The sequence below is a fragment of the Chiloscyllium plagiosum genome, unplaced genomic scaffold, assembly GCF_037043375.1.
Source record: "Chiloscyllium plagiosum isolate Xiang-an unplaced genomic scaffold, Cpla_swu_hap1 HiC_scaffold_40, whole genome shotgun sequence".
NCBI lineage: Eukaryota > Metazoa > Chordata > Chondrichthyes > Orectolobiformes > Hemiscylliidae > Chiloscyllium > Chiloscyllium plagiosum.
The window spans coordinates 51356083-51500261 of record NW_028270178.1 but is presented as its reverse complement, the minus strand read 5'-3'; the positions used below and the strand labels follow the sequence as shown (position 1 = coordinate 51500261).

At 47.9% G+C, this 144179-nt stretch overlaps 1 protein-coding gene across 1 annotated transcript; it reads right to left on the bottom strand.

Annotated features, from left to right (window-relative positions):
- Positions 1–34618: 34618 nt before the first annotated feature.
- On the bottom strand, positions 34619–101500 carry LOC148138517 (putative G protein-coupled receptor 139). The gene is made up of 2 exons (XM_087981686.1): positions 101368–101500; positions 34619–35526 (listed from the first exon to the last, which is right to left on the bottom strand). Exons 1-2 carry the CDS (start codon positions 101498–101500, stop codon positions 34619–34621), a joined length of 1041 nt encoding a protein of 346 aa, XP_087837812.1.
- Between the last annotated feature and the right edge of the window lie 42679 nt (positions 101501–144179).

The window sequence follows — 144179 nt, the reverse complement described above, 5'->3', positions numbered from 1 at the left end:
CCCCCTCACTCACCCCCACACTCTCCCCATCTCTCTTCCCCCACTTTCTCCCCCCGCTCTCTCCTTCCTCTGTCCCGCCCTCTCTCTTCTCTCTCCCCCCTCTCTCCACACTCACTCTCTCCCCCTCTCTCTCGCCTCTCTCTTCTTCTCTCTCCCCCTCTCCCTTGCCCCTTCTCCCTTGCCTTCTCTCCTTCCCACTTTTGCCCTCCCTCTCTCGCCCCTATCTCTCTGCCCCTCTCTCTCCTCACTCTGTCACCTCACTCTCTCTCCCTCTCTCACTCCCTCCCTCTCTCACCCCCTCTCTCACCTTTCTCTCACCCCCTCTCTCCTCCTCCCTGTCTCTCTTCCCCCTCTCTATCTCTCTCTACCGCCTCTCTCTCTTCCCCCTCTCTCCCCTCCTCTCTCCCCTTCTCTCTACCGTCTCTCTCAGCCCCTCTCTCGGCACCTCTCTCTCGCACCCCCTCTCTCTACGCCTCACTCTCTCTCTCTCCCCTGTCTCTTCACTAACTCTCTCCCCCACTCTGTCACCTAACTCTCTCCTCTCTTTCTCACTCCCTGCCTAACCCTCTCCCTCCACCATTATATCCCCACTCTCTCCCCCACTCTCTCTCCCCCTCTCTCTCCCCCCCTCTCTCCCCATCCATCTCCCCCTCTCTCTCTCCCTCGATTCTCTCTCTTTTCATGCTCTGTCCCCCTCCCTCTGTCCCCGTCCCTCTGGCCCCCACTCTCTCCTCTCTCTCCACCCCGACTCTCCACTCTCTCTCCCCCACTCTCCTCGTCTCTCTCCCCTGTCTCTCCCCCTCTCTCTTCCTCCATTCTCTGCCCCCTCCTTCTGACCCGCTCCTCCTGTCCCCCTCCCTCTGTCCCCCTCCCTCTGTCCCCGTCTCTCCTTCACTCTTTCCCCCGACTCTCCCCTCTCTCTCCCCCACTCTCCCCCTCTAACCAATCTCTCCCCTCCCCTTCTCTCCAACCTCCCTCTCCTCCTCTCTCCCCCACTCTCACCCCCACTCTCTCCCGGCACTTTCTCTCCCCACTTTCTCTCCCCACCCCTCTCCCCCACTCTCTCTCCCCACTCTCTCTCCCCACTCTCTCCCCACACTCTCTCTCCCTTCCCTCTCTTCCCCTCCCTCTTTCCCCCTCCCTCTGTCTGCCTCTCTCTCCTCTCTCTCAGCCCACTCTCCCCTCTCTCTCCACACTCTCCCCCCTCTACCTCTCCCCCTCCCTCTCTCCTCTCTCTACCCCAATCTCTCACCTCTTCTCTCTATCCCGTCTCTCTCTACTCTGCTCACCCTCTCTCTCTACCCCTCAAACTCTCTCTCTCCCCGTCTCACTCTTCACTAACTCTGTTGCCTAAATCTCTCCCCTCTCTCTCCCCCTCTCTCACTCCCTCCCTCTCTCATCCTCTCTTTCTCCCCTCTCTCTCCCCCCACTCTCAACCCCTTTCTGTCCCCCTCTGTCCCCCTTCCTCGCACCTTCCTCTCCCTCCCACTCTCTCTCCCCGTCTCTCCCCCTCCCCGTCGCTCTCCCCGTCTCTCTCCCCTCCCTCTCCCCCAATCTCTTTCCCCGCTCTCTTTCCCAACTCTCTCCACCACGCTCTTCCCCCACTCTCTCCCCCATCTCTCTCCCTTCTCTGTCCCCCCTACTGACATCCCCTTTCTGTCCCCCAGTCTCCCCCTTCCTCGCACCTTCCTCTCCCTCCCCTTCTCTCGCCTTGTCTCTCCCCCTCTCTCCCCGTCGCTCTCCCCTTCTCTCTCCCCCTCTCTCTCTCCCTCCCTCTCCTGCCTCTCCCTCTCCCCTCTCTCCCCCAACTTTCTTCCCCCACTCTCTGCCCCATCTCTCTCCCCTCTCTCTCCCTCCGCTCTCACCATCTTTCTGTCCCCCTCTCTCACCCTCCCTCGCACCTTCCTCTCCCTCCCACTCTCTCTCCCCCTCTCTCTCCCCGTCTCACCCCCCTTCCCCTCGCTCTCGCCGTCGCTCTCTCCGTCTCTCTCCCCCTGTCTCCCACTCTTTCTCGCCCTCACCGTCTCTATTCCCCCTATCTCTCTCTCTGCCGCCTCTCTCTCTTCCCCCTCTCTCCACACCCCTCTCACCCTTCAAACCCCTCTCTCCCCCTCTCCCCTCCTCTCTCCCCTTCTCTCTACCGTCTCTCTCTCACCCCCTCTCTTTACACCTCTCTCTCTCACCCACTCTCTCTACACCTCAGTCTCTCTCTCCCCTCTCTCTCTTCACTAAATCTCCCCCCAACTCTGTCACCTAAATCTCTCCCCTCTTTCTCACTCCCTCCCTAACCCTCTCTCTCCCCCACTCTCTCCCCCACTGTCTCCCCCACTCTCTTCCCGCACTCTCTCTCCCCACTCTCTCCCCACTCTCTCCCCCACTCTGTCCCCACACTCTCTCTCTCCCTCCCCCTCTCTCTCCCCCTCTCTCTCTCCTGCCACTCTCTGTGCGCCTCCCTCTTTCTCCCTCCCTCTGTCCGCCTCTCTCTCCTCTCTCTCCCCCACTCTCCCCCTCTCTCCTCCCACACTCCCCCTTCCCTCTCCATTCCCTCTCACCTCCTCTCTCTATCCCGTCTCTCTCTAACCCGCTCACCCTCTCTCTCTACCCCTCAAACTCTCTCCCCACTCACTCTTCACTAACTCTGTCGCCTAAATCTCTCCCCTCTCTCTCCCTCTCTCACTCCTTCCGTCTCTCACCCTCGCACTCTACCCCTCTCTCCCCCCACTCTCACCCCCTTTCTGTCCCCCTCTCTCCCCCTTCCTCGCACCTTCCTCTTCCTCCCACTCTATCCTCGTCTCTTCCCCCTCCCCGTCGACTTCCCCGTCGCTCTGCCCGTCTCTCTCCCCCTCTCTCTCCACCTCCCTCTCCCCACTCTATTTCCCCAATCTCTTTCCCCACTCTCTCCACCACGCTCTTCCCCCACTCTCACGCCCATCTCTCTCCCCTCTCTCTCCCCCTCTCTCACCCCCTTTCTGTCCCCCTCTCTCTCTCCCCTTCCTCGCACCTTCCTCTCCCTCCCCCTCTCTCGCCCCATCTCTCCCCCTCTCTCCCCGTCGCTCTCCCCGTCTCTCTCCCCCCCTCTCTCTCCCTCCCTTTCCCCCTCTCATTCTCCCCTCTCCCCCACTCTCTTCCCCCACTCTCTGCCCCATCTCTCTCCCCTTTCTCTTCCCCCGCTCTTACCCTCTTTCTGTCCCCCCTCTCATCCTTCCTCGCACCTTCTCTCTCACACGCTCTCTCTCACACCCTCTCTCTCACACCCTCTCTCACATCCTCTCTCTCCCCACTCTCATTCCCCCCTCTCTCTCTACCTCTCTCACCCTCTCTGTCTCACACACTCTCTCTCAACCCCTCTCTCTCTCACCCCTCTCTCTCTCCCCCTCTCTCTCCCTGTCTCTCCCCCTCTCCCCGTCGCTCTCCCCCACTCTCTCCCCCTCTCTCGCCCTCCCCGTCTCTCTTCCCCCTCCCTATCTCTCTCTTTGCAACCTCTCTCTCTTCCCCCTCTTTCCACACCCCTCTCACCCCTCTAACCCCTCTCTCAAACCTCTCCCCTCCTCTCTCCCCTTCTCGCTACCGTCTCTCTCTCACCCACTCTCTCTCTACATGTCACACTCTCTCCCCTCTCTCTTCACTAACTCTCCCCCGACTCTGTCACCTAAATCTCTCCCCTCTCTCTCACTCCCTCCCCCACTCTCTCCCCCACTCTCTCCCCCACTCTCGCTCGCCACTCTCGCTCCCCACTCGCTCCCCCACTCTGTCCCCACACTCTCTCTCCCCTTCCCTCTCTCCCACTTCTCTCTCCCTCCATTCTCTGTCCCACTCCCTCTGTCCGTCTCTCTCACCTCTCTGTCCCCCACTCTCCCCCTCTCTCCGCCGTCCCTTCTCTCCCCCTCCCTCTCCCTCTCTCTCTATCCACTCTCTCACCACCTCTCTCTACCTCTCTCTCTCTACCCCACTCACCCCCTCTCTCGAACCTCAATCTCTCTCTCTCCTCTTCTCTCTTCACTAACTCTCTCTAGTCGCCTAAATCTCTCCCTCTCTCTCCCTCTCTCACTCCCTGCTCCCATGCTCTCACTCCCTCCTCTCTCTCCCCACTGTCTTTCCCCATTCTCTCCCCCACTCTCTTCACCCACTCTCACACCATCTCTCTCCCCTCTCTATCTCTCACTCTCTCTCGTCCCCCTCTCTCTCCCCCCTCCACCCTCTCTCCCCCTCCCTCTCTCACCATCTCACTCTCCCCCTCACTCTCTTTCCCACTCTTTCTTCCCTGTCTCCCCCAATCTCACTCCCCCTCTTCCTCTCCCCCTTTCTCTGTCCCCTTCTCTCCCCACACACCCGTCTTTCCCCTTTTCTCAACACCCACTCACCCCCTCTCTTTCACCCCCTCTCTTTCACCCCCTCTCTTTCACCCCCTCTCACTCACCCCCTCTCTCACCCCCTCTCTCTCACCCCCTCTCTCTCACACCCCTCTCTCCCACACCCTCTCTACCCCAACTCTCACACCCTCTCTCTCACCCCCTCTCCCACACCCTCTCTCACACCCCTCTCTCCCACCCCCTCTCTCACCCCCTCTCTCTCACTCACTCTCTCTCCTCACTCTCACACCCCCTCTCTCCTCGGCTCTCTCACCCTCTCTCTCTCACCCCCCTCTCTCTCAACCCCCTCTCTCACCCCCTCTCTCTCACACCCTTTTTCTCCTCCTCCCTCCTGCCTCACGACAACCTCTCTCTCCCTAAACTCTCTCCCCTCTCTCTCCCCCTCTCTCGCTCTCGCCCCCTCTCTCCCCCTCTCTCTCTCCCCCTCTCTCTTCCCCTGTCTCTCACACCCTTTTTCTCCCCCTCCCTCCCGCCTCACGAGAACCTCACTCTCCCTAAAGTCTCTCCCCTCTCTCTCCCCCCCTCTCTCCCCCTCTCTCTCCCCCTCTCTCTCTCCCCCTCTCTCTCCCCATCTCTCTCGCCCCACTCTCTCTCGCCCCTCTGTCTTGCCCCTCTCTCTCCCCTTCTCTCTCCCCCTCTCTCTCCCCCTCTCTTTCCCCCACTCTCTCGCCCCTCTCTCTTGCCCCTCTCTCTCACCCCTCTATCTCACCCTCTCTCTCTCCCTCCCCCTCTCTCTTCCCCTCTCTCTCAAACCCTTTTTCTCCCCCTCCCTCCCGCCTCACGAGAACCTCTCTCTCCCTAAACTCTCTCCTCTCTCTCTCTACCCCCTCTCTCCCCCTCTCTCTCCCCCCCTCTCTCTCTCCCCCCTCTCTCCCCCTCTCTCTCGCCCCACTCTCTCTCGCCCCTCTCTCTTGCCCTCTCTCTCCCCCTCTCTCTCCCCCTCTCTTTCCCCCACTCTCCCTCGCCCCTCTCTCTTGCCCCTCTCTCTCACCCCTCTCTCTCACCCTCTCTCTCCCCCCTCTCTCAGCCCCTCTCACCACTCATCTCACTCCACTCTCTCTCCCTCTCTCTCCCACTCTCTCACCTCTCTCTCTCTCCCCCTCACTCTCACACCTCTCTCTCCCACCCGTCTCTCTCCCCACTCTCTACCCCACTCTCTCCCCCTCAAACGTTCCTCCCACTCTATCCCCACTCTCTCTCCCCCACACTCTATCCCCATCGCTCTCCCACTCTCTCTCTCCCCCCTCTCCCCCCTCTCTCCAACCTCTCTCTCCCACCCCTCTCTTCCCCTCACTCTCTCCCCCTCACTCTCCCCCTCTCTCTCCTCCTCTCTCGCCACTCTCTCTCACCTCTCTCTATCACCCTTTCTCTCTCTTCCCACTCTCTCCCCTCTCTCTCCCCCTCTCTCTCCCCTCTCTCCCCACCTCTCTTGCCACTCTCTCTCGCCTCTCTCTCACCCCTCTCTCTCCCCCACTCTCTCTCCCCCACACTCTCTCCCACTCTCCCTCCCCTCTACCCCCTCCCTCCCCCTCTCCCTCCCCCTCTCTCCACCTCTCTCTCCCCCTCTGTCTCCCCCTCTCTCCCCCTCTCTCTTCCCTCTTTCCCCAACACTCTCTCTCTCCCCCTCTCTCCCGCCTCTCTCTCGCCCCCCTCTCGCTCCGTCTCTCTCTCATCTCTCGCCCCCTGTCTCGCCCTCCTATCTCTCCCCTCCTCTCTCGCACCCTCTCTCGTCCCCTCTCTCGCCCCCCACTCTCACCCCCTCTCGCCCCCCTCTCGCCCTCCTGTCTCTCCCCTCCTCTCTCGCACCCTCTCTCGCCCACTCTCGCGCCCCCCACTCTCTCCCCTCTCTCTCACCCCCTCTCTCTCCCCTCTCTCTCCCCTCTCTCTACCCTCTCTCTCCTCTCTCTCCCCTCTCTCTCCCCACTCTCTCCCCTCTCTCTCCCCTCTCTCTCCCCTCTCTCACCCCTTCTCTCACCCCCTCTCTCACCCCCTCTCGCACCCTTCTTTCTCCCCCTCTTTCCCCAAATCTCTCATTCTCTACCCCCTCTCTCCCGCCTCTCTCTCGCTCCCTCTCTCTCCAATCTCTCGCACCCTGTCTCGTCCTCATGTCTCTCCCCTCCTCTCTCACACCCTCTCTCGCCCCCTCTCTCGCACCCCACTCACACCCCTCTCTCGCTCCCCACTCTCACCCCGCTCTCGCCCCCTCTCTCATCTCCTCTCTCGCCCCTCTCTCGCACCACTCTCGCCCCCCACTCGTCTCCACTCTCTCCCCCTCTCTCACCTCCTCTCCTCTCGCTCCCCTCTCTCTCCCCTCTCTCTCCCCCCTCTCTCCCCCTCTCTCCCCTCTCTCACCACCTCTCTCACCTTCTCTCTCACCCCCTCTCTCACACCATCTCTCTCCCCCCTCTCTCCCCCACCTCCCCCTCTCCAAGCTCTCTCTCTCCCCCTCTCTCTCTCCTCTCTTTATCTTCCACTCTTTCTACCCCCTCTGTCTCTCTCTCTCCCTCGCTCTTTCCCACTGTTTCTCTACTCTCTCTCTCCTCTCTCTTTCCACCCCTCTCTCCCCTCTCTCCATCTCCCCTCTTTCTCGCCCCACTCTCTCTCTCTTCTCTCTCCCTCCCCTCTCTCCCTCCCCTCTCTCTCTCTCCCCACAGTCTTACCCTGTTCTCTTACCCCGCTAGCTTACACCAGTTTCTCTCTCCTCTCTCCCAACGCACTCTCCCCACCCACTCTCCCCACCCACCCTCCACCCCAACTCTACCCACCCACTCTCCCTTCCCCACTATTTCCCCCACTCTCTCCCCACCACTCTCTCCCCATTCTCTTTCAACCCTTCTCTCTCTCCCCCTCTCTCCCCTCTCTCTTCCCCATCTCTCTCCCCCTCTCTCCCACCCCTCTCTCCCCCCACTGTCTACCCCCACTCTCTCCGCCTCTCTCTTTCCCCCTCTCTCTCCCCCTCTCTCTCCCCCACTCTCGCCCCCTCTCTCCCTCTCTTCACCCCTCTCTCTCCCCACGCTCTCTCCCCCCTCTAACTCCCCCTCTCTCCCCCTCTCCCCACCTCGCTCGCCTCTCTCTCGCCTCCCTCTCACACCCCTCTCTCTCACCCCGTCTCTCTCCTCTCACTCTCTCCCCTCTCTCACCCTCTCTCTCCCCAGCTCCCTTGCCCTTCTCTCTAATCTCTCTCTCTCTCCCCACTCTCTCTCTTCCCCACTCTCTCCCCCTCTCTCGTCCTCTCTCTCTCCCCCCTCCCCTCTCTCCCGCCTCTCTCTCTCCCCCTGTCTCTCCCCTCTCTCTCCCCCTCTTTTCCCAACACTCCCCTGATCTCCTCTCTCCCCTCCCTCTCTCTCCCCTCCCTCCACCCTCTCTCTCGCCCCCCTCTCGCACCCTCTCTGTCGCCCATCTCTTGCCCCCTGTCTCGCCCTCCTGTCTCGCCCCTTCTCTCTCGCCCCCTCTTTCGCCCCCACCCTCGTCCCCTTTCACGACCCCCACTCTTGCCCCCACTAACGCCACTCTCTCGCCCTCTCTCTCGCCCCAACTCTCGCCTCCCATCGTCTCCACTCTCGTCCTTCTCTCTCACCCCACTCTCTAACTCCTTCTCTGTCGCCTCTCTCTACCCCTCTCTATCCCCCTCTCTCCAGACCTCTCTCTCCCCTTCTCCCCCTCCCCCTGTCTCCCCCTCTCTCCCCCACTTTCTCCCCACTCTCTCTCTCTCTCCCCGTGCTCTCTCCCCTCTCTCTCAACCCCTCTCCCCACCTCTCGCCCCTCTCTCCCCCCCCTCTCTCCCCCCTCTCTCACCCACCTCCCTCGATCCCTCCCTCTGCCCCCTCCCTCTTCCCCTTCTCTCTGCTCCCCTCTCCCTGCCCCCTCTCCCTGCCGCGCTCTCTCTCTCCCCCCTCTCTCTCCCCCTCACTCTGTCCAGCTCACTCTCTCCCCCTCACTCTCCCCCTCTCCTCCTCTCTCTCCCTCTCCCCTCCGTCTCCCCCGCCATCCCACTAGCTCTCTACCCCCTCTCTCTTCCCCTTCTCTCTCCGCCCTCTCTCTCCATGCCTCTCTCTATCCCATCTCTCCTCCTCAACCTCTCTTTCCCCCTCACTTCCTCTCTCTCTATCCCTCATTCTCTCTCTGCCCCTCACACTCTTCACTAACTCTCTCCCCAACTCTGTCACCGAACTCTCTCCACTCTCTCACCCCTTGCCTCCCTCACTCACTCTCTCACTCTCCCCATCACTCCCACCCCGTCTCCCCCTCCCGTCTCCCCCGCTCTCTCCCCACTCTCTCCCCTCCTCTCTCTCCCCTCCCCTCTCCCCTCTGTCTCCCCTCTCTCCCCCCTCTCTACCCTCCAATCTCTTCCCTCCTCTCTCTCCCCCTCTGTCTCTCCCTCTGTCTCCCCCCACTCCCCCTCCGCCCTCTCTCTTCCTCCTTTCTCTCCCCCTCTCTCTCCTCCCCCTCTCTCTCTCCCCTCTCTCTCCCCACTCTCTCCCCTCTCTCTCCCATCCTCGCTCTCCCCTCCTCTCTCTCCCCGCCTCTCTCCCACCCTCCCTCCACCGTCTGTCTCCCCCCTCTCCCCCCCTCTCTCTCCCCCATCTCTCTCCTACCTCTCTTGACCCCCTCTCTCTGTCCCCATCTCCCTCTCGGTGCCCCACTCTCACTGTCCCCTAACTCTGTCCCCCTCGCACTGTCCCTGCGCTCTCTGCCCCTCCGGTCTCTCTGTCACCCCTCTTTCTGTGCCCCCTCTCTCTGTCCTCCCTCTCTGTCCTCCCTCTCTGTCCGTTCCCCTCTCTCTGTCCCCCTCTCTCTGTCTCCCCCTCTCTGTCCCCCCCTCTGTCCGTTCCCCTCACTCTGTCTCCCTCTCGTTGTGCCCTCACTCCACCCTCTCTGTCCACCCTCTCTCTGTCCCTCCTCTCTCTCTGTCCCCTTCTCTCTGTCCCCCTCTCTCTGACCCCTCCTCTCCTTCTGTCCCCATCTCTCTGTCCAACCCTCTCTCTGTCCCCCTCTCTCTGACCCCCTCTCTCTCCATTCCCCACTCTCTCTTCCCCTCTCTCTGTCCCCCTCTCTCTGTCTCCCCCTCCCCGTTCCCCTCTATCTGTCCCCTTCTCTCTGTCCCCCTCTCTCTCCGTTCCCCTCTCTCTGTCCCCCTCTCTCTGTCCCTCCTCTCTCTCTGTTCCCTTCTCTCTGTCCCCCTCTCTCTGACCCCTCCTCTCCTTCTGTCCCCATCTCTCTGTCCAACCCTCTCTCTGTCCCCCTCTCTCTGACCCCCTCTCTCTCCATTCCCCACTCTCTTTCCCCCTCTCTCTGTCCCCCTCTCGCTGTCTCCCCCTCCCCGTTCCCCTCTATCTGTCCCCTTCTCTTTGTCCCCCTCTCTCTCCATTCCCCACTCTCTTTCCCCCTCTCTCTGTCCCCCTCTCTCTGTCTCCCCCTCCCCGTTCCCTTCTATCTGTCCCCTTCTCTTTGTCCCCCTCTCTCTCCGTTCCCCTCTCTCTGTCCCCCCTCTCTGTCCCCCCATCTCTGTCAACACCCTATCTGCCCCCCGTCCCCCTCTCTCTGTCCCCCTCCCTCTGTCCCCTCTCTCTGTCCCCCTCTCTCTGTACCCCCTCTCTCTGTGCCCGCTCTCTCAGTCCCCCCTCTCCCTGTCCCCCTATCTCTGTCCAACCCTCTCTCTGTCTCCCTCTCTCTGACCCCCTCTCTCTCACACCCTCTCTCTCCATTCCCCACTCTCTTTCCCCCTCTCTCTGTCCCCCTCTCTCTATCTCCCCCCTCCCCGTTCCCCTCTCACTGTCCCCTTCTCTCTGACCCCCTCTCTCTCCGTTCCCCTCTCTCTGTCCCCCTATCTGACCCCCCATCTCTGTCCCCACCCTATCTGCCCCCCATCCCCCTCTCTCTGTCCCCCTCCCTCTGTCCCCTCTCTCTGTCCCCCACTCTCTATCCCCCCTCTCTCTGCCCCCTCTCTCTGTACCCCTCTCTCTGTACCCCCTCTCTCTGTCCCCCTCTCTCTGTCCCCCTCTCTCAGTCCCCACTCTCCCTGTCCCCCTCTCTCTGTCCAACCCTCTCTCTGTCCCCCTCTCTCTGACCCCCTCTCTCTCCATTCCCCACTCTCTTTCCCCCTCTCTCTGTCCCCCTCTCTCTAACCCTCTCTCTCTGTCCCCCCTGTCTCTGTCCCCCCTCTCTCTGACCCCTCTCTCTGTCCCCATTTCTCACCGTCACCCCTCCTTCTGTCCCTACCCTGTCTGTCACCTTCTCACTCTGTCCCTCCCTCTCCCTCTGTCCCATCTCTCTGTCCACCCCTCTCTCTGCACTCCCTCTCTTTCAACCCTCTCTCTTCCCCCTCTCTCTACCACCCTCACTCTCCCCTATCACTACACCCTCTCTCTCTGTCCTCCTCTCTCCTTGTCACCCCCTCTCTTCCCCCTTCCACCCCTCTCTCTGACCCCCTCTCCCTCTGTTCCCTCCTCTCTCAGTCCCCCCTCTCTCTGTCACCCTCACTCTGTCCCCCACCTCTCTCTCTGTGCCCCCTCTCTCTGTCCCCCTCTCTCTGTCCCCCCTCTCTCTGTGCCCCCTCTTCCTCTGTCCCCCCTCTCTCTGTCCCTACTTCTCTCTGGCCCCCCGCTCTCAGTCTGCAACCCCTGTCCCTTCACTCTGTCACCCCATCTCTCTTTCTCCCCCTCTCTGTTGTCCTCTCACTGTCCCTCTCTCACTGTCCCCCTTCACTGTTCCAACTCTCTCTGTCCCCCTCTCTCTGTCCCCTCTCTCTGTCCCCCCCTCTCTCTGTCCCCCTCTCTCTGTCCTCCTCTCTCTCTGTTCCCCTCTCTCTGTCCCTCCTCTCTCTGTCCCCCCTCTCTCTGACCACCGTCTCTCTGCCCCACTCTCTCAGTCTCCCCTCTCTGTCACCCCCTCACCACCCCCTCTCTCTCCATTCCCCACTCTCTTTCCCCCTCTCTCTGTCCCCCTCTCTCTATCTCCCCCTCCCCGTTCCCCTCTCTCTGTCCCCTTCTCTCTGTCCCCCTCTCTCTGTCCCCCTCTCTCTGTCCAACCCTCTCTCTGTCCCCCTCTCTCTGACCCCCTCTCTCTCCATTCCCCACTCTCTTTCCCCCTCTCTCTGTCCCCCTCTCTCTATCTCTCCCCTCCCCGTTCCCCTCTCTCTGTCCCCTTCTCTCTGTCCCCCTCTCTCTCCGTTCCCCTCTCTCTGTCCCCCTCTCTGACCCCCATCTCTGTCCCCACCCTATCTGCCCCCCATCCCCCTCTCTCTGTCCCCCTCTCTCTGTCCCCCCTCTCTCTCTGCCCCCTCTCTCTGTCCCCCTCTCTCTATCTCTCCCCTCCCCGTTCCCCTCTCTCTGTCCCCTTCTCTCTGTCCCCCTCTCTCTCCGTTCCCCTCTCTCTGTCCCCCTCTCTGACCCCCATCTCTGTCCCCACCCTATCTGCCCCCCATCCCCCTCTCTCTGTCCCCCTCTCTCTGTACCCCCTCTCTCTGCCCCCCCTCTCTCTGTCCCCCTCTCTCAGTCTCCCCTCTCCCTGTCCCCCTTTCTCTGTCCAACCCTCTCTCTGTCCCCCTCTCTCTGACCCCCCCCTCTCTCCATTCCCCACTCTCTTTCCCCCTCTCTCTGTCCCCCTCTCTCTAACCCTCTCTCTCTGTCCCCCCTCTCTCTGTCCCCCCTCTCTCTGACCCCTCTCTCTGTCCCCATTTCTCACCGTCACCCCTCCTTCTGTCCCTACCCTGTCTGTCACCTTCTCACTCTGTCCCTCCCTCTCCTTCTGTCCCATCTCTCTGTCCACCCCTCTCTCTGCACCCCCTCTCTTTCACCCCTCTCTCTTCCCCCTCTCTCTACCACCCTCACTCTCCCCTATCACTACACCCTCTCTCTCCACCCACTCTCTTGTCCCCCTCTCTCTCTGTCCTCCTCTCTCCTTGTCACCCCCTCTCTTCCCCCTTCCACCCCTCTCTCTGACCCCCTCTCCCTCTGTTCCCTCCTCTCTCAGTCCCCCCTCTCTCTGTCACCCTCACTCCGTCCCCCTCTCTCTCTGTCCCCCTCTCTCTGTCCCCCCTCTCTCTCTCTGTGCCCCCTCTCTCTGTCCCCCTCTCTCTGTCCCCCCTCTCTCTGTGCCCCCTCTTCCTCTGTCCCCCTCTTTCTCTGTCCCTACTTCTCTCTGCCCCCCCCCCCGCTCTCAGTCTGCAACCCCTGTCCCCGCACTCTGTCACCCCATCTCTCTTTCTCCCCCTCTCTGTTGTCCTCTCACTGTCCCCCTCTCACTGTCCCCCTTCACTGTTCCAACTCTCTCTGTCCCCCTCTCTCTGTCCCCTCTCTCTGTCCCCCCCTCTCTCTGTCCCCCCTCTCTCTGTCCCCCTCTCTCTCTGTTCCCCTCTCTCTGTCCCTCCTCTCTCTGTCCCCCCTCTCTCTGTCCACCCTCCCTCTGCCCCACTCTCTCAGTCCCCCCTCTCTGTCACCCCCTCACCACCCCCCTTGTCTCTCCGTTCCCCTCTCTCTGTTCCCCCTCTCTCTGTCCACCCTCTCTCTGCCCCCTCTCTCTGTCCCCCCTCTCTCTGTCCCCCTCTCTCTCTGTTCCCCTCTCTCTGTCTCCCCTTTCTCTGTGCCCCCCTCTCTGTCCACCCTCTCTCTGCCCACTCTCTCAGTCCACCCTCTCTGTCACCCCCTCACCATCCCACTTGTCTCTTCGTTCCCCTCTCTCTTTTCCCCATCTCTCTGTCCACCCTCTCTCTGTCCCCCTCTCTCTGTCCCCCCTCTCTCTGTCCCCCCTCTCTCTGTCCCCCTCTCTCTCTGTTCCCCTCTCTATGTCCCCCTCTCTCTGCCCCCCCGTCCACCCTCTCTCTGCCCCACTTTCTCTGACCCCCTCTCTGTCACCCCCTCACCATCCCCCTTGTCTCTCCGTTCCCCTCTCTCTGTTCCCCCCTTTCTATCCCCCTCTCTCTGTCCCCTGTCCCCCTCCCTCTGTCACCCCCTCTGTCCCCCTCCCTCTGTCCCCCCTCTCTGTCCCCCCATCTCTGTCAACACCCTATCTGCCCCCCGTCCCCCTCTCTCTGTCCCCCTCCCTCTGTCCCCTTGTTCTGTCCCCCTCTCTCTGTACCCCCTCTCTCTGTACCCGCTCTCTCTGTCCCCCTCTCTCTGTCCCCCTCTCTCAGTCCCCCCTGTCTGTCTCCCCTTTCTCTCTGTCCCCCTCTCTCTAACCCTCTCTCTCTGTCCACCCTCTCTCTGTCTCCCCCCCGCTCTCTGTCCCCCTGTCTCTCTGTCCCCCTCTCTCTCTGTCCCCCTCTCTCTGTTTCCCCTCTCTCTGTCCCCCTCTCTCTGTCCCCCCACTCTCTCCGTTCCCCCTCTCTGTCCCCCTCTCTCTGTCCCCCCCAGCCGTTCCCCTCTCTGTGTCCCCTCTCTCTCTGCCCCCCTCTCTCTGTCCCCCCGTCCCCACCTCTCTCTCCGTTCCCCTCTCTCTGTCCTCTCTATGTTTGTCCCCCCCCCTCTGTCTCCCCCTCTCTCTGTCCCCCTCTCTCTCTGTTACCCTCTCACTGTCCCTCCTCTCACTCTCCCCCCTCTCTCTGTCCCCCCTCTGTCCCTCCTTTCTCTGACCCCTCTCTCTGTCCCACTTACTCCCCGTCACCCCTCTCTCTGTCCACCCTCTCCCTGTCCCCTTCTCTCTGTCTCCCCTCTCTCTGTGCCCCCTCTTCCTCTGTCTCCCTCTCTCTCTGTCCCTACTTCTCTCTGCCTCCCCCGCTCTCAGTCTGCCCCCTCTGTACCACACTCTCTGCACCACCTGCCTTCCTCACTCTGTCACACCATCTCTCTTTCTCTCCCTCTCTGTACCCCTCTCACTGTCCCCCACTCACTGTCCCCCCTCACTGTTCCCCCTCTCTCTGCCCCCCTATCTCTGTCCACTCTCTCTGTCCCCCTCTCTCTGTCCCCCCTCTCTCTCCATTCCCCTCTCTCTGTCCCCCCTCTCTCTTCGTTCCCCCTCTCTGTCCCCCTCTCTCTGTCCCACTCTCTCTGTCCCCTGTCTTTCCATTCCCCTCTCTCTGTCCCTTCTCTCTAGCCGTCCCCCTCTCTGTGTCCCCCTCTCTGTGCCCCCCTCTCCATTCTCCTCTCTCTGTCCCCCATCTCTCACCGTTCCCTTCTCTGTCTGTCCCCTCTCTCTCTGCCCCCCTCTCTCTGTCCCCCGTCCACATCTCTCTCTCCTTTCCCCTCTCTCTGTCCTATCTCTCTCTGTCCCCCCTGACTCTCTGTACTCTCTCTCTCTCCTCTTCTCTCTGCACATCTCTCTCTGCCATCTCTGCCGCCCTCTCTCTGTGACCCCCACTTTCTTTGACCCCCCGTCTCTCCCGCTCTCTGTCACCCTCCCTCGGTGCCCCTCTCTCTCTTCCCCTCCTTCTCTCTGATCCCCGCTCTCAGTCCGCCCACTCTGTCCCCTTCTCTCTTTCCCTCGCTCTCTGTACCTCCCTCCGTCCCCCTGCCTCTCTCTACTGCGCCCCCCGTCTCTCAGTCCCCCCTCTCTCACTGTCCCCACTCTCTTTGTCCCCCCTCTCTCTGTCCCTCCTTCTCCCTGTACCCCCTCTGTTCCCCCTCTCACTGTACCACTTCTCTCTGTCCTCTCTCTCTCTCTGTCGCCCTCTTTCTATTCCCCCTCTTCCTCTGTCCCCCTTTCTCTGTCCGCACTCTCTGTCCCCCCTCTTCCTCTGTCCCCCCTCTCTCTGTCCCCCTCTCTGTCCCCATCTCTCTATGTCCTCCTCTCTTTATGTCAACCCCTCTCTTCCCCCCTGCCACACCTCTCTCTGACCCCCTCTCCCATTCCCCCCTCTCTCTGTCCCCCTCTCTCTGTCCCTATCTCTCTGTCCCCCTCTCTCTCTCTGTCGCCCCTCCCTCTGTCCCCCTCTCTCTCTATCCCCCCTCTCTCTGTGTCCCCTCTTGCTCTGTCCCCCTCTCTCTGTCCCTGCTACTCTCTGCCCCCCGCTCTCAGTCTGCCCGCTCTGTACCACTCTGCCTGCACCCCCTGTCCCCCTCACTCTGTCACCCCATCTCTCTTTCTCCCCCTCTCTCTGCACCCCCTCTCTCTGTCCCGCCTCTCTTTACCCCCCTCTCCGCCCCCGTCTCTCCGTTCCCCTCTCTCTGTCCCCCCTCTCTCTGCCTACCCTCTCTCTGTCCCCCCTCTGTGTCCCACCTTCTCCATCTCCCCTGTCTCTCCGTTCCCCTCTCTCTGCCCCCTCTTTCTATTCCCGCTCTATCTATCCACCCTCTCTCTGCCCCCACTGTCCCCCACCCTCTGTCACCCCCTCTGTCCCCCTCTCTCTGTCCCTCTCTCACTGTCCCTCTCTCACTGTCCCCCCTCTCTCTCCCCCCTCTCTGTCCCCCTCTCTCAATCCCCCCGTTCCCCCCTCTCTGTCTCCCTCTCCGTCAGTCTCTCTTCGTCCTTCTCTCTCTGTCCCCCATCTCTCACCGTTCCCTTCTCTGTCTGTCCCCTCTCTCTCTGTCCACCCTCTCTCTGTCCCCCTCTCTCTGTCCCCCCTCTCTCTGTCCCCCCTCTCTCTGTCCCCCTCTCTCTCTGTTCCCCTCTCTATGTCCCCCTCTCTCTGCCCCCCCGTCCACCCTCTCTCTGCCCCACTTTCTCTGACCCCCTCTCTGTCACCCCCTCACCATCCCCCTTGTCTCTCCGTTCCCCTCTCTCTGTTCCCCCCTTTCTATCCCCCTCTCTCTGTCCCCTGTCCCCCTCCCTCTGTCACCCCCTCTGTCCCCCTCCCTCTGTCCCCCCTCTCTGTCCCCCCATCTCTGTCAACACCCTATCTGCCCCCCGTCCCCCTCTCTCTGTCCCCCTCCCTCTGTCCCCTTGTTCTGTCCCCCTCTCTCTGTACCCCCTCTCTCTGTACCCGCTCTCTCTGTCCCCCTCTCTCTGTCCCCCTCTCTCAGTCCCCCCTGTCTGTCTCCCCTTTCTCTCTGTCCCCCTCTCTCTAACCCTCTCTCTCTGTCCACCCTCTCTCTGTCTCCCCCCCGCTCTCTGTCCCCCTGTCTCTCTGTCCCCCTCTCTCTCTGTCCCCCTCTCTCTGTTTCCCCTCTCTCTGTCCCCCTCTCTCTGTCCCCCCACTCTCTCCGTTCCCCCTCTCTGTCCCCCTCTCTCTGTCCCCCCCAGCCGTTCCCCTCTCTGTGTCCCCTCTCTCTCTGCCCCCCTCTCTCTGTCCCCCCGTCCCCACCTCTCTCTCCGTTCCCCTCTCTCTGTCCTCTCTATGTTTGTCCCCCCCCTCTGTCTCCCCCTCTCTCTGTCCCCCTCTCTCTCTGTTACCCTCTCACTGTCCCTCCTCTCACTCTCCCCCCTCTCTCTGTCCCCCCTCTGTCCCTCCTTTCTCTGACCCCTCTCTCTGTCCCACTTACTCCCCGTCACCCCTCTCTCTGTCCACCCTCTCCCTGTCCCCTTCTCTCTGTCTCCCCTCTCTCTGTGCCCCCTCTTCCTCTGTCTCCCTCTCTCTCTGTCCCTACTTCTCTCTGCCTCCCCCGCTCTCAGTCTGCCCCCTCTGTACCACACTCTCTGCACCACCTGCCTTCCTCACTCTGTCACACCATCTCTCTTTCTCTCCCTCTCTGTACCCCTCTCACTGTCCCCCACTCACTGTCCCCCCTCACTGTTCCCCCTCTCTCTGCCCCCCTATCTCTGTCCACTCTCTCTGTCCCCCTCTCTCTGTCCCCCCTCTCTCTCCATTCCCCTCTCTCTGTCCCCCCTCTCTCTTCGTTCCCCCTCTCTGTCCCCCTCTCTCTGTCCCACTCTCTCTGTCCCCTGTCTTTCCATTCCCCTCTCTCTGTCCCTTCTCTCTAGCCGTCCCCCTCTCTGTGTCCCCCTCTCTGTGCCCCCCTCTCCATTCTCCTCTCTCTGTCCCCCATCTCTCACCGTTCCCTTCTCTGTCTGTCCCCTCTCTCTCTGCCCCCCTCTCTCTGTCCCCCGTCCACATCTCTCTCTCCTTTCCCCTCTCTCTGTCCTATCTCTCTCTGTCCCCCCTGACTCTCTGTACTCTCTCTCTCTCCTCTTCTCTCTGCACATCTCTCTCTGCCATCTCTGCCGCCCTCTCTCTGTGACCCCCACTTTCTTTGACCCCCCGTCTCTCCCGCTCTCTGTCACCCTCCCTCGGTGCCCCTCTCTCTCTTCCCCTCCTTCTCTCTGATCCCCGCTCTCAGTCCGCCCACTCTGTCCCCTTCTCTCTTTCCCTCGCTCTCTGTACCTCCCTCCGTCCCCCTGCCTCTCTCTACTGCGCCCCCCGTCTCTCAGTCCCCCCTCTCTCACTGTCCCCACTCTCTTTGTCCCCCCTCTCTCTGTCCCTCCTTCTCCCTGTACCCCCTCTGTTCCCCCTCTCACTGTACCACTTCTCTCTGTCCTCTCTCTCTCTCTGTCGCCCTCTTTCTATTCCCCCTCTTCCTCTGTCCCCCTTTCTCTGTCCGCACTCTCTGTCCCCCCTCTTCCTCTGTCCCCCCTCTCTCTGTCCCCCTCTCTGTCCCCATCTCTCTATGTCCTCCTCTCTTTATGTCAACCCCTCTCTTCCCCCCTGCCACACCTCTCTCTGACCCCCTCTCCCATTCCCCCCTCTCTCTGTCCCCCTCTCTCTGTCCCCATCTCTCTGTCCCCCTCTCTCTCTCTGTCGCCCCTCCCTCTGTCCCCCTCTCTCTCTATCCCCCCTCTCTCTGTGTCCCCTCTTGCTCTGTCCCCCTCTCTCTGTCCCTGCTACTCTCTGCCCCCCGCTCTCAGTCTGCCCGCTCTGTACCACTCTGCCTGCACCCCCTGTCCCCCTCACTCTGTCACCCCATCTCTCTTTCTCCCCCTCTCTCTGCACCCCCTCTCTCTGTCCCGCCTCTCTTTACCCCCCTCTCCGCCCCCGTCTCTCCGTTCCCCTCTCTCTGTCCCCCCTCTCTCTGCCTACCCTCTCTCTGTCCCCCCTCTGTGTCCCACCTTCTCCATCTCCCCTGTCTCTCCGTTCCCCTCTCTCTGCCCCCTCTTTCTATTCCCGCTCTATCTATCCACCCTCTCTCTGCCCCCACTGTCCCCCACCCTCTGTCACCCCCTCTGTCCCCCTCTCTCTGTCCCTCTCTCACTGTCCCTCTCTCACTGTCCCCCCTCTCTCTCCCCCCTCTCTGTCCCCCTCTCTCAATCCCCCCGTTCCCCCCTCTCTGTCTCCCTCTCCGTCAGTCTCTCTTCGTCCTTCTCTCTCTGTCCCCCTCTCTCTCTGTCCCCCTCTCTCTGTCCACTTCTCTCTGTCCAACCCTCTCTCTGTCCCCCTCTCTCTGCACCCCCTCTCCCTGTCCCGCCTCTCTTCCCCCCTCTCCGTCCCCCCGTCTCTCCGTTCCCCTCTCTCTGTCCCTCCTCTCTCTGTCCCTCCTCTCTCTGCCCCCTCTCTCTGTCCCCCCTCTCTGTCCCCCCCTCTCCGTCTCCCGTGTCTCTCCGTTCCCCTCTCTCAGTCCCCCCTCTTTCTATCCCCCCTCTTTCTATCCCCCCTCTCTCTGTTTTCCCGTCCCCCACCCTCTGTCACCCACTCTGTCCCCCTCTCTGTGTCCCTCTATCTCTGTCCCTCTCTCACTGTCCCCCCTCTCTCTCCCCCCTCTCTGTCCCCCTCTCTCAATCCCCCCCGTTCCCCCCTCTCTGTCTCCCTCTCCGTCAGTCTCTCTTCGTCCCTCTCTCTCTGTCCCGTTCTCTCTGTCCCCCTCTCTCTCTGCCCCCTTCTCTCTGTCCCCTTCTCTCTGTCCAACCCTCTCTCTGTCCAACACTCTCTCTGTCCCCCTCTCTCTCCGTTCTCCTCTCTCTGTGTCCCCCTCTCTGTGTCCCCCTCTGTCTGTCTCCCCCCTTCCCGTTCAACTCTCTGTCCTCCCTCTCTCTTTCCCCCCATCTCTCCGTTCCCCTCTCTCTGTCCCCCGTCTCTGTCCCCCCTCTCTGCCCCCATCTCTGTGTCCCCATATTTGTCCCCACCCTCTCTGTCCCCCCTTCTGTCCCCACTCTCTCTGTCCCCCTCTCTCTGTCCTCCTCTCCGTCACTCTCTCTCCGTCCCGCGCTCTCTGTCCCCCTCTCTCTGTCCAACCCTCTCTCTGACCCATCTCTCTGTCCCCCATCTCTCTCCGTTCACCTCTCTCTGTCGCCCCTCTCTCTCTCCCCTCTCTCTGACTCGGCCCTCCCCGTTCCCCTCTCTCTATCCCCCTCTCTCTGTCCCCCCATCTCTCCGTTCTGCTCTCTCTGTCCCCCGTCTCTGTCGCCCCTCTCTGTCCCCCCTCTCTATCTCCCCATCTCTGTCCCCACTCTCTCTGTCCCCCCTCTGTCCCCACTCTCTCTGTCCCCCTTTCTCGCCGTCACCCCTCTTTATGTCCCCATCTCTCTGTCCCTCTCTCTGTCACCCTCTTCTCTGTCCACCCTTCTCAGTGTACCCTCCTCTCCCTCTGTCCTCATCTCTCTGTCCACCCTCTCTCTCTCTGTCCACCCTCTCTCTCTCTGTACCCCCTGCTCTGTCACCCTCCTCTCTTTCCCCACTCTCTCTGTCACCTTCTCACTCTGTCCCTCCCTCTCCCTCTGTCCCCATCTCTCTGTCCACCCCTCTCTCTGCACTCCTCTCTCTTCCCGCTCTCTCTTCCCCCTCTCTCTCCCCTATCACTCCACCCTCTCTCTTCCCCCACTCTCTTGTCCCCCTCTCTGTCTGTCCCCCTCTCTCTATGACCCCCTCTCTCTCTCTGACCGTCTCTCTCTGTCCCTCCCTTTCTCTGTCCCCACTCTCCCAGTCCGCCCCCTCTGTCCCCCTCTCTCTTTCCCCCCCTTCTTTCCACCCTCTCTCTGTCCCCCTCTTTCTGTTTACCCCGCTCTCTGTACCCTCCTCTCTCTCTGTCCCCATCTCTCTGTCCACTCCCCTCTCTCCGTGCCCCTCTCTCTCTTTCTCCCCTCTCTCTGGCACCCCATCTCTCTGTCCCCACTATCTCTCTGTCCCCACTATCTCTCTGTCCCCCTCTCTCTGTCCCCTGTCTCTCTGTCCCCCTCTCTCTCTGTCACCCCTCTCTCTTCCCCCTCTGCCCCCTCTCTCTGACCCCTTCTGCCTCTGTTCCCTCCTCTCTCTGTCCCCCTCTCTCTGTTCCCCTCTCTCTGTCCCCCCGCGCTCTGTCCCCTCTCTCTCTGTCCCCCCATCTCTCTCTGTCCCCCGTCTCTCTGTCCTCTCTCTCTGTCCTCCTCTCTCTGTACATCTCTCTCTGTCCCCCTCTCTCTGTCCTCATCTCTCTGCCCCCTCTCTCTGTCCCCCTCTCTCTGTCCCCCTCTCTCTGTCCACCTCTCTCTGTCCCCCTCTCTCTGTTCCCCCCTCTTTGTATCCCCCTCTCTCTGTCCCCACTCTCTCTCCGTTCCCCTTTCTCTGTCCCCCTCTCTCTGTCCCCCTCTCTCTGTCCCCACTCTCTCTCCGTTCCCCACTCTCTGTCCCCCTCTCTCTGTCCCCCTCTCTCTGTCCCCCTCTCTCTGTTCCCCCCTCTCTGTATCCCCCTCTCTCTGTCCCCCTTTCTCTGTCCCCCTCTCTCTGTCCACTTCTCTCTGTCCCCCTCTCTCTGTTCCCCCCTCTCTGTATCCCCCTCTCTCTGTCTCCCCTCTCTCTGTCCCCATCTCTCTGTCCCCCTCTCTCTCCATTCCCCTCTCTCTGTACCCCCTCTCTCTCCGTTCCTCTCTCTGTGTCTCCCTCTCTGTGCCCACCTCTCCATTCCCCTCTCTCTGTCCCCCCCGTTCCCCCTCTCTCTGTCCCCCCTCTCTCTCCGTTCCCCTCTCTCTGTCCCCCCTCTCTCTGCTCCCCCTCTCCCTGCCCCCCCTCTCTCTTCCTCCCCTCCGTAAACACTCTCTCTCCATTCCCCTCTCTCTGTCCCCTACTTTCTATCTCCCTTCTCTCTGTCCCCCCCGTACACCCACCCCGTCTCCCCCTCTGTCCCCCTCTCTCTGTCCCCCTCTCTCAATCCCCCGTCGCCGCCTCTCTGTCCCACTCTCCGTCACTCTCTCTCCGTCCCTCTCTCTCTGTCCCCTCCTTTCTTTGTTCCCTCTCTCTCCGTTCCCCTCTCTCTGCCTTCCTCTCTCTATCTTCCATCTCTGTCCCCCTTCTCTCTGTCCCCCCTCTCTGTCCCCCTCTGTCCCCCCTCTCTCTCCGTTCACTTCTCTCTGTGTCCCCTCTTTCTATCCCCCTCTCTGTCACCCCCTCCCCCTCCCTCTGTCCCCCCCTCTGTCCCTCCCTCTCTGTCCCCCCTCTCTGTCCTCTTCTCTCAATCCCCCCGTCCCTCTCTCTCTGTCCGCCCTCTCTCTGTTCCCCCTCTCTCTGTCCCCTTCTCTCTGTTCCCCCTCTCACTGTCCCCCTCTCTCCCTGTAACCCCTCTGTCTGTCCCCCTCTCTCTGTCCCCCCACTCACTGCCCCACTCTCTCTGTCAACCCTCTCTCTCTTCCCCCTCTCTTTACCCCCCTCACTCCCATCTCTCCCTTACCTCTCTCCCCCATTCTCTTGTCACCCTCTCTTTCTGTCCCCTCCCTCTCTGACCGTCCCTCTCTCTGTTCCCCCCCCTCTGTCTCCCCCTCTCTGTCCGTCCCCTCTGTCCTCCTTTCTCTTACCTCCTCTTTCTTTCCCCCGCGCTCTCTGCCCCCTCTTTCTGTCCACCCACTCTCTGCGCCCCCATCTCTCTTTCCCCTTCTCTCAATGTCCCCCCTCTCTCTGTCCCCACTCTCCCTCTGTCCCCTCCCTCTGACCCCACTCTCTCTCTGTCCCCCGTCTCTGTACCCCCTGCTCTCTCACCCTCCTCTCTGTCCCCACTCTCTCTGTCACCATCTCACTCTGTCCCTCCCTCTCTCTCTGTTACCATCTTTCAGTCCACCCCTCTCTCTTTGTACCCCTCTCTCTGTCACCCTCTCTCTGTTCCCCCACTCTCTTCCCCCTCTCTCTACCCCCCTCTCCCCTATCACTCCACTCCCACTGTCGCCCCACTCTCTTGTCCCCCTCTCTCTCGCTATGTCCCCCCTCTTTCTCTGTCCCCCAGTCTCTCTCTGTCCACGTCTCTCTCTCTATCTCCCTCACTCTCTCTGTCCCCCTCTCTCTCTGTCCCCCCTCACTCTCTCTGTCCCCCACTCTCTCTGTCCTCTCTCTCTGTACCCCTCTCTCTGTGCACAACTCTCTGCCCTCTCTGCCGCCCCTCTCTCTGTGACCCCCACTCTTTCTGCGCCCCCCCCCCCCAACCCCCGTCTCTCCCGCTCTCTGTCCCCTCTCTCGGTCCACCTCTCTCTCTGCCACTCATTCTCTCTGTCTCCCTCTATCTGTCCCCTCTTCCTCTGTCCCCCACTCTCTCTCTGTCCCCCTCTCTCTGTCCCCCTCTCTCTGTCCCCCCTCTCTCTATCCCCTCTTTCTCTGTCCCCTTTCTCTCTGTCCCTCCCTCTCTCTGCCCCTCCGCTCTCTGTCTGACCCCTCCGTACCACTCACTCTGCTCCCCTCTGTCCCCCTCACTCTGTTACCCCATCCCTCTTTCTCCCCCTCTCTGACAGCCCCCTCTGTGTCCACCTCTTCCTCTGTCCCCCTTTCTATCTGTCCCCTCTCTCTGTCCCCTTCCTCCTCTGTCCCCCTCTCTCTCTGTCCCTCTCTCTCTGTCTCCCTCTCTCTGTCCCCCTCTCTCTCTTCCCCCCTTTCTCTTCCCCTCTCTCTCTTCCCCCCTCTCTGTTCCCCCCCTCTCTGTTCCCCCCTCTCTGTTCCCCTCTCTCAGTCCCCCCTCTCTCTGTCCGCCCTCTGCCCCATCTCTCTGTCCCCCCTCTCTAACCCCATTCTGCCCCCTCTCTCTGTCACCCTCTCTGTACCCCACTCTCTGTCCCACTTCTCCCTGTCTCCTTTCTATCTGTCCCCCTTCTCTCTGCACCCCTCTCTGTCCCCTTCTATGTACGCCCTCTCGGTACTCCCCTCTCTGTCTCCCTTCTCCCTGTACACCCTCCCTCTGTCCCCTCTCTCTCTGCCCCCTCTCTCTGTCCCACTCTCTCTGTACTACTCTCTCTGCCCCTCCTCTCTCTCTCTGTCCCCCCGCTCTCAGTCCGCCCCCTTTGTCCCCTTCTCTCTTTCGCCCTCTCACTTTCCCACCTCTCTCTTTCCCCCTTTCTCTTTCCCCCCTCTATCTGACACCCTCTCTCTGTCCCCCTATTCCGCCCTCTCTACTGCACCCCGTCTCTTTGTCCCCCCTTCTCCCAGTCCCCACCCTTTCTGTCCCCCTTCTCCCTGTCCCCACTCTCTCTGTCCCTCTTCTCCCTGTCCCCACTCTCTCAGTTCCCCCTCTCTCTGTCCCATCTCCGTCCCTACCCTCTCAGTCCACTCGCTCTCTCTGTCCCCCTCCACTCTTCCCCCTCTCTCTATTCCTCTCTCTCTACCCCCCGTCTGTTCCCCCCTCTCTGTATCCCCCTCTCTGTACCCCCCTCTCTCAGTCCCCCCTCTCTCTGTCTGCCCTCTGCCCCATCTCTCTGTCCCCCCTCTCTATCCCCATTCTGCCCCCTCTCTCTGTCACCCTCTCTGTAACCCACTCTCTGTCCCACTTCTCCCCATCTCCTTTCTATCTGCCCCCCTTCTCTCTGCACCCCTCTCTCTGTCCCCCTCTATGTACGCTTCTCTCTGTACTCCCCCCTCTGTCTCCCTTCTCCCTGTACTCCCTCCCTCTGTCCCCTCTCTCTCTCTCTATCCAACCTCTTTCCCGCTCTCCCTGTCCCCTCCTCTTTCTGTCCCCCCAGCTGTCCCCCTCTGTGTTCCCCTCCTTTCTGTCCCCATTCTCTCTGTCCCCTTCCTCTCTGTCCCCCTCTCTCTGAACCACCTCTCTCTCTGCCCCCTCTCGCTGTCCCCCTCTCTCTGTACCAGTCTCTCTGCCCCCTCCACCCCTCGTCTCTCTCTGTCCCCCCGCTCTCAGTCCGCCCCCTATGTCCCCTTCTCTCTTTCGCCCTCTCACTTTCCCCCCTCTCTCTTTCCCCCTCTCTCTTTCCCCCCTCTATCTGAGCCCCTCTCTCTGTCCCCATTCCCCCCTCTCTGCTGCACCCCCGTCTCTCTGTCCCCGCTTCTCCCAGTCCCCACACTCTCTGTCCCCCTTCTCCCTGTCCCCACCCTCTCTGTCCCCCATCTCCCTGTCCCCATTCTCTCAGTTCCCCCTCTCTCTGTCCCCATCTCCGCCCCTACCCTCTCAGTCCACCCTCTCTCTCTGTCCCCCTCCACTCTGCCCCCTCTCTCTGTTCCCGCTCTCTCTACCCCCCTCTGCCCCCTCTCTCTGTTCCCCCTCTCTCTGTACCATTTCTCTCTGTCCTCCCTCTCTCTCTGTCCCCCTCTCTCTCTGTCCTCCCTCTCTCTCTGTCCCCCTCTCTCTGCCCCCCCTTCCTCTGCCCCCTCTCTCTCTGTCCCCTCTCTCTGTCCCCCTCTCTCTGTCCCCCTCTCTCTCTGTCCCCTCTCTCTCTGTCCCCCTCTCTCTGTCCCCCTCTCTCTGCCCCCCTCTCTCTGTCCCCCTCTCTCTGTCTACCTCTTCCTCTGTCCCCCTCTCTCTGTCCCTCCTTCTCTCTGCCCATCCGCTCTCAGTCTGCCCCCTCCGTGCCATTCATTCTGCTCCCCTCTGTCCCTGTAAACTCTGTCACCCCATCTCTTTTTCTCTCCCTCTCTGACACCCCCTCTCTGTCCACCTCTCACTGTCCACCCTCTCTCTGTCCCCTTTCTCCATCTGTCGCCTCTCTTTCCCCCTCTCTCTGTCCCCCTCTCTCTGTCCCTCCCGTTCTCTGTCCCCCTCTCTCTGTCCCCCTCTCTCTCTCTATGTCCCCCTCTCTCTCTGTCCCCCTTTCCATCTGTCCCCCTCTCCATCTCACCCGTCTCTCTTTAACCCTCTCTCTGACCCCCCTCTCTGTCCCCCACTCTCTGTCCCGCATTATTGGTCCCAGCCCTTTCTCTGTACCCGCTCACTGTGTTCCCTCTCTCTCTGTCCCCTCTCTCTCTGCACCCCCCTTGTCCCTGTCCCCACTCTCTCTGTCCCACTTATCCCTGTCCCCACCCTCTCTGTCCCCTTTCTCCTGTCCCCACTCTCTCTGTACCCTTCTCTCTGTCCCCCATCTCCGTCTGTCCTCTCTCTGTCCACTGTCTCTCTCTGTCCCCCTCCACTCTGCCCCCTCTCTCTGTCCCCCCCTCTGCCCCTCTCTCTCTCTGTCCCCTCTCTATCCCCCTCTCTCTGTCCCCCTCTCTCTGTCCCCCCTCTGCCCCCTCTCTCTGTCCCCCTCTCTCTGTCCCCCCTCTCTCTGCCCCTCTCTCTCTATCCCCCCTCTGCCCCCTCTCTCTGTCCCCCTCTCTCTGTCCCCCTCTCTCTGTCTACCTCTTCCTCTGTCCCCCTCTCTCTCTGTCCCTCCTTCTCTCTGCCCCTCCGCTCTCAGTCTGCCCCCTCCGTGCCATTCATTCTGCTCCCCTCTGTCCCTGAAAACTCTGTCACCCCATCTCTTTTTCTCTCCCTCTCTAACACCCCCTCTCTGTCCACCTCTCACTGTCCACTCTCTCTCTGTCCCCTCTCACTCTGTTCCCTTTCTCCATCTGTCGCCTCTCTTTCCCCCTCTCTCTGTCACCCTCTCTCTGTCTCTCCCGTTCTCTGTCCCCCTCTCTCTGTCCCCCTCTCTCTCTGTCCCCCTCTCTCTCTGTCCCCCTTTCCATCTGTCCCCCTCTCCATCTCACCCCGTCTCTCTTTAACCCTCTCTCTGACCCCCCTCTCTGTCCCCCCCTCTCTGTCCCGCCTTATTGGGCCCAGCCCTTTCTCTGTACCCGCTCTCTGTGTCCCCCTCTCTGTGTCCCCCTCTGTCTGTCTCCCCCCTTCCAGTTCAACTCTCTGTCCTCCCTCTCTCTTTCCCCCCATCTCTCTCCGTTCACCTCTCTCTGTCGCCCCTCTCTCTCTCCCCTCTCTCTGACTCGGCCCTCCCCGTTCCCCTCTCTCTATCCCCCTCTCTCTGTCCCCCCATCTCTCCGTTCCGCTCTCTCTGTCCCCCGTCTCTGTCGCCCCTCTCTGTCCCCCCTCTCTATCTCCCCATCTCTGTCCCCACTCTCTCTGTCCCCCCTCTGTCCCCACTCTCTCTGTCCCCCTTTCACGCCGTCACCCCTCTTTATGTCCCCATCTCTCTGTCCCTCTCTCTGTCACCCTCTTCTCTGTCCACCCTTCTCAGTGTACCCTCCTCTCCCTCTGTCCTCATCTCTCTGTCCACCCTCTCTCTCTCTGTCCCCCTCTCTGTACCCCCTGCTCTGTCACCCTCCTCTCTTTCCCCACTCTCTCTGTCACCTTCTCACTGTGTCCCTCCCTCTCCCTCTGTCCCCATCTCTCTGTCCACCCCTCTCTCTGCACTCCTCTCTCTTCCCGCTCTCTCTTCCCCCTCTCTCTCCCCTATCACTCCACCCTCTCTCTTCCCCCACTCTCTTGTCCCCCTCTCTGTCTGTCCCCCTCTCTCTATGACCTCCTCTCTCTCTCTGACCGTCTCTCTCTGTCCCTCCCTTTCTCTGCCCCCACTCTCCCAGTCCGCCCCCTCTGTCCCCCTCTCTCTTTCCCCCACTTCTTTCCACCCTCTCTCTGTCCCCCTCTTTCTGTCCACCCCGCTCTCTGTACCCTCCTCTCTCTCTGTTCCCATCTCTCTGTCCACTCCCCTCTCTCCGCGCCCCTCTCTCTCTTTCTCCCCTCTCTCTGGCACCCCCTCTCTCTGTCCCCACTATCTCTCTGTCCCCACTATCTCTCTGTCCCCCTCTCTCTGTCCCCTGTCTCTCTGTCCCCCTCTCTCTCTGTCACTCCTCTCTCTTCCCCCTCTGCCCCCTCTCTCTGTCCCCTTCTGCCTCTGTTCCCTCCTCTCTCTGTCCCCCTCTCTCTGTCCCCCTCTCTCTGTCCCCCCGCGCTCTGTCCCCTCTCTCTCTGTCCCCCCATCTCTCTCTGTCCCCCGTCTCTCTGTCCTCTCTCTCTGTCCTCCTCTCTCTGTACATCTCTCTCTGTCCCCCTCTCTCTGTCCCCACTCTCTCTCCGTTCCCCACTCTCTGTCCCCCTCTCTCTGTCCCCCTCTCTCTGTCCCCCTCTCTCTGTTCCCCCCACTCTGTATCCCCTCTCTCTGTCCCCCTTTCTCTGTCCCCCTCTCTCTGTCCACCTCTCTCTGTTCCCCTCTCTCTGTTCCCCCCTCTCTGTATCCCCCTCTCTCTGTCTCCCCTCTCTCTGTCCCCATCTCTCTGTCCCCCTCTCTCTCCATTCCCCTCTCTCTGTACCCCCTCTCTCTCCGTTCCTCTCTCTGTGTCTCCCTCTCTGTGCCCACCTCTCCATTCCCCTCTCTCTGCCCCCCCATCCCCACCTCTCTCTCCGTTCCCCTCACTCTGTCCTCTCTCTGTCTGTCCCCCCCGTTCCCCCTCTCTCTGTCCCCCCTCTCTCTCCGTTCCCCTCTCTCTGTCCCCCCTCTCTCTGCTCCCCCTCTCCCTGTCCCCCCTCTCTGTTCCTCCCCTCCGTAACCACTCTCTCTGCATTCCCCTCTCTCTGTCCCCTACTTTCTATCTCCCTTCTCTCTGTCCCCCCCGTACATCCCCCCGTCTTCCCCTCTGTCCCCCTCTCTCTGCCCCCCCTCTCAATCCCCCCGTCGCCGCCTCTCTGTCCCACTCTCCGTCACTCTCTCTCCGTCCCTCTCTCTCTGTCCCCTCCTTTCTTTGTTCCCTCTCTCTCCGTTCCCCTCTCTCTGCCTTCCTCTCTCTCACTTCCATCTCTGTCCCCCTTCTCTCTGTCCCCCCTCTCTGTCCCCCTCTGTCCCCCCTCTCTCTCCGTTCACTTCTCTCTGTGTCCCCTCTTTCTATCCCCCTCTCTGTCACCCTCTCCCCCTCCCTCTCTGTCCCCCCTCTCTGTCCTCTTCTCTCAATCCCCCGTCCCTCTCTCTCTGTCCGCCCTCTCTCTGTTCCCCCTCTCTCTGTTCCCCCTTCTCTCTGTTCCCCCTCTCACTGTCCCCCTCTCTCCCTGTAACCCCTCTGTCTGTCCCCCTCTCTCTGTCCCCCCACTCACTGCCCCACTCTCTCTGTCAACCCTCTCTCTCTTCCCCCTCTCTTTACCCCCCTCACTCCCATCTCTCCCTTACCTCTCTCCCCCATTCTCTTGTCACCCTCTCTTTCTGTCCCCTCCCTCTCTGACCGTCCCTCTCTCTGTTCCCCCCCTCTGTCTCCCCCTCTCTGTCCATCCCCTCTGTCCTCCTTTCTCTTACCTCCTCTTTCTTTCCCCCGCGCTCTCTGCCCCCTCTTTCTGTCCACCCACTCTCTGCGCCCCCATCTCTCTTTCCCCTTCTCTCAATGTCCCCCCTCTCTCTGTCCCCACTCTCCCTCTTTCCCCTCCCTCTGACCCCACTCTCTCTCTGTCCCCCGTCTCTGTACCCCCTGCTCTCTCACCCTCCTCTCTGTCCCCACTCTCTCTGTCACCATCTCACTCTGTCCCTCCCTCTCTCTCTGTTACCATCTTTCAGTCCACCCCTCTCTCTTTGTACCCCTCTCTCTGTCACCCTCTCTCTGTTCCCCCACTCTCTTCCCCCTCTCTCTACCCCCCTCCCCTATCACTCCACTCCCACTGTCGCCCCACTCTCTTGTCCCCCTCTCTCTCGCTATGTCCCCCCTCTTTCTCTGTCCCCCCCTCTCTCTCTGTCCCCCTCTCTCTCTCTGTCCCCCTCACTCTCTCTGTCCCCCTCTCTCTCTGCCCCCCCTCACTCTCTCTGTCCCCCACTCCTTCTGTCCTCTCTCTCTGTACCCCTCTCTCTGTGCACAACTCTCTGCCCTCTCTGCCGCCCCACTCTGTGACCCCCACTCTTTCTGCGCCCCCCCCCCCAACCCCCGTCTCTCCCGCTCTCTGTCCCCTCTCTCGGTCCACCTCTCTCTCTGCCCCTCATTCTCTCTGTCTCCCTCTTTCTGTCCCCTCTTCCTCTGTCCCCCACTCTCTCTCTGTCCCCCTCTCTCTGTCCCCCTCTCTCTGTCCCCCCTCTCTCTATCCACTCTTTCTCTGTCCCCTTTCTCTCTGTCCCTCCCTCTCTCTGCCCCTCCGCTCTCTGTCTGACCCCTCCGTACCACTCACTCTGCTCCCCTCTGTCCCCCTCACTCTGTCACCCCATCCCTCTTTCTCCCCCTCTCTGACAGCCCCCTCTGTGTCCACCTCTTCCTCTGTCCCCCTCTCTATCTGTCCCCTCTCTCTGTCCCCCTCCTCCTCTGTCCCCCTCTCTCTCTGTCCCTCTCTCTCTGTCCCCCTCTCTCTGTCCCCCTCTCTCTCTCTTCCCCCCTTTCTCTTCCCCTCTCTCTCTCTTCCCCCCTCTCTGTTCCCCCCCTCTCTGTTCCCCCCTCTCTGTTCCCCTCTCTCAGTCCCCCCTCTCTCTGTCCGCCCGCTGCCCCATCTCTCTGACCCCCCTCTCTAACCCCATTCTGCCCCCTCTCTCTGTCACCCTCTCTGTACCCCACTCTCTGTCCCACTTCTCCCTGTCTCCTTTCTATCTGTCCCCCTTCTCTCTGCACCCCTCTCTGTCCCCTTCTATGTACACCCTCTCTGTACTCCCCTCTCTGTCTCCCTTCTCCCTGTACACCCTCCCTCTGTCCCCTCTCTCTCTGCCCCCTCTCTCTGTCCCACTCTCTCTGTACTACTCTCTCTGCCCCTCCTCTCTCTCTCTGTCCCCCCGCTCTCAGTCCGCCCCCTTTGTCCCCTTCTCTCTTTCGCCCTCTCACTTTCCCACCTCTCTCTTTCCCCCTTTCTCTTTCCCCCCTCTATCTGACCCCCTCTCTCTGTCCCCCTATTCCGCCCTCTCTACTGCACCCCCGTCTCTTTGTCCCCCCTTCTCCCAGTCCCCACCCTTTCTGTCCCCCTTCTCCCTGTCCCCACCCTCTATGTCCCCCTTCTCCCTGTCCCCACTCTCTCAGTTCCCCCTCTCTCTGTCCCATCTCCGTCCCTACCCTCTCAGTCCACTCGCTCTCTCTGTCCCCCTCCACTCTTCCCCCTCTCTCTGTCCCTCTCTCTCTACCCCCCTCTGTTCCCCCCTCTCTGTATCCCCCTCTCTGTACCCCCCTCTCTCAGTCCCCCCCTCTCTCTGTCTGCCCTCTGCCCCATCTCTCTGTCCCCCCTCTCTATCCCCATTTTGCCCCCTCTCTCTGTCACCCTCTCTGTAACCCACTCTCTGTCCCACTTCTCCCCGTCTCCTTTCTATCTGCCCCCCTTCTCTCTGCACCCCTCTCTCTGTCCCCCTCTATGTACGCTTCTCTCTGTACTCCCCCCTCTGTCTCCCTTCTCCCTGTACTCCCTCCCTCTGTCCCCTCTCTCTCTATCCAACCTCTTTCCCGCTCTCCCCGTCCCCTCCTCTTTCTGTCCCCCCAGCTGTCCCCCTCTGTGTTCCCTCCTTTCTGTCCCCATTCTCTCTGTCCCCCTCCTCTCTGTCCCCCTCTCTCTGTACCACTCTCTCTGCCCCCTCCACCCCTCCTCTCTCTCTGTCCCCCCGCTCTCAGTCCGCCTCCTATGTCTCCTTCTCTCTTTCGCCCTCTCACTTTCCCCCCTCTCTCTTTCCCCCTCTCTCTTTCCCCCCTCTATCTGAGCCCCTCTCTCTGTCCCCATTCCCCCCTCTCTACTGCACCCCCGTCTCTCTGTCCCCCCTTCTCCCAGTCCCCACACTCTCTGTCCCCCTTCTCCCTGTCCCCACCCTCTCTGTTCCCCATCTCCCTGTCCCCACTCTCTCAGTTCCCCCTCTCTCTGTCCCCATCTCCGCCCCTACCCTCTCAGTCCACCCTCTCTCTCTGTCCCCCTCCACTCTGCCCCCTCTCTCTGTTCCCGCTCTCTCTACCCCCCTCTGCCCCCTCTCTCTGTTCCCCCTCTCTCTGTACCATTTCTCTCTGTCCTCCCTCTCTCTCTGTCCCCCTCTCTCTCTGTCCTCCCTCTCTCTCTGTCCCCCTCTCTCTGCCCCCCCTTCCTCTGCCCCCTCTCTCTCTGTCCCCTCTCTCTGTCCCCCTCTCTCTGTCCCCCTCTCTCTCTGTCCCCTCTCTCTCTGTCCCCCTCTCTCTGTCCCCCTCTCTCTGCCCCCCTCTCTCTGTCCCCCTCTCTCTGTCTACCTCTTCCTCTGTCCCCCTCTCTCTGTCCCTCCTTCTCTCTGCCCATCCGCTCTCAGTCTGCCCCCTCCGTGCCATTCATTCTGCTCCCCTCTGTCCCTGTAAACTCTGTCACCCCATCTCTTTTTCTCTCCCTCTCTGACACCCCCTCTCTGTCCACCTCTCACTGTCCACCCTCTCTCTGTCCCCTTTCTCCATCTGTCGCCTCTCTTTTCCCCTCTCTCTGTCCCCCTCTCTCTGTCCCTCCCGTTCTCTGTCCCCCTCTCTCTGTCCCCCTCTCTCTCTATGTCCCCCTCTCTCTCTGTCCCCCTTTCCATCTGACCCCCTCTCCATCTCACCCGTCTCTCTTTAACCCTCTCTCTGACCCCCCTCTCTGTCCCCCCCTCTCTGTCCCGCCTTATTGGTCCCAGCCCTTTCTCTGTACCCGCTCTCTGTGTCCCCTCTCTCTCTGTCCCCTCTCTCTCTGCACCCCCCCTTGTCCCTGTCCCCACTCTCTCTGTCCCACTTATCCCTGTCCCCACCCTCTCTGTCCCCTTTCTCCTGTCCCCACTCTCTCTGTACCCTTCTCTCTGTCCCCCATCTCCGTCTGTCCTCTCTCTGTCCACTGTCTCTCTCTGTCCCCCTCCACTCTGCCCCCTCTCTCTGTCCCCCCCTCTGCCCCTCTCTCTCTGTCCCCTCTCTATCCCCCTCTCTCTGTCCCCCTCTCTCTATCCCCCCTCTGCCCCCTCTCTCTGTCCCCCTCTCTCTGTCCCCCCTCTCTCTGTCCCCTCTCTCTCTATCCCCCCTCTGCCCCCTCTCTCTGTCCCCCCTCTCTGTCCCCCCTCTCTGTCTACCTCTTCCTCTGTCCCCCCCTCTCTCTGTCCCTCCTTCTCTCTGCCCCTCCGCTCTCAGTCTGCCCCCTCCGTGCCATTCATTCTGCTCCCCTCTGTCCCTGCAAACTCTGTCACCCCATCTCTTTTTCTCTCCCTCTCTGACACCCCCTCTCTGTCCACCTCTCACTGTCCACCCTCTCTCTGTCCCCTCTCTCTCTGTTCCCTTTCTCCATCTGTCGCCTCTCTTTCCCCCACTCTCTGTCACCCTCTCTCTGTCCCTCCCGTTCTCTGTCCCCCTCTCTCTGTCCCCCTCTCTCTCTGTCCCCCTCTCTCTCTGTCCCCCTTTCCATCTGTCCCCCTCTCCATCTCACCCCGTCTCTCTTTAACCCTCTCTCTGACCCCCCTCTCTGTCCCCCCCCTCTCTGTCCCGCCTTATTGGGCCCAGCCCTTTCTCTGTACCCGCTCTCTGTGTCCCCCTCTCTCTCTGTCCCCTCTCTCTGCACCCCCCTTGTCCCTGTCCCCACTCTCTCTGTCCCACTTATCCCTGTCCCCACCCTCTCTGTCCCCTTTCTCCTGTCCCCACTCTCTCTGTACCTTTCTCTCTGTCCCCATCTCCGTCTGTCCTCTCTCTGTCCACTGTCTCTCTCTGTCCCCCTCCACTCTGCCCCCTCTCTCTTTCCCCCCTCTCTGCCCCTCTCTCTCTCTGTCCCCTCTCTATCCCCCTCTCTCTGTCCCCCTCTCTCTATCCCCCCTCTGCCCCCGCTCTCTGTCCCCCCTCTCTCTGTCCCCCCTCTCTGTCCCCCCTCTCTCTGTCCCCCCCCTCTCTGTCCCCTCTCTCTCTGTCCCCCTTCTCCATCTGTCGCTTCTCTCTGTCCCCCTCTCTCTGTCCCCCTCTCTCTGTCCCTCCAGGTCTCTGTCCCCCTCTCTCTGTCCCCCTCTCCCTCTGTCCCCCTCTCTCTCTGACCCCCTCTCTCTGTCCCCCTCTCCATCTGTCCCCGTCTCTCTTTACCCCTCTCTCTGACCCCCTCTCTTCCCCCCCCCTCTCTGTCTCGCCTTCTCGGTCACAGCCCTCTCTCTGTATCCCCTCTCTCTGTCCCCTCACTCTCTCTGTCCCCTCACTCGTTCTGTCCCCCCCTCTCTCTCTCTCTCTCTCTACCGCTCTCTCTCTATCCTCTCTCTCTGACCCCCCTGTCCCTATGCCCCCTCTCTGTCCCGCATTATTGGTCCCAGCCTTCTCTCTGCACGCCCTCTCTGTGTCCCCCTCTCTCTCACTGTCCCCTCTCTCTCTGTCCCCTCTCTCTCTATCCCCCTCTCTCACTGTCCCCACTCTCTCTGTCCCCCTCTGTCTATCCCCCCTCTCTGTCCCCCCCTCTCTGTCCCGCTTTCTTGGTCCCAGCCCTCTCTATGTACCCCCTCTCTCTGTCTTCTCACTCTCTCTGTCCCCACTCTCTTTATCCCTCTCTCTGTGTTCCCCTCTCCGCCGCCCCTCTCTCTGTCCCCCACTCTCTATCCCCCACTCTCTGACCTCTCTCTGATTATGTCCTCCCCTATTTCTCTCTCTCTCCCTCACATTATGTCTCCCTTGCCCCTCTCTCTCTCTCTCTTTCTCCGTGCTCCTTCACTTTCTCTCCAGCTTCTCTCACTCTCGATCCACCTACCTCGGTATCTCTTTCTCCTCACCTCCCTCTGTTTCTCTCTGACTAAATCTTTCTCCCTCCTTCCCCTTCCTCCCTCTCTGACGCAGTCTGTCTCCCTGACGCGTCCCTCTCTCTCTGATCCAGAAACTGGGAAGGCGGGTAGTGGGTGGTGCTGTCGCTGCATGTGGTTGGAGGGGTGGTTGTGAGATGATGGAGAGATGTGGCAGGTGAGAGGAGGGGAGAAAATGGAGCAGAGTCGGAATTGCGGGAGGTAGACAGACGGCAGGAGAGAGAGTGCAGGGGAGTGGGAGAAGAAAGAGTGGAGGCAGGTGGAGAGAGTAGGGGAGAGGAAATGGGGAGGTCAGGTTGGATTGGGAGGGACAGAGGGAGTTAAACCCAGCTCCTGAGCTCAGGGCACGGTGCCCTCCACTTCCTTGAGGACCAGGACTTGGAGCTGAGTCTGTCTCTCTCCAGCTCAGCTTCTCCAACACAAAGACACACAACAACATTGGTCACTATGCTGCTCGGTACGCTTTAATCAACATTTTTATTGGTTACAAATGGAAGTGATGGATACAGTCAGTGGGATGGTGCCTTTTCTCACCGGCCCCTGAGTTGTGAGAAACATTGAAATGTTTCCCTGTAACCCCACTGTGGGATAAGGATGAACAAACCAGCGCTACCCTCAGTCTGTTACCATAGCGACAGGCTGCTCCATCGCTGAAACACTGAACTGAAATGAGAAAATCCCGGATTGATTGATTAATGAGGGAATTTGAGTGATGGATGGATTTGGGTGAAGGGATATTTCAGAACATTCTTCAGCTGCTGCCTGAACTTAGTCTGGGTCACGGCATAAATCGCGGTGTTTGTGCAGCAACTGAGGAGCTGCAGCATGAAGCCCAATTCCTGCACAAAGTAATGGAGATTCACAGGGGTATCCACAATCCACGACATCCGGTACCAAAGAGAATACACCATTAACGATGACCATAACAGGATGAAATTGGCCGAGATCACAAACAGTAAAATGATGGATTTTTTTCGGTTTTTCATTTCAGTGTCAGACTGAGCGTCACCATTGGTGTGAGCGCGGAGTCTCCTGCGGGCTCTGCTGGTCACTACAATGTGTCTGACGGTGAGAACATTGAGCAGCAGAATCAGGAGAAATGGGACACACGGGGTTAGAATGTGGTGGAGGGACTCGATTGTGACCCAGACACTGGAGAATACAACAATGGCTGTTACAGCACAAAACCAGGGATTGTTCCCCAGCGAATACCGAGCCGTGAACATAAAATACCAGAAAATGTTCTTTAAACAGCTCAGCACAGTCACTGCTCCCAGAACCACAGCCGCCGTCTTCTCACTGCAATATTTACTTTTCAGCTTCTGGCAACAAATAGCCACAAACCGATCAAAGGTGAAAGTGACGGTAAACCAGACAGAGCAGTCAGTGGCTGCATAAAGCAGGACGGCGTGGATATTACACACGGGGACGGAGTACAGGAAATAAAACTGTTTCCAATAAACAATGGGAATGTGTCTCAGGATCAGGTCGAGGATAATGACCAGGAGATCCGCCGCTGCCATGGCCCCCAGGTAACGTCTGACACATGGAGACAATCCACAATCTTTATAAAGCAGGACGTAGATGGTCACTACGTTAACTGTGAGGAAGGAAAACAAACCCATTATCCATCAGCCTGGAGGCAAAGGGACCCGTTTGATCGGGGACCCAGTGAGATTTTCAAATGTGTCCCTATATTCTGGGATTTAATAAAATAATTGGAGCTGGAATAACAAATGGGAAGGTCGGAATTACTGACAAAAATATGACATAAACCACAAGAAACCCTCCCTCCCCAAACACACAGAGACACATCCATAAGGACAGATGGTTTCTCGAACATTCCCACACACTCGATCACTCGAGAGCAGACACAGGTCACTCCTTCCCAGTTCCTAATACGGAAGGTGGAAACGTCACGTTACTGAAGGATCCTCTCCCAGTTTCTTGAAGACAAATGGAGTTTGGAAATTCTCGTATTTTGGTCTAAATTGTCGATCCTGTGTTGTGAAGAAATGTAAACGCAGGGAAAATGTATTAACCCCTTTTACTGCCTGAGGGGCCTTCGGAACAGTGTCTCCTTCTCCCTGGAACGGGATCTCGTCCCTCGGGATCTTATCGTTTGTTCAATTCACTGACGTCCGGCCGTTCACAAACAATGTCAGGGACAGAACGTTCCGGGGAATGTCAGTTATAGAATGTCGGGGACAGAACGTTCCGGGAATGTCAGTTATAGAATGTCGGGGACAGAACGTTCCGGGGAATGTCAGTTATAGAATGTTGGGGACAGAACGTTCCGGGGAATGGCAGTTATAGAATGTCGGGGACAGAACGTTCCGGGGAATGACAGTTATAGAATGTCGGGGACAGAACGTTCCAGGGAATGTCAGTTATAGAATGTCGGGGACAGAACGTTCCGGGGAATGTCAGTTATAGAATGTCGGGGACAGAACGTTCCGGGGAATGTCAGTTATAGAATGTCAGGGACAGAACGTTCCGGGGAACTCCTTGACCTGTCCATCACCTTTCCCCCCTACCCACCCCACCAACATGATGTACTGTGCCTGGGCACACTGTAACATTAATGGGGTGAGAGACGGAGGGTCCAATCACAGGAAGGGAACGAAAGGCAGTGCCAGATCAGCTGAAATGGTAAGATATACCGCATTCTCAATCCACCTCACAGAACCAGCCCAGACACCATCAACCCAGAGGCAATATCTGTTCACCGTGGAACACTGTGCAGACCAGGCCAGTGTCCTGCTCAGTACAACCCAGCAATCTGTCCAGAGTGGAGCACTGCACAGATCAGATCAGGGCATTGACCTATAATCCCAGACCACTTATCTGTCCAGCGCGGTGAGAAGTGCAGACCACAGCAGTGCATTGATCGAAACCCCGTAGTAGATATCTGTCCAGCGCGGTGAGCTGTGCAGACCACAGCAGGGCATTATCTATAAACCTCAACCAGATAGTGTGACCAGCACAGTGACCTGTGCAGTGGTCACCCGTGAATTAATCTGTAAACCAGGAGCAGTTACCCTCCCAACATGTAGGACTGTGTACCCCACCCCAGTGCACTTTCTGTAAACTAGGAGCAGTTACCCTCCCAGAATGTAGGACTGTGTATCCCACCCCAGTGCATTGGTCTGTAAAACTGTTAGATCACAGCCCAGCGTGGGGAAACTTGCAGCCCGGGCTGGAAGGGACAGGATGTGCAGCTCACGTCCATTTACAACTCCATATCTCCATTGTGCCCTGACAAGGGGGTGCTGTGAGTGTGAACATCACTGCCAAAGAGATACAGAGATGGAGGGAGAATCAGTTTAACAATAACAAATGTAAGGGGTATGGGAAATAGACAGAGAGGGGGACACTGAGAGACAGTGTTATGGAAGGATGTGTTCCCAGGTTTTAGAATGCAGAAATGAAAACATTTTAACAGCATCCTGTAACATAAGTGTTTCCAGGAATTGTAGATGAAATGATACTGGTTGGAGGTCAGATGATGCAGAGTTTTGGATGAGTATTTGTTCTGCAGCTTTGTATTTGGGTGTCGGGTCAGCAGAGTCTTTGACTCATTGGGCTAAATGTAACAATAATTTGTCTCAGTGCCATTTCCATTGACTGTGACGGAGGGAGCATCTACACTAGGCCGAGCTAGTTTCCTGGTGTTATCTTATCGAACTCACCTCATTAACCACCCACCCCATGGTGTCCCTCTCATTCAATACCAGCCCGATTCTCCCACCCAATATGGCTGGAGGTACTCACAATCGCCCGGGTGTCCCGGGATATTCCATGATCCATGACGCTGGCGCCACCTTTAAAAGGTCACTGAGCACACGGTTGAGCTTTCTCTGTTAGGAGCTGCCCTGCACAGTTTACCCCGAGCATGGCAGATAAGGGGCAATTACACCACGGTTTGTCGACAGGAGCACGGAGGTCCTGGTGAATGGGCTAGTACAGAGGGGGGGGCAATCTCTTCCCAGAGTGGGCCACACCACCAGAGCCACCGAGCATGGTCTGAGCTCACCACCCAGCTCAGTGCAGTATCTGCGGTCTGAAGAAATGCCCAGCAGTACAGGACAAGTATCAATAACCTTCCCTGCTCTGTCAGGATAAGGGTCACCGTATTCTCTCTGCTCCCTCACACTCACTGTGTATCTGTTACAACACCGACCCCCGAACAAGGCTCATGGTCCACCATTCTCACTGCCGCATGCAGCACCTTCTCTCTCTCTGTGTTTCTGTCTCTCTCTGTCTCTGTCTGTCTCTTTCTCTCTCTTTCTCTCTTCCTCCACTTTACACCCCCCCCCCCCACCCCCACCACCACATTAATAACACTGCATGGATACAACACTGTGGACTGACTCCCTCCGGACACCTCACCATGACCATGTCCCCCACCTACACCAGCACTAACAGCAGGGCCACCCACTCCCACCCTCCCTCTCTCCCTCTCTTTCTCGCATCCCAGGAGAAACAGCCTGGAATAGGACAGGAAGGGCCTATCCGGGTGGTGGAATGCCCGATATCCGTTCCCTCATCCCCCTCTCCCTGCCATGTGGCGAGGACCATGGTATGAGCTGTAGAGGAGAGGGACACCTCGTGTGGAGATTCTGAAACATCCAGGTCCCACCGACCGAGTAAGGAGCAATGTTCAGTGAAGGGCAATTCTCACTTTAAACCCACTGGCAGCTCCGTTTCTCCCCGGCACAACTGAGATGCCGTCGCCCTGATGACATCTCCCTTTTGTGTTGAGCTGGTACAAATGGAATCCCCACGGTCTCGGTGGGAAGGAGGGTGGGCTCACAACACATCGTCACCACCACCTCCCAGGAGGTGTAGGAGGGAGTCACCCTCCTACACCTCCCCCTGTAAACAGCTCAGATACTGAAACTAATCTGTGATAGTTACTGCTCTCCCCACTTGTCCTGACATCTTCAACAATCTGTGCTCATATACACCCGGGACTCTCTGTTCCCGTACCCCCTTTATAATGGCACAGCCTGTTTTAAACTGTCTTTCATTGTCTTTCCTACCAAAGTGTATCACCTCAAACTGCTCTGCATTATTCCCCATCTGCCATACCACTGAACACTACACCAACGTGTCACTGTCCTGTTACAGTTCTACACTCTCCTCCATAGACTTCAGAGTCCTTCCAGGTTCGGTGCCATCTACAAACATTGAGATTGTCATAGCGTCACAGTCCCCATGAAACAACTGAAATCCAGCCCCACATACACGAGTGTGAGCAAGTGAAATACTGATATATTCCTATGGACAAAGTCGAATAATGACATGTTGTCAATGGAGCAACAAAAGTCCTGACACACACCAGACGGAGCAAATGAAATATTGATAAAACCACAGAGCAAAAGAAATCCGGATAGGTTCTGCTTATCGATATTCACCAGGGTATAATGTGATGAAGTTGAAAGCGTGTACTGTACCTTTAAGCGAGGGTGAATGCTGTTCTGAACTGAGCTGACAAGCACCTGTGATATGACAGGATGACAGACCCAGAAACAATATATTGTCATAGAGCTGGAGTCGGGAAATAAGCAGTTAAGGGAAAGGGAGTCCCAGAGTTGTGAATAGTTAATGTAAAATGTTCACTTTCAGAGTTAAAAAATAAATTGATGTTTTTATTTTAACAGTGGGATTTGGTAGATCTGTCACTCAAATTTTAACAGTTTACGAGGCGAATTGAGCATTTCTTTATGTTTCATTTAAGTTACCAATGAGCTTCACGCCGTGTCCTAACCATCCCCGTGTGTGTGTAAGTGTGTCTCTGTGAGGGGCAGGTCTGGCAGTCTCTGTGTTGCTTAAAGTGATGCAATGCCACCCTCTGCTGGCGTCCACATGCCACTGCACAGGCATTGGCAGAGGGTGAAAACCGACAGGGATTCATTCAGAGAGGGGGAGGGGGACGGCAGCTGCTCACAGCACCATGCAAACTGATGTCTTATCCATGGACTGATCTAAATGTCCTTTAAACATTGTAACTGTCCCTGCTTTCACCACTTCCTCTGGAAGTTCATTCCACACACAAGCCAGCTTCTGTCTAAAATAATTACCTCTCATGACTTATGTAAATCTTTTTCCTCGCACCTTAAAATATCCCTCAGTTTTGAATCCCCAACTCTAGGGAAAAGACATCAGCCCTTCAGCTTATCTGTACCCCTCATGATTTTATAAACCTCTGTAAAGCTACCCCTTAATCTCATACTCTGCAGTGCAAAAAGTCCCAGCCTACCAGCCTCTAATTATAGCTCACTCCCTCCATTCCCAGAAACATCCAGGTTAATCTGTTCTCAACCCTCTCCATCTTAATTATATCAAGGTCAATAATATCAAAGTGAATAGTCAAGGTGTTTTTGAAGGGTACAGGGAGACCAAAGCTAGAGGACGTAGGTTTAAGGTGAGAGGGGAAACATTTAAAAGTGACCTAAGGGGCAGCTTTTTCACCCAGAGGGTGATGTGCCTATGGAATGAGCGGGCAGGGTGACCAGACTGGACACAGTATTCCGGAAGAGGTCTCACCAATGTCCTGTACAACCTCAACATGACGTCCCAATTCCAATACTCAAAGGTTTGACCAATGAAGACAAGTGTGTTAAACACCTTCTTAACCACACTATCTGTACAGATGCAAATTTTAAAGAATTATACCTGACGGCCTAGGTCTCTGTCCTACAACACTGCCAAAGGCCCTGCTTTTAATTGGATAGATCCTGCTCTTGTTTGATTTAGCAAATCCAATACTTCGCATTAATCCAATCTAAACTCCACCTCACCCACCCCCTTCAGTTTTAAAATGCCCATCCCCCTCTCCAGGAGGCCTGCACACTCCGGCCTTGATTTTCACAAAGACCCCGAGCTTGGGTTGCCTTGTGTGGATGGAGGGGGAGGGTGGTGGGGGGGGGGGGGGGGGGGGGGGGTGGGTGAGACAGATTGAAGACACAGTCAGTGAGGAGGAGAGGCTGGACAGTAATAACCGGCCAGGGATCATTTCATTGGTTTCGGAAGGAGGCAGTCGCACGTTAGAGTTGGTTAAGAGTGATCGGTGTTTTGGGACCAGAAATTGAGCTCTTCCTTCGTCTCTGCTGTTCAGTAATAAATATCTATTTGAGACCCTTCATTGGGCAGAGTGTGTCTGCAGGATTTCTTTCCCGAATATTGCAGACTACAGATAATAGCGATTAAAGATGGTCATAGTTAATTTCGATGGCACAGCACATACACACAACATCCTACAGTTGAGACAAATATCTTGCATTTGATTAATAATACAAATTGTTTTATGTAATTCAGTAATGGTAACCTGATTGTAATACATCCACACCGATCTGGGTATGGTAGTGTGCTGGGTAGTGTCCCTGCCTCTGAGCCAGATCTGTGGATTTGATTCCAATTCCTGAACTTATGTGGTAGTGCTCCAAGCTCTGGACTAGAAGGACTGGATTCAAGTCCTGCCTGTTGCAGAGGTATGTCCCAGCATGTTAGAACAGGCTGATGAACAAACACACAGGAGAATAATGTTACAGCTTTATGGGTATTGCCGAGTGATGCTAGTGTCCCTACCTCCGGGCACAAAGGTCCAGGTGCAAATCCCACAGAAGTGTCTCAGGATACATCTGAACAAACTAATTAAAATGGATTTAGAATTGTGACTTGATGGAGAAAGAAGAGGAGTCAGTATTGAATTTCAGAATTTAGGCCCAGGATGACTGAAAGTACAGCCATTCGTGTTGATTGAAGTCACATTTCGCAGCAGTAAAGGTTTATAAAATCAGAACGGTCATGGATAGGGTGAGTAGTCAGGGGTTTTCCCCAGGTTCGGGGCGTCCAATACTACAGGACATTGGTGGAAAGTGAGAGGGGAAAGGTTTTGACGAGGCCTAAAGGGCACCTTTTCACACAGAGGGTGGTGTGTGTATGGAATGAGCTGCCAGAGGATGTGGTGGAGGCTGGTACAAATACAGCATCTGGGTACTGAGAGACCTGGCGAGCTTTTCCAGCAATTTCTGTATTTGTTTAAAAAATGCGTTCATTTTAACACAGGTATTCTGAATAAATTAAACATTTTATTTTTTTAATGACGCAGGGATGTGTAAACATATTTCAAAATGACCGAGACCATTTTCTGCTAAGGGTATGGCTCTGTGTATGACAGCAGCAATGGTGCACCTACATGGAACAGGGAATGTGATGGGGACATAGTTTGGACAATGTACAAGGAAACCTCACATGGTACAGTTTGGGAGAGGATGACATTCCTGTGTGATTCAGCTCAGAGTGGGAGAAAATGTAATCTGCCTGAGAAGGAATGGCCGCTTGCACTCTCACTCCTTCATTTTTCCTCATCACAGCAATGTGTGCGAGCTAAAAAAAACTCTGAAGTCATCGTTACCATTCTTATTTTAATGGAATCCCTGCAGTGTGGAAACAGGCCTTTCGGGCCAACAAGTCCATATCCACCTTCCCAATCCATTTCCCTATATTTACCTCTGACGAATGTACGTAACCTAGATATCCCTGAACATTACAGATAATTTAGCATGACCAATCTACCGAACCTACACAGTTTGTGGTAGGAAACTGGATCACCCATTAGAAGTTCACACAGAAAAGGGGCGAATGTGCAAACTCCACATAAACAGTCAACCAAGGCTGGAATCAAACCCAATTCCCTAGTGCTGTGAGGCAGCAATGCTAACCACCGTGCTACCCTTTGGGTGATCCCTGACCAGAATTCACTGGAATCTCCTCACTGCCTAAAGCAAAGGGAATACAGCCAAATCCAACACTCCCAGGATGTTGGTGAGGCCACTTTAAGAATACTGCGCAGAACTCGGTTGTCTGCAGAAAAGATTTAGACAGATGACCCAGGACTGGAGGTCTGAGCTTCGGGGAGAGGTTGATTAGGTTGAGGTGTTTCCCCCTAGAGTGTAAGAGGCTGAAGGGTGACATTATAGAGGTGTATAAAATCATCAGGGGCATGGATATTCTGAATAGCCACGTTCTGATCCCAGTATAGGGGAGTCCAGAACAAGAGAGCATAGGTTGAAGGCGAGAGGGCGAATGATTTAGAAAGGACCTGAAGATAAATGTTTCACACAGAGAGTGTTGTGTGTACAGAAATTGCTGTCAGAGGAACTGGTCAAGTTGGGTACAACCACAGGAGGAATATTGGCCAAATGCTGGCAAATGGGACTAAATCAGATTTGATATCTGACCGGAGTGAACAGATGGACTAACGGGTCTGTTTCCGTTCTGCAGGACTCTCTGATTCTCTGAGAAGAATGACGAAAAATTCTTAAAGGACCTTTCAAGTGGGAAATCTCTTCACTGGAAGTTTGTATTGTGCCTCGATGTTCACATGGACTGAAAACTGTGTTAGTTAAATATTTGACAGGGACGTGAGTCACGGATAATGGGGTACAGTCAGGAAAGTGGGGCTGAGACCCCAACCTGATCAACCACAATCTTACTGCCTGGTGGAGATGGCTCAAAGTATCTAATGACCCACTCCTGCTCTTCAGTCCCATGTTTCTGTGTTCCATTCAGCCCCTCAAACCTACTAGACAGGTGCAGTTGGAGGCTACTTACATCTATAACCTGATGCACAGAAACAGAGGAGACCATTCAGCCCTTCAAGACAGTCCCACACGCTTTGAGGTGATTTGGGAAATGTAATTGGAAAACCCAGGCTGGGTATGAAAGAGGCCCCTCATCTCACTTTACAAAATTTCCCCTCTCTGCAACTTGTGCTTCATTTGTTGGTCATGTTGTAGACCCAAATTCACTGAGAATACAGACAACTTACCTCACCCACAGATGACTCACAAAATCCTCTGGTCTCCCTGGCTGCAATATTCAGTATTTGCACATTCATGAAAATAACCCCCACTAACTTTCCAATAACAGAATGTGAGTACATTAGAAACAGGGGAGGTCGTTCACTCCCCAAGCCTGCCTTGTCCTTCCCTAAGATCGTGGCTGATCTGCTCTTGGTCTCAAATCCTCTTTCATTCCCAATTCTTCATAGCCCTCAATTCTCTGACAGGTCAATATCCATCGACCTTGTCTTGAAACACTTTCAGTCATCTAGCTCCCCGAACAGTGTTGAGAACAGAAATCCTGACATTCAATACCACCTGTTTGAAGAAAACCCTTGCTGCTCCTATACCATGAACGCTTGATAAGAACAAAAGAGGCTGACACAAGGGTTCAGACAAAAATGACTGGCCCGGATATCAAGGCAGTGGTTAACTTCTGCTGGCATCAAGGAACTTAACAAAACTGGACTTAATGGGAATCAGAGTAAACTCTCCAGTGTTTGGGGTCAAACATGGCACAAAGGAAGATTTTCATCATCTCAGTCCTGGGTCACCTCTGTGCGAGATCCTCAGGGTAGCTTCCTCTTCACAAACATCTTCAGCTTCTTCATCAATGTCTCCCCGCCCCCATCCTCCCCACCATAAGATCAGAAGTGGGGATGGTCACTGAAGATTCCACAATGTTCAGAACATTTTGTCCCTCGTCAGCTCCTGAACCGGTCTCTGTCCATGTGCAGCAAGACCCAGACACCAATCAGGTTTTTTTTCTGTTAAAGTGTCTGTAACATTCATGTAACAGCACTGCCTGACACTGCACATTGCCACAGTAAAACAAGAGTTCATTCAGCAGCTCACGCTGGTTTCACAGGAATATGAGGAAATCATTCAGCCCATTGTCACTATTGGAGAAGAACAGTGACAGCCCATTCAGTGCCTCCAGCCTATTACTCAGGAAGAGAAGGAGTCTAGTGTGATGGACCACGCCAGAGCCCCTCAAAAATATTTGAGGGCGGTAACCTAGACTCTAATATTTTCATATTTTAAATGAAATGTAAACTGTCTGTTCCAGATGCAATGTGACTGGTCAAACTACTCGTTGTGAAGCAAAACACCATTTATTTAAACACGGAAGATAAAATTAAACCAAGGAAAGGGAAATTTAGAATAACTTAATTCTATTGGCCAAGTTAACAGAATAATAGATCGTGGAGCTATTACTAATGAACTGTTCCAATACAGGAAAATCGCATAACCACAGCCCTTGGCAAAAAGGAATATTCAGACACAGAATGTCACAAATATTTCTCCAATCCAGGAATTAAAAACAGCATCAAGAGAAAATTAAGAGAGCGTAGCAGCCAGGAGACATTCACTGAAGCTTCCAACTCTGTGGAGACCCCAATAGTTTCTGTTATTACTGAGAAAGCAAAACCCAGAGATCCTAATCTATGAGAGCTGGCCAAACCCATTCAGTCTTCATTAAAATAAACCCAAGGCCTCCCTCGCTGTTTACTCAAGTGATCTTAACTAGCCAGCTTGGTAACGAGCATTCAATCTCTCTCTTAAAAGAAACCAGGACAAAATAACCTCTTAAAGCTGCAACATCATCACACTTGCCACCACATCGAGCTGTCAAACAGAAACCAGGGGTAACCCAATCAGGCTCTTGGCCCTGTCCAATCGACGATGAAGAAGCCATTCAATCCCTTGAGTCACTTACACAGGAACAGCAGGAGGCCATTCCCACCTCAATGCACTTACACGGGGACAGAATGAGATAATTGATGCTGATCCTGATGAATGGCTTATGCCCAAAACGTCGACTCTCCTGCTGTGCTTTTCCAGCAAACCACTGTCTCACTCTGTTCTCCAGCACCCACAGTCCTCACTGTCTCCTTATGATGCTCTAATATGATGACCAAGTGGAGCAGAGGCTGCACAGACAGATTGCTCCACGTTGTTCCTTGTGGCGCCGTCGCTCATGATACACACTTAACGTGGTTTTCTAGTGGTGAGGAGGGAAGCCATATGTCTTGTGTGAAGTCTCAAGAAGGCATCTTTCATCTCGGAGAAGACAGCCTGGTGTTTCTATGTAGGGCGGATGCTGGTGGGATTGGCTACCTGTTTCAGATGGAAGGTTAGACTGTTGAATGGACTCTCTAAGTTCAAATAATGATGGCATTATTCATGTTGATCTTGTCTAGTGCACGTCCTGTTCAGTGTAACCTGAACGCCTTCTTCTGTCCAAGCCTATTTCCACCCTATGATCTGCCAGTTCATCCTTACTATGACCTGCCTCCACTGTTCATAAATAAAGTGTTTCCCTGTACTGAGGTACACGTGACAATAAATCAAATCAATCAATCCTGGGTAAAGTATGGAATTTCTCACCCCATCAATGTCTCTTTTGGAAATAAGTGATCACTGCCACTCCTCGCGTTTCAGCATCACCATTTCTTCATCTCTCACAGTTCTACAGATTAAACACTCAGCATCTTCACTCTATCCTCATGTTTCCATCACCCGTATCTGTGGCAAGGAGATAATTCCTTACAAAGGAGATCAACTCTGTAGAGAGTGTCCCTAATGCTCTCTCAGCAAGGCTCTACAACAGCAGGAAGATGGCTTTACTTATGTACTCGAATCATCGTGCAATGAAGGACATCACACCATTGTCTGCACCCATTACATACACAGGGTTCGATTCGGAGCAGTCAACATAGACCTGTGAGTGGGAGATCATGCTTCCCAAATTTGTTAGAGTTCTTTGATGAAGTGACCAAGAAAGTTGACGAAGGCAGAGCAGCAGCCATAGTCTCTATGGATTTCAGTAAGACCTTTGATAAGTTTCCACATGGCAGGCTGCTCAGGAAGGTTACATCACATGGAATGCTGGGCCAATTGGATACACAGTTGGCTTGATGGTAGGAAGCAGAGGGTTTAGTGGAAGGGTGCTTGTCAGACTGGAGGCTAGGTCCATTGCTGTTTGTTATCTATGATTTGGTTGAGAATGTACAAGATATGATTAGTAAGTTTGCAGATGACACTAAAGTGAGTGGGAGCATGTTCAGTGAGGAAGTTTATCAGAAGTTGCAGCAGGACTGTAATCAGGTGGGGAAGTGGGCCGAGAAATGGCAAATGAAATTGAATTTTGAAGTGTGAGGTCTTGCATTATGGAAAATCAAATCAAGGTAGGAGTTTCACGGTGAATGAGAGGGCCTTAATGGGTGTAGTGGGCAGAGAGACCTTGGTGTTCAGGTGCACTGTTCTCTCAGAGTGGAGTCACATATAGAGAGGGCAGTGAAGAAGGCTGTTGGCACACTGGCCTTCATCAGGCAGGATATTGAGTATAGAAGTTGGGAATTTATGTTGCAGTTACACAGAACTTTAGTAAGGCCGCACTTGGAGTATTGTGTTCAGTTTTGTCACCTTTGTTATCAGGAGGATGTTATTAAACTAGAAATAGTGCAGAAGACATTCACAAAGACGTTGCCAGGACCCGATGGTCTGAGTTATAGGGAGATGTTGGACGAGCTAGGACATTTTAATAGCGTGTAGGGTGTCCTAATAGAGCTATATAAGATCACGAGGGATATGAATAGGGTCAATGCTCTCAGTCTTCTTCCAAGGTGGAGAGAATTGAGGACTGGATGGGATCAGTTTAAGGTTAAAGTGGAAGGAATAAAAGGGAACCTGGGGGGGGGTCACTTCTTTACCCAGAGATGGTACGTGGTTGAGCTGCCAGCAGATGGGGCTGAGGGGGTACATTAACAACATTTCAAAAGCATTTGGATAAATATGTGAATAGGAAAGGACTGGAAGGATATGGGCCAACTGCAAGGAAATGGGGTGAGCGTGGGTGGACATTTACAAAGTAGAGTAGAACCCCTCTGTTAATTAAAGCCAAACACCCAGAAAAGCTCGTAATCTTTTAAAATATGAGCAACACAGATCTCCTACATTCCACTATTTAAACAAAAAATAACAAGTTAGTTTCTTATCTTTAATAGTGAATACTAAACAACAACTATTCACAAATACACGCCCCTCTTTTCTTAGCTGCTTACTATCTGACTCCAACTCTGTAAAAATATGCTGTTCCAACAACCCACATATTAAACATTACAATCTCAAGACCACACAGAATCTATCTTCCCTGCTGTGTTCACTCTTCCAGCTGCTGATCTCCCTGGGTCATGTTTTTTTATATTGCAAGTAGCTTTTAAATGGACATGTATATTTGATAGAAAGTGTTTGAGATGACCAGTTAGCACTCCTGCTCTATAGCAGTTACACTGCTGTTGGATGGCAGTGGCTCTCCCTCTAGAGTTCAAAATGCTGGGTTTATATACTCCCCATGATACAATAATTCTCATAATTTGATTGCTTTCCAGGTGTCCAAACAATAATATTCAAATTCCGTTGGCTTCTGGTTTCCTGAGCGTTATTTAAACTCTTTGGTTTTATTTGAATTGTTGTCAAAACAGAAACCAAAATTCAGGTATCCATTTCCCAGCTAATGGTGACATGTGGAACAGAGTGACCTTTAGCTGGCATCTGTGGCTGTACTTTCTATTCAGCAAAACCCATTCTGTCTGAAAGTGAACGGACATGCTTTCGGCTTCATAAGACCTCCCCGCTTCAGAAAAAAAAACACATGAACCAGCAGAATGAAAAAATGGTTTCATTTCTTTTCCTCTAATTCTTAATCCCATTATTATGAATTCCAAAAGTATTAATCTCAGCCATACCATACATATTAATTCTGCACACATATATAACACTGCAATAAGTCAAATCTTATCGAAACGTTTTCCTTTAAATCTAGGATAACACATCTGCTATCGCATTTTAGGACCCACTGCATGTACGTTTTGTAAGGTTAAAGTCGGTAACATAAGACACCAATGAAATAGTCTCATATTCTGTTCTTTAAATATTAAAAAAATGCGAGAGGATTGTCGTTGTCCACAACCATCTCTGACAATTTGTTTGTCATATAAACATCAAAATATTGAGGTAAAAGCAATGACTGCAGATACTGGAAACCAGATTCTGGATTAGTGGTGCTGGAAGAGTACAGCAATTCAGGCAGCATCCAAGGACAGGCAAAATCCTCGGACTGCCTGAATTGCTGTGCTCTTCCAACACCACTAATCCAAACATCAAAATATTGTTAGTCCCGTGCGAAACTTAATCATTCTTTTTCAATAAGGGAGATTTTGTATTTTTTTTTCTGGTGGATATTATTTTTTTCGACAAGTAGCTAATTGGCCATTCAATTCCAACATCATCTTGCTGTATCAACATTTCTCCGACACCTATACCCCAAGCAACAAATACAATTTTCAAATTTTTCAAAATATTTGGTGCAGCTAAAACTGGTGGGATGATTAATCCGGCTTTAAAATCCTCTAATGCCTCCTGGCATTGTTCTGTCCACCACAATTCTGTGTTCGTCTTTAATAAATCCATCAGGGGTGCCAATACGCTGCTGAAGTTTGCAACAAACTTCCGATAGAATCCACTCAGTTCCAAAAATCGAAGCACCTCTTTCTTCGAGGATGGTCGTGGAAATTCCTCAAAGCCATTCGTCTTTGTGTTCCGTGGAGTCAACCTTCCATGGCCAATGTAATGTCCCAAGAACATCACCTCTGCCTTCGCGAATTCTGTTTCCTTTAAGTTTATTACCAAGTTTGCTTCTTGCAATCATTCAACATGCTTTGACAACTCTAACATGTGAGCTTTCCATCACTGGATAAAGATCACTACATCATACAGATAAACTGCACAATTTATTCAGCTGGCCACAACTCTATTCCTCAGGCTTAAATGTATCTGGAGCATTATTCATTCACATGACATTCTCTGGCATTTTTTTGTCATATCCAGTACCTTTACCAGATAGTTTAACTGACTCAACATTTTTTTAATTGGAAAGGGGCCACTAAACCTGGCTTTGAAGGGATTTCCTACCACTGCTGGCAATACTAATATGTCATCCCACGGGAAATCGTCAAAGTTTCAGCGTTTTTATCTGTCACCTGCTTCATTCCATGCTGTGCCCTCTTCAGGTGTTGTTTAGCTAACTCACCTACTCCATCTAATTTCTCCCTTACCTCAGATACATCATCCAAGTGTGAGATCTCCGACTTCGGTCCTGTCAATTTAAATTTAATTAATTTCAAAGGACCTCTCACTTCATATATGAATATTAACTCAAAGGATGGAAAGTGAGCAGATTTATTTGGGGCATCTCCAATGGCAAACAATATAATGAGACGCCCTTATTCCAATCATTTGGGTAATTCTGACAGTACGCTGTTAATATTGTCTTCAGCTTCTGATGCCGACTTTCCAAGGCCCCCTGGGATTCGGGATGCGATGCACTTGATTTAAACTGCTGCGTGCAGAAGCTATCCATGACGTCCGTAAACAGCTGAGCGGGAAAAATGAGACCCTTGGTCTGTCTGAATCACACTGCGTAGCTCACAGTGAGTAAAGGTACCAACAACTCCTCTACCTCCCTTTTTGCCTTAACACCCCATAATGGAATTATCCATGGAAATCTGGTAGACACATCCATTATGATCAGCAAATAGTGGTTTCCACTTTTACTTTAGAAAGGGGAGCTCCACAATTAATCATAAGCCACGTGAAAGGTTCTACGAATACAGGAATTGGCAAGAAAGGTGCTGGTTCTATTACTACCTGTTACTTACCTACCTCTTTCAGTCTCTCTCTTTATCTTCTAACTCCAATTGCCCCACTTGCAACTTAAGTTTTTTTCCAACTCGACTGCAGTTTTCTGCTTTTCTGATACACCAAAGTGCTTGACCAACTCCATTATGGTGACAGCTTTCCTTTTGTCCCTGGTGAAACCCAATTCTAATCTACATGTTAATTCTAAAAGTATGCCCTTCCTTTGTCTTTCTAAACTTTGTCGGCAAACTTGTGAATCATCTTCAAATCTCAGAACCTCTTTAGTAATGTTAAAAGCCATTTCTTTTCATTTAACTAACCACAAGGAAGCAAAATTAAATGAATTTTGGCACCTGTTTTATTTGAAGATCTAGGTCACTAACTGCCAAGTGATGGAATCTGCTGGGACCTTTTGTATCCCAAATCTGTTCAAATCCCATACGACAAGCCCTCAAACCGTTATGATGTCGATGTCTAACCCCTCTGTTAATTTAAACCACACACCCAGAAAAGCTCACCTCGCCTCGTAACCTGTTAAAAGATGAATGACAGAGAAGTCCCAAATTCCACTATTAAGAGAAAAATAACCATTTATAAGTATGTAAGTGAGCTCGCTGAGCTTGAAGGCTTGTTTTCAGATGTTTCGTCACCATGACTAGGTAACATCATCAGGAAGATGCTCTGGTGAAGCACTGTTGGTATGTCCTGTCTTTCTATTTATAGGTCTTGGTTTCTTAAGGCGCATGATGTTATTTCCAGTTTTTTTCAAGGGAAGGTAGATAGGATCGAAATTGATATGTTTATTGATGTACGTCTGGCTAGAATGTCATGCCTCTCAGAAGTTTCGTGCGTGGCTTTGTCCTAGGAAGTGTGTGTTGTCACAGTCAATGTGGTGTCCTTCTTTATGACTGTGGGTCATGTCTTTTGAATGCCAGTTGGTGTTCATATGTCCTACTAGCACGACAACAGGACAGTTTGAAATGGAGGAAAAATGATTTTATATACACTGTTTAATCAGTGTGTGTTCAGATAAATAAAATTTTTCATATGTGTACAACACATTCTGAATGAACAACGGAGACACAGTTAACGAAAAATGATGCACATGATGTACAAAATTTATAAAGCATTAAAACATTATTTGATCCTCATCTGAAGTGATACCTTCCCTTTCTCTCAACTTTCCCCCTTTTCTGATATTCCCAACTCTAGTCTCATTCTTATCAGGATGTGTGTTATAAATTCTTGCTTCTCATGTCACAACTTATTTTAGTTAATCCCCTTTCTTCCGGGAATTCAATATATTGGCCTGCTGGGTTCTTTCCAAAGTTAGTGTCTGTCATATTATTGGAAAGAAAAGTTCTGGCATCAGACCCAGCATTTGAACATATTGTATGTGCACTGTACAAAGGACCACAGCACACAGGAATTGCCAAACATTGAGGGACAAGGCAGCCATGAGTGATAAGGCCTCAGACCAAAAGAGAAAACATACAATGGGGTGAAGATGATTGGGAATCCAGAGAATTCAATGGCTCTGAAACTACATAAGGCTGACATCATTGACACTACTGGGTCCAAGGAAGTTACTGTGGAGTGAAGAGTGAGGCTTTTGCTCAGAAGTCTTTGACAAGGAGGTTGAGTGAAATGATTGCGCCACAGTTGAAGAGGATGAAGACATGACTGCCCAGCTGGTTCAGTGCGCTAAGTGCTTGATGTGGGAGGTCAACGACTCTGGTCTGTATGGCTCGTTTAAGTGTGGAAAGTGTGTGCACGTTCAGCTACTGACCGAGCATGTTTCAGCGCTGATGAAAGAACTCGAGGACCTTAGGCTGATCCGAGAGAACGATATCTTTCTGGGCAAGACCTTCAGTGAGGATATTACACCGACCATACCAGAAGAGAGCAGAAGAGAGCAGACGATGTGGATGGCAGAGAGGGGACAGGTGCAAGAGACTCCGGGGAAAGTACCTGTCAGGAACAAGTTGAATCGTTTGGAGACAGTAGAGACAGATGACACTGCCAGTCTGCCAGGCGGCCAGGTCTGTCAATCAAAAGTTGGCGTGGAGACAGAGCGGTAGAGTCGGACATCGCACAGAGCCGCGGTAATAGGGGACTCCATAGTGAGAGGAACCGACGGGGTTTTGTGGCAGCAGGCGGGACTTAAGGGTAGTGTGTTGCCTTCCTGGTGCCAGGGTTAAAGACATCACAGACAGAGTGCAGGAAATCCTCAAGGACTAAGGTGAAGAGCCAAACGTGGTGGTACATGTTGGCACAAATGATGTTGGGAAGAAGAGGAGGAACATACTACAGCGGGACTTCGGAGAACTAGGAAGAAGGCTGAAAAGCAGGATGTCCAGGGTGGTTATCTCCGAGTTGTTTCCAGTTCCTCAGTCTGATGAGGCCAGAAACAGGGAGATAATGGACTTGAACGTGTGGCTGGGGAACTGGTGCAGGAAGCAAGGATTTAAATTCTTGGATCACTGGGGTATGTTTTGTGGTAAGCATAAATTATACAAGAGAGACAGTTTGCACCTTAATAGGTTGGAGACCAGCATTTTGGCAGGCAGGTTTGCTACTGCAACACAGCTGCGTTTAAACTAAGTGGGGGTGGGGGGGGGGGTGGTGGTGGAGGGTGGAGGGGACAAACTGGATGTTGAAGAAGGAAATTGAAGGGAAAGTTAGAACAAGGGAAGTCAAGAAAGACAACTGTATCAATGAAGCAGAAAACGCGAAAAGGGATCATACTGTCAGGTTGCGTGAAATAGGAGTTGATGAGAAGAGTGAGGGCAGTAACAAATTAAAAAAATACTTTAAATATGAATGCGTGAAGTATGATAAATAAGATGGATGAGCTTGAGGCTCTTTTGAAAATTGGCAGATACCATATTCTAGTGATAACTGAGACGTGGCTTCAAGTGGACAGTGCTTGCAAAATGAATATTCAAGGCTACACGTGCTATCGTAAGGACAGACTGACGGGCAGAGGGGGTGGGATGGCCCTGTTGGTAAGAGGTGATATTCAGTCCCTTGAGTGGGGGGAACCTAGAGTCAGGGGATGTAGAGTCAGTGTGGATAGAGCTGAGAAATTCTAAGCGTAAAAAGACCCTCTTGGGAGTTATCTACAGGTCCCCAAACAGTAGTCTGGATGTCGGATATAAGTGAAATGAGGAGCTGAAATTGGCCTGTCGCAAAGATATTACTACAGTTGTTATTGGGGATTTCAACATGCAGGTAGACCGGGAGAATCAGGATTGTATTGGACCCCAAGAAAGATGGAATCTTAGAACAGCTGGAGCCGACCAGGGGGAAGGCAATGCTGGATCTGGTATTGTGCAACGAACCAGAATTGATCAGGAACTTCGAAGTGAAGGAGCCATTGTGAAGTAATGACCAGAATCCAATAAGTTTCAATCTGCAATTTGAGAGGGAGAGAGTACAATCGGAAGTGATAATATTTCTGTTGAATAAAGGGAATAATGGAGCTATGAGGGAGGAGCTGACCAAAGTTCAATGGTGCAATACCTTAGCAGGGATGACAGTGGAAGAACAATGGCAGATACTTCAGTGTATAATGCAGAAGATGCAGGATCAGTTCACTCCAAAAAGGAAGAAAGATCCTAGGAGGAGTCATGGGTGGCCGTGGCTGACGAGGGAAGTTAAGAAACATATAAAGTTAAAACAGAAAAAGTATAACTCAGCAAAGATAAGTGGGAAAACTGAGGACTCGGAAGCTTTTAAAGAACAAAAGAGGATTACTAAGAAGGAAATATGCGGAGAAAAAAAACTGAGGTACGAAGTTAACTGGCCAAAAATATAAAGGGGGATAGTAAAAGCTTTTTTAGGTCTGTGAAAGGCAAAAAACAAAATGGTTAAGACTAAAATTTGGCCATTGAAGACAGAAACAGGGGAATATATTACGGGGAACAAAGAAATGGCAGAAGAATTGAATTGGCACTTCTGATCTGTGTTCACTGGGCAAGACACAAACAATCCCTGAGGTAACAGTGGCTGAAGGAGCTGAACTGAAGGGAATTTATATTTGCCAGGAATTGGTGTTGGAGAGACTGTTAGATCTGAAGTTTGATAAGTCCCCAGGGCCTGATGGTCTAGAACCCGGGTACTGAAGGAGGTGGCTCGAGAAATCGTGGATGCGTTGGTAATTGTTTTCCAGAGTTCGATAGATTAGGGATCAGTTCCTGCGGATTGAAGGGTGACTAATGTTGGACCACTTTTTAAGAAAGGTGGGAGAGAGAAAGAAGGGAATTATAAACCAGTCAGTCTGACATCAGTGGTGGGAAAGATGCTGGAGTCGATTATAAAGGATGAAATTACGACACATCTGGATATTAGTAACAGGATAGGTCAGAGTCAGCGTGGATTTATGAAGGGGACATCATGCTTGACTAATCTTCTGGATTTTTTTGAGGATGTAACTCTGAAGATGGACATGGGAGATCCAGTAGATGTAGTGTACCTGGACTTTCAGAAAGCTTTTGATGAAGTCCCACATAGGAGGTTAGTGAGCAAAATTAGGGCGCATGGTATTGGGGGCAAAGTACTAACTTGGACTGAAAGTTGGTTGGCTGACAGGAAACAAAGAGTAGTGATAAACAGCTCTATTTTGGAATGGCAGGCAGTGACCAGTGGGTATCGCAGGGATCAGTGCTGGGACCGCAGCTTTTTACAATACATATTAATAATATAGAAGATGGTATTAGTAATAACATTAGCAAATTTGCTGATGATACTAAGCTGGGTGGCAGAGTGAAATGTGAGGAGGATGTTAGGAGATTACAGGGTGACCTGAACAGGTTAGTTGAGTGGGCAGATGCATGGCAGATGCAGTTTAATTTGGATAAATGTATGGTTATCCACTTTGGTGGCAAGAACAGGAAGGCAGATTACCTACCAAAATGGAATCAACTTAGGTAAAGGGGCAGTACAAAGAGACCTGGATGTTCTTGTACACCAATCAATGAAGGTAAGCATACAAGTACAGCAGGTAGTGAAGAAGGCTAATACATTGCTGGCCTTCATAACAAGAGGTATTGAGTATAAAAGCAAAGAGGTTCTTCTGCAGCTGTACAGGGCCCTGGTGAGACCACACCTGGAGTATTGTGTGCAGTTCTGGTCTCCAAATTTGAGGAAATACATTCTGGCTATTGAGGGAGTGCAGCGTAGGTTCACAAGGTCAATTCCTGGAATGCAGGACTACCTTACGCTGAAAGACTGGAGCGACTGGGCTTGTATACCCTTGCGTTTAGAAGACTGAGAGGGGATCTGATTGAGACATGTAAGATTATTAAAGGATTGGACACTCTGGAGGCAGGATACAGCTTAAAAATATGGGGTAGACCATTTAGGACAGAGATGAGGAGAAACTTCTTCACCCAGAGAGTGGTGGCTGTGTGAAATGCTCTGCCCCAGAGGGCAGTGGCGGCCCAGTCTCCAGATTCATTTAAGAAAGAGTTGGATAGAGTTCTTAGGGATAGTGGTATCAAGGGTTATGGAAATAAGGCAGGAACAGGATACTGGTTAAGGATGATCAGCCATGATCATATTGAATGATGGTGCAGGATCGAAGGGCAGAATGGCCTACTCCTGCACCTATGGTCTATTGTCTACAGAGATGTTAATCATGGTCAGGGAGAGAAACAGAGGAAACACATTCACTTTAAACACAGAAGATGGCATTTCTCAAGGAAAAAGATTCAGGTGAATTAAACATTTGAAATAAACATTTGAATTAAGATCAGTTAAATGTTTTTGTGGAAAGTGTCAGATTGGAAGCAAGACCCGGGGAGACAGACCCTCAGCAGAATGGGAGTTTGAAAATGGAAGTATTTCCACATCAGAAACCAGGTTAGGTCACTGAGTGCAGGGCTGATGGGAGAATGGGTCTCACTGAGAATTGGGGAACAGGCAGCAGAATTGCATTGCAGATATTGCAGCTCGAAACTGCGTATTTATGTAGTGCTGTCGACCACAGCAGCAGGAGAAGCAGACCTGCATTCAACCACAACCTGTTACTTTTTGCCAGGATGACACCTCAGTCTGTCATTACCATCAACACCATCTATGGCTCAGTGACGAGTGTGGGTGAACATGGCAGAGTCAGAATCACATGAACCTTAACCTGATGCTAACTCATTAAAGCTACCGGACTTGACCAACAGATCTGAACGAAGCCCTGCAGTTCTGCCACAGTCAGTCATAAATGGTGATGGACGATTAAACAAATGACTGGAGGAGAGGGCTCCACAAACATCCCCATCCTAAATAATAGAACAGACCTTCACATCAGTGTAAAAGAGAAGGATGTTTTATCTGCACCATCCTCTGCCATAAGTGTTGAGTCGATGATACACCTCACTCTCATCATGATGCCCACAAAATCACAGATGGCAGTCTTCAGCCAATTTGATTCGCTGCATGTGACATGAAGAAACAGCTGAACACAGTAGATACGACACAGACAATGGGTCCTGACTCCATTCCTGCAATAGGACTGAAGACTTGTGCTGCACAACAAGCCGTGTCCCTGGGGAAGCTGTTTCATTCCAGCTCCAAACCTGACATCTTCCTGGCAATGTGGAAAATTATTCAGCTGTGTCCTGTCCACTAAGACGGTAAATATTACAAACTGACCAATTACTACCCCCTCAGTCCCATCATAACAGCCAAATTGGTGGGAGTTCTTTTTGACAGAGTGTCAAGCAGCACAGAAGTAACCCGTTCAGTATGGTTTCCGATCGATCCCCATGTGGATATGGTGCTGTGGAAATGTCACTGGATTATTAATCCAGACCAGGCTAATGACCTGGCAGCGGGTGGAAGTTAAAAGCAATTAATAAAATATCGAGATCTAAAATCTGGTGTCAGTAACAGTGACCTTGAAGCCAATATGGATTGTAAACATAATTTCCTTCTCCAATGTACTTTTAGGAAGTGAATCTCCCGTGATTTTCTGGGCTGGCCTAAAACTGACTCCAAAGACCCTGACATGTGATAAACATTTCAAAGGTCTCTGAAACGGTCAATCAAGGCACTAATTTGTATCAAACTACTCCGAGGTCTGAAAGGATGAAACCGGACAGAACACCCAGCCTCGGCATCAGTGTCGGAAAAGGGAATGGGAACACAGTCCTGTCGACCCTGCAGAAACCTCCTTCCTCACATCTGAGAGCTTGTGACAACATTTACCGAGCTTTCCCACAGACTGCACAGAAACATTGGGAAAGGAGTAGATCATACAACACTTTGAGCCTCCCCATTCTAGTTCATGAAAAAAATCTCTGCAATGAACTTGCCCCACGCGATATACATATCCGTTAATGTGAGTAACCTTGGGAAGCTATAAAATAGGCGGTGCAGTAGTACGTTTGGTCCATCGAGTTTGCTACCCAACTCAATATAATGATAGTTGGCCTTTCATTTCCACACCGTACTCCTGCTCTCCCACTTATCCCTTTACTGTCTCTAAACCATTATTTATAATTAGTGTCTTGGTTTCCAGGTGCGAGCGAATTCCCCATGTTCACCAGTTAGTGAGTACAGGCATTTATTCTCGTCTCAATGCAGAGTGACCTGCCTGTACCAGCCAGGGGAATTATCATCCCTGCTTCCAATCTGTCTCATCCTGTCAGAGTTTTGTACATTTCACTGATTTCTCCACTCATTTTCGTAAACCCCATGGAATACTGGCTCAGTCACCACAAACTCTGCTCCCACAACAAGCTCGCCATCCCAGATATCAGTCTGGTCATCCTTCACTGCTTTTTGCCAATGTCAGGTTTGTCCTTTATTAGGTATGGAGATGAGAACTGTCCACAATACTGCACAATGTTTGAGATGATGCCTCACCAAGTCCCTGTACAGCTACAGTAAGACACCATTTCTCCTGGACTCACATCCCCCTGAAATGAAGGTCAGCACACCATTTATCTTCTTTCCTGCTTTATTTCCTGCAATATTGCTTTCAGTGACTGGTGCACAAGGAGATCCAGATCCTTTTCAATGTTATAGCTCCCCACTTGCTGGTTGTATATACACTGGGCAGCGTGCCAATGCCATGCCCAGTATTGACTTCTGGTTGCAGGACTCACTGCGCTGCAGGGGCCTCAGAGGTTTATGCAGAAGGAAAAAACAAAAAGCAGCATACGTCCCTTTGTAAATCAACATGTTTCAACCAATCCTTTTCAAATGGTCGGCTGCCAATTTATCGTTTCCACCAAAGGGCACACCATCACCTCTGTCCACATTGTTCTCCCTCTGTCACGTATTTACCCTTTCACTCTACTTGTCTTCGTCTTCTCGGTGCTTTTTTACATCCTCCTCACCCACTCACAATCCCACATCCGTTAGTGCTGTCAGCAGGCTGGGATATATTGTATCTGATTCCAGAAACCCAATGTTTAATGGGTATTGTGAACAGCTGGGCCCCAAGCACCGATCCCTGCGACGCCTCAGCAACCGTCCTCTGTTAATTTATATTTATTTATTTCGTGAATCTGGGTGTCACTGGCTGGGCCAGCATTTATTACCTGACCCTAGATGCCCTTGAGAAGGTGGTGATGAGCTGCCTTGTTGAACGCTGCAGTCCACCTGCTGCTGTTGACCTCCAATGCCATGTGGGAGGGAATTCCGGGAATCTGACCCAGCGGCTATGAAGGAGCGGTGATGTAGTTCCAAGTCAGGGTGGTGAATGGCTTGGAGGGAACCTAAAGATGATAGTACTTCCATACATCTGCAGCCCTTGTCCTTCTAGATGGACGTGATCGTGTGTTGGGAAGATGGTCTCTGAGGATCTTTGATGAATCATTTCACTGCAGCAGAAAGATAGTAAAACACTGCTGCTGCTGAGCGTCGATGGTGGAGCATTGTGGATATAGGGACAATCAAACTGGTTGCTTTGTCCTGGATGGTATAAAGCTTCTTGAGTGTTGTTGGGGCTGCATTCATCAAGGCAAATTGGGAGTCTTCTATCACACTTATGACTTATGCATTGTGGATGAAGGACAGACTTTTGGAAATCAGGATGTGAGTTACTCGCCACAGTATTCCTAGCTCCTGACTTGCTCTTGTAGTTACTGTGTTAATGTGGCGAGACCAGTGTGTTTCTGAGCAATGATTACCCACCAGGACTTTGATTCTGGGGGATTCAGTGATAGTAACACCATTGAATACCAAGGGGCAGGTTAGATTGTATTTAATTGGTGATGATCATGGTCTAGCATTTGTGTGGCCTGAATATTACTTGCCAATTGTCAGCCTGGATACTGTCCAGATCTTGTCGCAAATTGAACATGAACTGCTTCAGTATCTGACGAGCCACAAATGTTGCAGAACATTGTACAATCATTGGCGAACATCCCCACTTCTGACCTTAAAATGGAAGGAAGGTCATTGATGAAGCAGCCCTGAAGAAGTTTTCGGCCACTGCTCGAGGGACTCCTGCAGACTTGGAGCTGAGTTGACTGACCTTTATCAACCATGACCACCTTCCTACGTGTCAGATACGATTCTAACCAGCGGGGAGTTTGCCTCTGATACCCATTGATTCCAGTTTTGTTAAGGCCCCTTGATACTACACTTGGTAGAAGGCACCTTGTCTTAAAGGGCTGTCACTATCACCCCACCTCTGTAATTAAGCTCTTTTGTCCATGTTTGAACCACGGTAATGAGGTCAGGAGCTGAGTGGCCCTGGTGGAGCCCAAACTGATCGTCATTGAGCAGGTTATTGCTGAGCAGGTGCTGCTTAAAAGCACTGAGACCTTCCACCACTTTACTGATGATCGAGAATAGACTGATGAAGTGGTAATTGGCCGGATTGGATTTGTTTTGCTGTTTATATACAGGAGATACTTTGGTAATTTTCTACATAATCGGGGAAAGCCATTGTTGTAACTGTATTGAAACAGTTTGGCTAGGGGAGTGGCAAGTTATGGAGCACAAGTATTCAGTACTATTGCCAGAATGTTGTCAGATTATGGACCCTATGGAGTATCCAGTATCTCTAATCATTTCTGGATATCGCGTGGACTGAATCAAATTGGCTGATGACTGGTAACTGAATCGCTGTGGACAACTGGAGGATCATCGACTCAGCACTTCTGACTGAAGATTGTTGCGAATGCATCAGCCTTATCTTATACACTGTGATAGTACCACCCAAATGATGGAGGTTATTCTCAATGTGCAGGTGTGACTTTGTCTCCACAATGACTATGCGGTGGTCACTCTTACCGATACTGTCATGGACAGATACTTGTGCAACTGGCAGATTAGTAAGGCTGTGGTCAAGTATGTATTTTCCTCTTGTTGGTTCCTTCACCACCTGCCGCCAGTTATATCCTTTAGGACCCAGCCAGCTCGATCAGTAATGCTGTAGCTGAGAAACTGTTGGTGGTGAACATTGAAATCCCCCACCCAGAGTATATCCTGCGTACGTGCTACCCTCAGTGCTTCCTCCAAGTATTGGTCAGCATGGAGGAGTACTGAGTCATCAGTTGAGAGAGGCTGGTACATGGTAATCAGCAGGAAGTTTCCTTTCCCATGTGCAAACTAATGCCATGAGACTTTATGGGATACGGAGTCACTGTTGAGGACTCCAAGAGCAATTCCCTTCCAACTGTATCCCACTGTGCCGCCACGTCTGCTGTGTCCGTCCTGCTGATGAGACAGGAGATATCTGGGGAACGTAATGGGGAGTCTGGGACATAGTCATACTCACCGAATCATACCTTTCAGTAAATGTCAGGCTATTACTTGTCCAGTCTGTTTATTTCGATTCACTGTTTCCTGCCAGCTGTCCCATTCTAGAAACATGTCCATATATTAGCCCCAATCCACTCAGATTTGATTTTGCAAATTGGGCTTGGAGCTTTACCAATATTTTTCTAAAAATCAAAATGTTTTACATCCATTGCTTCTCTTTCATTTGTCTCCCAGTTTGTTTCTCAAACATAATTCCCATTTCATAAATCTATGTTGGTGTTGTCTATGACCATTACTTTCAACAACAATAATTTCTGCTAAACCATTTACTTACTATGTTTATTGTTCCATGTACTCTACCATATTCCCACACCAGACTCGGTTTTCCTTGTATTGTTAGAAAGTTCTGTGAATACAGAACTGAAGTAGTGGCTTCATAGTTCTGCCATTTCCCTGTTCCCCATTCTCCATTCTCTGGTTTCAAACTGTAAGGAAACTGCACTTGTTTTCTCATATTTCTCACATTGACATAATTTAACAAGCTAATACAGTTCATTCTGATAACCCTTATGAATATAACTCTGCAGAAATCCATCAATTCCTGCCTTAAACTGCTCAATAATTGACCTTCCACACCATATACTCACAGGGGCATAGACTCTGTGCCAACAGAAATACAGCACGATCTATACTATTCCCACTTTCCCACACCAGGCCCATAGCCGCAATGTTATGACACTTCCAATTGCCCGTCCAAGTACTTTTTAACGATTGTGAGGTGATCATTCCCCTCTCAGGAAGTAATCCCCGAACCCCAGACCGCGAGGTGAAAAAATGTTTAAATCATCTCTGAATCTCAAACTCTTCATGGGGAGAATGTGCAAACTCCACACAGTCAGTCGCCTGAGGCGGGAATTGAACCCGGGTCTCTGGCGCTGTGAGGCAGCAGTGCTAACCACTGTGCCACCGTGCTGCCCCCACTGTAAAAGTGTGCTCCTTTGTACTTGGCCCTCTGACTAAAAGGAACAGTTGCTGCCTATCCACCCTGTCCGTGTCGCTTATAAACTTATCCGTCTGAATCACTGACTCCTCAGCTTTCGCTGCTCCAGAGTTAACAACCCGAGCTTATCCAGCCTCTCTCCATAGCTGATATGATCCATTCCAGGGAACATCCTGGTGAATCACCTCTGCACCCTCTCCAGTACAATCACATCCTTCCTAGAATGTGGTTCCCGGAGCTACATACAGTACTCCATTTTTGCTGAACCAAAGCCCTGTATTGCTCTTATAATCTACACCCTGATTAGGAAACGCTACACCCAAGGTCCAATTCTTAACTAGTCCATTAACCTGTCCAGGAGAAAGTGAGAAATGCAGATGCTGGAGATCAGAGCTTCAAAAATGTGTTGCTGGAAAAGCGCAGCAGGTCAGGCAGCATCAAAGGAGCAGCAGAATCAACGTTTCCGGCATAAGCCTTCTTCAGGAATCTGTCCGAAACATCGATTTTCCTGTTTCTTTGATGCTGCCTGACCTGCTGCGCTTTTCCAGCAACACATTTTTAAGCATTAACCTGTCCAGTCACATTCAGGGATGTGTGGAGAAGCACAATCTGAGCTTCCCAGTGTGCTGCCATTCATTGAGTCCTCCCCTGCCTGGTTCCATTTCCCAAAGTGCATCACCTCATATTTATCAGGGTTACATTCCATCTGCCATTGATGTGCCCATCTGACCATTTCATCTGCATCTTCCTGTAAACTTAAGGCCTTCCCCCTCACTGCTAACCACTCAGCCAATCTTTATGTCAAACATACACTTACTTATCACACCTTCCCCACTCTCCACCTAGCCCACTCCACATTCAGATCTATATTTTGTTATGAATAACACAAAGAATAAGGGCACAACACTAATCTCTGTGGTACACCAGGGGACACTGGTTTCCAGTCACACAAACAGCCTTCTCCCACCACCCTTTGTCTCCTGCTACTAAGACAATTTTCGTTGTAACTTGCCAAGTTATCCATCATATTGTGAGATTTTACTTTATTTTTCAGTTTCCCAGGTGGAAATTTGTCAAAGGCCTTCCTACAAAACTAAATAATCTACCTCCTCAAACTAATTCAATCAAATCAAATGGATGTGACTTCCTTCTGATAAAGTCATGATGATTATCCCTGATCAAACCTTGCGACTCTGATTGGAGTTCGATTTTCTCCTTACCTATTTTATCCAGTAGTTTCCTTAACAGTGATCTAATACTCGCTCGTCTATAGTTCCCTGGTCTATCTCTCCCACCCTTACTGTGAAGTGGAATTGTATTAGCAGTTCTCTAGTTCTCTGGTACCTCCCCTATGGTCAGATTCTAATTAAAATATTCAGTCAGTGTCTTTCCTCCTTTGACCCCAACAACCGCCTGTAATACAACTCATTCACACATGGAGATTGGTCCAAATTTGTACAGAACAAAACCTCAAATCCCTGATCGTATTTTACATCAATCTGTTCAAGAGCTTCCTAGTCCATCTTCTTGAATTCTGTACCTGCATCCTCCTTCTCCCAAGTAAAATAGATGAGAAGGTCTCATGGAACAATCCATCAATGTTCTCCAGCTTGGAACACAGATTGCCCCTTTGGTTTCTAATGGACACTAGCTGTTTGCTGATTATTCTGTCCTATTTGTCCGTGTAGAATATCATGGGATTCTCCCAGATCTCGCCTACTTGTACTTCTCCATGTCCCTCTGTTATTCAGTCCTTTCGATGTTTCTCAGAGTCACTACAATCAACTCTCATGTTTTGAAACTCGAGATTACAGGCTGAGGTTCCCAGTCAGACAATCTTGCCATTTTACGGATTAATCTGGATAATACCTTTTAAAGTTCCTCTGTAGTCAATATATTCTTTCTTAGATTGGGACTCCGAATGATACACAATATTCTATGTTTAGTCTCACCAACGCTCGATGCAACTGGTGCACGACATCCTCTATCTTCCAATTACATTCACATGACTGTAAACTGAATTTTTTACTTTCCCAGTGGCATATATTATTCCCAATATCTCTCGGTCTAATGTTTCTTATGAACTTACAGTGTGAGTTCTTTAGAAAAAGCTCATGAATATCCAACTAAACGTTATCCAATGGTTCATCATTGCCTATGTCCACAAGAATCATCTTCAAACCATTCCAAAAATATGTTTGCCACTTCTGGGTTTCCTTTCATCGGTACATTCACACACTGCCCAGTTATGTTATTACCTTCTATATATCTAGTAGCATGTTCTTTGTTATCGAGTCCAACAGATACTTGACTGCGGGTGACAAGATAACTAGTCTGTAGTTCACCACTCTCCAAATTCAACATTTCTTAAACTGTTGGATAATATTTATAACCTTTGCCTGATCCAGATTGGCTAAATGCCTTTCGGGAATGTGTCGGAAAATAAAGTGAAAATCCTCGATGCAATCAATATGTCTATTGCTGCTTCCTCTGAAATTCTTGTATCAAGTACATCTAGTCTGTCAGATTTATAAATATTCGATACAGCTTTCTTTGCAAAGATAAGAATGATCTTAGACTTTAATTACACAAGTCCCAGGGTCACTTGGTATTTCTGGAAGATTTTCTGGACATTCTTCCATTAAGATAGATGCAAAGAAACTGTTTCTTTTCTCTGCGATTTCTCTGTTCTCTGCATTAAATTATCCTGAACGCACACCAACTGTTCCACATTTGACCTTGTTTTTATTTTTTTCAAGCAGTATAGACGCTTTTTAGCAGTCTTTATGTTTTTCTTTCGTTTGCACGCTTTTTCTCATTTTGATTTTTTTCTCAGATTCTTGGTCATCCTTTGCTGGGTCCTACATTTCTCTGAATCCATTGGCTCACTGCAACACTTGGCATTTTTCTACGCTGCCTCCTTTTATCTAATAGGTAGATGAAGGTGGGGTTGAAAGTGATAGTCGGAGAGGAGGATGGACCAGATTGATAGGGAGGAAGTTGGACACATAGGAACATTCAAAAGAGCGATGCTAACTTGGAAGCTTGGAGTAGGATAAGGTGGGATTAGAGGAAATGGAGAAATCCACTCTGACCCCCTGTTTGGAAGGTCCCAAGACAGAAGATGAGGCTTTCTTCCTCCAGGCTTCTGGTGGCTTGGGTTTGGCGATAGAGCAGGCCCAGTGCCCTTATGTCCTTGGCAGAGTGGGAAGTGGATTTAAAGTGCTCATCCAAAAGGCGATGGAGTTGTTCAGTCTGGCTGTCCCAGAGATGTTCGCTGAAATGATCCACAAGTTGACCTCCTGCCTCGCCTATGTAGAGAAGACCACATTGGGTTTAATGGTTACAGCAGATGAGGCGTTATGTCTCCCTTAATCACCTATCACTTTCAACCTCACCTTCATCTACCTATCGCAATCCCAGCTACCTCCCCCGTCGCACCCCCTTTGGACAATGATCTTCCAACAATGCTCTGTATTCCCCCAGAGAGCTAAGACATCTCTGAGCTGGGTGGGAACCTTAAAGCAGGCTGGTAAAGTATTGCTGCTGCTGTACAAGGTCTTAGTGAGATCACATCTGGAGTAGTGTGTACAGATTTAATCTCTTCAATGAAGAAAAGATGTTTTAAATTGGACGCAGCTCAGAGATGGTTCCCTCAACTGATTCCTGCAATGAAGGTGCTAACTTATAATGAAAGGATGATCAGGTTGACACAGTAGCCACTGGAGTTTACAAAAATTGAAGATGATCTTATTTGAACATAGATGATCGAAGGATTCAACATGTGAAGTGAATTACACAGATAGTGGAGGAATCCATTCCGTTCTCCAGCCTGTTACACAAGAACAACAGGAGGATATTCAGGTCTTCAAACCTGTTACACCAAAACAGGAAGAGGCTATTCAGCCCCTGGAGCCTGATATACACTGACAGAAGGAGCCCAATCAGCCACTCGAGCCTATGCTGCACCAGTATCCTGTTAAACAGCAACAGGATCAGTCCATTCAGCCTCCTCATGTCTGTAACATAGGAACTGGAAGAGGTCACACATTGACTGGAGATTGTTACACTGGGATAACAGGAGGCCATTCAGACCCACCGAGCCTATTGCAAGGGAATTGGATAAGGATAAAATCTATCTGAGACTTCTTTCATGAGAAAGGAAGAGGTAATTTAGACACGTGATTGTTGTATGGGAAGAAGAGAAGACCAATCAATCCCTCGGTCCCATCTTCAGGATACATGAGGAGACCGTTCAATATATTCACCTGTGATGGCGAAGTATGAGAAGACCCATCAGCCCTTTAAAATGTTACACAGCAACAGGAAGATTCCATAATCTCCCAATCCTCTAAAGCATCAACAGGATGAGGTTATTCTGGCCTTGGAGACGACAACATGGGAACACCAGAAAGACGGCAGCCCATCGATATTGTACACCAGCAGGATGATGACTCCATTCAGTCACACATGAGTCTTACACAGCAATTGGAGCAGATCTCTTAAAGCCTTGTGCCCATTAAACAGGAATTCAAAGAAAAAGTAAAGGTTTTCGAAAGGGAAGAACTTGTAATAATGGCATACATTAGGGACTAAAGTGTAACAATAAACTGTTGTAATTTAAGGCAAATTATTAGAATCCATTGTTCAGGACATTTGCAAACTTAAACCACAATTCGTCAGGGTCAACATGGTTTTATGAAGGCTAAATCGTGTTTCAATTATTTGGTTGAGTTATTTGAAGATGTCACAAACAAGGTGGACCGTGGGAATCCTGGAGATAGAACATATCTCGTCTTCCTGAAGGCATCGGATAAATCGCTTCTCCAAAGAGTAAGTGGTAAGATGAGACAACATGGGTTTAGGAGTAATGTATTAGCTTGGATGGAGGATTGGTTAACCAACAAAATGGAGTCAGATGGAATAAGTGTGTCATTTTATTTTGGCAAATGCAATTTGTGGGGTGCCATTGATTTCAGTTCTCATGCCTCAACCATTTGCGATCGATGTTATTACTGTACTCGGTTAATGGGATAGAAGATACAATGCCACATTTTCAGATGACACTAACATTGGTGGGAAATTACTTCGGAATGATGATGCAAGAGATTTTAAAACTATATGGATAGGTTGGGTGAACGGGCCAACATTTGGCAAGGAAAATTAAAGTGAATAAATATGGGGCTATTCAAGTTGGCCAGTGTGATAGAAAGACAAATTATTATCTAAATGGAGAGAAAGTTCAAAGTGCTTAGGTGCAGAGGGATCTGGGTGTCTGCTTGCATATCATAGAAAACCTGCCTGCGGGTATTGTCGTAATGAGAACTGCAAGCATAATTTCAGTGGTTATTTATAAAAGGATAGAGTAGAAAGGTAGGGAGTGTTGGTGTAGCTATGCAAGGCATTAGTGAGGCTGCAACTGGAGTACAGTTTGGGTGTCCTGCAGAATGAGCTATTTCCATTGGAGGGAATTCAGAGGAGCTTCATTAGATTGATTCCATGTTTGAAGTGTTTGTCTTATGAAGAGAAATTGAACAGATATACAGGTACTGAGTTTGGTGATGTCGCTGTGGTAAGCAAGAGATTAAATTACCAAGAGAGGGTGGAAAGTCTGCAAGCAGATTCAGAGGGGTAAAGATAATAGATAATAGTTTGGCAGGTGGAATTTAACATGATATAACCTGTCATTTCATTTACAGGTATAATGGAAAGCAATATGTTACTAAAATGGAGAGAGATTACAGGACTTAATGATACTGTGTCCTGGGGGGTCCACTCAGATCCGTTCAGACATGGGAGGTTTTGCTCCATCCCTGATCGTCAGCTCCCAGACACTCCAAGTGACCCCATTGCTCTCGGAACACATGGAATACTTTGATGTGGTTGATTGATGGTGGTGATGGTGTTTTGAAACGTGCATCAAGGTGACGGCCTTTATCCAAGATATATTCATTTCTTTCTACGTGGAGACCCGATGACGATGGGAATGGCTGACTGCTTCTGAATGAAGAGGCCATGACTGCTGCCAGGACAGTGGGTATTCACCAATATGATGCACTGTGATGGTCACACTGCAACATTAATAGAGAGAGAACTCCTTCAGTTCCTCTACCTCTCCCCATTGACATGGATACCCTGCAGATGCCATGTACACCATCGGCAAACCCACTATACTGAATACACCCGGCAGCTCCCTGCTGAGGGAGAAACAATCTATATACCTCATCCACCATATATATGCTCCTTCACCGAATGGTGACATTGATGTTGAGATACTGGGAGATGATGGATATGTCACCTCGTCCTGCCTGGAAAGTTCTGGATTATAGAAGCTGAATGAAACAGTGACCCTCACAGTCACTGGCAGCATCCTCCTCCCCTGGTGTGAAGCTGCAGGTCGAAGGAGGTGACACCATTCTATGACCAGCTCCATGTTCAGTCAGGGCCCCTCATGCTGTGCTCCTTGGTTAAGTGGAGCTTGGGAAGCTCTTCCTGGAAAACCCGGGGTGGATATAACAGATCCCTTTCCCCGCACACACACTGACGCCGTGGTTTCAGTGCTTCCCCTCTCTGCAGCGTCTGCTCCATTTGTTGTTCGTGTTGCAGACCCAGATGCTGTAACTCCAGTCCCCATGCTCCATCCAGAGTTGGGTCACCAAATCCTCAGGTCTCCCTGAATGTCGGAAGCAGCTCACAGCACAACCTCCAGCAAACTATCCCCAGCTGCTGGACTAACTTTTCAATTACAGGAGCCAGTCAGAAACCACTTGGTACAAGTGTTGTGGACCAGTCCATATCCCCGCAAAATATTGAAAGAAGGCCGTTTAGATCCAAACCTTTCCTTATTTTGAATATAGATGTGAAGTGTGCCTTACAGATATGTTGCAACTGGTCAAACCACTCGACATTAAGCAAAATATAATCTATTCAAATGCTTTAGTTAAAATACAATCAAAGAAAAGAAAATTTCGGGATAGCTTATATGTTGGAACACTTACACAAACAATAGATACCATACCTACTTGGTTTACACCGCTTGGCACAAAGATATATTCAAATACAGATCCTTACAGCAGTTTTCCAATCCAGGGGGAAACAGCATCAACAGAGATCTCAGAGAGAAAAGCAGCTGGGGATCATGTATTGAAACTTCCAACCCTTCTAGAATCCCCAACAGCGTCTGAATGCTGCAGCTAAAAACAAAATGAGGAAACCTGGTCTGGGAGAGCTGGCCACTGCCCTTCCATTCTTACCACCGCTTTAATGAAACCTGAAGGCTTTCTCAATTATTTGCTTTAACTGTTTTCAGACAGCAGTTCTGCACCTCTGCATTTAAAACCTCTATTCAAAAAAAATCCAAAAGAAAATAACCTTTTTACAGTGATAGTATCCTCACGACTCCACCTTTAACAAAATAATCGATCAATATACAAGTGTGGATTCATTTTAGACCTCCTAGACTTCCTTATATATATATATATATATATATATATATATATATATATATATATATATATATATATATATATAAAGCATTGACTCTGACCATACAAATGTTCACAACTAGATTAGATTTCAATCATTTTTCTCCTGCAACAGAATGCCTTTGTCTTTCTTCATCCAAGTCTCCACAACATGTCAAAATTTAGGTTTCCTCGCCCTGTCACCTGTATAATTTGAAATTGAATGGCAGCAATAATAAGCTCAATCGAAACAGACTGGTCTTTCCTTCCCGAAACTTCTCCAAAATTTTAAGTGTTCACGATCAGTGATAAAGATTTGGCTCATGTATGTTATTCGCGATTTAAATGCTGAAACGTTGTAACGCCAACAAAAAGCTCAAGACCTCCTTCCCATTGTGGAATAAATCTGTTGATGATTCCACTGGACACTCCAACCACACGTTACATAATGGAGCACTTCTCATCTCTCCAACAGTCCTTCTGAATGACATAGCTCCTCATGTCTCAGCATAAAAGAGTTACATGCTTCTGTACCTCTTAATGCTGTAACCTCTTTCCCTGCTACTCCTGGCCTATGCCAGTAAAGCTTACTTTCACAGGTATATATTTTAAGATCTCGCACATTCTTCTCCATGCCTCACAGAAACCAAACTTTCATTTCTGAACCAAATCATCATCATCAGCCATTTCAGCTTCTAATCTTGCCGTTGTAACTGCTCTTCCACACGAGTTCTCACGATTGCAGGAAGTGAATTGTTGAACTTCTCCAACATAAGAATCTCTCTAACAGTGTCATAGCTTTGCTCTGTTTTAAATATCCTTACCCACTATTCAAAATTACTTTGTTTTATCCTTTCAAACTCAATGTGAGTTTAACCAGGGACCGTTTTCTAGATTCTTGAAACGCTGACTGTCGGCTTCTAGCACAAGCTCATGTGCACTTCAGATGGCTTTCTTCACCACCCCATACTGGCCAGATACCTCCTCCGATAGGGATGCAAATACCTACCAGCTTTGTTTGGATCAACTAAATCCACATGGCTACTGGCCACTGCATTAGTTTAGCCACTTTCTCAAATGAAATTCAAAAGGCTTCCCCATCCTTCTCATCAAATTTAGATAATGCCTGGATGTATTTAAACAGAACCTCATTAGGCCATAGGCTATTACAGGGTTGCTTAACCTCACTATCCTCCTCATCCAGCCTACCATCTACCTTGATCTTCGCCTTCTGTGTCAACTTTCCTCTCTAATTGCTAACTGTTTAAGTTGAAACTCTCTGCTTTTCTTCTCTCCTTTTCTCTCTTCCTTCTTCATTTCCTTTTCTTTTATTTCTACTTTTCATCATAATTCAAACTGTTTCAATTCCTTCTCATGTTCAAAGTGCCTCATTTGAAATTGAATTCTAGCCATTTCGAAAGCGTCTGATGGCGGTTCCGTCCAATGTAATTCCGGAACTATAGCTGTAATTATCTCTCATTTTCGCACAGACAAAAGCAAACGCAACTCCAGCTTGTCTGTCAATTCCTACAGCTTTGCCTTCATTACCTTTTGTAAAACCCCCAAGTTTACTTCTTCCACACCCAGAGAACTCTGAGTGACTGAAAGAATCTTTATACACAAAACACTGTTTAAACCAACCGAATTCAACATCCGGAACAAAAGACACTAACAACTACCATATGCGACCTTTGTACCGAATAATCTCCCGGTGCATAATCTCCAGTGTCTGCATGAGCTTATTCTGGATTCTCTGGCTTCCTCACACAATCCAAAGATGTACATGTCAGGTGAATAGGCCATGCTAAATTATTCATAGTTTTCAGGGATGTATGTGGGTTAGGATCCTTTTCGGGGTAAATATTAGGGTAGAGGAATGGGTCTGGGTAGGTTACTCCTCGGAGGGTCAGTGTGGACTTGTTGGGTCTATTGGCCTGTTTGCAGACTGTAGGGATTGTAATTCTAAATCCAATTTGGTGTTATCGATTTAGAACCAGACAAGAGTCCCCAGTTTGCTATAGACCAACTCGACTGCCTCAAACCAGTTTAAGAGAGTAACTTTGATGCCACCCTTTTCCTATTTTAAAGGTAGATGTGAATTAGGTGTTCCAGATGTGATGCTACTAGTCAAACCCACCCACCATTAAGCAAAACACAATATATTTAAACACTCTAATGAAAATCCATTCAAAATGACGAGGAATTTAGAATAATTTTACTATTGGAAACCTTAACCGAATAATGGATATAATACCTTCTATAGATGAACTGTTCCAATATACTAACATTCCATAAACACACTCCTTTGTAAAAAGGAACATTCAGACATACATACTTCATACAGTTCTCCAATTCAGGAGGAAACAGCATCAAGTCAGTTTTCAGAGAGAGTAGCAGCTTGGGATAAGTTACGAGGCCGTTGTTACTGCTATTTATTATAAACCCTAAAAGCGTTGTAAGTTATTTACTTGAGCCGTTTTCAGTAGGCAGTTTGGCCTTTAAGATCTCTTATTTTAAAAAGGAGAAAATAATCTTTTTTTTTAAGAAAAGTGACAGCATTGTCACACAATTTAGATGCCTGGTCCTTTACTTAAGGGACTTCCTCGTGTTACTCATCGCAAGGTCATCGGAGAGGGACAAATTCAGGTACAGACCAAGTTACAAGGATGTGTCTCATAACTTCTAAAACACCCCTGTCCATCACATGGGATATACCGCGAAGTGAACAACAGCCTGAAACACACCATTTCACTCTTTCTGAACTACACAATGCCAGCACTTGATACACTAGGGAACCAAAAGCTAAACCCAGGTAAAAATACAGAGGGAGAGAAAGATTCACATAAAAGACAGAAACTGACAGTTAATTAACGGAAAAGATGTTGTGGAAATATGGGGAATCAGACAGGGCATTGGGACGAACTGGAGAAGTGAGATCTTCGAGAGTAAAATGACAAGAATGAGAACATCGAATAAAGGCATTGTCAGATCAGCTGGAATGGTTTGTTACATCAAATTCTCAATCTGCTTCACAGAACACCACAAACAACATAAACTGGGACAAGATGACAGCCCAGCATGGAGAGCTGTGCAGACCATGCTAGTGTGTTGCTCAGTAAACTGCACTATCTGCCCAGCATAGAGAGTAATGCAAACTTTACTATCGTATTCTAACCATACTCGCATCAGGTTACTGCCTACAATGGGAAGGTTTGCTGCGATTGTGTGTGTGTGCTCATCAGAAACTGAGAGAGAGAGAGAGTGCGTGTGTGTGCGTGCGCGATAGGCGTGGTTGAATGCGAAACTCATTGTTTGAGAAGGAACGCACATGGAGGAAACTATTTTAAATATGAACAACTGGCAGGCTTTTTGTTAATCAACAGAAAGGGAACGAGAGAAGTTTCATGGACAGATGAGGTAATGTGTTTGAGAATGTTAAAATAAAGTCACTGCCAGTCACAATAGCAATATACTTCGGCATGCACATGAATGACAGATGGATGGGAGTTTGGCGTGAGTTCGAAGCAGATTTGCTTTGGCAGGTTTTAAGCTGGGAGCGGCAGCAGCAGATTATTGGCTTCATTAAGACTGTATCTCATAGCTCAAGATTCAAACAGCAGATGGAATAAACCAGTGCAATAAATTCAGGAGTGAAAAGGCCAGGGAATGTTGTGAAGAATGAGCTAATTGTCAAAGGGACCACACAAAGTTGTGACTTGTCTGCTTCAGCTGCAGATATTGGCCAGGGATGGGATGGAAACAGTGGAAGGAAGTGGAGTTTGTAACCAGAACAGTAGAGAGTGACCTCCATGCTGTTAATATTTAAATAACAAAGGCCATGATACAATAAATTGTAGTTCTACGCTGGAGCTGAGTAGGTCAACATAGAGACCCATGAGTAACACTGCCAGAGCAGAGAGGGAGACAGTAATTGAACACGTTCATTGATGAAGTTAGTAGTATACTGTAGAGTGAATATCTGGATTGAGAGTTTCAGGAGGAACAATAATAGCGACAAGAAGTGTAGACTATATGAAAGACCAGTAATACAGTCATAACTAGTTTATAGAGAAAAAGAAACTTGACAGTGACACTTACCAGGAACGCCAAACATACCTAGGAAAGGATAATAAAAATATTGAACAATGAGAAGAGCGTAATAGATCCGCAATGATAATGACCACCAATAAAATGCAGAAATATACCAAACATAATTTGATAAACTCCTGTCTATTGTTGGAACATGCCAGTCCAATGATTCATCCCTTGATTCATTCATCTGATCCATTTTTGGAACATTCCAGTCTGATGTTTTCAGATTCTGATCTCTCCTCCCCCTCTCTCTGGATCTGCTGATCCCTATCAGTGCTGTCGGTGATGCTCCCACTCATGTTATGGGATAACATATTGAACGGCGCCCATTTATCATTAATACCCTCCACTGGGATAATTAGAATCAATTGAGATTGGCATTAATCACAGTCACTGAACAAACACTGGGAAACCGAGCAAAGGCTACGACAACAGATGAATGGGCACCGCACAACAATCAACAGACAGGAGTGTTCCATCCCAGTTGGGGAACACTTAAGTGGTCCATGACATTCAACCTCCAACCTCCGTGTGACCATCCTCCAAGGCGGACTTCAGGACAGGCAGCAGCGAAAAGTGGCCGAGCAGAGGCTGACAGCTAATTTCGGTACCCAAAGGGAGGGCTTCAAACGGGATCTTGGGGTCATGTCACACTACAGGTGACCACCATTGCACTATACACACACAGACACAGACACCACTACACGCACACATACACAGGCACTCCTATACACACACATACACACGGGCACACATGTACACAGACACGCACACAGACACTCCCACACACCCTTACAGACACCCACACTCACACAGGCATCCGCTCAGAAACTGAGACCACACTACACTCATGCACACACATATACACTCTCTCTTACAGACACTCACAGCCCCCACCCAGACACGCACAGAGACTGCCACACTCACATATGCACCCCCTCACAGACTTAAGAGACTCTACATCACTACACACACATATACACTCCCTCTCACACTCACGACCCTCAACCCAGAAAAACACACATACACAAACACACAAACAGACGAACCTTCATGCACACATATGTTTTGTGGGGTGTATTTGTACTTGCAGAGCTACATTGTACTTTGTTCAAAAATTGCAGGAATTCATGTAAAACTCTGAGCTCAAAAACTGCAGGAATTCATGTAAAACTCTATTCTCACTTTTCAGATTAGAATCAATCCAAACATCATGGCATAGACAAGAGAACACAGGGGGCTAACACTTTGGACATATTGTCTAGGTAACAGTCAATGTTACAGTTAACCTGAAAATGCAACTTTTTAAAAAAAAGGGTTTTGTGATTTACACAAGAAATAAGTGAAACGATCATGGTATTCGAACAGATGAAAGACTGAACAGACAATCAAGGTATTTTTCAATGTGTAATTTCAGTTACATCACACTGTAAATTTTTGCTATAAATTCTGTGCCTTAGATTTGTGTCCTCCACTATCACCTGATGAAGGAGTGGCACTCCGAAAGCTCGTGTGCTTCCAATTAAACCTGTTGGACTATAACCTGGTGTTGTGTGATTTTTAACTTTGTACACCCCCAGTCCAACACTGGCATCTCCAAATCATGACTAAACAAACAGCTCAGTTAACCAGTTCCACACATCACTTTTCATATCAGTATAAATGGGAACATTTACTGGGTTTGGATGGAATGGGTGAGGATTGCTGAGGGATAGACCATCAATCTTTATAATCTTTTTGTAACTTGTATATGAGAGTATTAACAAAACACTGCAGGGGTCTATATATATTCCACTCTGTTTATGAAAGGAGGCAGTTATAAAATAACAGATCGGCTGCATAAAATAAAGTCGAGTGGGCACTTTTCTAGATACCTCAACACAAAGTATGATATTATTGACCAGTGTGAGGCTACTCTGGTTTTAAGTGCCCTGCTACCAAATGCTTTCATAACCTTGAGACGGAGCATTGAGATTGCTGCTCAGCAACAGGCCGAAGCAATTCTGTACCTATGGGCCTCTTACAGAGCGATAAGAGAAGGCCATTTAGCCCATATTAGCCTGTTGCTACTTGAAAAGGTGGAAATCTAGAATATTGGTACATTTTGCTAACAGATTCATTCAAAACAAAGAGATGTGTCGCTGCAGCTGTATGAGGTGTTACTGAGAGGGCACCTGGAGTACATTGCATTGGTTGTGTTACTGTAACTGGGAAGGGATGGACCTCCATCAGATACACTTTAACGGTTGCTCGTAATCCACGGGTTGCTGTGTCATTTAATGTCTCAGATCTGTTACATAAGGACAGGAGGAGACAATTCAGCCTTTTCAGTCTATTACAGAGGACCACAAGGAGCCCATTCAACCTCTCGAGCCTGTTACAGAGGGGCAGGAAGTGTTTATTCAACTTTCAAGTCTGTTACGCATGTACATTAGTTTTAAATTAGTTTTGGAATAGGAAAGACCTGATGTAAACATTGAAGTTCTAACTTTGAATAAGGCCAATTTTGAAAGTGTTAGGCGAGCTGTGAAAGGCTGATTGGGATACCCTATTCGCAGGTAAAGGGATGGTTGGAAAATGCAAGGCCATGAAAACTTGGTTTCAGAGAGTCCAGAGCCAACGTGTTCATATTAGTGAGAGGGGCAAGTCTGGTGGGTGCAGGGAGTGCTGGATGGCTAGATATATTGATCCTCTGGTCAAGGTAAGGAAGGCGGCATATGTAAGGTAAACAGAGTTGTTATCAAGTGAATCCCGAGAGGTGTATAAGGGCAATAAGTGTATAGTCAACGGGGAAATCGGGCCAGAAAAATGTGGACATGAGATGGCTTTGGAAATAGGGTTAACAAGGCAGTGAAGAAACTCTAAAAATCCTTTAATGGCAAAAGATTAACTCGGGAGAGAATAGGGCTCCTTAAAGATCAGTAAGACTACTTTATGTGTAGAACCACAGGAGATTGAAGGGATGCGAAACAAGTTTTTCTCCTCAGTATTTAATGTGGAGGAGGTTACAAGAGCGAGAGAATGAAGAAATATATAGTGATATCTTGGAAAGTGTCTATATAACAAGGAGGTGTTGGACATTTTAAAACATATAAAGGTGAACAAATCCCTAGGACCTGATCAGTTGTATCCCAGATGTTTGTGGGAAGCTAGGAAAGAGATTGCTCTGCATTTTACTTATATATTTGTATCATTGATTTTAACAGGTGAGGTGTCAAAAGACTGGAGGGCTGCTAACATAGGGTCATTATTTAAGAAAGTAAGGAAAAAAAACAAGTAACTATAGATTGGTGAGCCTGACGTCAATGGTGACTAAATTGTTGGAGGGGATTTTGAGGGAAAGGATGTATATGCATTTGGAACGACAAGGACTGAAGAGGGCTTTGTACATTGGAGATCACATCCTACTGACTCGGTGGAATTTTTTGAGGAAGTGATGAAGATGGGTCTAACCGGATGAGTCAAGATTTGAAGAGTTCAATCACAAGAAGTAAAACACAAAATAAAGGCATTGCCAGATGTTTAGTACTCTCACATTCGCAATCCAACTCACATAACCAGCTCATCCATTACATATTCAGGATGGAGAACTGTGTAGATCCGGCTCTTGTACAACTGTATGCAAGCCAGCAATGTCCAGAGTTAAACACTGTGCAGCCCACACCAATGCTGGATCTATAATCCTGGGCTAAATGTCAAGCATGTAGAGCTGTGCAGTCCGCACTGGTTCATTCATATATAAACCCAGGCTGTGTTAGATCACTGCCCAGGGTGGAGAAACATGTAACCAATGCTGGAAGTGACAGGATGTGCAGTTCCCATCCATTTACTGCTCTATACCTCCACTGTGCCTTGACAAGGGATGCTGCGAATGTGAAAGTCACTGCGAGGAAGAGATGTAAATGGAAACAATTTAAATACCAATAGTTCTGATTAAGGCACGTATCACTCTAGTATTTAAAGATGAAATAACTGAGGTAATATCTAATGAGGTTTTGTGAATGGTGCAAAGAAGTAAGGGGGTGGTGGTAATGTTATAGTGGTTGCACTATAAGTCTTCAAATAATCAATGGGAATTAGAGAAACAAATATTCAGGGAGACTGGCGAGACTTGCAGGAGCAATAGGGTTGTCATAATAGGTGATTTTAATTATCCTAACCTAGATTGGAACTTCCAGAGTGTTAAGAACTTAGATGGAACGTAATTTGTTAAGCGTGTTCAGGAAAGCTTCCACAAGCAGCATGTAGAGGATCCTACTCGGGAAGGGACAAACTCGACCTACTGTTAGGAAATAGGGCAGGATAGGTGATGGAGGTAAAGTGGGGGAGTATTTTGGGAAAAGTGACTGGAGCTGTATTAATTTTATAGTAGTTATGGTAGGGACAAAAGTGGTCCACAGATTCAAGTTCTAAATTGGGGCATGGCGAATTTTGTTGGACTTAGTCAGGGGATTGCAGGGGTTGATGGAGTAGTTTATTTCCAGGTAAAAGAATCCCGGGCAAGTGGGAGGGCTTCAAAAGTGAGATAGCTCGAGTTCAAGGTCTATATGTTCCTGTAAGGGTGAAGGGAAAGTGGGGCTGGAAGAGAGAACCCTGGATGACAAGAGATATTGAGGCTCTGACCAACAAAAAAGGAGACATCACTCAGGTACAGGCAGCTGGGATCTAGGCTACCCCTGGAGTAACACAGGGGATAGAGGAGTTCACTGAAGAAGGAAATCAGCAAGGTTAAAGTGGGGTATGAGATAGCCTTGGCTGAGCAGATCCAAATTCAGTATAGTAAAGAAAAAGAACAACTAGAGATAGAAAATAGGACGTCTTAAAATCCAAAATAGGCACGCATGTGTAAAACCTCAAGAGATGGTTGAGGTCCTCAATTTTTCTTCTGTATTTACCATGAAGAAAGACACGAAGACTTATGACCTTTGGGAGGTTAGTTGTGATATCTTGGCACAGTCCATATCACAGTAGAGGTGCTGTTGGACACATTCGAATGCACAAAGTCAGATAAATCTCTTGGTCCTGACCAGATATATCTAAGAGCACTGCACGAGGCGAGATAAGACAGTTCAGTGGCCAAGGACCCGGAAGACTGGGCAGTAGCAAATGTTGTGCACTTATTCAGAAGGGCTGCAAAGAAAAGCCTGGGAAATATAGACCAGTAAGCTTCACATCTGTTTCCGGAAACCACTTGAGAAGGTTTGGAGATATAAGATATGCATGCATTTGGAAAGACTGAGTTTGACTTGGAACAGTCAGCATAGCTTTGTGCGTGGAGATCATGCCTTACAAATTTTGATAGAGTGTTTTGAGGAAGTGACCAGGAGGTTTGACGAGGGCAGGGTAGTGGACATAATCTATATGGATTTCAGTAAGGCGTTTGATAAGATTCCACATGGTGGGCCGCTCTAGAAGGTTAGATCCCATGGACTCCAAGGTAAACTTGGCAAATTGGCGACACAATTGGCTTGTCGTAATGAAGCAAATGGCTATGGTGGAGGTATGCTTGTTGGACTGGAGGCCTGTGACTAGTGGAGTGCCTCAGGGGTCCGTGTTGTGCCCATTGCTGTTTGCCATCTATATCAATAATTTGGACCAGGGTGAACAACGCAAAGTTCGTAAGTTTGCAGGTGACACTAAAATAGGAGGCATCGTTTACAGTGAGGAACGTTATCAGAAATTGCAGCAGTACTTTGATCAGCTGGGAAAGTGGGCTGAGAAATAGCAAATGGAATTTAATATAGATAAGTGCGACATCTTGCATTTTGGAAAGTCAAATTTAGGTAGGAGGTTAATGATGAATGAGAGGGTGTTAAGGACTGTAGTGGAACAAAAGGACGTTGGAGATCAGGTGCACGGTTGTCTGAAATTTGAGTCACAGATACACAGGACAGTGAAGAAGGCTGTTGGCACATTGGCCTGGACTCCCTGGTTTCGGGGAGTCCAGAACGAGAGAGCATAGGTTTAGGGTGAGAGGGGAAAGATATAAAAGAGACCTACGGGGTAACTATTTCACACAGAGGGTGGTACGTGCATGGAATGAGCTGCCAGGTGAAGTGGGGGAGGCTGATACAAGTGCAACATTTAAGAGGCATTTGGATGGGTAAATGAATAGGTAGGGTTTGGAAGGTTATGGGCCAGGTGCTGGCAGGTAGGACTAGATTGGTTTGGGACATGTGGTCGACAAGGATAGATTGGACCGAAGGGTCTGTTTCCATGCTTTACATCTCCATGACTCTATGACTTATACTAATCTCTGTTTTTTGGTGCTCCATACTGGTGAGAAAGTCCAAAGGGATATTTTCCATGAGGAGCTTACAAAGACCCAAAAGACCCGAGGAGTTTTCAGACATCCAACGCAACATTTTTCCTAGCACAGAAAGTAAGGATTTTTTTCCCCATGTGCATCTGTGTAAGATACTCTGTGCAGGCCCAGGAAAAGAGAAACCGGGTCCATCTCCAATTCTGTCCCCAAGACCCACTCTACTACACCTAACACAGTGCTCCAATATATACTAAGCTTGCAGCAGGACCACATGCAATGAGAAAGAGTGCCTGTAGTCACTCGGCATTTAGTACATGCTGAAGATAATCCCACTTTGAATTTTGAGAGAAACTCTGGTGTCAGACAGATTCTATGAAGATTTTTCAACTGCATGGAATGTGTCCTATTACAGATCAAAATCCTTCGAGCATTTTCACAAATATCCTCCCATGTCTACGAAGAGATCTAAACCCCCAACTCTCTCGCACAGACGTCACGAAGCTGCACAGTCTTGTCTGAGGGGACACTATCCAACTCATGATAAAGGATGCTGACAGAGAGGGTATTCGTAGCAAAAAGAACCCACTTCTCTGCATCGGATCTATAAGTGTCTGTTAAAAGTCTTTTTTAATCAAATCTCTAATCTGGAAAAAAAACAGAAGAAGTCTCTGCTAGGTAGTCCATACTTACGAGTTATTTGAACAAATGATATCATTGTTTCTCCCTCAAGTAAGACATGGTGGCTCAGTGGTTTGTACTGCTAACTCACAGCACCAGGGTCACGGGTTTGGTTTCAGCCTTGGGTGACTGATTGTGTGGAGTTAGTATATTCTCAACTGTGTCTGCGTTGGTTTCCTTCCCCAGTCACAAAGATGTGCAGGTTAGATGAATTGGCCATTGCTAAATTGCTCATAGTGTTCAAGAATCTGTAAGTTGGGGCATTAGTCAGGGTAAATATAGGATGGTAGGGGAATGGGTCTGGGTGGGTTACTCTTCAGAGGGTCAAAGTGGACTTGCTGGGCCCAAGGACTACTAATTCTAAATCACCTAAGCAAGGTACCCCCCTCGCTGCCCACAGTTTAAATCTGGAATCCATCATCCCCGGTTGACAACACGGTATAGCAATTATAGGGGTAAGGAATATGGTTATGCCTGTGTTGCCCTCGATCTGACGCATTGTCCTTCAAGTTTTGACAGTATTGATCATCATTAGATTATGACAATACTCCATAAATGTTGTCATTTTATGTAAGAATAACAGACGAAGAAGGGTTCACTTTGTCTGAGAGGGCTCAATACCATATTGATGCCGAGACATCAGCAGCCCAGACACTCACATACGATAAAAAAAAACTGAATTGATTGTTTATAATTGGGGAAATCAACTCCCCACAATCTGTGGGGCAGTTGCAATTTTGTTAGCTTGATAAAGAATCGCTTATGGTGCCAAATAAAAGATCTAAACCAGCCATTATTTTTCTTAGAAACATGTTAGATTATATTTCTTACAGTGTGGAAACAGGTCCTTCAGCCCAACAAGTCCACACCGACCCATCACCCACTCCCCTATATTTACCCCTACACCTAACACTACAGGCAATTTAGCATGGCCCATTCACCTAACCTGCACATTTTTGGACTGTGGGAGGAAAGCGGAGCCCCTGGAGAATGTGCAAACTCCACGCAGTCAGTCGCCTGAGGTGGGAAGTGAACCCGGGTCACTGGCGTTGTGAGGCAGCAGTGCTAACCACTGTGCCGCCCACATGACTCTGCTCTATGGGAAACATCAAAAAAGCATTCACACAGGGTGAAGGAAATGAGGAAGGACATTCATTTTAATAACAGCTATCCGAATTGTGTAATTTTGTCAAACAAATGGATATAGTTCACGTTAAATAAATGATCAAAGACAAATGCAATGAATATACTGAAATAGGGAAACTACCCCCGTGGCCATTTAAAAGGAAACCAGGATTTGCCCTCAGTATCAGGTATTTCCCTCAGACCTCCCATAGGCATGGCCTCCAACTTTGTAAAATTAATCTTATCGTCCAGAAAGGCAACAAGCGAATTAATGCATTGCATCACATGATCTACCGAAATTGCGAAATTTGACAAAAATAAGACCCTCATCTGCATACAATATAATCTTACGTGACTTCTATCCCACTTCTGGAGCAGATATGTTGGTATCCCTACGGATGGCCTCCGCCAGTGGCTCAATCACCAACGTAAACAACAATGGTGAAAGGTGTCAACCTGGTCGGCTGCCTGGAGAAATATTAATATTACTGGTTGGCACACCATTAGTGAGAACTGCAGCCAGAGGATCACGGTAAAGGACCCTCAACCACTTGATAAAAACTTTGCACAGACCAAACCGTTCTAATGTACAGAAGAGATCCGGCCACTCAACCCAATCAAATACCTTCTCTCATCTGAAGAGATCAGTAATCCCTGGACAGATTGTTGTTGACACTCTTGGATCATATTGAGTAACTTCTTTACATTGTAGGAAGATCTGCGTCCCTTTAGAAAGCCTGTTTGGTCATCTTTGGCAACGGAAGGCAGCAAAGTTTCCAGCTTTATGCACGGGTCTCAGACAGGATTTTGAAACCAACATTTAAATGAGAGATTGGCGTGTAAGAAGCACAATCCTTCAGGGTCTTCCTTTCTACAGCATCAGAGAGATGAGCCTCTCTTAAGGATGGAGGGAGGGGTTCGTGACTGTATGAGTGACGGAACGTGCTAAACATCAGCCCTGACAATAGGTGTATAAATTACGTATAAAATTCACGAGCAAATCAGGAACGTGAGCCTTTACATTCTAAAGCTGCTTCACAACCTCCTGCGCTGACAATGGTGCATTAAGGCACAACACCTATTCAGGGGTTACTCATGGAAGACCCAGGTTCTTGAAAAATGACTCCAACTTAATCCGTCTATCCTCACAATGTTCAGTCTGAAATAATGCGGTGAAAATTTGGGACAGGAGACATTAATCTGTTTGGAATTGAAGGTAAGGATGCCAGTACCTTCCCTAATTGAGGTAATGGCTTAAGAGTGGCGATGAGGAAGTTTGCCGAGAAATAGCAAGTGGAGTTTAATACAGATAGGTGTCAGTTCTTGCATTTTAGAAAGTCAAATCAAGGTAGGAGTTTCATGGTGAATGGTAGGGTCTTAAGGAGTGTATTGAGACAAAGTGACCTTGGAATTCTGGTTCAAGGTTCTCTGAAAGTGGAGTCGCAGTGAGATAGGGCAGTGAAAAAGGCATTTGGCACGCTGGCCTTCATCAGTCAGAGTAATGAGTATCGAAATTAGGGAGTTATGTTGCAGTTATACAGGATGCTGGTGAGGCAATACTGGTAGTATTATGTTCAGTGTTGTTCACTTTGCGATAGGAAAGATGTTATTAAACTGGAAATAGTGCAGAACAAATATAGAAGGATGTTGCCCGGCCTCAATGGTCTGAGATACAGTGAGGGGTTGGGCAACATAGGAGTTTTTACTTTAGAGTGTATGAGACTAAGGGGGATCTGATAGCAGTGTATAAGATCATGGGAAGCATGGATAGAGTGAATGCACTCAGTCTTTTTTTCCACAGGATTGAGCAACCCACCGACGAGAGGGCATCAATTTAAGATCCGAGGGGAAAGAGTTATAGGGGACCTGAGCGGCAACTTCTTTTACACACAGTGTGGTATACACATGGAATGAGATGCCAGCAGAAGTGGTTAAATTCACAAAATTTAAAATGCATTTGGACAAATACACGGATAGGAAAGAAAAAGAAGGACATGGGGCAAGGGTAAGGAAATGGGGTGCATGGACATTATGTTTGGAATGGAACAGTTTGGGCTGAAGGGCCTTTCTCCGTGCTGTCGGACTCGGACTCTCACAATCATTGCTTCTCCCATTGAATGTTATATTATACTTCCCCAATTCATTGGAGCGTGCTTGACCCTCTAGCCTCTGGGCTTCCATGATGTTTGACCAGAATGTTCAAACATTCGATACTGTATTCAGACGCCGTGTAAAAATGCAACATATTGATGTCACTATTCCTCAAAAGCTGCTTCAGCGCAAGGTTATTAGTTAGTCCTCCTGACAACACAACACCAAATCTCAAATAACCTGCTCTCCAGTTTGGTTCACAATGTACTGTTCAACCTACCCAATACACACTTCCGGAAGTTTTTTCTTCACTGTATTCGGAGTCACTGCAGTTTCAGTGCAATTTGAGGCCATCTATTATTACTGCAGCTCCACGATTATATGTTACTCATTCACAGGATGAGGGCGTCGCTGGATTACCAGCATTTATTGCCCATGCGAGAGGGGAGTTAAGAGTCAGCAGCGTTGTCTTGAGTCTGGAGTCACATGCAGGTCACACCAGGTAAGGACAGCAGTATCCTTCACTCAAGGACATCAGAGAACCAGATGAGTTTTTCCAACAATTGACAATTGATTCCTGGTCATCATAAACCCTTGATTCCAGATACATATTGAATTCAAATTCCACCATCTGCCATGGCAGGATTTGAATTCATGTCCCCAGAATATTACCTGGATCTCTTTGGGTTAAGAGCCCAGCGATAATATCACTGTGTCATTGATCCCCCTTGCATATACTTGCATACCTAATTTCCATAGCATATGTTGTAAAGTATTTACGTGACAGATTTAGTTTTGATATATAACACACTAATGTTTGCTTCATCTTGCTATTTGTAAGATCCACCCAAACTGATTCTGTGGGAAGTGAGGGAAAGGGTCTGTGGCGTTATTAGCGATTGACTTGGACAAGACTTTCCGGGAGACTCACCTCAACGCTGAGATGATCTGAAGAATTGGTCTGCAATACAGGACAAGCATCAATATTCTTTCCACCCACTTTGCCAGGATAGGTGTCACCATATTCTTCTGCTCCCTCGCACTCGCTGTATATCTGTTTTAACACATACCTCCGAACAAGGCTCACACTCTATCTTCAAATAAGGCTCAAGCACGACCACACTCACTGTTGACTTCAGCACCTTTCTTCCCCCACTTTTTCTGTCACTGACGCAATAGTGCCGCACACTAATACCACTGCATGGATACAACACTGTGGTCAGACTCCCTCCGGACATCTCACTCTTCCCCCCCTCCCCTATACCAGCATTGACAGTCGGGACACCCACTCCAACCTTCACTTCGTCCCTTCTCTTCTCCCATTCCAGGAGAAACATCAGATGCTTATAGTAAATGTCCCTTCCCCTCTGAACTTTGCGTAAACTGTTAATATATTTCCAAATAACTGGATGTTCCACATCAAGTTAGCATTGTCATCTCCTGTGGGCAGCTTCTGCATTATTGTTTGTTCTGTCCTCATTGTTTGAAGTTCTTTCATATAAATTCCACATTCCAACTGGAAAAAGCGGTGGACGCCGACCATTTCCTCTGTGTGAGCTTCTACCTCCATAGTTATCATCAAACCAGTCCAGCAGCGGCTGCAGTTCATCTGGAAGCGCATCAGACAAATGTTCAATAACTTCATGAATGCTTTCAATGTGAATAAATGCAAGGCCATTTATCATTTTAGCTCTGAAAGGAAACTCGGAGTCAATGTTATACTTACTCAAGTGACTTTTTAACATTTTTACTGAAGGGAATAAACATTATTTTTATTTTTATTGCTTTGATTAATACTTTTATCGAACCTGAAAAGGAATAAAAATGAGCTGCGCTGAAATGGGTCTGCACCTAAATGGGTCTTCGGCAAAATGGGCTGCACCAAACAGGCCGCACCAAACAGAATGAAGAATACAGTAAATTACACAGCACAGGGGAACGCCATATAACCATCCCAGGCTGTTATGCAGAAGCAGGGGCGCCCTGGGTAGCTGTCAGGAAATACAGAGTAGAGATCATTACTCATTTTGTGTTTGGAAAGCTGTAACGAGTGGAATTCTTCAGGGATCTGTATGAGGTCATCAACAAATTGCAATCTATTCTAATGAACCGGATGAAGGAGAGGGAGCTCAGTTTGCTCATGCACCAGGATAGTCATTCAATAAGATGTCAAATTGAGACAGAGCGTCTGCAATGGGATACAGACAGGGGAGGTCAGAGCGTCTGCAATGGGATGCAGACAGGGGGAGGGCAGGACGTCTGCAATGGGATACAGACAGGGGACGGCAGAGCGTCTGCAATGGGATGCAGACAGGGGGAGGGCAGGGCGTCTGCAATGGACTATAGACAGGTGAAGGACTGATCACCTGCAATTGGATACAGACGGGGGGAGGGCAGAGCGTCTGCAATGGGATACAGACAGTTGAGGGAAGACTGTCTGTAGTGGGATACAGTCGGGGGAGGGCAGAGCGTCTGCAATGGAATACAGACAAGGGAGGTCAGAGCGTCTGCAATGGGATACAGACAGGAGGAGGGAAAAGCGTCTGCAATGAGATACAGACAGGGGAGGCAGAGCGTCTGCTATGGGATACAGGCAGCGGGAGGGAAGAGGGTCTGCTATTGGATCCAGACGGGGAGGCAGAGCATCAGCAATGGGATACAGACAGAGGAGGGCAGTGCTTCTGCAATGGGACACAGTGGGAGTGCAGAACGTCTGCAATGGGACACAGACTGGGGGAGGACACAGCAACAAGCAATGGCAGACAGACAGAGGATGGCTGTGAGCAAAGTTTCAGTAAAAATAAACAGTACAATATACATGTGATGGAAACTTTCTGTTTTGTGGAATAGACGAAACAGCAGAAAATTTATTTAAATGCAAGGAGAATGCAGAACTCAGTGTTACAGAGGGATTTGTGTGTCTCAGTACATGAATCACATCAAATTAACCTGAAGATGTAGCAAGTGATTTAGAAGGTAAATGTCATGATCCTGTTTCGTGCAAGGGGTGTTGGGTATGATCGTAGCGATGTTTTCTGCATCAGTACAGGGCATTGCTAAGATTACATCTGTTGTATTATGTGTAGTTATAACTGCCTAAACTGAAAAAAAAACAAAATTGCTTTCACTCCCACACATTGCTTTCAAAACGTTTCAAATATGTTTCTCTTTACTCATTCTTGGGATGAAGGCATTACGTTGTGAAGAATTAACAGTTCGGCCTGAGAATGAGGGATGTTTTATTGACCATATAAGACCTTGAGAAGAGTGTAGTTGGTGAATACAGGATGGGTATTTCTTCTTGTGTGGGAGAATAAAACTGGGTAAATACTTTAAGAATAAGTCAGGTTCAAAGGAAAGGTCATTGGACCGAAAAATTGAACTCTGAATTCTGTTCCGACATGCTGACAGACAAGCTGAGCTTTTCCATCAATTACTGTATATGTTTAAGAATATTCATTTTAACACAGATATTGTGAAGTCATGAAACGCTTACTTTTACATTATGCAAGCACATATTAACACATCTTCAAAACAATTATGACCATTTATTGTTAATGAATTGATTCTGCAATAACACACTGACCTGGAGTCGAGAATATGATGGAGTCATATAGTTCGGACAATGTTCAAGAAGAGCTCACAGAGTCCAGTGTGGGACTGATAACGTGGCTGATTTAACTTACGGATGGAAAATGTAGCCTATCTGTGGAGAAACATTCTATTGCTCCCTTTCTGTTTCCCTGTCGCTCATCACAGCAATGTGTGGGAGTGAACAAAAGCCCAGTCGTCTTTCCCACTAATGGAGGATTCCTGATGAGGATTCATTGGAATCTCCCCATTGCCTGAAGCAAAATAATTCAGCCAAATTCAATTGTTTCATGAAGAAATCCCATTGTCAGAAGGCTGTGCAAGCAGAATAACTACAGAAGTAATTCTCCAACTCGATAGTGAGGGGAACAGACAGGAGATTCTGTGGCTGCAAATGGGAATCCGGAATTGTGTGTAGCCTCCCACATGCCAGGGTCCAGGATGTCTCAGAGCGGCTGCAGAACGTTCTCACCGTGGGTGGGGTGGGTGGGGGGTGAGTGGGGGGGCAGCAGCCAGAAGTCATTGTGCACATTGGTACAAAGGACAGAGTGACGCAGGTAGAAATATTGATGACATCCTGCAGAGTGATTGTAGAGAGATAGGGAAAAGGATAAAAGACAGTGGTAATATCCAGTTTACTTCCAGTTCTCCGTGCAAGTGAGGGTAAGAATAGGAGGATATGGCAGATGAAGGGGTGGCTAAAGAATTGGTGCAGGGCGCAGAGATTTTTGGATTACTGGGATCTTTTGTGGGGCAAGGTGACGTGTTCAGGAAGGACGGGTTGTACCTGAACTGGAAGGGGACCAATATGCTGGCAGGCAGGTTTGCAACTGCTGCAAGGAAGGCTTTCAACAAGATTGGCTGGGGTTGGGGAGTGGTGTGATCCTCAACAGCAGGGAGGCAAGTGCGAGGCTGGAAGGAGATACAGTAATCAGAAACAGTAAAATGAAGAGACAGGTCAGGCTAGTCAACGACGGGGAGCAAGGAATGCCTGTTGGATTAAATTGCAACTATTTCAATGCAAGATGACTGACAGGTAAGGCCGATGAACTCAGGGCATGGATTGGTGCGTGGGACTGGGATATTATAGCCAGTACAGAAACATGGCTAAGGGAGAGAAACAGCGGCAGCTTAATGCAGGACGGTACAGCTGCTTTATGCGGGAGAGAGATGGTGGAAAGAGGGGACGGGGAGTTTCATTTTTGATTAAGGCGAGTATCACAGCAGTAAACAGACATAAAATATCTGATGGATCATCATGTGAGGAATTGTCTGGGGAGCTAATAAATAAGAAGGGAATGGTGATAGGATTTGGATTGTACTATAGGCCCCCAAATAGTAAACGAGGAATTAGGGGGACAAAAATATGTAGACAGACTGGGGAGACTTGCAAGGCCAATAGGATTGCATTAGTAGGAGATTTTAATTTTCCTAACATAGACTGGGAATGACAGAGAATTAAGGACTGAGATGGGGTGTATTTATTAAGTGTGTTCAGAATAGTTTCCTGAAGCAGTATGTAGAGAGTGCAACTCGGGAAGGGACGAAACTTGACCTATTCTAAGATCTAGGGCAGGGCAGGCAACTGAGGTGACAGCGGGGGAGCACTCTGGGACCAGTGACCACAGTTCTATTAATTTTTAAACAGTTATGGAGAAGGACAAAACTGCTCCACATGTTCAAGTTCAAACTTGGGGCAAGGCGAATTTTGATGGAATTAGACAGGAGCTCGTAGGGGTTGGTTGGAGGAGTTTGTTTGCAGGCGAAGGGACCTCCTGCAAGTGGGAGGCCTTTAAAAGTGAAATGTCTACATTTCAAGGCCTATATGTTACTGTGAGGGTAAAAGGCAATGTTGGTAGGAAGAGGGACCCTCGGATGTCAGGAGATATTGAGGCTTTGACCAGCAAAAAGGAGGCGTGGCTCAGGTCCAGGCAGCTGGGATCGAGGGAGTACCAGGAGGTGTACAGGAGATACAGTAGTTTACTGAAGAAGGAAATCAGGAGAGCGAAAAGGGGGCACAAGATCGCTTTGGCTGAGAATATTAGGGTGAATCAAAGAGGTTCATTAAGTATGTTAAAGTAAAAAGAATAACTAAATGATAATATGACCACTCAAAGTCCAAACTGGACATGCAAGTGTAGAACCGTAGATTTGCGCGATTCTCAATGAATATTTCTCGTCTGCCTTTACCGTGGAGAAAATCATGAACTCTTGGGAGGTTAACAAAGGTCGTAGTGTTATCTTGGGGTGAGTCAATATCACGGGAGAGGACCTGTTGGATGCATTAAAATGTATGAAGGTGGAAAAATCTCCTGATCCTAAACAGATGCAACCATGAATACTTCAAGTGGCTACAGAACAACCTACGGGGACCCTGGTTGATATTTTTGTATAATCGTTAGCTACAATTTAGGTTCCAGAATATTGGAGATTAGCAAATGTTGTGCCATTATTCAAGAAGGGAAGCAAAGAAAAATCTGGGATCGATAGACCAGGAAGTCTAACATTTGTAGTACGTAGGTTACTTGAGAAGACTCTGGGGGCTGAGATGTACATGCATTTGGAAAGATCAGGTTTGTTTCGAAATAGTTTTTTTGACAGATTCCCAACAGTATGGAAACAGGCCGTCTGGCACAACAAGACCACACCGACCCTCCAAACAGTAACCCACCCAGTCCCATTCCCCTACCCTTTATTTACCCCTGACGAATGCACATAAAACTATTGGTAACTTAGCATGGCCAATTCACCTGACCTATACATCTTTGGATTGTGGAATGAAAATGGAGCACCCAGAGGAAACACACACAAACACAGGGAGAATGTGCAAACTCCACTCAGAGAGTCACCCGAAGCTGGAACCAAACCCGGATCCATGGCATTTTGAGGCAGCAGTACTAGCCACTGAACCACCATGCCACCCTTGCTTTTTTTCAACAGAGTTCAATGACACAGGTACGAAATCTATTCTGCCCTTCACCCATGATGTACGTTCCAATATCACATGCCATGGATAATTTATTCTCCACTGAAAGTGTCATCTTACTATTATTTATTAGTTTGATATTATGAATTTTAATATTTATTATTAATAGTTGTTTTTAGACTGGAAAGATTGCATGGCTTTGTGAGTGGGAGATCATGCCTCTTAAATTTGTTTGAGTTCATTGCTGAAGTGACCAGGAATGTTGATGAGGGAGGGGCGGTAGACTGTGTGGTTTTCAGTAAGGCCTTTGACAAGGTTACCATTGATAGGCTGGTCTGGAAGGTTAGAATCTCATGGAATCCAAAGGGAGCTGGCAAATTGGACACACAATTGGCTTGATGGTAGTAAGCAGAGGGTAATAGTGGAAGAATGCTCTCGGACTGGAGGCCTGTGACACATGAAGTGCCTCAGGGGTCGCTGCTGGGCCCGTTGCTGTTTGTTATCTGTATCAATGATATTCTTGCGAATGTACAAGGCATAATTAGGAAACTTGAAGATGACACTAAAATAGGAGATATCGTGGACAGTGAGGAAGTATATCAGAAATTGCAGCAGGACCTTGATCAAACTGGAGAAGTGAGCCGAGGAATATTTAGGCAACGTTAGATCAAGGTAGGAGTTTGATGGTGATTGGTAGGACCTTAACGAGTGTAGTTGAGCAGAGGGACCATGGAGTTTAGGTCCACCGTTCTCTGAAAGTGGGGTCATAGTTAGACATGGCAATGAAGAAGGCTTTTGCCACATTAGCAAGCATCGGTCAGGACATGGAGGAGAGCAGTTGGGAAGTTACGTTGCAGTTATATAAGATGTTGGTGAGGCTGCACTTGTAGTGCTGTGTTCAGTTTTAGTCACATTACGATCTGAACGATGTTTTTACTTTGGAATGTGTGCGGACGGAATTTACAAAACTATTGCCAGGTCTCAACAGTATGAATTATAGGGAGAGGATGGACAAGCGAGGACTTTTTTCTTGAGAGCACAGAGAGGGGTCTGATAGTAGTTTACATGGATAGGGGGAATGGACCCAGCCTTTTTTTCCTAGAGTTGGGGAATCGAGCAGGGGAGAGCATCAGTTTAAGGTCAGAACGGAAAGAATAAAAGGGAAACTGATGGAAACTGTTTTTCACAGAGAGTGGTACACAAAGGGAATGAGCTGCCAACGGAAGTGGTTGAAGCGTTTATATTAACGATATTTAAATGGCATTTGGGCAAGTACATGGACAGGAAATGTCGAGAATGCTATGGGCCAAGTGCTAGGAAATGAGTTTAGTGTGGTTTGATATTTGGGTCAGCATGGACGAGTTTGGGCCAAAGGGCCTCTCTGCCTCTCTCCATGCTGTCAGACTTGATGACTCTACAAATAGGATAGCATTTGGGTCAAACTCTCATTTTTCGTTAGGTCATAAGTTCGAATCATATTTGGACAATGTTATTTCAAGTTAACTTTGCAGATATTTTGCTTTTCAGTTTGTTATCGACAATACGTATGTGTGTGCGTGTTTCTGTGTGTGTGTGTATGTGCGTGTGTGTGTGTCTGTGTGTGTGTCTGTGTGTGTGTGTGTGTGAGTGTGTGTATGTGTGTGTTTCTCAGTATTTTTCGAAGGGAAATATCACTGTACATATTTGCAATATCCTCTCGTCATTCCTCTTTCCATCATAGTTTGTTTTGGTCATAGACATGTTGTTTTAGTAGATTAAAGAAATCTGCCTGACTTGTTCCGAACACTGACCCTGACACACTCTGAGAACTATATCATTTGCCATATCACCAACATAGTTATAATTATTTTTTGTGAGCAATGGAGGAGTGGGGCTAGAAAAGGGAGAAGTGAGCCAAAACAACACAGGGAAATATCGACTCATTCAGCCAACGTCAGAGACAAGGAGTTCCTTGGAGGGGATTCTGAGGGATAGAATTTGCATTTATTTAGAAAGACAAGGAATGATTAGGTATAGTCAATATGGATTTGTGTGATGGAAATCATGTCGAATTAATGTGATTGAGTATTATGAAGAGGTGACAAAGAAGTTTGAAGAATATACTTTCGTGCACCTTGTTTACACAGACTTCAACAAGGCATTTAATAAGGTTTCCCATCGTAGACAGATTACTAAAATTAGGTTATATGTAATCTAGTAAAAGCTAGCCAATTGGATACAAAATTGGATTGAAGGTAATATACTGTTTTCCAGACTGAAGACCTGTGACCAGCGATGTTCTGAAAGAATCAATGCTGAGCTCACTGCTTTTCATCATGGATATAAACAACTTTGATATGATTATCGGAGGCATGGTTAGTAAGTTTATAGATAACATCACCAAATTGGTTCAGTGGACAGTGAAGAAGATTATCTCAGAATATAACGTGATCCTTGACCATCAATGAGCCAAGGACTGGCAGATGGAGTTTAGTTTAGATATTTGTGAGGTTTTACATTTTGGTAATTTAAAGCGGGGTAGAGCCCTGGGGGCTGTTGCTTAACAAAGAGAACTGCGGGTGAAGATTCATAGTTCCTTGTAAGTGGAGTTTAGGTCGGAAGAGAAGTGAGGAACGTGGTTGACATGCTTGCCTTAATCAGTCAGAACATTGAGAATAGGAGTTGGAGGAGCGTGTTGCACTTGTACAGGATGTAGATGAGACCACTTTAAGAAAACTGCGTACATACCAGTTGACTCTATTAAAGGATGGATGTTGTTAAGCTTGAAAGCGTGCAGAAAAGATTTACAAGGATTTTCTGGAACCTGAGGGCTTGAGCTACAGGGAGATGAGGAACAGGTTGAGACTTTTCCCCCCTGAACTGTCAGAAGTTGAATGGTGACATGACAGAGGTTTTAAAAGGTCCTGAGGGGGATGGATAGTCTGAATGGGCAAAATCTTTTTTCCCAGAGTAGGTGCGTTCAGAACTAGACGGCGTAGGGTGATGGTGACAGAGCAAAGACTAAGAAGGGACCTGAGGGGAAACCGTTTCATATAGAGGCTGGTGGGTGTACTGTCAGAGGAAGTGGTGAAAGCGGGTACAATTACACGTTTAAAATGTAACTGGATAGGTACATAAATAGGAATAGATCATGGGATGTGGGCCAAATGCTGGCAAGTGGGACGAGATCTGATTAAGATGCCTGATTGGCGTGGACAAATTGGACAAAAGGCTTTGTTTCCACGCTGTATGATTCTCTTATTCTCACAGCGGGATGAGGGAAAATTCTAAAAGTGCCCTTCAAAAGGGAATTCTCTTTCCCGGAAATTTGTGGTGCCTCTCTGATTACAAGTATTCACAGTTGAGTTAGTTAAAGATTTGACAGAAAAGTGAGTCACGGATAATGGGACACAGTCAGGACGATCAGGCTGAGACCACAACCTGATCAGCCACAATCTTAATGCCTGGTGGAGAAGGCTCAAATTCTCGAATGACACACTCCTGCTCCTCAATCCCATGTTTCTGTGTCCAATTCAACCCCTCTAACTGCTCCTCTAACTGGAGCAGTTAGAGTCCACTTATTATTATGGCATGGTGCACAGAAATAGAGGAAACAATCGGCCCCTCAAGACTGTCCCACTCGGTTTGGGAGATATGGAAAATGTAATTGGAAGACCCAGGCTGGATATGGAAGAGGTTGCTCATTTCTCTTTACAGGGCTTTCCCTCTCTGTATCTTGTGCTTCATTTGTTGATGATGTTGTAGAGCCAGATTCACTGTGAATACAGCCCCCAAATCTCACCCAGTGATGGCTCACAAAATCCACAGGTCTCCCTGATTGCAACATCCCATAAAAAACCTTCCAGAAAAATAACACCTACTAACTTTCCAATAACAGAATGGGAGAACATCAGGAACAGGGGCAGGTCATTCCCATCCCAAGCCTGCCTTGCCCTTCACTAAGATCAAGGCTGACCTGCCCAAGTCTCAAATCTTCCTCAATGTCCAAGTCTTCTTGAACACTTCCATAGAACACAGAACCAGGAACAGTACTGATTTGGAGATGCTGGTGTTGAACTGGGGTGTACACAGTTAGAAATCACATAGCACCAGGTTATAGTCCAACAGGTTTCATTGGAAGCACACTAGGTTTTGGAGCATCGCTCCTTCATCAGGTGATAGTGGATGGCTCGATCGTAACACAGAATTTATAGCAAAAACTTACAGTGTGATGTAACTGAAATTATACACAGAAAAATTGATTGTCTGTTAAGCCTTTCATTTGTTAGAATACCATGATAGTTTCACTACTTTCATGTGTAAATCACAAACATTTTTTTTTAAATGTTGCATTCTCAGGTGAGCTGTGAACAATGGTGATAGCTAGACAAAATGTTGAAGGTGTTGGCCCCCTGTGTTCTCTGACTATGCCATGATGTTTAGATTGATTCTAATCTAAAAAGTGAGATAAGAAGTTTTACGTGAATTCATGCAGTTTTTGAGCTCAGAGTTCTACATGAATGCATGCAGTTCGGACCTTCATCACTCGACGTTGTGCCATTTATCCTGCTCTAAGTTTAGACTAACCTACATGCTTCCATTCACTTTGTTCCATGTGCCTAACCAAGAGCCTCTTAAGTTTCCCTCACGTATTTGACTCTACTACCACTGATGGTAGTGCATTCGACACACCCACCACTCTCTGTGTAAAGAATCTACCTCTGATATCTCCCCTGAAACTTCCTCCAATTACCTTAAAATTATACAACCAAGTGATAGACATTTCTGCCATGGGAAAATGTCTCTGGCTATTCACTCTCTCTGCCTCTCATCATCTTGTACACCTCTACCAAGTCACCTCTCATCTATTTTTCCTCCAATGAGAAAAGCCCTAGCTCCCTCACGGTTTCTTCGTAAGACCTGCCCTCCAGTCCAGGCAGCATCCTGGTAAATCTCTTCTTTACACTCTCGAAAGCTTCATTATCCTTCCCATAATGAGGAGACCAGAACTGAACACAATATTCCCTGTGCGGTCTGAGCAGGCCTCTATCGAGCTGCAGCATAACCTCGCGGCTCTTAAACTCAATCCCCCTGCAACTGAAAGCCAACACACCATACACCTTCTTAACAACCCGATCAACTTGGGTGGCAACTTTGAGGGATCTGTGGACACGGACACCAGGATCCCTCTGTTTCTCCACACTGCCAAGAATCCTGCCTTTCACCATGTATTCTGCATTCACATTCGAGCTTGCAAGGTGAATTACTTCAGTTTGAACTCCATGTGCCACTTCTCAGCCCACCTCTGCATCCTGTCGATGTCCCATTGCAACCTACAATAGCCCTCCATACGCTGTATCACTCCAACCACCTTTGTGTAATCGGCAAACTTACTAGCCCACTCTTCAACACCCATATCCAAGTCATTTTTTAACATAACAGAGAGCAGAGGTCACTGAACTGATCCCAGCGGGACACCACTGGTCCCTTTCAGTGATCTAGCTCCCCTAACTCTCTGTGTAAGAGAATTCCTGACATTCACTACCTCTGTTTGAAGAAAACCTTCTCTGCTTCTGCACCATGACCTATTGATATGAACAAAAGAGGTAACGCAGGGGCTCAGGTAAGAGAGAATGACCCTGAACTCAAGGATGGATTTGACTAAGGATGACATCAAGGAGCCTGAACAAAATCACACTTAATGAGAAATATTTATGACCTCTACACTGTTTGGAGTCATTCACGGCACAAGGGAAGATGATTATCATTGGTGGGCATCAATCATCTTAGCCGTGGGGCACATCTGCAGGAGATCCTCAGCGTAGCTTCGTCAGCCCGGGCATCTCCAGTTTGTCATCATAGAATCCCTACAGTGTGGAAGGAGGATATTTAGCCCATTGAGCCAAAGTGAGCAGATTAGATTCCCTACAATGTGGAAACAGGCTCTTCGGCCCAACCCAGTCCACACCGACCTTTCGAAGAGTAACCCACCCAAACACATTTCCGTCGGACTAATGCACCTAACGAAATGGATAATTTAGTATGGCCAATTCACCTGGTGTGCACATTTTCGGACTGTGGGAGGAAAACGGAGCACCTGGAGGAAACGCATGCAGAGAAGTGGGAAATGTGCAAACTCCACACAGACAGTTGCCCAAGGCTCGAATCGAAACTGGGACCCTGGTGCTGTGAGGCAGCAGTGTTAGCTACTGAGCCACCGTGCCAGCAGAAGAGGCGGCATTCACTGAATTCTACAAAATTTTCAGGATAAGTTGTCCCTCTTCAGCTCTTGAAACAGGCTGTGACCATGTGCAACAAGACTTGGTGAACATTCAAGATCGTGCTGTTAAAGTCTGGGTAACGTTTATGTAACAGCACAGTACATTTCCACAGTGAAAGGAGGAGTTCATTCAGCACCTCCATCTGGTTTCAAAAGTATGTGGTGAAGCCATTCATCCCATCAAAACTACTGGGCAAAAAGAGGGATACCCCATTCAGTCCCTCCTGCCTGTAGCACAGGAAGTCAGGGAGTCTGTTCTCTCTCACATGTAACGTACATGGGAACAGAAAGAACCATTTCACACCCGGAGTCACTTACAAAGGAACAGGAAGAGGTTATTCAGCTTGTCAAGCCCTTAACACAGGAACAGGAAAATGTCAGAGATGTTCCAACATCACAAACAAATGGAGCAGGGGCTGCACAGACAGACTGCTCCAAATTGATCCGTATGACTTAATTACTCATGGTACATATGTGTTACGTTAACATGGTTTTCTGGCAGTCGGAATGAAGACAACATTTTTTAGCCATTCTCCAAGTTACCTTCCATCTCCAAGAAGGCAGACGCATGGTCTCCGTGGAGGTCAGAAGCCATTGGGAAATAACTAACTGTTTCAGAATGATGGTATTTTGGCTGCTGGCAGGATCGTGTACAAAGTGACATTCAATGCAGTGTCACACATTAACTGTGCATTTAAGTGTTCAGAGTTCATTCAGAGCCTGTACCTCGTTGTCAATCGACGTGAGGGTTCTGCAGATGCATGTAAACTGTCGTGAATCAAACATCCAACGAAAGGTATGACATTTTCACCCCATTCAGCTGTTTGGGACATAATGAGTTTCTGTCCATACCCATCAAGCTTCCACTTCTTATTCTCTCACAGCGCTACAGATTAAACACATAGTTACTGCACTCTCTCCTCATGGTAACATCATGCCAGTATTTAGTCTGGTCAAATTACTTTGCACTCTCTCAGTGACAGAGCGATCATTGGTTATAAAGCAGACCAAATCTTTACACAATGCACCAACGACTCTCTCAACAAAACACGATCAGTGGGAAAGATATTCTAACATTTGTACTTCAATGATTTTTCATGAAGACCCACACATCATTTACTTCCTGTCCTGTATGAATTCTGTCAGCGACTTATGACCAAGGACATATAGGTCCTTTTCAACAAAAGCACTCGCCAACCTCTGTACCATTTAATAAATATAACTGCACATGATTATATTTGTTGTTCACATCTGAATCTTATGAACAGCTATTGCCCAAACACGGCTCCTGCTGCCACGCATCAATCCTTCAGTCCAGAGAAAAACAGCTTTCTTCTTGTATCTCCGTTAATCAAATTTTAATCCATGTGGTATATATTCCACCCCTACCTACCCATGGACTCTAACATTCCCCATTCACCTGTATTCAAACATGTCAAGCGTCTTCTAAAAATACAAATACTCCACTCGCATTGATTCTCAACTGTCGATGTCACAACGGACAATCTCCACAAACAGGTTTATCAAGGATCATTTCCCTTTCCTGAATCTCGGCCGAATGTACCAAATCATATCATTATTCTCCAAGTGTCAATTCGTCATGTTCCTTATAAAAGGTTCCAATATTTTTTCTCACAGCTGACATCAAATTATTTAGTTTTCTGTTTTCCCTCTCCATCCTGTTTTTAATATTTAGGTCGACAATAGCTGCTGTCCAGTCTGCAGGATCCTTTCCAGAATCTAACTAGCTTTGAAGAATAATCAGTAATTATTTCACTAGCTCTGTTCTCATCTCAAACACTCTGAGATGTAGCTCATCAGATGCAGCAACTTAAGAAATTCGATTCAATTAGATTTTCAATAATATACTCTTCATTAATTCTGATTTCCTGCAGCTTCCAATTTTTACCAGTCCCTCTGTTCCCTAATATCATTGGAAATTAATTTCTGTACTTTCCCCTGTGGAGATGGAACCAATGCATTCCTCTCAGCAGGCAGATGGATTCAGTCAACTCGTGAATACATTGGAGGACTGCACTTCAGAGATGGTGGATATATTACCCACTGCTGCCTGCAAAGTTCCAGAATCAATCCAGTTTAATTCATCGTGATTGTCAGCGCAGTCCTGCGACTGGTGTAAGAACACAGGTTATACTGAAGGAGGGAATACAGCTCAGTGACCACCTCAATTTTGAAACAAGCTGGCTTTACACCTTACACCTGAATGGGTGCAGCTGAGACAAATGTTCCTGGAAACTCCTCCCTGTTTATACAGCGCCCCTTCTTTGTAGTCTCAACTCCATTTGTTTATCATGGACCCAGACACATTGTAAATGCAGTATTCAGAGTGGGGTCGCCAGACCGTCGTGAATCTCTGAATGAACCCACTAGCTGACATCACTATCCTGAGAACACCATCCACAGAGTCTCCACTGACTTTCCAGATGACAGCAGCAAGTGAATTCCCCATACCTACAATGCATCCATTCAGTATTGAAAATGCCTTGGTCTCCTCAGTTTCTCTAGGAGAAAGTGAGGACTGCAGATGCTGGAGATCAGAGCTGAAAAATGTGTTGCTGAGAAAGCACAGCAGGTCAGGCAGTATCCAAACATCAGGAGAATCGACGTTTCGGGCATGAGCCCTTCTTCAGGAATGAGGAAAGTGTGCCAACCAGGCTAAGATAAAAGGCAGGGAGGAGGGACTTGGGGGAAGGGCGTTGGAAATGCGATAGGTGGAAAGAGGTTAAGGTGAGGGTGATAGGCCGGAGAGGGGGTGAGGACGGAGAGGTCAGCAAGAAAATTGCAGGTCAGGAAGGTGGTGCTGATTTCGAGAGTTGGGATTTAGACAAGGTGGGGGGAGGGGAAATGAGGAAGCTGGAGAAATCGGAATTCATCCCTTGTGGTTGGAGGGTTCCCAGGCGGAAGATGAGGTGCTCTTCCTCCAGCAGGAACCCTCCAACGACAAGGGATGAATTCAGATTTCTCCAGCTTCCTCATTTCCCCTCCCCCCACCTTGTCTCAATCCCAACCCTCTAAATCAGCACCACCTTCCTGACCTGCAATTTTCTTGCTGACCTTTCCGTCCTCACACCCTCTCCGGCCTATCACCCTCACCTAAACCTCTTTCCACCTATCGCATTTCCAACACCCCTCCCCCAAGTCCCTCCTCCCTGCCTTTTATCTTAGCCTGGTTGGCATACTTTCCTCATTCCTGAAGAAGGGCTCATGCCAGAAATGTCGATTCTCCTGATCTTTGGATGCTGCCTTACCTGCTGTGCTTTTCCAGCAATACCTTTTTCAGCTCCTCAGTTTCTCTTCCTGGCTGAGAAAGCTCTTATATCTCCATACAGTCACACAGTAACAGTTCCTCTCTCCAAAGAAGCAGTTGACAATGGAACATTACGTTTCTCTATCAGTAATCCGCAACTCCATCAGCGACTATCAGTATTGCTGATGGAGTTGATCACCACACTCAGAGACGAAAGATAGAGGGAACATAACTCACGGTAAGCAGGGACATCCCGTAATAAATATGATATTCAGGAATATGTGAAAAGGGGAAATGGTAGAATAACTTCCCATTCTGTTTTCCTTCCAGTCCATCATCAGCAATCCTTTTGTTTGCTTTTCCTTTCTCTCTCTCTCTCCATCTCTCTCTCTTTCACTCTCACTTTCTCTCTCTTCCTGGACATCATCCACTCAACACAAACCTCCCGCTCACACTACCATCCATCCATGATATAATAATATTATTTCGCAGTTGCATTCAGATTTGATAGGTTCACTGAACTCGAAACGTTATTTGTTTTTTTTTTCCGACACACTACCATAACTGCTGAGATTTTCCAACATTCTTTCAGACTGTGGAGAATTTTATTTCAGATCGCCAGCATCCACATTTTCTTGTTGCTGTTATTTCGCGGGATGCCAGCATCACTGGCACGGACAGTATTTGTTGTCCATCCTAACTGTCCTTGACAATGGGGCCATTTGTCAAGGCAATATGGAGGCAACCACATTGTTGTGGATCTGAGGTGACACTTAGTTCAGACAGGGCAAAATGTTAGGTTTCTTTATCAAAGGTTATCAACAAAATAAGAAAGAATTCCTGATGGTTTATGCTTGCCATGAGTGAAATTAGGCTTCATTCCTATTTTTGATATTGTAATTTAAATTTAGTCATCGGCTGTGATAGGATTTCAGACAATGCGTTTAGAGTCATAACCTGTGCCTCTGAATTACACAGTCAGTGACATTTTTACTCTGTTTAAGAGTCCCTGTTGTGAAGTAACTGTAGAGACAAGAACAAGTTTGTGGTCAAACTCTTTGTAACTGGAATAGAGGTCAGAAGAGAACTGGAGCCATAAAATCTGTCGTTAACGAAGGGGTAGATGATGGCGAAGTCAGCAACAGAACTCAGGCAAATCTGGAGATTGGGATATTAAGAAGCAGGTTTGATGACAGAGAGAATATGGAGATATAAAACAGTTCACGCTAAATGGAGACTCGAGGTTCCGAACAGTCTTTTACCTTCTCAGATGTTTATGACTAAGTAGTTTGGAAATGCATGAGAAGAAAGTGGCGTTTGTGACTGAAAGTTTCTGTATTTGTAAAATATAATCAACCAGCATAGCAATAACATTCAGCATCATTTATAGAATTGACAGAGATAGAATTACCAGGAACACCAATAATAGCGAGGATGGGATAGTACCCAGCTTGAATAGTCATCAGTACAGCTCGTATCCGCAACTGTAACGGTGGCCAATCCTGAGAAAGCCAATAAAGACCATCGGATAAACTCCTGTCCATTGTTGTAACATTCCAGTCTAATGTTCTCAGAATCTGATCCATTGTTGGAACATTCCAGTCTAATGGTCTCAGATTCGTATCCATTGTTGGACCATTCTAATGTTCTCAGATTCTGATCTCTTTCTCTTTCTCTGTAGCTGCTGATCCCAATCTTGTTGAGGTTGACTCTGCGCCAAATACTATGGCATAACAAGGTGAAAGAAGTCCCTAATTATGGAAGGGGGAAATCCTCCAGTGACCCAGTTAGGTCCAGGAAGACTGATATTAATCACAGTCACTGAACAAACAGCTCCAGTTAACCCATTTCACGGCAACTCTGATATATCACAATAATACTTGGTGTGTCTGGGATTTTGATATCGCTGATTATTGGGCTCGTGGCACATCTCCAGTTATAAACATAGAGATGAGGGAGAGACATAATTCTTTCTCTTCACAAGCTTGATGATTCTGCTATGTTTTGGCAGTATAGGAATTGCTGGGCTCCCGAGGCCGTCTGTGTCTGACCACCAGGCCTGCTGCATCTTTTCGTTTTAATTATTAATGTTTAACTTTGACTTTTGTCTGTACAGCATTTAACGGCTTATGTGGATTTAGGCATTTTTGAGAGACACCTACAGAGCCATAGACGGTGTAGATGCAGTCCATTCATTGTGTTCTAGCAGCTGCGGCCTGGTCCTATGGAGTGATGGTCAAACTCTCACAGAACCAGGATTCTTAGTTTTACATTTTGCCAGTTATTGCTGGAGTCTCAGCAGGGTTGGAAGGCAGTAAATCTCTCCCGGGTGCTACACACTGTCTCTGTGATTTCTCTCGGAACTGTCTTTTGATGTCCTTTCCTCTTGGTTTGAAGAACTGCATGTCAGCCAATCTGTTTCCTGCATTTCTTTTTTGACATTTGTGTGCTTATTGGAATATACGATATTGGAACAGATACTGTATAGCTGTTAAATAAACTATTATTCTGCTAAGTTTTCCAACAGAATTATGTTATTGCAAGTTCCTCTTCCTTTTGTTGCCTTTTAGCGGTAGTCTTCGGATAAATTGTGTTTTGCTTCATGTCGAATATTTTGACTAAGTAAACTCTATCTCAAACACAGCATCTCACATTTCCCAGCGGAATGGTCCGAGATGGAAAAGTGATAATCATGTCAGGAATTATATCAGATACTCAATCCACCTCTCAAAATCCAGCCCGGACACGTATAAGCCCAGATGAGATACCTGCTCAGCATGAAGTACTGCGTAGACCAGGCTAGTGTACTGCTCAGCAATCCGTCCAGGATCGAACACTGTTTAGAGCTCACCAGTTCACGACGTATTGGTCCAACAGTGCATTGATCCATAAACTTGGACTAGATGATCTGTTCAGCACAGGGCGCTGTGCAGAACACACAAAGGCATTGTTTTATACACACGGATTGGATATCTGTTCAGCATGGGGAACTGTGCAGCGAATAGCAGTGAATTTATCCATTAACCTGGAGCACTTACGTTCCCAGCATACACAGCTGTGTAGACCAATCACTGCATTGCTCAGTAACACTGTGTTAGATCACTGCCCATCATGGGGAAAGTTGCAGCTCATGCTGAAAGTGACAGCATGTGCAGCTCCCTCCATTTACAGCTCCATATCTCCATTGTGGCATGACACAGGAGTGCTGTGGGTGTGAAACTCACTGCCAGCAAGAGATGGCGGGGGAATCAGTTTAAATACCAACAAATGGGAAGAGCTTGCTTAAAAGAGAGGGGGAGATTGAGAGAGAATTTCAAAGAAGGATCTGGTGGTAGGTTTAAATTTGTGAAATGAAAACATTTCAATAGCATCTTGCAATATCGGCCACTGTTTCCGTGAATGATGGGTGAGCCGGACATTGGTGTAAGTTAAGATGATGGAGAGTTTTGGATAAACATTTGTTCTGCAGATTTGTAACTGGGAGTAGGATCGGCAGAATCTTCGACTCATTGGGATGAATCGAACAATAATTTGTCTCAGTGCCATTTTCCTTGAGTGTGACAGAGGGGTTGTCTGCACGAGGCAGATCTAGTTTCCTGGTGCTATCTTATCGAACTCACCTCATTAACTATCCACCCCAGCCCCATGGTGTCCCTCTCATTCAATACCAGCATGATTATCCCACGCATCATGGCTGGAGGTACACACTATCTCCCGGATGTCCCTGGATATTCAGTGATCCCTGGTACTGCTGACATCATTTAAAGGCCAATGGGCACACGGTTGAGCTTTCCCAGTTTGGAGCTGCCCTGCATAGTTTACCGAGCATGGCAGATAAGGGGAAATTACACCACAGAGGCTTGTCGACAGGGGCACGGAGGTCCTGGTGAATCGTCTAGTACAGAAAGGAACTATTTACTTCCCAGACAGAGCCGCACCACGAGACCCACCGAGCATGGTCTGAGCACATCACCCAGCTCAGTGCAGTATCTGCGGTCCAAGAAAAGCCTAGCAATACTGGAAAAGCACCTTTCCCACTCTGTCATGATAAGAGTCACCGTATTCTCTCTACTCTCTCACACTCACTGTATATCTACATAGAACATAGAACAAAGAAGAATACAGCGCAGTACAGGCCCTTCGGCCCTCGATGTTGCGCCGATCCAAGCCCACCTAACCTACACTAGCCCACTATCCTCCATATGCCTATCCAATGCCCGCTTAAATACCCATAATGAGGGAGAGTCCACCACTGCTTCTGACAGGGCATTCCATGAACTCACGACTCGCTGAGTAAAGAACCTACCCCTAACATCTGTCCTATACCTACACCCCCCCCCCCCTAAATTTAAAGCTATGCCCCCTTGTAATAGCTGACTCCATACGTGGAAAAAGATTCTCACTGTCGACCCTATCTAAACCCCTAATCATCTTATACACCGCTATCAAGTCACCCCTAAACCTTCTTTTCTCCAATGAAAACAGCCCCAAGTGTCTCAGTCTTTCCTCATATGATCTTTCTACCATACCAGGCAACATCCTGGTAAACCTCCTCTGCACCCGTTCCAGTGCGTCCACATCCTTCCTATAGCATGGCGACCAAAACTGCAAACAATACTCCAGATGTGGCCGCACCAGAGTCTTATACAACTGCAACATGACCTCAGTACTCCGGAACTCAATTCCTCTACCAATAAAAGCCAGTACGCCATATGCCTTCTTCACCGCACTATTTACCTGGGTGGCAACTTTCAAAGATTTGTGTACATGGACACCAAGATCCCTCTGCTCATCCACACTACCAAGTATCCGACCGTTAGCCCAGTACCCCATCTTTTTATTACTCTTACCAAAGTGAATCACCTCACACTTAGCTACATTGAACTCCATTTGCCACCTTTCTGCCCAGTTCTGCAGCTTATCTATATCTCGCGGTAACCTGCCACATCCTTCCTCACTGTCTACAACTCATCCGCAAACTTACTCACCCAACCTTCTAACCCCTCCTCCAGGTCATTTATAAAAATGACAAACAACAATGGTCCCAAAACAGATCCTTGCAGAACACCGCTAGTGACGGCACTCCAAGATGAACCTTTGCCATCAACTACCACCCTCTGTCTTCTTCCAGCCAGCCAACTCCTAATCCAAACCTCCAACTCACCCTCAATGCCATACCTCCGTATTTTTTGCAGTAGTCTACCATGGGGAACCTTATCAAACGCCTTACTAAAATCCATATACACCACATCTACTGCTTTCCCCTCGTCCACCTCCTTAGTCACCTTCTCAAAGAATTCAATAAGGTTTGTGAGGCACGACCTGCCCTTCACAAAACCATGCTGACTATCCTTGATCACATTATTCCTATCCAGATGTTCATAAATCCTATCCCTTACAATTCTCTCTAAGATTTTGCCCACAACAGAAGTGAGACTCACCGGCCTATAGTTAATAGGCACCGGCATATAGTTACTAGCGCCTTCCCCAGAATAAGGCTCCAGCACTCTCACCACGACAATGCAGCACCTTCTCTCTCTCTCTCTCTCTCTCTCTCTCTCTCTCTCTCTCTCTCTCACACACACACCTGTGCAATATCCCCACATGGTTATAAAATGTTGTAATGAGTACAGTTTCTAGAATTCTCTGGGTGATGTCGTTTGTACGATGTTCCAGATAATTTTCAAAATAATTCAACTTTAGCAAAATGTTCATTCCCCAGTATGTAACACATCAGAGGAAGGAGCAGAGTTTTAGTTTTTCGAAAACACTCAGGATGGAAGTGCATCATGAGGCCATTAATCCTCTCAAATATGCTCCACTATTCAGACAAAGGGAGAACCTAAACACTTGAAGACTCACTCTTTTCTTGAAGACAGGCGCCACTTTGGAGTTCTGCCAGTTTTACTGGAACACTCCCGTAATCCCGAGAGTTATTGAATATTTCACACAGTGCCACCAGTCACTCTGTAACCACTTCTATTAAAACCAGCTATGAATTGCTGATCAGCTGTTTACCCTTGGTTTTTTCTGTTTGAGAAAAGCCTTTGTCGTTTTGTTAGAGTCAGTGCAAAAACTTTCATCTGAATACAATTTTGTTTATAATATTGAAACACTTTGTGCCTTCCCCTGAGAGAAAAGATGTAAAATACTGTCTTAAATTCTCTGCCTGTTCCCTGAAACCAGTTCCCCAGTCACATCCTCCAGGTGTCCAACAATTTTGTTCCTGCCTTTCTTCGAAGGGTCACACATACATCATGAACGTTTCTTATTCGATATGGGAAGACTCTCGTGGTTAGTTTCTTTTTCGTATTTCTTGCCAGTTTTGGAATATTTTTCTTTGTATTTTGTTTTATACAATCTGCTTCTGGTTCCAAGAGTAAACTTCCCAAATGTGGCCGACGCGAGAACTCACCAATTTGAATTCTTTAGTTTGTGATTGATTAGTATCCTTCACAGCCTTTGTGCATCATGGGTGGTTCATCTTCACATCTTCATGTCATCTTCTTTTTGACCAGAGTCAATAATAGCTGGGTGTTATTAAGCAGTACCTGCTTAAATGTCCCCCCCACCCCCACACATCTGCTGACCTTCAGCTGTGTCTATTTTCACACTCCATATTTGACCAGATATATTACATAAATCTGCATTTCGAAATACCTGACTCTTTTCAGTCTTTCAGGGCGAACCTGTGTATGTGGCTGAACACATGGAGAGTGACTCCATTCTCTCAGATTTTCTGGCTCTGTGATTTCTGTTTGATGATGCCACATTCCAGTGGGAAGCTTCCTATATTACATCATTTTCTCTCAAACGAGAATCCCCCTCACTCTGATGTACTGAGCCTTCAGCTGTGACTGTCCCGTCTCCCTCACTTCTGCCATCACTCCATCCCCTCCTTGCCAGAACAATGATAGATCTCCCCATGCCCTCACTTCCTACTGCACTAGAATCCACATTCACAGAATCATCCTCCGTCTCCAGCAGGACAGCGCCAACAAACACATCTTCCCCTTCCGTCCAGTGTCAGCATTTTACAAAGACTATTCCTTCTGTGGCACGCTCCATCACCCCGAACACTTTCCCACACCCCCATGGTACCTTCCCATGTAAAAGCAGAAGCAGCAACATTTTCCCATTCACCTCTTCCCTCCTCACCGTCCTACGACCTAAACACACTTTTCAGGTGAAGCAGAATTTCAGTTGTACTCTTTCAATCCAATTTCCTGTCATTGCTGTTCACAATGCAGTCTCCTTTACATTAGTGAGCCAAACAGAAACTGCTTTGAGGAACATCTCCACTCTGTCTGTAGGAATGACCCTTTCCTTCCGATTGCTCCCCATTTCAATAACCTACATTGCTGTCAGGATAATGAGAATTCTTTGAGGAGGTAACGACGCGTTTAACCAGAGAAAATTACCTATCTGAACTTCCAGAAAGCCTCTGATGTGGTATCGCACAGGAGGCTGCAGAGTCAGATAAGGACCCATGGTGTCAGAGGCTATGTGCTGGCATGGATAAAAGGTTGGCTCTCTGGCAGGAGGCATAGTGAGTATAAAATTGTCCCTCTCAGGATAGCAGCCGGTCACTAGCAGTGTTCCACAAGAGTCAGTGTTGTGACCACAACATTTCACTTTCTAGGTTAATGATCTGAGTGGTGGGACAGAAGGCATTCTGACTACGTTTGCAGATGATGCAAAGATAGTTCGAGGGGCATGTAGTATTGAGGAGGCAGGGAGCCTGCAGAAAGATTTCGACAGTTTCGGAGAGTGGGAAAAGCAGTAGCAGATGGAACACAATGTGGGGGAGTGTGAGGTCAGGCACTTTGGTGTGAAGAATACAGGCATGGACTATTTACTAAATGGGAAAAAAAATCAGAAATCTGAGTAACAAAGGGACTTGGGATTCCAAGCGCCGGATTCACCTTAGATAAACTTACAGGTTGAGTCAGTAGTTAAGAAGGCAGATACAGTGTTGTAATTCATCTCGAGAGGAGTAGGATATAATGATGGGGATTCTGAGGCTTTCTAAGGCTCTGGTCAGACAACATTTCCAGTATTTTGTGCCTCATACCTCAGGAAGGATGTGTTAGCCTTGGTGTGTGTCAAGAGAAGGTTCAGCAGAAATGAAAAGCTGGGTTTATACTCGGTGAAGATTAGAAGAATGAGGGGAGGATCCAATTGAAACTTACAGAATATTGAATGACCTGGATACAGACAAAACTGGCAGGACGTTTGCACTAGCAGGAGGATACAGGCTTAGAGCAAAGGGAAAACCCATTAGAACGGAGATAAGATGAAACGTGTTTAGCCAGAGAGTGGTGAAATTGTGGAATTCCTTATCACAGAAGGCTGTGGTAACCAAATCATTTGGCACCAACGATATAGCCAGGAAAGGGACTGAGGATCTGAAAAGTGACTACAGAGAGTTAGTTTAGAAGCTGAAGAGCAGGACAAGTAGAGAAGTGATCTCAGGTTTGCTACCAGTGCCACGAGCTCGTTAGATGAGGAACAGTCAGCGAATGTAGCTTTCAACGTGGCAGCGAGGCTGGTGCAGGAGGGAGGACTTCAGATACCTCGACCATCGAGATACCTTCTGGGTAAGGTGAGACCTGTACATGAAGGACGGGTTGCACCTGAACTGGAGGGGCACAAATGGCCTGTTTGTGAGGTTTGCTCGTGGGATTCTGGCGGGTTTAAATTAGTTTGGCGGGGGGGGGGGGGGGGGGGTAGGAATAAGACCACATGTCTGAGAGTGGGTGAGTTGCAGCCGGGACAATGACGGGATATATTGAATCTAACAGGAAGGTTTCTCGCGCGATGAAACAAAGGGATCGGTTAAAGTGCGTCTGCTTTAATGCAAGGACTGTCCAAAATAAGAGTGACGAACTTAGAGCATGGATCAATACTTGGGGCAACGATGTCGTGGCCATAATGGAGACGTAGGTTTCACAGGGGCAGGGATGGCTGCTTGATTTCCCAGGGGTTAGAACGTTTAAAAGCGTTTCGCCGCAGCACGGTGGCACAATGGCTCGCACTGCTGCCTTACAGCGCCAGAGAACCGGGTTCAATTCCCACGTCAGGGAACTGCCAGTGCAGATTTTGCAAACTTTCCCTGTGGATTTCCTCATGTGCTCCGGTTTCCTCCCATAATCCAAAGATGTGCAGATTAGGTGAATTGGCCATGCTAAATTGTCCGTCGTGTTAGATGAAGGCGGAAATGTAGGGGAATGGTTTTGGGTGGGTTGCTCTATGGAGTGTTGGTGTGGACTTGTTGGGCCTGTTTCCACACTGTAAGTAATCTAATCTAATCTAAAAAAGAACAGGGTGGCTGGAAAATGAGGAGGGGGTGGAGAATTGTTAATCAGGGAGTGCGTCAGAGCTACATAAATGAAGGTTGTTGAGGAAGGTTTGTCTACTGAGTCAGTATGGGTGGAAGTTAGGAACAGCAAGGGAACAGTCACCGCATTTGCGGGTTTCCTGCAGACCACCTAATAACAGTATAGAGACTGAAGATCCCATAGGCGGGCAGATTCTGGAAAAATGCAAAAGTAGCAGGGTTATAATTATGGGTGATTTCAACATTTCCAATATCGACTGGAACCTCCTAAGTGCAGATGGTGTGGATGTAGCCGTTTTTGTCAGGTGTGTTCAAGACGGTTTCCTAACTCAGTATGTGGACGGACCATTGAGAGGAGAGGCTATTTTGCATTTGGTGCTCGGCAACGAGCCAGGTCACGTGTCAGAACTAACGGTGGGAGAGCACTTTGGCGAAAGTGATCACAACTGCGTCAAATGCAGCATCGTCTGCGAGAGTGAATATTTCCGAGGGAAGATATTTAACTGTGGAAAAGGAAATTATGATGCTATCAGATAGGAGTTGGGAAGTACAGACTGGGAGCAATTTATCCACAGAAAGGGCACAGCAGACATGTGGAGACTGTTTAAGGAGCAGTTGTTGGGAGTGATACACAAATTTGTTCCTCTGAGACAGGTAAGAAGGGGTAAGATTAAGGAACCTTGGATGACGAGAACAGAGGAACGTCTCGTAAAAACGAAGCTGGCAGCTTACGTAAGATGAAGGAAGCAAGGATCTAGCACAGCTTTAGAGGATTACAGACTTACTAGAAAAGAGCTCAGAAAAGGACTGAGGCGAGCTATAATGGGGCACGAAAAAGGGTTGACTGGAAGGATTAGGGAGAATCCAAAGGCATTTTTCTCATACGTGAGGAATAAGAGAATAATCAGGGAGAAGGTAGGGCCGACCAGGATTAGCTTAGGGAATTTATGCGTGGAGTCTAAGCAGATAGGAGAAGTCCTAAATGAGTTTTGTGTTTCGATTTTCACCAAGGAAGGTGAACGTTTTGTAAATGAAACTTAGAGGAGCTGGGCCAGATCAGTCTTGACCAGGTCAAGATTGATGAAGTTGATGTGCTCGCAATTTTGGAAAACATTAAGATGGATAAGTCCCCAGGGCCAGACCACATTTATCCTAGACTGCTCCAGGAAGCAAGAAAGGAGGTTGCTAAGCCGCTGGTGAGGTTATTTGCCTTCTCACTCTTCACAGGAATCGTACCAGAGGATTGGAAGGGGGCACAAGTTGTTCCTTATTTCAAGAAGGGTAATATGGAAATCCTTGGTAATTAGGGACCAGTCGGTCTTACGTCTGCGGTCAGCAAAGTTTGGAAAAAATTCTGAGGAATAGGATTTATGACTATTTGGCAAAGCATAGTGTGATTAAAGGCAGTCAGCATGGCTTCATGAAGGGCAGGCAATGCCTCACAATCTTATTGATTTCTTTGAACAGGTGTAAAGACAGGTCGACGATGGTCGAACAGTGGATGTGGTGCATGTGGACTTCAGCAAGGTATTTGATAGGGTTCCCATGGAAGGGTCATTCATAAAGTTAGGAAGTATGGGATACAGGAAGATTTGGTTATCTAGATTCAGAATTGGCTGGTTGGCAGAAGGCAGACAGTGGTTGTAGATGGAAAGTATTCTGCTTGGAGGACGGTATTGAGAGGGATCTCACAGGGCTGTGTTCTTGGGTCTCTGCTCTTTGTAGTTTTTATAAATGACTTGGATGAGGAGGTTATAGTGTGTGTTAGTAACTTTGCTGATGACACAAAGGTTGGAGGTGACGTCGATAGTATAGAGGACTATTGTAGACTGCAGCGCGACATAGACAGGATGCAGAGCTGGGCTGAGAAATGACAGATGGTGTTCAACCTGGATAAATGCAAAGTAATGCATTTTGGAAGGTCAAATTCGAATCCTGAAAATAGCATTAAAGACAGGATTCTTGGCAGTGTGGAGGAACAGAGGGATCTGGGTGCGCAAGTGCATAGATTCCTCAACGTTGCCACCCAAGTGGATAGAGTGTCAAGAAAGCATATGGTGTTTTGGCTTTCATTAATAGGGGGATCTAGTTTAAGAGCCATGAGGTTTTGCTGCAGCTCTACAAGTCCTGGTGAGACCACACTTGGAATATTGTGTCCAGTTGTGGACGCCCTACTATTGGAAAGCTCAGAGGCTTTAGAGACGTTGCAAAGAAGGTTTACCAGGATGCTGCCTGGATTGGAGGGCTTGTTTTATGAAGAAAGGTTGAACGAGCTTGGATCTTTCTCTCTGGAGACAAGGAGGAGAAAGGAGAGCTGATCCAGGTGTACAAAATAATGAGAGGAATAGATAGTGTCAATACCCAGAGACTTTTCCCCAGGGCAGGAGTGACTAGTACGAGAAGTCATAGTTTGAAGATATTAGGAGGAAGGTAAAAGGGAGACGTCAGAGGTAGGTTCTTTATGCAGAGATTTGTGAATGCATGGAATGCATTGCCAGCTCTGATGGTGAAAGCAAAGTCATTGGGGACACTTAAGCGACTGTTGATCATGCACATGGATAGCAGTGAGTTGAGGGGTGCGTAGGTTAATTTACTATATTTTACATTAGGATTAAATCTCGGGACAACATCGTGGCCCAAAGGGCCTGTCCTGTGCTGTACTGTCCTATGTTCTAATTAGTATATTTAAAACAGACTCAGACAAGTTTGATTGACAAGGGGATCAAAGATTATTGAGAGGAAGCAGGAAAATGGGGCTGAAAATCTGTCAGTCGTGATCGAATGGCGGAGCAGACTTGATGGTCCGAATGGCTTCATTTCTGTTCGTATAGAGTTGTGGCCTTATAATTGTTCGGTCCTGGATGGTACGGTGGCTCAGTGGTTTTCACTGCTGCCTCACAGCATCAGGGAACTGGGTTCGATTTCCTCTGGGGGTTCGAGTTTCCTGTCCCAGTTCAAAGTTGTGCAGGTTACGTGAACTGGTCATGCTGAATTGCCGATATTGATGTTAGGTGCAATAGTCAAGGGTCTGTGTATAGTATTAGAGTAGAGAATGGGATTGGTTTGCATACTCTTTGGAGGGTCAGTATAAACCTGTTGGGCTGAAGGGCCTGTTTCCACACTGTAGGCATTCTAAGAAAATGCAGGTTGCTGCAATGTTCCAAAGAAGCACAGCCCAAGCTCGAGTAACACCTCACTTTACACTTTGGTACGTTACAGTCTGTAGGAGTTAATATTCAATTCCATAAATTCACAGCCTGTACCCATTATGGCTGTTCGCCATTTTCCGTACACTCTCCCTCCTGGGCTCCCTAAGTTCGTGTCTTGTTTTGCTCAATTCAACAGAGAAAATCAATTTTTTTAAAATATTTACACATTATTTTACACCCATTATATATCTGTGTCTCTTTCACCACAATTTCAAGCCCATTTGTCTTTCACACTGGGCGTCCAAACACTCTTTCCCACCACTGCCAAGATACTAAAGCGCTCACTTTCCAATCCTTTACACGTCTGAAGAAGATTTGCACTGGACTTGAAACATTAACATTGTTTCTCTGTCTCTGCAGATGTTGCCAGACTCCTGAGTTCCTTCAAAAATGAAAAGTTACAGAATACATTTTCGATATAGCAAAGATCATTGGATACAGGAAATCTGAAACAAAAACAAAAATTGTTGGACTTCCTGGGTGCTTTGAGGAACAGTCACAGAACCCGAAAGATTAACTCTGCTTTCACTCCACAGATGCTGTCAGACTTGTAACTGTCTTCAGCAATTTCTGGTTTTGAATAAGTTTCAAACATGTGTGCCAAAGCTGCTCACACGCCCTGTCCAACATGGAGCGCCATACACCGGGAATTGAATGATAATGCAAGGTATACAAATTCATTTGTTCTGAAACTACATAAGGCTGTCATCACCGACACTACAGAGCTCTTAATCATGGTCATGGAGAGAAACAGGGAAACACAGTCGCTTTAAACAAAGGATGGCATTACCAGAGGTGAAAACGTTAAATGCTTTTGAGGAATGCGACAAATTGGAGGCATGGCATCCTGAAGATACCCAAACAGGATGAGAATTTTTAAAAAAGGAAGCATTCCCACATCAGAAACCTGGATAGGGCACTGTGTACAGGGGAGAAGGGTGACCGGGTCCCCGTGCGAATGAGAAAAGGCAGCAGAATTTTATTGCAGATATTGCAGCTCAACCTGGGCATTCATGTGATGCTGCACATCATAGCAGCTGTAGTAGCAGCAGCAGCAGCAGCAGAATTATATTCAACCACAATATAATCTCTCAGTCTACCATTACCATGAAGCCGATCTCCGCTTAAGTGATGAGTGTGGGTGAACCTGCCACGGTCAGGACCGTGTGTACCTAAACCTGATGACAACCCATTCAAGCTACCGCACTTACTGCTTACATTAACAAACAGCAGAACTAGTATCTGATAGAGAGGGAGCAATGACCTCAAGGCTGTGACCATTTCTTTTAAAACCAGCTGTGAATTACTGCAGGCTTGTCTACTCTTACTCTTACCAGTTAGAAACATCCTTGTTCCTTTTGTTAGACACGGTTCAGGAACTTCCCTCCTATTACCATTTTGTTTACATCATTGAAATATTTACTGTCCGTTCCCCTGTGAGGAAAGATGTAAAACATGGGTGTAAATTATCTGTCTGTTCCCTGTAGCCAATTCTTCAGTCACACCCGCCAATTATCCTCAATATACTTTCCTGACTTAATTTCTACCTAAGGTCACACACTCATCTTGAACTTTTTTTATATGCTCGGAAAAGCTCATGCTGCTTGTTTTTGTATTTCTTGCCAATTTACTACATCATGTCTTTTCTCCCCTTTTCCTCGCTTTCTAGATTCATACAGTCATATCGTGCACAAACAGACCCTTTGGTCCAGCTTGTCCATGCTGACCAGGTTTTCCAAACTAAACTAGTCCCATCTGATTGCATTTTGTCCATATGCCTCTAAACTTTTCCCATTCATATGTTTGTCCTCATGAGTTTTAAATGTTGTAGCTGTACTTGCATCTCCCACTCTTCCTCTGACAGCTCATTCCATATACACACATCACCCACTGTTTGAAAACATTGACCTTTCGTCCATTTCAAATCTTCCCTTTTTCACCTTAAACCTATGCCTTCTATGATTGAACTCCCCCATCCCGTGGAAAAGACCTTGGCTGGTCACTCTATTCATACATCTCATGAGTTTATAAACTTCTACGATGTCATCCCTCAACCTCCGACACGCTATCTGACACTAACTTTACGAACAGGCATTTAAAGATAAGCACTGCAAATATGAAATAGTATTCAAATGACAGGTAAATAACATTCACCCCAAGCTTCATACTGTGATTTGTTTTTTCTCCATGTTATAATCCTAAGGCAGCACGAAACTGTTACGAGTACCAACAAGAGGTCAAACACCTGAATTGCTTTGTCCAAATGGGGTGATGATCTCTTCAGTGAAAGCGCATCACTGGCCTGAACCATGTAAGAAGGGGAATTCTTCTACCACACGGTCAGCGTGCAGTTGCCTTTAGCAGATTGAGATGAAGTCTGAGTATACCTTTTGCAATTTGGATCACAGTGTGAATTCAGTGCAAAGGGGGAGAGGCGTTTTCAATAAGGTTTACTCAAAGAAGGAAACTTTCCGAGTGAGATGTGTGGGAGGTGTAAAACCGCATGAATGGAGATGCCGAGCCACACTGAGACCAAAGGAAAAGTGGCAGCACTAAACGCAGCTTGATGCTATTGCAGAGTAGGTAGTCTTGATCAAAGAGTTTCAGGTGAATTGGGGAGGGACCATAATGTAAGAGACTGTACTCTGTAACTTGTGAGGGAGAACCTGGAATCACGAAGGGGACACGAGCAGGGAAGTGGATGGAGCAGCAATGGCACCAGTTTCTGGGGGGAATTCAGGTAGCACAACTGAAATTCATGCCTAGCATCTCCTTCTGGACCCTGAAATAAATATCCTAAATCTGGCTCTCCACTAATGCTCATCAATAGTATCCTTGAGAGCCTTTGTCAACCATGGGTGCTTCGTCTTCTTATCGAGTTCTTCTTTTGAACAGAAACAAAAATTACTGAACGGTTTGGGATATCTGTTTGAATGTCTGCTCACGTGTACTCACTGGCCTTCCTCTGGGTCTATTTTCACATTCCGCTTCAGACCAGATGTGAGGCAGAAATCCTCAAATTAGATGCCTGGTTCTTTTCAATCATTCAGGGGGAGATTCTGCATGTGGCTGAACACAAGATCAGCGGAGGCTGACTCCATTCTCCAAGTTTCTGCATCTCTTTTGTTTCTGTTTGACGATGCCACATTCCTGTGAGCTGCGTCTAACGTGACCTCATTTTCCTTCAAACCAGAAATCCCCGAACTCTTGTGGACAGGGCCTTCAGCTATGACTGTCCCATCTCCCACAGTGTTGCCCTCAATTCGCCCCCTCCATCCCAGAACAATGATAGATTCCTCCTTGCCCACACTTCCTCCTGCTCGAGAATCCACATTCACATATTCATCTTACGCCATTTCCACCATCTCCAGCAGGACAGCATCATCAAATACATCTTCCCCTCCCGCCCACTGTCAGTATTTCACAGCGACCGTTCCCTCTGTATCACCGTCCAGCACCCTGAACGTTTCCCCACTCCCCAATCACACCATCCCATGCAATTACAGAAGCTGCAACACTTGTCCATTCACCTCTTCCCTCCTCACTGTGCAAGGCCCCAAACATCGCTTCCAGGTGAAACAGCATTTCACTTGTAAACTTTCAATCTGATCTCCTGTCATTGCTGCTCATAATGCAGTCTCTTTATATTGGCGAGACCAAAGAGAGATTGTTTTGAGGAACACACCCACTCTGTCTGTAGAAATCACCCTGATCTTCTCATTGCTTCCAATTTCAATAACTTACCTTGCTCTCATACTAACATTTCAGCCCTGGGCTGCTGCAATGTTCCATGGCAGCACAACCCAAGCTCGAGTAACAACTCACTTTACACTTTCGTACGTTACAGCCTTTAGGAGTTAATGTACGATTTCATAACTTCACAGTCTGACCCCATTCTAACTGTTCTCCAGTTTCCGTACAATCTCCCTCCTGGCCTCCCGATGATCTTGTGTGGTTGATTCTTCTTTATCTTTCACTCAATCGAGAGAACCCCTTTTCCCCATTCACATCTTAATATAAAGCTATTTCACATGATCTTGTTCACCACTACTAAAAGTATGTTTATCTTTTGCCACACCCTCTTTTACCCGTCAACCCACTCCCCAGATCTGTCAAGGGATTATAAAACTTATTTTCCAATCCCTTTCAGTTCTGAAGAAGTGTCATACTGGACTTGAAAGGCTAACTCTGTTTCTCTGTCTCTGCAGATGATGCCAGACTGTTGAGTTTCTCTAGAAATGAATAGGCTCAGAACAAGTTTTCAATTAAACAAATAACTATGGATACTGGAAATGAAAATCCAAAATTGCTGGAGAAAATGGGAGCTTTGTAGAAGGGTCACTGGTCCTGAAAGATTAACTCTGTTTTTACTCCACAAGATGCTGCCAGACCTGCTGAGTTTCGTCAGCAATTTCTATTTTTGAACAAGTTCCATAGACGTGTGTAAAAGCTGCTCAAACGCTCTGTCTCACACGGAATGCACTGGGAAGTGACCGATAATGCAAGGTGTACAAATTCCTTGATCCGAAACTGCATAAGGCTGGCATCACTGACACTGCAGAGCTCTTAATCATGCTCAGCTAGAGAAACAGAGGGGAACACATTCACATCAAACACAGAAGATGGCATTGGGGGAATGGAAAAGATTCAGATGCATATGTTAAGGGGTTTGAGTAAAGTAACAAATTGGAGGCGCGACACCAGAGAGAGACCTTCAGCAGAATCCGAATAGGACAATGGAAGTGTTATCACATCAGAAACCAGGTTAAGACACTGAATACAGAGATGATGGGTGAATGGGTCTTGGTGTGAACTGGGGGAATAGTCAGTTGAATTGAATTGAACACATTTGAGCTCAAAGTGGGGCATTCATGTGGTGCGGTAGAATACAGCAGCAGCAGAATTGTATTCGACTACAATCTGTTACATTTTCCCCAGGATGATCCCTCAGCCTACCATTACCATCAAGCTGATCTATGGTTCAGCGGCGAGTTTCGGTGAACATGATAGGGTCGGAACCATTGTACCTGAACCTGATGACAACCCATTAGTCGATCTGATTCACTGCACGTGACATGAAGAAACAGCTGAACACAGTAGATACGACAAAGGCCCTGACCCCATTCCTGCAATAGGACTGAAGACTTGTGCTGCACAACAAGCCGTGTCCCTGGGGAAGCTGTTTCATTCCAGCACCAACTCTGATATCTCCCTGACAATGTGAAAAATTACTCAGCGATGTCCAGTCCCATATCAAGAGAATAACTACAGTCTGACCATTTACCACGCCTTGAGTCAGTATTGGAACAGGAAACACTATCCTATTGACCCTGCAGAGACCTCCTTCCTAACATCTGAGAGCTGGTTGCAACATTTACAGAGATTTCCCACAGATTGCACAGAAACATCGGGAAAAGAATAGGTCATTCAACACAATGAGCATCCTCCATTCTAGTTCATGGTGAAAATCTCCTCAATTCAGTTTTCCCCACACAGTGTTCATATCCTTTAATATGTTTAAACATCAGAACATATAAAATAGGAACTACTGTATTCCCTTTGGTCCATAAATTTTGATCCTCCATTCAATATACTGGCAGTTATCCAATAAGGTGTGTTTATTAAACGCAATTTCGCTGCAACACAATTGAGCCCCTTTCTTTACTAAGCGAGTTCCCGGTCACTGTTATGTGAATCCGTCTCTGGCATCAGCTGAACAGCAAATCCCAGCCTCAGGATCCCTCTGTCTGCCAAATGCACCCTCAGTGTGTTCAGATAAAACAGCAATGTAATCCGCTCTGCAAGCCTTGAAACTGAGCCTGAATGTGGGATTTGTAGTCTACATTTAGAGGGAACTTTATTTCAAACCGGGAGGGGAATATTTTGGAGAGAACTGGAATTCCGCATCGGCATCACGTGGTCAGTCAGCCCGTGCGATTTCTGGTGAAGATCTTGGTGAAAGGTACAGTGCTGTAGTCAGTGACTGTAGTGTTAAAATGTGGCATTTACTGCACTAACTCATTACAATATACAGTTTAAAGATTTATGTAGCCTGTGCTATTGTTTGCGTTAGGCTTTTATTTTTGTTTTGATTTTTACTGGTAATTTTGAGGGTTCGCACCGAAGCCTCTTTTTCCCATTGGCCCCATTATTTATATTGCACCATTTTCTGTAATACGGTGTTCCACAGGAATACAGCTGCCTCGTTATTGGATAACTGTCTGTAATTATTGCTGATTCTATATCTCCACACCAAACTCCTGCACTCTCCCCATCCCTTCTGTGCCTTCAAATCCTTATTTATATGCATTACCTTAGCTTTCTCAGCCTGATCAGGGAAATAATTCCCGAAGTTCAATAGTCTCTGAGTGCAGACATTTAGTCTCATCTCAACTCACAAAGGCCCTGACCCCATTCCTGCAATAGGACTGAAGACTTGTGCTGCACAACAAGCCGTGTCCCTGGGGAAGCTGTTTCATTCCAGCACCAACTCTGATATCTCCCTGACAATGTGAAAAATTACTCAGCGATGTCCAGTCCCATATCAAGAGAATAACTACAGTCTGACCATTTACCACGCCTTGAGTCCCGTAGCGATAGTCACATTGGTGGGAGTTCTATTTGACAGAGCTGTGAAGCAGCACAGAAATAACCTGCTCAGTGTGGTTTCAGATAGGTCCCCATGTGGAGATGGTGCTGTTGTGGAAATATCACTGGATTACTAATCCAGACCAGGCTAATACTCTGGCAGCCGGTGGAAGTTATAATTAATAAAATATCGAGATGTAAAACCTGGAGTCATTAATAGTGACCTTGAAGCCAATGTCGATTGTAAATACCAATTTCCTTCCTCAATGTACTTTCAGGAATTGAATCTCGGGTGCTTTTCTGTACCCAACACTGTGAGCCCGTGTTTTGGACATCCCACCCAGGGGAATTATCATCCCTGCTTCCAATCTGTTTCGCCATGTCAGAGTTTTATATAGTTCACCCATTTTCCTAAACCTCATGGAATACAGGCACAGTCGCCCCAAACACTGTTCCCACAACAAGCCTGTCATCCCAGAGACCAGTCTGGTCATCCTTCGCTGCTCTCCTTTTATTAGGTATGGAGACCAAATCTGCACACAATACTGCACAATGTTCAAGATGGGGTCTCACCAAGGGCCTGTACAGCTTCAGTAAGGCGCCCTTACTCCTGGACTCAAATCATCCTGAAATGAAGATCAGCACACCATTCATTTTCAACAAAATTGTGCAATCCCGTGACAGCTGAGCCTGCTCTAACCTGAGTGGGAACCTTACAACAAGCTGGTAAAGTGTGGCTGCTGCTGTACAGGGTCTTAGTGAGATCACTTCTGGAGTAATGTGCACAGATTTAATCTCCTCACTAAGAAAGGGTATTGGTATTAACTCAGATATTATTCCCTCAACTGATTCCTGCAATGAAGGTGTTAATCATAGAATCACTACAGTGTGGAAGCAGACCATTTGACCCATCGACTCCACGCTGCACCTCTGAAGTCCATCCCATACAAACCCCACTCTCCAACCCCGTTCCCAACCCAATCTCTGCAACCCAGAATTTCCCATGACTAATGCACCGAACTGGCACATTTTGGGACTGTGGGAGGAAACTGCAGTACAGGACAGACACCCTTGCATGGACAGGGAAAATGCGCAAACTCCACACAAACAGTGGCCCGAGACTGAAATTGAACCCAGATCTCTGGTGTTGATAGGCAGCAGTGCTAACCACTGAGCTACCCACTGTGGGCAACGCAACCTGCCTGCACAATTCAAGACTCGAAATGTGGCATAACAGCAGGGAGATTCCATAAGTCCCCAAACTTGTCATTGTGTAACAGGATAAGGACAATGATATCTTAAGCGGCTTGGTCAGGAACAGGCGCAGGACATGCAAGACATTGAAGCTATACTGTAGGAATACCAGGAGGACATTCAGCCCATCGTGTGTATAAAACAGGAACAGAATGAGTCCAATCAGCCACCCATGCCTCTTACACAGCAATTGGAGCTGATCTTTCACAGCCTCTTGCCTATTTCACAGGAATTGAAACGGACTGTCGAGGTTATGGAAAAGGAAGAGCTTAGAATAACCAACTTCAATCGGGAATGAAAAGTTATGAGCAAACGATTGAAGATAAATTGTTCCAATCTGTTATTAAGGAATTAACAACAGGAGACTTTGAAAGTCAAACCACAACCCATCAAAGTCGACATGATTGTATTAAGGATAAATCATGTTTGAAGATTTTCCTAACTTGTTTTAATTAAAGCGTGTGACAAAAACAAGTTGAATAACGGGGATCTGAGAGATGTACTATATCTGGACTTCAAGAAGGCAATGCTTGTCGAAAGATTAATATGCAAGACAAGAGCACACGGGGTTAGGACAATTTATTTGCTTGGAGAGAAAATTGGCTAACCAATAAAAAACCATGAGATGGAGGTACTAGCTTTGGACTGGGTTGAGTAAGGTCAATAATCATATGGCACCAGGTTATAGTCTGACGGGTTAATTTGAAAACACAAACTTTCATTGTCCTGCTCCTTCGTTAGGTGTTAGAGAGAAAAGACCTTAGGCACAAAATTTAAAAGGAAAAGATGAAAGGCTTGTACAACACATGCACATGAATTGATTACATCTAAGATGGCTGCTAAATCTTTAATCGGTTAGAATGGAGATGCAGATTTTGATTGATGAATATGCATATCCAGAGTTCCTTTCAAGTCCTGCCTGGAGATACCTTCAGGTATTATCGATGTAAAGGAGGTGACCCCTCCAGCCAGACATCGTATTTTAGGCATGTGGTCTTGTTTGGAGTCTGTATATGTCTTCACCTGGAGTCAGACTAGGTTTATTTCCAAAGTAGGAGTTAATAAAATATCGTATTGACTGACTGTCTACAAATTGTATTTTTTTTTGAGAAAATATAATGCATCTGGAAATACAAACCGGCAAATGAAAACTCATCTCACATATTAGATGTGTGTGTGTGTTTGCGCGCACGTGCATGTGTGTGATTTAAAACAAGGTGGAATGTCTGTGGGAGGGAGCGAGAGTGTGTGTGTTTGTGAGAGAGTGAGGGGGAGTATGTGTGTCTTTGGGAGGGAGAGAGAGGGTATGCGTGCGTGTGAGAGAGGGGAGAGTGTGTGTGCATGTGAGAGAGGGGGAATGTGTTTGTGTGCGAGAAGTCGAGGGTGAATTTGCATGGGTGTATTTCAAGGGGAGAGGGAAAAGATGTGTGTCTCCTCGTTAAAACACAGGCAGGTTTGGCAGATCCCTTTCCCCACAAACACTCTGTGGCTTCAGAGCTCCCCCTCTCTGCAGCCTCTGCTCCATTTGTTGTTCATGTTGCGTACCCAGATGCTGCAACTACAGTCCCCATGCTCCATCCAGAATTGGTTCACTAAATCCTCAGGTCTCCCTGAATGTCTAAGGCAGCTCACAGCACAACCTCCAGTAAACCACCTCCATCACCTCCACTAACCTTTCCATGACAGGAGGCAGTCAGACGCCCCTCAGCTCCTGTTCCTTGACAATAATACTCGAGGGGTTTCCTCATGTTATGGTCTACACAATCAACTGAGAGGGACAAACACAGGCCTTCAGAGGTCAGGCACAGACCAAGTTTCAAAGACGTGTCTTAAAGCTTCTGGAACCCCCTTTCCAACTTGGAGCAACAGCCTGCCACATACCATTGTGTTTCTGAGCTTCACTCGATACACTCGGGAGTGAAAAAAAACAACACCAGGGAAAGGTACAGAAAAACAAACAATTAATTAACTGATAACATGTTGTGAAAATATGGATAAGGAGACGAGGGAGTGGGAGTAACTGGAGAAGTGAGACAATGGTGGGTCCAATCACAAGAATGGGAGCATTCAATAAAATTATTGCCAGATCAGTTGAAATGGTTAGTTACATCAAATTGTGAATCTGCCTCACAGAACCATCCAAGACACCATAAACTAGGACAAGGGACTAGCCAGAATGGAGAGCTGTGCAGACCATGCTAGCGGACTACTCTATAAACTGGACTACTTGGACATGGGGACCATTGCAAACCTTTGCCAGTATATTGCTACTATACTTGCACTACAGAAATGTCTTGCACGGGAAGATGTGTAACCCATGTAGTAAGTGACAGTAAATAGACTCCCACAAATGTATGTCTCTGTACCTCCACTGCTGAAATATGAGATAAGAGATTGTGAGTGTGTGTGTCTGTGTGTGTTGGTGGCAGTAGATATGAAAATTATTATTTGAGAGAGAATAGACATAGAGGAAATCAATTTAAATGTGTACAACTGACAGGGTTTGTGTCATTAACCGAGGGAGACGGAGGACCGTGTTATTGACAGAGGTGACGACGTGCTTGCGAATATTAAAGTAAAGACATTGTCAGACGCAACAACAATATAAAGCAATCCGTACAGGAATGATGGGATTTTGGTTGCATTTAGATACAAGCCATGGAATACCGACTCAGATTTGGTTAAGCAGCAGCAGATCATTGGCTTTATTAAGATTGTCTTTCTTAGCTGACAGTTCAAACAGCAGATGGGATGAACCAGTGAAGTATATTCTGCAGTTGTCAATAGTTAAAATTAGGAATGGTCAGGATATGGTGTCAGTAATCAGCTTGTGGCCAAAGGGATCACTGCACTTGTGATTCGTCTGTTTCAGCCTCAGTTATTGGTCAGGGATGAGATGTAGTCAGAGGAAGGAAAGGGAGTTTGCATCCAGAACAGAAGACAGTGACCTCCAAGCTCCCAATATTTAAATAGCAAGGGCAGTGATGCAATGCATCCTGGTTCATACCTGAAAGTGAGTAGGTCAACCAACAAGGCACAATGCCAGAACTAAAGAATACGAGAAAGAATGAACAAGTTCACTGTTGTTGTTGTGGTTTGGAGTGTGAATACTTACAGAGTAGTGTAAATGAAAATAACAGGAATACAGTCGCACATGGTTAATGCAATTAATATATCGACAGTGAAACTGACCAGGGACACCAACAATAGCCAGGATAGGATAATTAAAACCTTGAATAATGTAAAGTACATATTATATCCGTAATGATAACGGCCACCAAGAATATGTAGAAAAAATCCAAACATAATAGGATAAACCCCTGTCCATTGTTGTAATATTCCAGTCTATTGTTCTCAGATTCTGATCCACGGTTGGAACTATCCAGTCTAATGTTCTCAGTTTCTGATCTTTCCCTCTCTCTGGAGCAGCCGATCCCTGTTAGTACTATCGGTGATGCTCCCGCCCATACCATGGGATAACATATTGAATCGAGAGCTTTCATCATTAAAAGATGGAAACTCTCCACTGGGATAATTAGAATCCATGGAGACTGACATTAATCACAGTCACCAAACAAACAGGTTCAGTTAACCAGTTCCTTACATCATTTTACATAACACAATAAAAGGGCACATTACTAGGTTTGGATGGACTGAATGAGAGTTGCTGAGGGATAGATCATAAATCTTTCAATCTTTTTAATCTGTCTTCCCTATATATGGGAGTATTGTCGGAACACTACACTGTTGTATATGATTCACCCTGTTTATAAAAGGAGACAGGAATAAAATAACAGACGAGCTGCATAAAATATTTGGTGGAGATGATTCCAGATACCTTTGTGGAATGCTGCTCCAAGTTTGAAATTCCCTGTTATCAAGTCCTTTCTTAACCTTGTGACATCATTCAGAGCATTGAAACTGCTGCTCAGGAACAGGGAGAAACAGGAGGTAGTCACTCAACTGCTCGAGACTGGGACACAGGAACAGGAGGCAGTCATTCAACTGCTCAATACTGGGACAGAGGAACAGGAGGCAGTCATTCAACTGCTCGATACTGGGATACAGGGAAATCTGGAGGCTAGTGAGGCCCATATTTCTGTTCCCCAGGAACAGGAGGAGATGACCCACTACCCACCTCTGTGAGACACTGGGAGAGAAGAGGAATTGGCTTGGTACCAACGGAAACATCTGAATACGTTGCATGAACGAGCCATTCAATCCTGCTCCAACATTCGTGAAAACCATGGATGATCTGAATGTAATTCCCTCATTCCATTTTACAGAGATTCCCCTCTCTGCAGCCTCTGCTCCATTTGTTAGTCATGTTGCAGATCCAGATACTGTAACTACAGTCACCATGTTTCATCCAGAGTTGGATCACCAAAGTGTCTCGTCTTCCTGAATTTCCACAGCAGCTTAAAACAGAGCCTCTAGGAAACCATCCCCAGCATTTCCACGAACGTACAAAAACTAGAGTTAAGTCAAATGTCAGTCAAAGGCAAATGATCAGCCTGGTCTGAATCACTAACAGTTGTGCGGATTCCTCATGGTACTGAGCACATGAGCAACAGAGAGAGATTAACACAGGCGTTCAATAAATAGGCACAGAGCAAGTTACAGAGGTGTGCTTCGAAACTGTTAAAACCCCATTATCCAACATGGAGCACAGGGCAGGACACTGGCAAGTCAAAGAAAACGCAAGCATTGCTTTTTTGAACACTGTTTCTAAGCTTCTTAGTGTTGGAAGCTGATGCTCTTGGGTGAGCAACATTCAAGGGCAGGAAAAGATATAGGACAGTTATTCACATTGAAACTGGACAATTAAAACTAGATGGCGGGGAAGAAGTTTAAACATCAACAAATGGGAGGGATTTGGGAAATAAACAGACGGAGAGAGACTCTGAGTCAGTGTTATGGAAGGATGTTTGCAGGTTTTAGAATGCTGAAATGAAGACATTTCGATCATATCTAGCAACATAGGTTAGCATGTCCGGGAATGATGAATTAATATGATACTGGTGCAAGGTCAGATAGAGTCAGAGTCTCGGAGATGTACAGCATGGAATAAGACGCTTCAGTCTAACTCGTCCATGCTGATGGGACATCCCAAATTAAACTAGTCACATTTGGCCAATGTCGATGTCAACCCTTCCTCTTCATGTACCCATCCCAATATCATTTAGACGTTATAATTGTAAAAACCTCCACCAACTCCTCTGGCAGCTCATTCCACACATGCACCACTCTCTGTGGGAAAAAGTTGCTCCTGAGGTCATTTTCAAATCTTTTCCCTTTCATCGGAAATCCATGCCCTCTAGTTTTGGGGAAAAAGACCTTGGCTATGCACACTATACATGCTCCTCACGCTACAGGAATAAAATAACCCAATCATCCCAGTTTGTGAGATACCAATCTACTCGCACTTTCACTTTCGCTCCAATCCTGGCAACATCCTTGTAAATCCTTACTGACTCCCTTCAAGTTTCACAATATATTTCCAAAAGGAAGGAGACCAGAATTGAATGCAGTACACCAAGAATGGCCAAAGTAATGTGCTGTACAGCAGCAACATGACCACCTAATTCATATAGTCAAAGCACTGTCTAATAGAGGCAAGCATACCAAATGCATCCTTCACTATCCTACCTAACTGCGACTCTACTTTAAAGAAACTATGAACCTGCTTTCCAAGGTCTCTTTGTTTAGCAACACTCCCCAGGACGTTAGCATGAAGTGTACATGCCCTGCCCTAATTTGCATTTCCAAAATGCAGCACCTCCCATTTGTCTAGATTAAAAACCACCTGCCAATTGTCAGCCCATCTGATCAAGATTCCATTGTACTCTGAGGTAAACCTTCTTTGCTGTCCACTAAACCGTCATTTTTGGTTTCATCTGCAAACCTAGCAACTATTGCTGCAATGATCACATCCAAATGATTTATGTGAATAGTGAAAAGCAGTGGAGCCAGCACTAACCCTTGTAGCACACCAATGGTAACAACCCTCCTTTTCGAAAAACAATCCTTCACCACCACCTTCTGTCTCCTGACTTCGGGCTAATTCTGTATACCTATGGCTAGTTCTCCCTGTATTCCATATGAACTAAACTTGTTAATAAATCTACCATTCAGAATGTTGGCAAATGCCTTACTGCAGTCCATACCAACAATATACACCTCTGCCGCAATGAATCCTCTTAATCACTTCTTCAAACATATTCAGTCAATTTAGTGAGACTCAACTTTCCATGCTTCGATCCATGTGGCCTATCACTTATCAGTCCTTGCTTTTCAAAATCCATGCAAACCTTGTGCCTCATAATCCTTATCAACAGCTTGCCCTCCACTGAAGTCTGGCTCACTAGCTTTTCCTTACCATCCTTCTTAAATGTTGTCAATAATCGCACCAAATTCGCAAGCTTCCTATCTTCCGGTACCTCATCTGTGACAATTGACGATACAAATATCTCAGCAAGGGGCCCAACAATCACTTCACTCGCTTCCCACAGAGTTCTCGGGTACATCTGATCAGGTCCTGAAGATTTTCCCACCTTTACGGGTTTACGAACTCCAGCATCTCCTTCTCTGTAATACCGGCACTTTTCAACATGTCACGGTTTATTTCCAAAGTTTTTTTAGCTTGCATATCCTTTTGCACAGTCAATACTGACGCACGATGCTTGTTTAGTATCGCCTCCATCTCCTGTGGTTTTGCACATCGGCAACCTTGCTGATCTTTAAGTGGCCCAAAACTCTCCTGAGTTATCCTTTTGTCCTTAATGCATGTGTAGAGTCCCTTTGGATTCTCCTTAACCCCATTTCCCAGAACTATCTCATGTCCCCTTTGTGGCCTCTGGATTTCCCTCCTATGTATACTCCTACTGACTTTAGACCCTTCTCGACAGTCACTTTAAATCTGGAATTAAGAGCCAAATGACGATGATGAATCCATTTTCGATTTTTGGAAAACCCATCAGGTTCGCTGATTGCTTTGAAGGAAGCAAACTGCCTCCTTACCAGGCCTGGGTTACATGTGACTCCAGACCGACAACCATGTGTGTGACTCGTAACTGGATTAGTGGTGCTGGAAGAGCACAGCAGTCCAGGCAGCATCCGAGGAGCAGTAAAATCGACGTTTCGGGCAAAAGCCCTTCATCAGGAATAAAGGCTGAGAGCCTGAAGCGTGGAGAGATAAGCTAGAGAAGAGTGGAAGTGGGGAGAAAGTAGCATAGAGTACAATAGGTGAGTGGGGGAGGGGATGAAGGTGATAGGTCGGGTGCGGGGGGAGGGTTGAGTGGATAGCTGGAAAAGAAGATAGGCAGGTAGGACAAGTCAGGACAAGTCACGGAGACAATGCTGAGCTGGAAGTTTGGAACTGGGGTGAGGTGGGGGAAGGGGAAATGAGGAAACTGTTGAAGTCCTCATTGATGCCCTGGGGTTGAAGTGTTCCGAGGCGGAAGATGAGGCGTTCTTCCTCCAGGCGTCTGGTGGTGAGGGAGCGGCGGTGAAGGAGGCACAGGATCTCCATGTCCTCGGCAGAGTGGGTGGGAGAGTTGAAATGTGACTCGTAACTGCCCGCTGGGCAATTAGTAATGGGTAATGAATGCAGGCCCAACCAGTGATACCCTCAACCGGTGAATGAGTACTGAAAATAACCTTGACTCCTGCTCTCACTATCTGACATATGCTTCCCTCTTATCCGTGACCAGACACTCAATTTATCCCGTCCTCCAGCATTCCTTACACCTATCAGCCTTACCCTTCACCCTAACAGGGACAGACTGTCTCTGATTTTGACATTTCCTTTTTGAAGGTTTCCCTCTTCTCAGCTGGCCCTGTAACTGCGAATATCTGTTCCAATCCAGTTTGGAAGTTCTTGCTAATATCATCAAAATTGGCTTTCCTCCAAGTTAAATCGTTACCTTTTAGACCCAGTTCATTCTTTTCCATCTCTATTTTAAAACTAATAGAAGTATGATTATGTGTCTCAAAGTGCTTCCCCACTGATACCTCAGTCTCCTGCCCCGCCATATTACCCAAGGGGAAGGTGACGTTGAGCTCCTTCTCTGTGATGGAGAGCATTGGTCAAGCAGCTGCAGCGTTATAACGGGGATTGGGCTCATCGGTGTCTTCGTCTCATTGGGCTGGATCGAACCAAAATTTATCTCAGTGTCATTTTCATTGAGTGTGACAGAGGGATTATCTGCACAAGGTCGAACTAATTTCCTGGTGCTACCTTATCGAACTCACCTCATTAACTACCTACCCCACCCCATGGTGTCCCTCTCATTCAATGCCAGCCCTATTCTCCCACGGCTGGAGGTACTCACCATCGCACTGATGCCCCTGGGTATTCCGTGATCCCTGGCTCTAGTGCCATCTTTAAAAGGCCAGTGGGCACACAGTTGAACATTTTTGACGTCGGAGCTGGTTTGTACAGTTTACCCCGATCATGGCAGATAAGGGGCAATTACACCAATGTTTGTCGACAGGGGCACGGAGGTCCTGGTGGATGGGCTAGTACAGAGGGGGACCAATCTCTTCCCAGAGGGTGCTCACACTATCAGACACACCTGGTATGGTCTGAGCTCCACAACCAGCTCAGTGCAGTATCTGTTGTCTGAAGAAATGTCTAGCAATACAGGACAAGCATCAATAACCTTCCCCACTCTGTCCGGATAAGGGTCACCATATTCTCTCTGGTCCTTCACACTCACTGTATATCTGTTGCAGCAGCGACCCAGAACAACGTTCATGCTCCACCACTCTCACTGCTGTTTGCAGTACCTTCCTTCTCTCTCTCTCTCTCTCTCCCCATTACATCCCCCCCCCCCACACACACACACACACTAATAACATAGCATGGATACAACACTGTGGACTGACTCCCTCCAGATACCTCACCATATCTCCCCCCACCTACACCAGCACTAACAGCAGAGGTACCCACTCCGTCCCTCCCTTTCTCCCATTCCAGGAGAAACAGCCTGGAATAGGACAGTAAGCGTCAAGCCGAGTGGTGGAGTGCCCGATATCCGTTCCCTCACGTCCCCCCCTCCCCCTGCCATGTTGGGAGGACCCTGGTATGAGCCGGAGAGGACTGGGACGCCTCGAGTGGAGATTCTGAAACGTCCCAGCAACCGAGTAAGGAGCAATGTTCAGTGAAGGGCAATTCTCACTTTAAACCCACTGGCACCTCCGTTTTCCCCTGGCACAACTTAGAAGCCATGGCCCTGATGCCATCTCCCTTTTGTGTCGAGCTGGTACAAATGGAATCCCCACGGTCTCGGTCGGCAGGAGGGTGAGATCGCAACACATCGTCTCCATCACATCCCAGGAAAGGAGCACGGAGACTCCCTTCTACACCTCCTCCTGTAAACAGCTCAGATTCTGAAACTAATCTGTGAGGTTTATTGCTTTCCCCACTTGTCCTGACATCTTCAATAACCTGTTCTCATATACATCCTGGCCCTTTGTTCCTGCACCTCTTTTTTCATGGTACAACCTGTTTTATATTGTCTTTCAATGTCCTTCCTACTAAAGACCATCACCTCACACTGCGCTGTATTGATCCTCATCTGCTATACACCTGAACACTGCACCAACATATAACTTTCCTGTTGGAGTTCCACACCGTCCTCAACAAACTTTACAATTCTTTCAGGTTTGGTATCTGCAACTATTGAAATTGTCCTACAGTCACAGTCCACTCAAAAATACTGATACACACCAAACAGAGCGAGTGAAATATTGACACACTCTCCATGTCTGTATTACTGTCAATGTATAGTGAGTGCCTCTATGTGTCTGTATTCGTGTGTGTATCTGTGTGGGGCGGGTCTGGCAGTCTCTGTGATGTTTAAAGTGATGTAATATGCCCCGATATGAGTTCTGAGTAAGGGTCACTCGATCCAAAACGTCAACTTTCATTTTTGTCCAAAGATGCTTCCAGAGCTGCTGAGATTTCTGTTGTTGTCAATCTCTGTTGCACCCCCACCCCGATCCCCCAGCCCCTACGCCACTGTAATCGTGGTGCTAAAATGTGTAAACGGTCAGAGATTCAGTCTGAGAGGGAGACAGGGAGGGCAGCAGCTCGCAGCACAATCCAACCTGAATTTTGATTGCACCACCAAACACACATGCACACACACACACACACGCTTACACGCGCGCGCACACACGCACGCACACGCACACACTAGGTTTGTTTGGAGAGGATTGTCATTGTCTTTGGGCCCGCAGATTGGAACATGTTCGTGTGGAGAAATGTCTGCGCTCCTTCTACAATGTGGAAATGGTTTGTCACTGGGTAGTATTTCCAGCACACAGTATACACATTAAAGCATATTTCCATTACAATTATATCCAAGCAATTCCGATTGAGCCACTTTCCAAGGCGATGGGATTAATTTTAATGCACTTCCTGTAACCTGGAATTTTTAATGTTTTACTCTTAGAAGTAACCTTACATGTGACAAAGGATTGAAAAGACCTAAACCAGACCAGCAGAGTGTGGGCTTGTATCACTTTAAAGAAAAGAGGGAAATGGGGAGGAAGGGAGAGTGGTTTTGACCCAGTTTCAGTGATTCACACCAAAAACAAGAAGAGTTCCCATTGCACAGAGATATAGAGACAGAGATCCACACACTAATGCAGGAACACATGTAACAAGCACAGAGAGATAGACATGCACACAGAGGTTAACAGAGACATATATAGACACACAGGAATAGACAAACACGAACAGAAATATGCAGACACATACTTGGACATGAAACACACATAGACTCATCGAGTTATACAGGGTATTTGCAAACAGGCCTTTCTGCCCATACAGTCCATGCTGACCATAACCCCAAGCTAAATCATTCCCATTGCCTGCGCTTGGCTCAGATTTGTCCAAATATTCTCTTATTCTTGTACTTAACCAAATGCGTTTTAAATATTATAACTTCACCCACAATCCATCACTTCCTCAGAAAGTACATTCCCTTCACGAACCACATGCTGTGTAAAACATGAATCACCTCACAGGTCCTGATCAGGTGGACCCAATAAATTTGTAGGAAGCTAAGGAAGTGATGCTGGGTCCCTTGCTGAGATGTTGTCATCATCAATAGCCACAGGTGAGATGCTGGAAGTCATGAGTTTGACTAAAGTTTTGCTATTAAACAAAATGGAAAGAAAAAGCCAAGAACAAGAGATTGGGGAGCCTGACATCAGTGGTGGGCACGGTGTTGGAGGGAATCATGAGCGACAGGATTTAAATGCATTTGGAAAGGCAAGGACTGATTAGGGATAGGCAAAAGTGAGGACTGCAGATGCTGGAGATCAGAGTCTAGATGAGAATGGTACTGCAAAATAACAGCAGCTCAGGCAGCATCTGGCGAACAGCAAAATCCATGATCTGGACAAAAGCCCTTTATATGCATCGTGAAATGGGGGTGTGCGTGGATAATCATGTCTCACTAATTTGATTTTGTTTTTGTTGAGAAGTAACGGACAGGATTGATGATGGCAGAACGCTGGATTTGATCTATATGGACTTCAGTTAGGCATTTGACATAGCTCCCCATGGAGACTGGTTAGCAAAATTAGATCACATGGAATACAGGGAGAATTACCCAGTTGGATACAGAACTGGCTCAAAGGTAGAGGACAGAGGGTGGTGGTGGAGGGCTGTTTTGCAGACTGGAGGCCTGTGACCAGTGGAGTGCCACAGGGATCGGTGCTGGGTCCGCTACTTTTCGTCACTTATATAAATGATTTCGATATGAACATAGGACAGTTAGTACGTTTGCAGATGACATCAAAATTGGAGGTATAGTGGCCAGCAAAGAAGGTTACTTCAGATTACGACGGGATCTTAATCAGGTGGGCCAATGGACCGAGGAGTGACAGACAGAGTTTAATTTAGGTAAATGTGAGATGCTGCATATTGGAAAGGTATATCAGGGCAAGACTTATACACTTACTGGTAAAATTCTGGGGAGTGTTGCTGAACAAAATGATCTCAGAGTACAGATTTATACTTCCTTGAAAGTGGATTTGCAGGTAGACAGGACAGTGAAGAAAGTATTTGATATGTTATTGGTCAGTGCATTGTGTATATGCGTTAGGAGACTGGATTGCGACTGTACAGGACATTGGTTTGGGCCACTTTTGGAAAAGTGTATGCAATTCTGATCTCCCTGCTCTGTAGGAAGCATGTTGTCAAACTCGAAAGGGTTCAAGAAGGGTTTCCACTGAGGTTGCCATGATTGGAGGGTTTGAGTTACAGGGAGAGGCCGGAAAGGCTGAGCCTGTTTTCACTGGAGAATCAGAGGAGGAGGGTTGATGTTAGAGGTTAGTAAAATCATGGGTGCAACGGATAGATTGAATAGCCAAAGTCTTTTCCATAGGGCAGTGCAGTCAAAAACTAGATGCCAAAGGTTTATGGTTGAATGGGGAAGACAAAAAGGGCTCTAACGGGCAATATCTTCATGTAGAGGATGGTCCGTGTGTAATGAGCCTCCAGAAGAAAGTATTGAGGCTGGCACAATTGCAACATTTAACAGGCATCTGTATGGACCGATGAATGGGAAGGGTTTAGACGGAAATTGACCAAATGCTGGCAAATGGGAGGAGAATAATTTTGGCTGTCTGGTTGCCATGGACACGTTGGACCAAAGGGTCTGTTTCTATGCTATACAGCTCTATGACGCCATGTCTTTTAACAAACTCCCTCCTCTTATCTTAAAACAATCCCCCACTCGAGGGAAAAGTTACCTACCATTCAACATTACCGATACTTCATGATATTATGAACCTCTATAAGGTTAATTCTCAGCCGCCGACGCTCGAGTCGAAAATGTCCGAATCTATTGAGCCTGTCCTTATATGCAAACACTCCATTCCCAGCAACATCCTGATAAACCTCTTCTGAACTCTCCCGAACGTGATAATATTCTCGACCAGAACTGCACAAAGTCCTCCAGGACATGCCACATGAATGTCCTGTGCAACCTGAAAATACCGTCCCAACACCTGTACTCAAAGGACAGTTCACTGCTATTCATCATTTATATAAATGATTTGGATGAGAAAATAGGAGATATAGCTAGTAAATTTGCAGATGGCATCAAAATTGGAGGTGTCGTAAACAGTTAAGAACGTTTCCACAGAGCAAAATGGAATCTTGTTCAGATGGGCCAATGGACTGAGGAGTGTCAGATGGAGTTACTACATCTTGATAAAGCAAATCAGAACATGACTTATATATGATAAATTCCTGGACAGTGTTGCTGAATAAAGAGACCTTGGAGTACAGGGTCATATTTCCTGGAACGTAGAGTTGCGGGTAGATAGGATAGTGAAGTAGGTGTTTAATATGCATTCCTTTATTGTTCAAACCACTGAGTAAAAGAGTCGGGAGGTCATGTTGCGGCCGTGCAGGACATTGGTTAAGCCACTTTTGCAACATTGCGTACAATTCTAGTCTCATTCCTATCGGAAAGATGTTGTAAAACTTGGAAAGTTTCAGAAAACATTGACAAAGATGCTGCCAGGGCTGGAAGATTTGAGCTCAAGGGAGAGCCGGAATGGGCTGAGGCTGTTTTCTCTGATTCATTAAGGGCTGAAAGGTGAATTATAGAGGTTTATAAAATCATAAGAGGCATGCATAGGGTAAATAGACAATGTATTTTCCCCAGGGTAAGCGAGTCCACAATTAGAGGGCATAGGTTTAAGATGTGAGGGGAAAGATTTAAAAGGGACCACAGTGGCAATTTTTATGCTTAGAGGTTGGTATGTGTATGGAATGAGTTGCCAGAGGTTGGTAAAAATAAAGTATTTAAAAAACTGGATGTGTATATATAAATAGGAAGGGTTCAGACGGATATGGGCAGGTGTTGGCAAAATTGACAACATTATGTTAGGGTATCTGGTTGACATGGACAAGTTATACCAGAGTGTCCGTTTCCATTCAGTACATCTCTATGACTATGTCTACATAATGAAGAACATCAAGTGAAACACCTTCATAACCATCCTGTCAACATATGAAGCAAACTTCAAGCAATTATGCCTGAAACCCTCGGTTGCTCTGTTCTACAACACTACCAATGGCTCAACATTTAATTGTATATTTTTTTTTTAGTTTGTTTTACCAAAGTACAATACCTTGCATTTATCAACATTAAACTCCATCAGCAATTCTTTAGCCCAGTGAGTGATAATGCTGGGGAAGAAAGGCTGGAACATAATTAGTTACCTTGTACCATTTGGTGGTTTTAGGAAGAGGACAGTCACACGTTAGAGGTGGGAAACAGTGATCGGTGTTTCAGGCCAGAAAGTATGCTCTGTCTTTGTCTCTGGTGTTCAGTGTTGATATCTATTTGAGATCTTTCATAGTGCAGAGTGTGTCTGCAGGATTTCATTTCTCATATTGCAGACTACAGATAATAGCCATTTAAACTGGAAATAATAGACAAGTACTTAAAGATGTTCATAGTTTATCTCGAAGGCAGAGCACATAAACTCGACATCCTACAGTTGAGGCAAGTACCTTGCATGTTTTAACAACGTTATTATTTTAACTGGGTAATTCAGTAAAGTGAAGCAGATTTCAATAAATCCATACCGATCTGGAAGCTGGCATTTAAAGTTAAAAATTTGGGCATGGTTTAGATTTTGTGTAGTCTGTAGTATCCCTGCCTCTGAGGCAGAGCTCTGGATTCTATTCCAATTCCTGAACTTGTCTGGTCGTGTCCCTCGCTCGAGACCAGATTGTCTGGATTCCGGTGAAGCATGTCAGAACAGGCTGATGAACGAACACACAGGAGAATAACGCTGCAACGTTTGGGGCTATTGTGGAGTGGTGGTAGTGTCCCTACCTCTGGCCCCCATAGGTCTAAGTTCTCATCCAACGAGAGGTGTTTGATAATATGTCTGAACGCGTCAACTAAAATGATTTTAAAATTGTGCTTTGATCGAGATGGAAGAGGTGTCAGTATTGAATTTCAGAATTTAAGCGCCGGGTGACTGAAATAACAGAGGCTGCGTGGGAGACATATTTGCACCTTCTAGAGGTTTATAAATTCATGAAGTGCATGGACAGGGGGTGAGTAGTCAAGATCTTTTCCCCATGCTTGGAAGTCCAAAATTAGAAAGCATAGATTTAATGTGAGAGGGGAAAGATTTTAAAGTGACGTCGGGGCAACGTTTTCACTCAGAAAGTGGAGCGTGTACATAATGAACTGCCAGAAGAAGTGGTGGAGGTAGGTATAATTACAACTTTTAAAATGCACCCAGATGGATATATTGGTAGGAAGGATTTAGAATGATATGTTACAATTGCTGGCAAATAGATTAGATTCACTACAGTGTAGCACAAGTCCACATCAACTCTCTGAAGAGTTACCCACCCAGAACCATCTCACCAAATTTAGCCCGACTAATGCACCTGACATTATGTGCAACTTAACATGGCCAATTCACATAACCTGCACAATTTTGGACTGTGGGAGAAACCCACGCAGACACAGCGAGAATGTGCAAACTCCATACAGTCAATCAGCTGTGCTAGCAATCAAACGCAGGTTCCTGGTATGGGAGGCAGTACTGCTAAGCATTGAGCCACTGCACCACCCCAAGTCGGGCACGATTAATTTCAGAAATCAGGTTGGCAAAGGACGAGTTGGTCAAAAGTGTTTGCCTCGGTGCTGTACAACTCTTTAGATTCATCAAGCAATTTGATCTAGGTCCCTGTGTAATCTTCATTGTCCACTATATAGCCAAACTTGGTTTCATCCACAATCATTCTAACCACACCTTCTATAATTCTCATCTGAATCATTTGTCTAAATGTCAAAACAAAAATGGATTGAGCAGAAGTCCCTGTGGAACACCACTGTGCACAGTGTCACAAAGTTGGTGCCTTTTCTCTAAAAGCTTCCTTTTCTCAAAGATACTGTTACCTTGATTTTTTTTTCAGAGGCGTCGTAAATAGTTCCCGGCTCCAAGGTGACTGGTTTGGTACAGAGATAAAACGGTTTTGTGATTAAAGGTATAATGAAAGAGGAGTGGTCAGCTTTCGAGGTGAGCAGTTCAGTCCAAAACCAGTTTGTAGTTTAGCTGTGTGGACAGGCTCTCTCTCTCTCTCTGTCTCTCCTTCTGCCCTTCTAACTTTAACGTGCAATCATTTGTTCCATTTGTACTGTTTTTAAGGGGGGTTCGCTTATTGGGATGGTTGTGTACTTCCAGAACAGCTAATTAAGTCTAGTTTGAATAGATTGAGTTCTGTCGGGGTTCTTTATTCTGTTCTTTGTGTTTCATTGTGTAGTTTTGTGAATATTTTTTGTCTATTTTAAAACCTGATAATTTTCACTGTGCACTTACTGAAACAAATTACAAAGTTATAGTCTGCGCTGCCTGCTCAAGAATATTTTGAGTGGTCCATAATAATAGGCCTCCAGTCTGAAAAACAACCGTCCTCGATAATGCTGTCTCCTGCTATTAGGTAAACACACACACATACACAGACACGTACACGACACACACACACACACTTACACACGCACCCAGACACACATAGAGAGACACACACATACACAGACACAAAGACACGCACACAGAGACACACAGACACATGCACACGCACAGACACACACACAAAGACAACACATGCACACAGACACACACGGACGCACAAAGAGACATACACACACACAGACACACACACACAGATACACACGTGCATGCGCGTGCCGCACACACACACATCTTAGCGTCTTTAGGATATAACTTGATAAGTTATGATTAAAGATGTGCTCAAGGCTTGTTGTGAGACAGTAGTAGAACTGGCTTGAAAAACATGTCAGCCATGATCAATAGTTCAGTAGACTGGATGGGCCAAATGGCCTTTTTACTGCTATAATTTTGTACGCACTATGGTACGTGCATTCGTCTGTGTTAGTGTGTGTATTTGCAGGTGCATGTGTGTGTCTGTGTGTCCGTGTTTTTGTGTTTCTGTGATGTTGAGTGTGTCTGTGTGTGTTTGAGTTTGTCTATGTGTGCCTGTGTATGTGTCTGTGTGTGTCTGCATATGTTTGTGCTCCTCATTACTTTTAGTAATGGGAATATCAATGTACATTTTTGTAATTTCTACACTGTTTGTCGTTCATCTTTACATCATAGCTTGAGGAACTTTGTTTTAGTCATGAATTTGTTATTTTAACAGAGAAGGAAATCTGTATGACTTCTTCCTAGGAAGGCCCTGATCCAATGTGAGACCTATATTATAAGCCATATCATCAAACTGGTCACACCGATAATTTGCTGTGACCAATAGAGGAGTGGCAGTAGAAAAGAAAACAGTGACTTAACAGTGGGCGGCACGGTGGCACAGTGGTTAGCACTGCTGCCTCACAGCGCCAGAGACCCGGGTTCAATTCCCGACTCAGGCGACTGACTGTGTGGAGTTTGCACATTCTCCCCGTGTCTGCGTGGGTTTCCTCCGGGTGCTCCGGTTTCCTCCCACAGTCCAAAGATGTGCGGGTCAGGTGAATTGGCCGTGCTAAATTGCCCATAGTGTTAGGTTAAAGGGGTAAATGTAGGGGTATGGGTGGGTTGCGCTTCGGCGTGTCGGTGTGGACTTGTTGGGCCGAAGGGCCTGTTTCCACACTGTAAGTAATCTAATCTAATCTAAAAAAACCCAGGGAAATCTGGACCGGTGAGCCTGACATCAGTGGTGGGTGAGTTGTTAGACGGGATTCTGAGGGATAGCCAATTGCATGCATGTTCAAAGGCAAGGTTTGATTGGGGATAGTCACCATGGCTTTTTGCATGAGAAAAGGTCTCACACTAATTTGACTGAGTATGTTAAAGAGGTGACAAAGCAGATTGATGAAGACAGTGTTGTAGATGCTTTCCATATAGACTGGAGCAAGTTCTTCGACAAGATTCTGCATATTAGGCAAGTTAGTAAGGTTAGGACACATGGGAACCAGCGCACCCAAGAAAATTGAATAAAAAATTAGATTGAAGGAAGGCGACAGAGGTTGGTAGAGGATTGCTTTTCAGACTGGAGGCCTGTGAACAGTAGTGTGCCACAAGGATCAATGCTGAGCCCACTGCTTTTCGTCATTTATATAAATGATGTGGATGTGACCATAGGTGGTAAGGGTAGCAAGTTTGAAGATTACACCAACATTTTTGGTGTTGTGGGTAATGAAGAAAATTATCTCAGAGTCCAATGAGACCTCGATCAAATGGGCTCATAGGCTGACGATTGGCAGATGGTGTTTAATTCAGATAAGTGTGAAGTGTTGCATTTTGGGAAGCAAATCGGGGTACTTAATGGAAATATATTCGAAGATGTTGCCGAGCAACGAGAGAGAGAGATGTAGCTGCAACGCTCCTTCAAAGTGAACAGGATAGTGAACAAGGTGTTTGGCATGTTTGCCTTCATTGGTCAGAGCATTGAGTTTCGGGGTTGGGATGTCATGTTACAGCTGTACAGGATGTCAGTGAGGCCACATTTTGGAATACTGTGTGCAGTTCTGGTCTCCCTGCTGTACGAAGGTTACTGTGAAACTTGAAAGGGTTCAGAAAGCATTTATAAGGATGTTGCCAGGTTTGGAGAATTTGAGCTGTTAGCAGAGGCTTAATAGGCTAAAGCGGTTTTCCCTGCAGAATTACGGGCTTAGCGCTGACCTTATAGAGGTTTATAAAATCATAAGGGGCATTGATTTTGTAAATAGAAAAGGTCTATTTCCCAGAATAGGGGATTCTAAAAATAGAGGGTATAGGTTTAAGGTGCGAGGGGATATATTTTAGATGGAAGTTAGAGGCAATGTTTTCATACAGAGGGAGGTGTGCATATGGAATCATCTGCCAGAGGAAGTGGTGGAGTCTGGCATCTTGATGGGTATCTGAATAAGGAGGTTTAGAGGAATATGAGCCAGATGCGGGCAAATCAGACTCGATCAGATTGGGATGTCTGGTCAGTGCGGACAAATTTGCATGCTATATGACTGTTATAAGAGGGATGAGGAGTCATTCTAAACAGGCATTTCAAGTGGGATTTCTCTTCCCCACAAGTTTGAGATGCCTCTTTGTTTCCATTGATTCAAAGCTGAGTTAGTTAAATATTTGGCAGAGAAGTGAGTCATGGATACAGGATACAGTCAGGAAAGAGGGGCTGTGACCATAACCTGATCAGCCACAATCTTAGTGCCTGTTGGAGAAGGCTCAAAGTGTCCAATGGCCCACTCCTGCTACTCAGTCCCATGTTTCTGTGTTCCATTCAGTTCCTCAAACCTGCTAGACAGGAACAGTTAGAGGCTAATACTGCGACATCCTGGTGCACAGAAACACAGGAAACCATTCAGCCCCTCAAAACTGTCACACACAATTTGGGCTGGTTTGGAAAATGTAATTGGAAAACCCAGGTTGGGTATCAAAGAGGTCGCTCATCTCTCTTAATTGAGCTTCCCCTCTCTGCAACATATGCTTCATATGTTGATCATGTTGTAGACCCAGTTTCACTGTGAATACAGCCCCAACACCTCAGCCAGAGATGGTCCAGACAATCTGGTAATATTCAATATCAGAGCTTCCAGGAACATAACACCCTCTTCTTTCCTATAATAGAATGTGAGAATGCCACAAACAGGGATATGTCATTCATCCACATGCCCCCTCCCCCCACAAGCATGTCTTCACCCACAATAAGATCATAAGATCTAATATCCTCTTTCATGTCCAGTTCTTCACAGCCCTCAACTCTGATTGGTCAAAAAGCACTCCTTACCCTCACACTGTGACCTATTAATATGAGCAAAAGACTTGAACACAAGGGCTCAGGGAAGAGTGACCAGCCCTGACATCAAGGCACCATTTAACTAAGAATGTTCTCAAGAAGCCTGAGTAGGATTGCACCTAATGTGAATGAGTTGTAAACTTTCCTGGTTAGAATGGTTTAAAGTATAAAGCACAATGATTGTGGTTTGTGGACAAAAAGTCCATGCAGTCCTGGACATGTCTGCAAAAGATCCTCAAGGTAGTTCCTCAGCACAAACAGCTTCAGCTGCTTCATAAAGATTAGAAGTGGGAGTGTTCACTGAAGGTCACACAAATATTCAGGAAAAATGTCCCCATTCAGCTCCTGAACTAGTCTGTGTCCATGTGCAGTAAGACCTCGACAACATTCAGGCTTGTGCTGTTGGAAGTATCGGTAACATTCATGTAACAGTGTTACTGGACACTGCACATTTCCACAGTTAAAAGGAGGAGATTATTCAGCTCCTCACGCTAGCTTCACAGAAATATAAGGAAGTCATTCAGCTCAATGAAATTATTGGAGAAGTGTAGAGATAGCCCATTTAGTGCAGCCAACGAATTATACAAGAAGAGAAGTAGTCACGTGTTATAGAAGACAGCAAAAATAATTGAAGGCGTTGGCCTAGACTCGATCAACAATTAAGTGTTCTGATACAGTAATATCCCATTAGCATGTACTTGGGAAAAAGGAAAGATCAGACACAGATTCTCTGATGCAGTTCTCCAATCTAGGAGGGAAAACAAATCCACTGAAGCTTCCAACTCTGTGGTGACCCCAATAGCTTCTGATGTTACTGAGAAACCAAAACACTTCCTGTAATGTGGCTGCCAGAACTGCACACAGTATTCTATCTATGGCCTAACCAATGGCATGTTTAACTCCTATTATGTCGCCTCGATGAATAAACACTATGCCTACAGTCCCGTGTGATTTCTTAACTGGCTGTTACACTGTCACATTCAGTAATGTGTGGAGAAGCACCCTCTGACCTCCCTAGTGTTCTGCTATTCATTGAATTCTCCCCTCTCTAGTTCCTTGATCCAAAGTGCATCACATCCTATTTATCAGGGTTCCATTCCATCTGCCATTGATCTGACCATCTGCCCATTCCACCTGTATCTTCCCCTAACATAAGGCCTTCCTCCTCACTGTCAACCACCTGCTCAATCTTTGTGTCAAACACAAAATTGCTTATTACGCTCAGCCCTCACCCCCCACCACCCCCTCCACATTCATATTTACATCATTTATGAATAGCACAAACAATTAGATACACTGCACTTCTCGCTGTGGTACACCACCAGACACTGGTCTATCGCTACCACCTTCCCATTGACTTGGGACCACATAGCTGTTTTCTTGTCCTCTAGCACCTCCCTTGTGTGGTCAGATTCGACTAAAACATTTAGGACAGGACATTTCCTCTCTTGTCTCTTGCGATACAACTCATCTGGACTTTACATTATCCAAAACCATTAATCCCAACTTGCATCTTATATCAATCTGCTCGAGAGTTTCCCAGTCCATCTTCTTGAATTCTGTTCCTGCATCTTCCTTTCCCAAATAAAACAGATGTGAAGCTCTCATGTCACAGTCAATCAATGTTCCCCGGTTTCACATACTGATTACCCCATTGGTTTCGAAATGGGTCCTGATTATTCTGTTTAGCTTGTTGTTTTTGTAGAACATCTTGGGTTCCGCGAAACTTTGCCTGCTGCACTTCTCCATGCTCCTGTATGAGTCAGTCTGCTGTGGGTGAATTTTCTAAGTTTCCCTGAGATCACCTCTCATTCTTTGAAACAGTACAGAACACAGGTATAATCTTATCCACGCTGCATGCAGTCTTTGCAGAACACCTTTACTTCGATATTCCAATTTCCGTTAACTGAAGGCCAACTTCACTTTTACCTTTTCATTTTCCAAAGTCGCCCCTGAACGACGTTGGTTCAATTTTATTTACTGTTCACTTTCTGAACTCTTAAACATCCACCTGAATATCAAACTATATCACATCCAATAGTTCTCCATTGTCTCCCCCTACAAGAAACATCATCAAACCATTTCAAAAATAGTTTGTGAACAGTGATTATCCGGGTGCGATCCAAGATGGCGGCGATCCAGTAGGACTGCCCTGCTGAACTCTGCACCAAAACCCAGACAAATTGATGCATTCGCCCTCTGTTTCTTCCCTATTGTGGTAAAATCGGAGGTTTTTGATACCCAGTATTGTTCTATGCCATTTTAAGTGAGTAACGGAAAATGACTAAGGGAAAAGGACCATGAGGATCACAACCAGCAGAGCATAGCATCAATGGATACGCCAGTGGCTGTGACGTTGGCCTCTGCGAACGCTCCAGGAGACTTATCTGTGGAGTAGAGCCTGGTCTTGGAGTTCAGAGCCTGCGAGAGAAGATTGATTCAGCGATGGAGGAGACCCGAACCAGGCTGGAACTGATCTCAGCCAAGCTGCAGAAGCAGGATCAGGAGATTCAGCGTCTCGGGCCGTACATCGTCGAGGTGGAACAGTGGACCGTGGCTTAGGAAACCATGGCAGAATCCTCGGCGGGTCGAGTCCAAGCCCTGGAATGATAGGTAAGGGCCTTAGTAGAGTAGTTCGACGACCTCGAAAATCGGGGCCGTCAGAAGAACATCAGCCTGGTCGGGCTGCCGGAACGAGAAGAAGACGGCCAGCTCGTCAACTTCTTTTCGTTTCTCTCACTTACCGCCGAATGAGAAAGTTGGTTTGGGGGTGGTGGGGGTGGTTACATTTTGTTTCACCCGTACTGCCTGAGGTCAAAGTATGGATGGGACGGATTTAATTTTCTTGTTGTAAGACACGTGCAACTTTTTAAAACATGGTTTTGCCTGGATTTAGTGAGCAGCTTCAGCTCGGAGGAGCCATGGGGGATTAATGGGTAATATGTACACACTCTGCAGGAAGGGGGGATCTCTCCACTTATTTGTGTTATATGTTGGGTCATTTTAGAAATAGGTTTTAAAAGTTTTGATTTGATTGTTATTATAGTTATAGTTTCAAGTTTGTATGAACTGTTTACTGCTTTCACTTGGCCCGCTATAAATGGGGTTCTTCTCCCAGTGGGTCATGGGCTGCTTCAGATGGTTATGGCTAACCGCTCTTTTAATGGTGCACGTGGAACCTTAAGGAGAGTCACTCACTCATTAATAGAAAAAGATACTTTCAAGCCTCAGAAAGGAAGGGGTCGATGTAGCCTTGTTGCAAGAAACACATCTAACTGATAAGGAGCACTTAAAGTTACAGCAGGGAAGGTTCGGCCCGCTGTTTATTTCATCCTTTAATTCAAAAAGTAAAGGAGTAGCTTCACGCATTCATACAAACCTTCCACTTCAGTGGTTTGACCAAATTAACGACGAACGTGAGTGGTTTCTGATTCTTAAAGCTTTAATACATGGAGAGGAATATGGGACCTTGTATAATATTGCCCCCAGCACACACCATCAAATGCGCTCTCCAGGTTGATGACCCTTGGGGAACATTGTACAATTAAAAGGGAGACTTTAACCGACTTATGGATCCCGAAGTGGCTCAGATGTCAAGGGGTCTCACGGGTATTTCCCCGCCATCAAGTCAGCTGGTGGACCTGAACAGGGAGCTGCGTTGGTGGACGTTTGAGATGTCTTCACCCTGAAGCTAGGGACTTCACCTTTTTACTAACCCACGTAAGTGCTATACCAGCATTGACATAATCTTTGCCCCATTGGACTTTTTTAATTCGTTGCTGCCCTGCAAAATTCTGATCATGCAGCAGTGTACGTGGATGTGAAGGCCGATGGCGATGGGACAGGCTAACAGCACTGGCTCATGGATCCTTGCCTCCTGAAAGATAGCAAAATCATTGAGTACTTTTCGCGGGAATTTAAGTTTTAATTGGGAACTTAACTTGGGTATGGCCAGTAATCCATCTGTTTTCTGGAAGACTGCCAAGGCCTATGCAAGGGGTTTGATTATTTCTTACTCGGTGACTCGG

What these genes read in the sequence shown, in the direction of transcription:
- LOC148138517 (XM_087981686.1), bottom strand. Translation starts at nt 101,500, where the DNA reads ATGGACAGGAGTTTATCCGATGGTCTTTATTGGCTTTCTCAGGATTGG. An exon ending in CGCTATTATTGGTGTTCCTG is followed by an intron (nt 35,527 to 101,367) that starts GTAATTCTATCT and finishes CCTTCCTCACAG; the next exon opens with TTAACGTAGTGACCATCTAC.